Here is a 138,651-nt window from a genome sequence, read left to right as displayed (position 1 = left end):
TAAATAACCAGAGCTTGTGTTATTACACATGTCAGGGACATAGTCTGGCTTGGATTTCACTGTCACTCCTTCAGGGAAGCATTGGCTTTAAACTGAAATTGTCCCAAAAAGACAGCAGAAGAAATACAGTGGATATTCAACATACCAGAGGACAATGTGTGTGTCCTGTTAATGTCCCCTGTCTAATGATTTGGCCTTTTGGATCTTTTAAGGCAGCTTTATTCAATGCTGTTAGCATCATACACATCTGGTTTCTTCCTGGTAGCCTCCTTCTTGCTGAGTTATAAACTCCTTGGCAGAATGGAGCAGCAAAGGAATTTCCTGGAGGGATTTTAAATGGACAAGCTCATTCCTCTGCTGGTCCCACTTTAACTTCCACAGGACAGTGGGGGTACCTGTCTACTGAAAAACTTTAAAAATTCCTTTAAAAAATATAAAGGTAGAGAAACCATGCAGGGTGTTGAAGCTTCTGCTGTGTTCGAAACGCCAATTTCTCCAGTGAGGAATTTCCCAGACCTGGTTTCTGTGCATGTATTCCCAGTTTCAGAGTGAATAAGCTAACTGGAGAGCCCTTTCCTGAGTTTACAGGAGTGACATTAGGATCAGAACATGGAACAGCTCATGCCTGAGAATGGCAGCATTTGCTTGTAGTCACTTCAAATTTCCAGCAGATAAAAGGACAGCACAGCAATTTTCCAGCATTCATGGCTCTTGTTATCTGAGAGCAGGATGATTCCTGAAAGGATTTAAAAGCAGTATGGATGTAGCACTTGGATACATGGTTTAGTGGAGGTCTTGGCAGTGCTGGGGGGAGAACTGGACTCAGTGGGGGTTTTTCCAACTTTAACAATTCCATAATTCTGTGATTTCTCCCTGACAGAGAAATGGGAGCACACTAACCATGATACAGGAAAACAGTGGTCAGAGTGATTTCAGGGGAGAAGGTCAGTGTGGAGCGGCAGTCCAGAGACCTGAGTAGGGGCAGAATAGGGGGTGAGTGCAAACTGTGCTTTCTGTCATTTGTGACATGACACTGTGCTTTTTGCAGCAGCAAATGCATCCTGCTCACACCATCCATGAGCCTTGGAGCTGTAGCACATTCCCTTCCCTTCCTGGCTCCCCCCCGACCTGTGCCATGGCAGCCTGAGCTGCAGCGATGGCACAGGACAACTCCTCCCGGGTGACTGAATTCATCCTCCTGGGGCTCTCCGACACCCAGGAACTGCAACTCCTCTTCTTCACATTCTTCCTCCTGGCCTACACCATGATCCTGCTGGGCAACCTGCTCATCATCGTGACAGTCAGGACTGACCCCAAGCTCTCCTTGCCCATGTACTTCCTGCTCTGCAATCTGTCTTTCATTGATATCTGCTGCACCTCTGTCACTGCCCCCAGGGTGCTGGTGGCCCTGCTCTCAGGGCACAAGGCCATTGCCTTTGAGGGCTGCATGGCCCAGCTGTTTTTCCTGCACTTTGTGGGCTCCTCAGAGATGTTCCTCCTGACGGTGATGGCGTTCGACCGCTACACGGCCATCTGCAGGCCCCTGCACTACACGGCCATCATGGCCCGCAGGGCCTGCTGGGCGCTGGTCGCTGCCTGCTGGGCCGGGGGCTTTATCCACTCCATTGTCCAGACTGTGCTCATGCTCCAGCTGCCCTTCTGCGGCCCCAACACCATCCACAGCTACTTCTGTGACGTGCCGCCCGTCATCCGCCTGGCCTGCGCCGACACCGCCCTCACCGAGTGGCTCATGGCCTCCAACAGCGGCCTCATATCCCTGGGCTGCTTCCTGGTGCTGGTGGCCTCCTACGCCCTCATCCTGGCCAAGGTCCGGGCCCGCGTCTCCCAGGGGAACTGGAAGGCGCTGTCCACCTGTGCCTCACACGTGATGGCCATCACCCTGTTCTTCATGCCCTGCATCTTCACCTACCTGCGGCCCGCTGGGACCTTGCCCCCCAGCAAGTATGTCTGTGTCATCTACACCATCTTGTCACCCATGATGAACCCTCTCATCTACACCCTGAGGAGCAGCGAGGTGAAGGAATCCATGTGGAGACTCTGGAAGAGCTGCAGAACCTTCTGAGCCAGGCTGGGTTGGCAGAACCCTGGAGTTACACCCAGAGTTACACCTGGGGTCACGCTCCTGCTCTACTCCTGCACAATAATGACTCAGTGGATAAAGCCCACAGACTTCAAATTATGTACAAATACATTTCTATGCACATATTACTGTTAATATTAAAAATCCATGCTGAAAACCCCAACCTTCCTAATCACTTCCACTCGTGTGGGATCAAAATTTTCAAATAAATGAATGAATCCAGAGTGAGGCTTGTCTCCCTGTCTGACATGCTCTTCCTGTGCTGTGACAGCAGATGGCAGAGGCACATGCACTAAGTGTCCCCAGATTCACCCACCAACACTGGAAGACAGAGACGGCACAGATTTTGCTTGTAGGGTTTCCTTTAGACACATAAGAATATTTTAGTCATAATTGTCTCACAGAAGTGAATTATTTTAATCATACAAAGCCCAATGTATAGAGGAAGGAGGAGGAGTGGAGATGGACTCCACAGACAAAGAGTGTCCTGCATGGAGGCAGGACAAGAGGGAATGGCTTGACATTAGCAGAGGGTGGGTTTAGATGGGATATTGGGAAGAAATTCTTCCCTGTGGTGGTCTGGCATGGGTTTCCAATGGCTGTCCTTTCCATATAAGTTTTCCAGGCCAGCTTGGATGGGGCTTGGAGCAATGTGGGATATCAGGGATAGTGGAAGGTGTCCCTGCCCATGGCAGGGGGGTGGAATGGTATTGTCTATAAGGTCCCTTCTAACCCAAACTGCCTCTTTGAGGGCAGCAGTTACAGCACCAAGTCCATCAGGGATAGAAATTTAGTGGTTGTCATGGGAGGAACACCATCAATTTATTTGTGTTAAAATTATTTAGGATTGGATTCATCCCAGCTAAATAAAATCATGGAATCACTGAGGTGGGAAAAGCCCTCTAAGATCATAAAGTCCAACCATTCCACAGGGCTACTCAGGCCACCACTAACCTGGGTACCCAAGTGCCACATCCACACAGCTTTTAAATCCCTTCAGCATTAGCCATTCTACCACTGCCCTGAGCAGCCTGTTCCAGGGCTGGAACACTCTTTCCATGAAGGAAATTTTCCTAATATCCAATCTAAATTGCTGCACAGGAAGTGAAAGGATTTCCACTTTTCCTGTCTCTCCTCACTGTCTTAAATTAGCCCTCACTCCCACACCTGTAGGAAGAGGAGGATCAGAAGCATCAGTGAGTCATTGATCTTCCTGGTTAAAAGAGATTTCCAAACATCTCCCATCCTTGTGCAAATGAGATTTCTTTTTAATAGTGAATTTCTATTCAGGATCATCACAGAATGGTTTGGGCTGGAAGGGAGCTTTTCTTTTTTAGTATTAGAGAAAAATGTTGAAAAATTAAAATGTATCACTGTGATTTTTTTAAACATTCCAGTAAAGCTTCTATAAATATTTTATGTATAAATCGATGCAAGAAAAATTGGAGCTCTGGTCCAATTATTTTGCTGGTGTCAATTTGTTCACCAGGTATAAACTGGGGTCATCAACAGTGAAGTGATTTGAAAGAACTGCTCAAATTTTGACAAAATAAATAAAAATTCCATATTTTTGGGAGCTGAGATTTCAATACAAGGGGCTTGGAGCAACCTCATCCAGTGGAATATGTCCCTGCTCATTGCAGGGGGTAGGAATGGGATGAGCTTGAAAGTCCCTTTCAACCCAAACTATTCTATGAAGACAAACAATTTAATATAATTGATTTTTCTCCCCTTGAAACATCTTGGGACTACTTTAACAAGGCCTCAGAAGATGTTGTTAAAAAGTTGGTGCCTGACAAATTGCAAAGTTGCAGCTTTGGCAGCTGAGTTTTTCCCTGTATGTAAATTGGCTCCACTGCGCACCATTAAAATCCTGAGTTCTTTCTCTCCTGGAAATTATCAGCTCTGTGAGCTCATCCTCAGATTTATTGCCTTCACCTAGAGGAAAGTGAAAAATGGCCTCAAAGGTAAAAAAAAAATCCTTTGAGAACTGGCAGGACCTCTACAATGCTTTTGTTAAATCCCAAGAAGCCTGAAGAGATCCCAGGCTAATCAATTTTATTTAAAGACTATGAGACTGAAACACAAATGGAGATCAGAGAAAAGGGAGCATTTTCAACAGACTGTAATCAGTCTGGGCTCATCATAAGCATTCCTAGATGGAAATCTCAAACAATGACAAAGCTGGGTCGTCTCAGAATGGACAAAAATCAAATCACTTTGGTTGTGTAACAGTGGGGATGGCAGGGAGCAGTGGGCAAGAGGGGTCTAATCCAGCATATCATCAATTAGTCCACATCTGGATTCTGCAAATAGAGATATTTTTGTTGTTGTTTGTTTCGAGGGTGTTTTTAATGAATTTTTATAATAAAATATACTGCAATATAATTTTTATGTATTTACCCTGAGGCAGAACACTTATCTCCAAAACTATCCTGTGCTTCTACTTCTAAATAACCCAGCTAAGATTATCCCTGCAAATAAGCAACTTAGATCTGGAGTTGAGGGCCTGGGTGACTGGCACATTCATGAGGCCAATGCATCTCACCCCAAAAGAAACATTTAAGATTATGAGGGGAACAGAATCACAGAATTGTTTGGCTTGGAAGGGAGAGGCGAGGGATGGATCTCTTTGCTGTATCTCTTTCTGGCATCTGTGTTTATTATGAAATCCTTTATTGCAAAATTCCATGGGAAGTGTGATGCCTGATGATCCTTGAGTAACTGCAGCCCACAGGGGAAGAGCTGGGCCATGGGGATTTATTCCAGCCACAGCTCTGCACTCCCATGGCAGGATAGGCCTGTACTGTGTGACCCCTGGGGAATTCCAGTTTATACAGTCCTGGAATGGCCTGGGTTGAAATGGACCTTAAAGTTCATGTTGTTCATAAATGGACCTTAAAGTTCATGTTGTTCCACCCCCTGCCATGGGCACAGACACCTTCCACTATCCCAGGCTGCTCCAAGCCCCAACCAAGCTGGCCTTGGACACTTCCAGGGATCCACAGCTTCCCTGGGCCAGGGCCTGTGCCAGGGCCTCACCACCCTCACAGGGAAGAATTTCTTCCTAATATCCAATCTAAGTCCCTCATCTTTTAGTTTAAAACCATTCCCTCTTGTCTTATCACTGTTTGCCCATGTAAGATGCAGAATCTTTAAGTTCCAGGAGTTTTCAAACACAGCAAACAGGCTGGAAGAATGCTTGACAGCAAGAGTCCTTCATGTGAACAGTGCAGAATTTACAGTCAGGTATTGCTGGAATAGGAACAGGCCTGCTCTCAGTCCTGGATATCACATGGGGAGTGGCACTCCAATAAATCACACATGGATGCTTAATGGGACCAGAGGGGAATTTTTGTCAGCTCTTCAAAGTAGTGATGGTAATTTTGGACCCTTCGATTTCCAGCCCCTTTTGGCAATATTCTGAAAAACCCCTCATACATGCAATTAAGGGAACAGCCAAAAAAACTGTCAGACACACTTGTCCCCAGACGCTCCCTCATATTTATAAAACCTCATTAAAGAAGAGAGGTGCTTACTCCTGCAGCCAAGCCAGCCCTTGTGCCAGTGCTGACAGGTGTCTGTGTGAATATTCCAATGCTGCTTTGTCAGGATTCATCTCTCCCTTATGAATGAAATCATTTTTATGTCACATGTAGAAAGAAGAAAAAGGATTGTTTTGTTTCCTGGAGCTACAGACAACTATAAATCACCTGTAATTAATTCTGTGCAGCAGTGAGTATTTCTGTGTTGTTTCTGTGCTATTTCACCTGAATGAGCTCCCCATTTCATGAACAAGTGATGTCTCTTTTATTTCTGCTGAGTTTACGATTTCTTATGTAGTTTAAGCCCTGACTTTGCTTCTGGGAGAATATGAGACCACAGTGGAGCCTGGCCAGATGAAATATTTCATCAATCTATTTATGTCTGCATATCTTACAAATGGGAATGTGGTACAATATTCCCACCATCTCAGAATCAATCTCAAAGTCTCCCAAAAAGGAGTCATTTGGACTGAACTTTGCTTTCCCTCCCTCTAGGGCTGGTATGTAAGTCCTTACTGTAAATACTGAGCTACATTCCATGGAGCAGTGTGGGGTAAATGGCAAGATCCTTTAATGCCACATTTAGACTTCTTTGAACTGGGGAAATGGGATGGGGGGAAAGTCCAGATAGATGCCAGAAGTACTAATGGTATTATGGAAGTCTGTAGGGTAAAACTACAGAAAACTGGGGGTCTTTAATGGGATGCCAAATTATAACTTACTTTTATGATAGAATCATAGAATGGTTTGGGTTGGAAATCTCCTTAAAGCTGATTCCAACCTCCTGCCATGGGCAGGGACACCTTCCACTAGACCAGGTTGCTCCAAGCCCCATCCAAAAGCTGAACAAAAACCCCAACATGCATCTATCTGTTGAGTATGAGAGATTTATTTCTTTTCTGACAGCATTACTCCCTTAAAAAGTTTTAGCTTCTGTTACTAATCTAGATCCTTTTAGTGGTATTATTAATACTAAGTATTTTATATTGAAAGGAATTTTAGGATCTATACCACACTCCCTTTGCTCAGAGAACCTTGAAAGCCCCGTTGCGTTGCCTGGAGCTGTGTCCAAGCTGGATGCCATAGGGAAGGTAACTTCAATTTCCAGCTCTTCAGTCTGAGGTGGCAACTTGCAAAAACTAACATTTTGCTTTAATCACTGTGAAGTTTAATACCTACATTTTGCCTTTTGCATTAGGAATATGTAAGTAAAATTTAGATTTTGAGTGCGGCAATGCTTGGAAACAATTTTGAACTTCAAAATGGACACATAAAAACCCCCTCACAATCTTTAAAATGGGGATGATATTGTGATTAAGTTATACCTTCTTTATTCCAGGGAAACCTCTGCTCGTTCCCACAATGAGAGATAAGATGCAGAGGGGCAACCTCTCAGCAGTATCTGAGTTTGTTTTCGTGGGCCTCTCTGATGCTCCAGAAATCCGTTTGCTTCTCTTTGTGCTGTTTCTGCTCATTTATTTGGCCACCATGGCAGGCAACATCACTCTGCTCATTGCCATCAGCACTGACTCCCACCTGCACAGCCCCATGTACTTCTTCCTCGGCAACTTATCCCTGCTGGATCTCTTATGTCCCACCATCACCGTGCCCAAGATGCTGGGGGCCTTGCTGCTGGAGCACAAAGAGATTTCTTTCTCTGGCTGCCTGTTCCAGCACTTTTCCCTCATTGCTGTGGTGGGCACAGAGATTTTCCTCCTGGCTGTGATGGCCTACGACCGCTACGTGGCTGTGTGCCACCCCCTGAGGTACCCCAGCATTGTGAGCACAAAGCTGTGTGCTCAGCTGGCCCTGGGCACCTGGGCAACTGGGCTTCTGAACTCCCTGCTGCACACCTCTCTGGTTTTCACACTCTCTTTCTGTGGTCCTAACAGAATCCAGCAGTATTACTGTGACCTTCCTCCCATGCTGGCCCTCTCCTGCTCGTCCACCCACAGCACGGAGTTGGTGATCCTGGTGGTGGCCGGGGTGCTGGGGAGCGGCGCCTGCGTGGTCACTGTGGCCTCTTACATCTGTATCCTCCAGGAAATCCTGGCCAGGAAGTCCCCTGGGATCTGGCACAAGGCTTTCTCCACCTGTGGTTCTCACCTGGCTGTAGTTTGCCTTTTTTATGGGACCACCATCTGCACCTACGTCCGCCCTTCCTCCACCTATTCCCCACACTGGGATAGGGTTGTGTCCATGCTCTATGGAATGCTCACCCCACTCCTAAATCCCATCATCTACAGCCTCAGGAACAAAGAGGTAAAATGTGCCCTAAAAAGAGTGATCAGCCAGGTGAGAAGGGCCTTAACAAGACAAGAAAACCTTGTTCAGTCTCCACCATCAGCTGGGTAGAAACTACAGTTTGTGACTGATCCTCTCTAACTCTGACATCTAAAAATTAAATGCTGGAATCCAAATTCATTTTCTGGGCTGAAAACACTTTCTTTTGGCTCCCTCTGCAGTTAGAAGGGAGAGCTGTGTACTTCCAGAATTGCATGGCACAGCTTCAGGTCATTTTCACACTAAGAGAAGAGTCCAGCTGGGAATGTCGTTCTCCACTGAGCACTGAGGAAGCTGAGGTGAGAGCAGGCAGGGGTTGGATGCATATTTTAGGGCACAAATTCTGGGAACTGGTACTCAGGAACACTTAGATACACCGTATGAAAGCAGTCTATACCCCTTTCAAAATTAAACTCCAAATATATTAAATTATGTTTTATGGATCAGCCCTGAAATTGCTCTCCTCTCTCTCTCTCTCTCTCTCTCTCTCCTTGTTCGGTGTCTGTTGTTTGCTGGAATTGCCAGAGTTCCATCTCTGAAGCCATGTTTGCCACTAGATTTTTCCTTTTTCCCATTTTTTTCTCCTTGCTGCATCAAATCCTAATAGAGAGGTGATGCTGCTTCCTGCAGCTCATCCCTCTCTTCACCACCTCTCTTCTTTGTAGCAAAGTAATAAATAATCCTTAAAAATGCTGAGATTATTCTCACTTGATTGACCCCCAAAGTTTATGATGAAATAGGTTTAATAAAATCTCTTTTACTTAGCTTAGCTACAAGTGCCTCTGAATTTTTAAATACTTTCACTCTGTGATGAGACTTTGTATTAATTGTAGCCTTAAGGTGTCTGAAATGCAAGAAAATTCATCAGTGTGAACGAAATTACAATTGTGAGCAGGGTATTTATGAAGGAAAAAAAAAATCCTTGTTCCAGCTCTTCCAGGAGCTGGAACAAGAAATGGCTGAATGGTAGCACAACCAGGGCACAGGAGTTGGATTTGTCTTTATGCACAACTTTACTACTGACTAGAACCCCTGGAACCTGGAATCTGTTCCAGGCTGTTGATAGTCCCCTTGGGATGTCCCAGGCACTTCCACAAGGTTCTGAGTGACTTCTGCCAACCACAAGTTGTTGGCCAGGGGAAGCTGCTGGTGCAGATAATGATGAAGGATCAATTATCCTTCAAATTCCTGCCATAACTTCTGCACCAACCAAGTGGAGGACTGGAGAGGTATTGGCCAAGCCATGAATTCTCCAACCAAGGTGTGGAGAAGTTGGGACAAACTGAACTGCTTTGGAAGTTTTCATTTTCTTTAAAAAGAAGGAAAATTTACTTCTCCTCAGTGCCTGTGAAATTGTCCCTGGGGACTTGTTAGAATGGATGATGGAGGTCTACCAGGAGCTTCCTAAGAAGGTTTTAAGAACATTAAAGGCTCCTTCAGGATGCCCAAAAGGGCTTGTTAAGATGAAGGGCCTTGGGTGGCTGCTGCCTGCAGGATTGGAGAATGCTCCTCTTTCTAGAGGTGATGGAATCTAACTGTAGCTGTGTGGAGAGATACCTAAGGATGGGCATCAGCCTGTGTGCAATTCCAAACCCTGGCTGCCTTTTAAAAGAGGCATCTGAATTCCAAGGTACCAAACTAGAGCCTGATTTCCAATGTGTGTCCAGATGGGAGATTTTGATGCCTCTCCTGCCTTGTGAAGGTGGAAAGGTTGGATTATCAAGTCTAATTCTGCTACAGTTCCCTCCCTCTCCACCCACCCCAGCCATGTGTTCCCAAAAAGATCCACTGTAAGGAGCTGCTTGCTGCCAGTGGACCAAACAAGGCTCACAGCAAAAGCTGGCATTAGGTCTTTGGGTAACTTGGCAAGGAATATGTTCCTTCTTTTCTCCTTCTTCCCCAGAGGAGCTGTGGCTGCCTCATCCCTGGAAGTGCTCCAGGCCAGGCTGGCTGGGCCTTGGAGCAGCCTGGTCTGGTGGGAAGTGTCCATTAGAGGTTCACTCTTCATCACAGCTGTATCATCCCTTCACAAATCGAGGTGCTAATCCCTAAATATTCCTCAAAATCAAAACATCCTCTTTCATTTTCCTCATGCCCAGTAACCTCTGACACCGGAAGGAGACAGCTGTGATTTTCTTTGGCACCATTAGAAAAATTTAGCAGGGCAGATTCATAATACACTCACCCAGTTTCTGCTCCTCTTTTCCCTGAGTGTGTGTTTTTGGCTGCTCTTGGAAATCAATACTCCTGGACTGACTCATGAGCACAGAGATCCTCTTACATTCCTAGAAGTGGAGCTGCCCTGTTGGAATGCGGGTGGGAGTACAGACAGCACCAAGTAAATCGAGGAAAAATACTCTGTCAATGAAATTCCCATATGAGTGATCCTCTGTGCATTTACACTTTGCTTTTGCCACTGAAAATCAGATTTCACCGATTATTTGCTAATCTCACTTAACTAGTGAGAGACCATTTTTATTTATCTATTCCTAATCATAGAGGATTCCTGAAATTCTTGATGCGCCTTCAAAAAAAGAAAAAAAAAAACCCCAAAAAAACAAACCCAAAAAAGCAAACAAAAAAACCCCCAACCAACCAACCAACCAACCAACCAACCAAAAAAAAAAATCCAAACCCAAATCTTTCTTTTTCCTTAAGCAAAGTCCAACTATATTATTTATGTGTGGATTTTATTACTTGCAATGAAACCAGAGCAGATTTTCCCCTCTAATTTTTTTTTTTGTATGGTGCTGCCAGATATGAAAATATGCAACATAAAAGAGGATGTGAATGATTTATTTTTCTCCTCTAAAAATAGCACCCACTTGTGAAATTCAGGTTGGGCTACAGTTCTGGCTTTACAATTCCCAGGACTTTGGGAATCAAAAAAAAGTTGCATTTGGTGTGTCAGTGCTATTTTCACCTATTTTTTAAATTCTTATACAAAAAATGGATTCATAGAATCAAGGTTTCTTGTGAAGAGACTTTGTCCTCTCTGTGGCCACCCTTTAAACACTTGGCTTTGAATGGCCTTAAAATGAAGGAGGGAAGGATTAGATTAGATATTGGGGAGAAATTTATTCCTTTGGGGCTGGTAAAAATCTGCTGCTTATTAATCCCATTTTAGACAGCTTTGTGTTATCTCACTCAAGGGTAACCACCTAAAATTTTGGAATTTATACTGCTCATCCAGGCTTTCTTTCTTTGTCCTGCCTAGAATTTATCCTGGCATCAGCAGAAATGTGTATTAACTTTTGCAAAGCTAGGGTTAAATTATGTGCTTTTTCTTGTAAGGTTAAAATAAAACCCAGAATTCCTTTCTTAGCAGACTGAATCCAATTCAAATTCAAGTTTCAGGTAAAAAAGAAGTGTGAGGGGAATTGCTTGGAAAATCTAAAGATATTTGGGTTTGAATATTTAAAAACAATGCTCATGGCTTGCTTCCATTAAATAATACAAAATTAATCAGCCTCAAGAAAGTAAACACACCAAATATTTGTGAGAAATCCCAGAATCAGATGTGACATTTAATTTTAAACTTGGAAAACTAAAAGTTTTTGTACAGGGAAAATACTTCCTTTGTTTGCCACCTCTGCCATACCCTCTATAAAGAAAGGAATACATTTTTTATATATTTTATCATATTTTTTTGGCATGTTCTGCTGTCACCAAACATCTTTCATGGCTGTTCTCATCCTGCTTTCTTGACAATTTCACCACTTTCACATATTTTTCCATTTTCTCTTTTTGCATGTAGACCACAAGCCCTGGTTTCCCCTCCCACAGCATAATTAGATTTTTATTTCTGCTTAATTGTGTTACAAAATGCTTGTTGGTGGTTATGGGAATGTCCAGCCTGAAGAAGGGAAGGTTCCAGAGAGACCTTGGAGCCTTCCAGTGACAAAAAGGGCTCAGAGAGCTGGACAGAGACTTTGGACAAGGAGTGGCAGGACAAGTGGGAATGGCTTCAAACCGACAGGAGGTGGGTTTAGATGGAATATTGGGGGAAAAAACTCTTCCCTGTGCAGGTGGTGAGGCACTGGAATGGATTTCCATGGGAAGCTGTGGCTGCCTCATCCCTGGCAGTGTCCAAGGCCAGGCTGGATGGGGCTTGGAGCAACCTGGGATAGTGGAAAGTGTCTCTGCCCATGAATGTGATGGTTTTTAAAGTTGTGAAAAATGTGTATTTTATGACTGGCTTTTCACAAATATTAAAATGAGTATTATATGTGTTATGTTAGAAAGTTATGCTGTATTGATTTTCTTAAGTAGTGTGTTAAATATAGTTTGAGGTTATAACATAATGTTAAAATAGAAACTATGTATGTGGAATATTTTTTTTAAAGAGAGGAATGAGGTACTTGTACCAGATAGCAGCCACAGGACACCTAAATCTTCCAGAGACTTTATTGCTCCATTATCAGAAGAAATGAACTTCTTCCCACCTTGCTCAGCTCTGAAGACACCGTCAGAATTAAGAGGAAGAAGCTGACACTGCCCAGACAGAATCCTTTGTTTAAAAGGAATTTATGCATCATGGATGAGGTGTATGAATGTGCAACAGGCTGTTGCTTTTAAGGGTTAACCCTCTGTTAACGTGTCCTTTTTCAGGCTTATTTTGCGCAGAAAAAGGTATCTGGGCTGTCCAGAACTCTTTGTTTTTATTGTCTCGTATTGTCCTAATCCCAATTGTCCAAATTTTTATTAATCTATTACTATATTTATAACCATTTTATTACTATTAAACTTTTTTAAAAACAAGTGATTGGCGTTTTTCACAAGGTCCCTCCCAACCCAAAGCAGTCTGTGACTCTGTGATAACCAGGACTTTTATAAACACTGGAAAATGGTGATTCCTCAGAGGAACCAAATATTATGGGTATGTTCCTTATGAAACTTAGGATGCAATTTGACTCTTCTGTTGCAACATTTTATGTTTGGCACAGTTCCACTGGGATTATCTCAATGTGCGCTCTTGTTTATACAGCCCCGGACACTGCCCTCCCTCACTCCCCCGCCTGAGGGGGTTTGTAAGGGAGCGGCACCCCCACGGCCATGACACCCGCCCGGGCCTCCCGCTGACGTCATCCCCGCGCGACACCGACGCTGCACCCCGGCAGGGCTGCGGGATGGCGGAAGCCATCCTGCAGGTCCCCGAGTGTCCGTGAGGAGACAACAGAAGTGGAGCCGCCCCACCGAACCGCGGAGAAGCCGCTGGTAGGCACTGCTTCACAGCCGCGCCGCTGGGACTACAACTCCCGGCGTGCCCCGGGGCAGCGGCGCACGGAGAGCGCTGATTGGCCTGCGGGGGAGGGGGGGCAGCGCAGCGCGGGCGCCCCCACATGGCGGCTCGGCCGGGCCGGGACCGCCGGGATAGGCCGGGATAATACGGGACAAACCGAAATAACCCGGCTGCGCCCCGCTCCCGTGCCTCGCCCGGGGTTCCTGAAGGGACCCCGTGCTGAGTCTGGTGGCTGGGGACGGGGCCAGGTGCTGCGATCCTTCCCTTCCCTTCCCTTCCCTTCCCTTCCCTTCCCTTCCCTTCCCGTTCCCGTTCCCGTTCCCGTTCCCGTTCCCTTCCCAGAAAAGGCAGATGGCTCCAGATTCCTTTCTCCGTCCACCCCTTTTCCAGCTCTCTGTCTCCTGGCACCCTGGGCCCAGGATTCTCCCTCGTATCCCTACTCTTGGTCGCTTCCCTCCCCTCTCCCGTTCCTTTCCCTTCCCCTCCCGGATCAGGTGAGCGAGGAGCTCTGGGACACAGCAGGGCGATTCCTCCCTTCCCAGGCAGCCTCTGGCAGGCAGGTGAGGTGGAAGTGTCACTTGGAAGGGTGCTGGGAGCTTCTTCAGTGACCAACTTCCAACAGTGCCCTGTTTGTTGACTGTAATCCTAGTGCTGGAACACAATGGGAATGTTAACAAAATTATTTTCTCGAAAGGACAGCATCCCTCCCAGAGCAACTGAACTGAAATTACAGCTGATTAACCTTTCATTCATTTCCTGATTTGTGATATAACACAAGTTTTTTTCAAGTAAAATAAAGATGCTTTTTAAATTAATCATGACGTTCTTAGTTTGGTTCTTGTAGATACCAGGCAAAGCTTGTCTGAAAGTGGAATGTTACCTCATTCCCAAGGAGGAGGATGAGTAAAAGTAATGTGATGGTTGGGAAGAGATCCCACCCCCTTCCCAATTCCTCACCCTTGAGGTTTGGTTGTTTTTGGAGGTGCTGTTGCTCAATCCTCATCCTCCCACCTGACAGAAAAGCAGGAACTGCCTGAAACAGAGATATCTGCCTGGTTTTGGGTGGTGGGTGATATGGGGAAAGGGGTAGAACTGTCTTCTCCCAATTACTTCTGGAAAAAGCCACTTCTGAAGGACCTGGAAGAAGAAGAGAGAGTTTCCAGCTGATGTAAAGTAATGGTGGTGTCACTTTCTCTTCCTATTCCTCAGCCTCTCTGCACTGGTGCTTCTCACGCTGGATGCGGCTGTAAAAACACAGATTGTGGTAAAAACACAGATTCTTGTAAAAACACAGATTCTCAGTCCCCTTCCAATGTCTGCAATTCCCAGCTCTGTTCCCGTCCTTGTCACTGTAGGCCTGTGAAGTGGCTGTGTGACAGATGAGGTTGAAATAACTGAATAACATTATTAATTAATAATATATAATATTATATATATTATATAATTATATATAATATTTGCTGAAATAAGTTAAGGAAGTGCTCCTTTCTCTGAATTGAGCTGCTTTCCTGGCCTCTGGAATCCAGCAAGAAGGGATTGAACCCTTCCCATCTGTGGAATTTTGTGGTGACAACATTTTTCACCACAGCAAGGCTGGTGATTCAAAGGAAAAGTGTTTCCAGCAGAAAACTCTGGAAGTGGATGTTTTCTCCTGTCCAAGGCTGAAAACCTTCCTGCTCCTCTTGAAATGTTTCTATTTATGTGGAGGCAAGTAGGGCCTGGTGACTCCAGAGTAGATCAGAGTAAACACAGGCAGGGCATAAAGTGGGAATTGCCTTTTCCAGGCAGAGTCCACTGCTCCTTAAACCTGCCTGAGGCAGGGATACAGGCAGGAATTCCAATAAAAGCCTGGTAACTTTTTTTTGTGTGGTCATGCTGAGCCTGCTGGTCTTGATTGAACAAAGTTCTCTGGATGAAGTAACAATGCTGCAATTCTGGCTTCGTTCTTCTTCTTAGTCAGAGACTGTTTTCCATGGTGACCTCAGAGATATCCTCGTGGTTTTGCATCCCTCTGTTCCCTCCCAGGCTGTTGTTTCAGCTGGTGTCAGCCCATTGCTCAACTTGCACCTCCTGACTGAAGAAATGCTTTGTCAGAGAACTTTTCCTTCTGGGTTTGAGTGAACATCCTCCCTGTCCCTCAGGGTCCTGGCGTTTTGGGGAAATTCTCTGTGATCACCCTTTGCCCTCGAATCACTGAGCTCTTCCATGTGTCTCTAACTCTGGAGCTTTCAGACCCATCCAGTGGCCAAAAGAAACTGGTCCAAAATGCTGTGTTCTGCTAAGTTCAGGGCCTGCAGAGACACTCTAAGGGGTCAGCAGGGTGGCTGGAGACAGGGAAAAGAGACACATGGGGTGTGGGGGTGTTTGTGTGAGGAATGCAGCCTTTTTGGCTGAGGGAGTGTTTCATCTTCTTTCCTCCGAGCCTGCTGTGGGTTGTGTCCCTTCTCAGAGACCTTTAGAAGGAGCTAAGAGCACCAAACAGCAGGCAAGGAAGGGCCTGGCCTGTGCTAATAACGTGTGGAGCGGAAATCTTTTTTGTTTGTTTTTACTTGTCAGACTGGAAAGTTCCTGATTTGAGTTTCAGTCTTGGTCATCGCTGCCTATTTAGACAGGTTTGTGGCCTTGCATGACTGAGCAAGCAAGTGGGTGGAAGATTCCTCAGGCCAGGCAGAGCATTCCTCTGGCTCAGGGGACTCTGAGGCCTTTGCCTCCACAGCCTTTATGGCAGCATCTTCCCAGGACTCTGACCACAAGGGCCAGGGTGCTCTGCCCAGGTTCAGGGTTCTGCCCAGCCCAGCAGTGTCTGAAACAGCCCTGTGGGATTGCTGAGGGCCTCCTGGGGCTGTCCTGACCCCTTATCTCCCTGTCCCACCGAGTGGGTGGCCTCTCTGTCCCAGCTTTATGGCCTGCTGGGACGCTGATATCTGTGGGCACGGCCCAACATCTGCTGAGCTGAGCACGACAGCTTCAACACGGTCCTGCAGGCCAACCCCATTTCAAGTGTCACAGCCATTTCTCACCCCAGCAGAGATGATTTCCTCTGGTTTATTTCTCTCTTTGTGCAATTCCCTTGCTTTTTTCCCCCCAGTTTGTTCAGTGTGCAGGGACAGCCCTTCCTTGAGGAAGGACAGCACCTTGAGGAAGGACAGCACTCCACACTTCCCCACCTTGAGGAAGGACAGCACTCCACACTTCAGCACTGCCTCGCTGCTCCACAAGCAGCACAGCTTTTTTAGGCCCAACTTGAACCCCTTGAGCTGCTTTTCAGTATTTTTACTTTGATGCCAAGGGCCTGAATGTGGCTTAGGAGGAAGCTGCACCCAGCAGGAAAGGTGGATGTGGGTGTGGAACCTGTGGAGTTGTGGCTGCACCTCTGCATGAGCCATGGGAGTGTTTTCAGGGTCCTCTCCCAGCACAGCACAGCAGGAACCAGTTTTTCCCAGAGAAAACCCTCCCTGTGCCTCCCCTCTGCTGAGAACATCCCTCTACATGGATTGAATCCCTTCACTTCTTCTGAATGAGCCATGAAATGAGTTCCTGGAGAGACCTGCTCAGCAGTTTTGGGGGTGCCCCCCACCCATCCTGCCCAACAGAGATCAGCCATGGGCCACTGCTTGTTTTTGTGGTGTTTTATCAGGCTGCTGCATGTCCTTTAACTGCCAGCTCCTTGTAAAAGCTTGTTTCTTCTCCTCATGCTTGAAAGCATTTGCTGCTCATCCCTTTTTTGGGTGGCTGAGTATAAAAGCAGCCTCCTCTGAGAGATTCAGTGTCTGCTCAAACTCAGTGCTGCACTAAATCCAAGGAACACCTTTGTGCATCCTCACTAAATTACCTGATGGCCTCAGGGGGGACAAGCCTGTTTGTCTCTTTGATTCCCAAGTAAAACTTCTTTTAAAAAAAGAACATTTCATCCATTTATCTAGAAGCAAACCTGCCTGGTGATCCATGAGGGCTTCAGCACTCACCAGCATTTTCCAGGAAAATTCATGCTCAGAAGGAGGGGGTTTTTGTGGTGTGTTGAGAAATTTCCCCATTTTTGTTGACTTTGGATGGGTGTACAATTTGCAGTTTTTGTACAGTATCTGAAGAAAAAGTTCAATAAAACAGAAACAGGGGACAGGAATGATCCCCACCCCCTTGTTTTTAACGCTGTAAATCTGAGAGAGGGGGGAAAAAAGGTGGATGACACCATGGAAGGATGATGACAGTAGAGCAAATATTGTGGATGGTGGCCTGTGGTGGAATGTCAACATCAAACTTATTGTGCCTTTTGCAGCTGGGCAAATCCATGTTGTGAAAGCTCCTGTACGTGCACCTGGGGCACAGGTTGCCTTTGGAATCGGGATGGAGCTTCTCCCTCACAGATAGTGGAGTCAGTCTGAAAGTTTAAATAGTCAGGCTGAAATAGTTTAAAAAGGGCTGAGACATCCAAGTAAATTCACCAGATCCTGCTTCTGGCTGTGCTGACAGAATTACTGTATTATTAACATTGTTCTTGCTCACTCTCTTGGTTGAAAGTGTATTTTTTACAAGGCTTGTAAAAGAAATAAAAATAAATGAAAGGGTGTTCTGGGCAAATCAGAGAATTGCAATCTCCTACAGCATTTTGTTTAGACTGTGTGTAAAAATACTCCAGAGAGAAAAAAAATCCTGTGTCACAACTTAGAAGAAGTTTGTCTGTCTAAAGAGGGTTTTATAATCCTTGTCTATAAAATCTTGTAGTACAAAGCTACAGATTATTCTGTGTTTGGACTTTTTTCCTGCATAAAAACAGCTTCGTTTTCGGTCTCCAAAGCAAATTTCCCGGCAGAACTTCAAACATCCTTTGTCTGTCTCCCTTTGGAAAGTGTTCCCTTGAGCCAGCAGCTCTGTGTACCCCAGCCATTTGCATTCTGTGCTGTGAGTACCCAGTGAAAACTTGTTGCCTAAATCCCGGGTTTCCCAATTGGAAAAATTCAGGCACCTAAAAGAAACAAACTGAAAAGTTTTCACCGAGTGTTTTGCACAAGGAGCAACAAGAAGGAATTTTCAGTTAAACTCCCAGAGCAAGTGGAGCCCAGATGTTTTTAGTAAACAGCTTTCAAAACTCACAGTTGAGACCAGTGTCAAATTTCCAGACGCATGATCAACCTTGGAGCCAAGTTTAGTTGCTTTTGTGTTTGCATAAAGCCTGGAAGCTGAATAACACTGAAGTTTGTGGATGGAGTGGAGGTTCTCCATAACAAATATTTGACTGGATGCAATTTCTCTTATTTACAGGACTTTGAGCTTTGGGGAATTTAAAAAAAAATGTTACTGTATTTTTGTTTATTTTAGATTTGAGGCATATTCAGCACTTTCTTGCTCACTGGAATTGGAACAGTTGTTGATTTTTAACGAGGATTTGCTATTATTCTGGCCATTAAACCAGCATGGCAAAATCAAGGGTTTTAAAGCTAGAGGTGAACCATTTCTACAGGTGGGAAATGAAATTTATGCATTCCTGGGCATTCTGGCTCTCTGCTCACACCAAGGCAGCCCTCTCCCTGAAGGTCTAACTGGATGCCTAAGCCACATGCCAAGGCTTTTGCTCAGGGACTGTATCAGCAAAAATCTGTCTCAGAATTTACTATGGGCAAATACTGTCCGGTATTTGTTTAGGAGTCCTGTTTTCTGCCCCTTTGGAAAGGTCATGCACGAGAAGGGCACGGGTAGAGTCAGGATAAATGATATTAAAGTGGGGGTAGGAGGTGTGGAAACTTTCCCTTTGGGTACATCTTGATCTCTGACCTAATAACTTCTGTATCATGTGCAGACACTCACCAAAGAAGTTCTGATTATTTTTTGCATGCTTAAAACCCAGCTTTACTACTCCCTAACTGGGTGGATTTTGGGGTCTGTGCCCTGTGTACAGTAGCTAAGCTGTAAACAACAAGACAGCTTGCTCCATTGTTCCTGATGGGATATCATCCAAGGGAAAACAGGGATTGTCTTCAACAATTTGAAGCTTGTGTAGGCAGACAATACATTGTTTTTGCCTGTGGGCAGCATGAACATGCCTCTACTTCAGCCCAAGAAAGCAGCTGAGAGGGACATGAATTCAAACCAAGAGGATGAGGCAGGCCCTGGGCAGCTGGGAATGCTGAGGGGTAAAAAAGTACTAAAATAAGGGAAGAATTTCTCCCTAAGTAGTAAAGAATTTTTTTCTAAAGAACTTTACAGACATTCTTGGTGAAGAAGCCTGCTAAAGGCATCACCTCACTCAGGCTGAGTTTTCCATCAAGTGACTGTGGGGGGTACCAGTCATAGGTTTTTTTGTGTCTGGATTGAAGGCACTTGAGATAGCAATTTGTGTTTGGACTCAAGTGTTTATTATTTCTTATTAGTAAAACAGTTGCATTCCTGTGAGTTCATCAGCTTTTCATTAGAAGGCACAAAATGGCTAACAATTTTTTGTTACAAGGTCTTGTAAGACTAAACTATCCAATTAAGAACTGACACCTGGATTATTTTCCCCTTTAACCCAAAAACTGATCCCAAAGAGCCCACAATGGGGGCTTTTCTGCCCAATTACAAAATGCCACCCAAATCCATGAAGAAGAAGGAAGAAGAAGCATGAAGAAGAAACCCAGGACGACACCCTGTGCCCTCCATCTTGCTTCCATCCACAGCATACTAAAAATCCCAAACACTAAATTTCTCACCAAGTGATACACCTACACTGCTCTCTATAATCTATTGCACACTTTTGTGGATTCCAGTCTATCTTGAAATCTAGGAAACTTTCTCCATGGATGGGGGTCAAATTCAGCGCTCCCCTGGGGGTCAGGGCACCCCACAGCAGACACAGAAATATTCCTGGTGCCCTGGGTTTCCACAAGTGACTTCCACATTTAGGAGGGAATTCTTCCCTGCAAAGGTGAAGAGGCCCTGGCACAGCTTTCCCAGAGAGGCTCTGGCTGCCCCTGGATCTCTGGAAATGTCCAAGGCCAGGCTGTGGCCAGGGCTTGGATCAACCTGGGACAGTGGAAGGTCCCTGCCCATGGCAGGGTGGAACAGGATGATGTTTAAGGTCCCTTCCAACCTAAATCATTCAGGGATTTCATTATAAATGCATTTTCACTAAGAGCAGCACAAGATAAAAGGAGGCCTGAACCAAGCCATGAGGAAACAATATGAAGTAGAGTCGAAATTAAAACAGTAATTTGGAACAGGAAAGATCTGGGAATGGCTGAACTGAATCCTATATGAGAGCAGAGTGGTGAATTCTTCACCTTGGTTACCAAGACATGACCCCCATGGCTGTGCAACCCCGTATTTCCTCTCCTGACCATGTAAATCTGCTGTCATCAAACACAATGTGCATTGTGCAACTCCAGAAAGCAGAATTTGGGACTTCCCTAATGCTACTGACGTGAGATCACGAGTGGCACAGACTGTCCGAGCTGCAGAGGAAATATTCCCGTTACAAACTTTGCAATTATGGAGTTTGTTTGATGTTCCTGTTGTGGAGACACTCCACTGTGAACAGAGAAATAAAGAAAAAAAATTAAAAAAAAAAGTCTGCCCAGCAGCTACTTCTTTTTTTTTTTTTTTTTTACATAAGCATTTATGTGGGAGGAGAGCAGGAGATTTGAAATGTACCTGGCAGCCTGCCGAAGCATAGGTATGACCCACGCTATCTTATAGATCTTAATTACTTGTGATGGTTAACCGACAGGAGCAGCAGAAAACCCTGAAACAAAGGGAGGCCGAGGCTCCCTGTTCCCTCCAGGGCATTTGGAGTGTCTGGAAAAATGCTCTGGTGTTGCCCTTTACCCACACACAGGCACTGGTGCAGTCACGCGTGGGACATCTCACAGTGCCGGGAAGGGTCAAAGACCAGATAAAAATGTGTAGAAAGAACTGGTGAGAGGAAAACAATTATTTAATCTGAGTTTATGGTCTGACTACATACAGGAAAAAATATTTAGTCTGAGTTTGAAGGCGCAGTATGTAGAGAAAAAATTATTTATTCTGAGTTTTACAGACTCAGTAAATTGTATTTCTGGTGGACTTCAGCAGGAACATTAGCTTGGGAAAAAATAGGGTTGAACGCTGGCTTGGGAAAAGCCAAGATTGGGGTGTTCAGTGCTATGGGATGATCTCAGTTTAAGCATTTTCTACTCCCTTGTAATCTGGGTAAAATTTAAGAAAGCAGATACCAAAAGACTCAGTGCTTATTGTAAATTAATGATTTAATTGAATGACTGAAGAATTTATTGCAAATAAATGATGGCACACACATCGAGTGACTGGGATAGCACTAAAAGCAGCTGAAATACTCCTCTCATTACCAACAGGTTCAGCTTTGGACATTTGGCCTTCAGCTTCTGGGTTTAACTTGGATTTTAGGAACTTTTTCTTCTCACAGAGAGGGGGCTCAGGCATTGGCACCAAGCACCCGGGGCAGCAGCGGAGCCCCGGTGCCCGGAGGGATGTGGGGCACAGCTTGGCAGCAGGCTGGGCAGCGTGCTCCAGGGGAAATGGCCGGGCCCGGTGATTTTTGGGGGGGTTTCCCAACGCGGGCCATTCCGGGATGGACGGCGCGCGCGCGGCGGGAAACGGCGGCGTGCGGGGGACAGGCCCCGCCCCGCTGTGGGCGTGGCCAGGGCGGGTGCTGAGTCACGCCGGGCCAGCAGAAGGGCGCTGGGACGCCCCGCGCCTTCGTGGGGGCGTGGCCTGGAGCGCGGCGGTATAAAATGCGCGCCGGCGAGCGCGCTTCCCTCACAGCGCGTCGGCGGCGGAGCGAAGGGGGTTCCTGCGTCAACAGTGCTTGGACGGAACCGGCCGCGCTCGGGCCCGCCGCCACCCCCCTTACACCGCCGTCTACACAGTCACCGCAGCGCCCACCGGAGCAGCCATGGCAGCGCCCCCCTCTCAGGTGCGCCAGAACTACCATCAGGACTGCGAGGCCGCCGTCAACCGCCAGATCAACTTGGAGCTCTACGCGTCCTACGTGTACCTCAGCATGGTGAGGGCGCGGGCGCGGCGGGCTGAGGGAAGGGTCCTACGACGGATAAAGGGGCGACACGAGGGCTCTGCTCGGCGGGGGGTTCCTGGGTGCCGGGCGGTGCCTGCGCGCCAGCTCCTCCTCCTCTCCTCTTTCTCCACCTCCTCCTCCCCCCCCGCTGCGTTCGGGCCCGTCTGGGCCGTCCCCTGGGTGTAGGTGAGGCGCTTTTATCTCGCCTGCTCCGCGGCCCCGCCGCCGTTGCCCTTGGCGGCTCTGTTATCAGCCGCGCTCAGCGCCTCTGCCCTTGGGGCCGGGCTGGGTAGCGGGAGGTGCTTAAGGAAGCTCCTGGCACCCTTCCCGCAGGCGTGCTCGCCTCCCAGGCTCGGGTTTTCCTCCAGGAATCGGTAGGAATCCATGGTTTCCTCGGGCCTTGTGTTTCCATGTCTCCTTCGGCCTGAGGCGCCCGTTATAGCTGTTCCTTGACCTCTGTGCAGCAATCCTGGTGCTTTGGTCGTGCTGGGACATTGAGACTTCTTAGGGACACTGTGCCGTGTTGTGCCATGTATTTTGTAGCCTTTTTTTTCTGTGTTAATTTGGTTCTGAGCCCTGTTTAGAGCTTCTCTTGGTGGGTGATAGTGATACACAAGCACCGGTGCATTGACTTGAACCTCCAGGCCGCTGGTGTAAGAGCTACAGAGAGTTCTGTAGTAGGTTGGTAAATAATTGGCAGTTCATACAGAAATTTCCATTGAAAGCTACAAATGACCAAGAATAAACAAACTGTGTCACGGCTTCTAATTGCTGTTATTGGTTTTTTTTTTTTTGCTTTCAGAGAAGTAGCTTAATTCATATTTTAGTTGCTGTTAAACTCGTATTGTAGTTTAATTTATCTCTTGTATTTTAAATGTCACTTTTTTCCCCTCAAAAAAAGTAGAAAGTGTATTCTTAGTCTAATCCCTGGAAAGCCCAGTGAGGCAAGAGAGCTTTATTGCAGGAGTACCTAAAAGTTCTTGGCTCACCCTTACCTGATGTTGCAAGTCATGACCCTGACCTGCAATGTGGTCATTGTAAACAAGATCAGGCAAACAAAGGGAAGATTTCTCCGTGAAAAAGACCTTTCAAGGCTGCAGTTTAATGGTGCTCAGAACATATATCTGTGGGGTTTGTGATTTTTTTGTTTTGTTTTTGTGTTTTTGGAACTGAGCCAAGGACACAAACACCATTTATTTATGTCCTTGGTAGGAGTACAGGTTAAAATTTAATCCTAGCTGGAAAAATCAAATGATACTGAGGGGAGAATTGTTCCACACTGCCTTTCTGGCCTGGGCTTGGACTGCAGCCATCCTGAAGCAGAGATTTAGAGTCTGTGAATTCCTTTATTTTTCAGTCCTACTATTTTGACCGGGATGATGTGGCCCTGAAAAACTTTGCCAAGTACTTCCTGCATCAGTCCCACGAGGAGCGGGAGCACGCTGAGAAGCTGATGAAGCTGCAGAACCAGAGGGGCGGGCGCATCTTCCTGCAGGACGTCAAGGTGAGCTGGGGGCTGTGCCCCCAACTGCAAGGGGATGAATTTTCCTCTGGGTCCTCCCCAGAAGGAGCAGCAGCTGACACTGGAGAGGCACAGGAATTTGAGATGTGGAGCAATTCAATTATTTGTGCTGATTGAATAATAAAGAAGTACTTCTTGTGTAAGGAGAGGGTGCTAAGCCCCAGGTTGTTTGTTGTGGGGTGAGGGCAGACCCAGAAGGCAACTGGTTCATCACTGTCATTAAACTTAACACAGAGCAGATGTGCTCTGTGCACTGTTTTGAGAAGTGGGACTTTAATGGTTTGCTCAGTTCTGTTCTGAGGGTGCACTTCAAACTTTTGACTTTGCTTAAACTTGGTTTAAACAGAGAGTGACCTAAAGGCTCTCCACCCTGCTGGTCTGTGGGTTCTTACAGCAAACATGTCCTGTGCTTTCCCCTTTCAGAAGCCAGACCGTGATGACTGGGAGAATGGCCTGACTGCCATGGAGTGTGCCCTGCACCTGGAGAAAAATGTGAACCAATCACTGCTGGAGCTGCACAAATTGGCCACTGAGAAGAATGACCCCCATGTAAGTACATGCTGAGGATCAGCGTGGTTGTCCAAGGATGTGCCTGTTAATTGTGTGGCTTTGGGGCTAAGCTCTGTGTGTCCCTGGTGGTGTTAAAGGTGAAAAAAGGTGTGAACCAGGGGTAGAGCCCTTTGGTGGGGTTATTGCTGTCCTTCCAGCAGCATCTTTAAAGTGACAGGGACCTGCTTTATTCCTTCTGGAGTGTCTGTGAACAGTCTCTATGGAGACCATTTCTGAGGGGGTTGAGTTCCATCTTTTTAAGGCTTTTTGTCACGAGGGTTTTCTTGCCACAAAATTCCAGAGTTGCTTTGGAATATTAAAAGCCCTGGTGTTTCAGAACAATGTCTGAAAACACGGAATTCTTCTCAGATGAAGTTTTTTGCAAGGCTGGATTGAGGTTGCTTAATAGCAGGAAGAGATTAATACATGTGAGAATCCAGGCACTCTTGGGGAGTGTCCTGCCTAAGTTAGAGGGGCTGAGGATTAGTAAATCCTCACTGCTGTGGGTTTGCTGTGCAGCGGGGGTGTCTCAGATCTCTTCAGGAGCTTGGCTAATGCTTCCTGCCATGAGGAAGAGGAGAGGCTTCCTGAGCTGCCTGGCTCTGCAGGGTTCTGGAGCAAGTGAGCCTACCTAAGCCTGGCTCACTTTCATCTTGTTCTGCAACAAAACCTAGAGGCTGCTTCCTCTCAGCTTGAAAATTCTGCATCCTCTCCTTAGAGAGCCTCAGTAGGGTTTCAGGCCTGAATGTAAACCTCTGGTCTCCCTTTCAGTTGTGTGACTTCATTGAGACCCATTACCTGGATGAGCAGGTGAAAGCCATCAAGGAGCTGGGTGACCACGTGACCAACCTGCGGAAGATGGGGGCCCCCAAATACGGCATGGCAGAGTATCTCTTCGACAAGCACACCCTCGGGGAGTGCCACAGCTGAAGCCTTGCCAAGAGCCATGCTCTGGGTTTCAGTGGGACTCCTACTTACTGTCCAGCCATGCATGCAGCTTCAGTTACTTAGCTAAACAGTTCCATACTCTGTACCAAATATCCCCTGTTCTGTTTGTGTTTTATGTACTGCCCTCCAGCCAATAAAGTGACTTGGTTCCAGCTGGCTTTTCCTGTTTAGTTTGGAGGGAGAGTAGGCAGCTGTAGTGAAGGCAGTGGGAGGTAAATTTGTGGTGTGACATGGGGGATTTGCAGCTGCTGCTGAAGGCAGAAGTAGGAAAATCTCTGTGGTTTCTTTAGAAGCCCTTGCAGAGAACTAAAATGAGGAAACGAAACCAAGGTCCTGGGCTTGAGCCTCGCTTTTTATTTTCTGAGAGTGGGCAGTAAAAGTCAGCTGAGTGATGTCTGCTGCCATCCAGCTTTCTCTGAGCACTGTCAAATTCCTGGTGGGAGATGTGGAACTTCAGAAGGAAGCAATGTGCTGGGCAGATGCTGCAGCTGCCTGTGCTGCCAAGCCCTTACCTCACCTTATCCCAGTACTGGAAAGTACCAGCCAGACAGGACTGGAAGAAGCACTGTGGGTCTGCATCACAAGTGATGAACTTTATTCAGTCCCTTACTTTTCCCTGGACTATCTTGTTAGGAGTGCAAGTCCTGCCTGAGAAAGGACTCGAGCTCTCATTCTTGCTGTGAGGAGAGAAGTAGCCACATTAACTGTGCTCCTGTTCTGGGGTACACCTGGCTGGTACCTGCATTATTTAACACTCAAAGTCTTGTTCTTTTGCTACAGGTTGGGTTTTTTGGTGCTTTTGTTCTTGTTGCAACATGAGTTGTGCCTCTGCTGTAGCTGAGGCCAGGCGCAGCATGTCCTTAGTGCTGGTTTCAGCCCAGGCTGAGCTCCAGCTGCATGTCAAGCACCTCTGTTGGGGTGAGTGCCAGGATAAGGCAGGTATCCCATGGATCCATGGATTCCCCTTTAGCTGTACTGGTCCATCTGCTCCTCCCCTGGGCTTTCACTGGTCTCCAGGATCACCTCCATCAGCCCCACGTAGTCACCCTCGGCTAGGGAGATTCCAGAGTCGTTGGGGGATGGACTCTCTGCTCTCTGGGCTCTTTGGGAGCTGGGGGGTTGGTGTTTCCATTCCCAGTGTCTCTCATGTTCCTGGAAACCTCTGGGTGCTGCTCTGGAGCACTGGCTGCATCTTCCAAACTCAGGCTGCGAGCCTCAGGGCCCAGGTTGCCCTTATGGGACCTTTCCAGCACTGGAGAGGTGACGGGAGTGAAGGAGAAGCAGAGGGAGGCGCTGCCTCCGGGGGTTTTGTTGCTGGGGGTGTGAAAGGCACTGGAATGCTCTGAATTGGGAGTGGCCGAGGCTGTGCTCTCCAGGTTTAGCCAGGGGGGGCGTGAAGCTTTGGAGCTCTTCAGGCTTTTGAAGCTGCCGTGCTTCTCATGCTCGAGGGGCTCTGGCAGGAAGGGGAATTTGGGGCTGTTGGATGCTGTGGACTGCGCTCCTGGACTTCCCGTGGTGGCAGCTTCCCTGGAGCTGCTCTTTCCTTCTCCTACTGTCACAGCCACAGAGTCAGGGCCTTTACTCCGCTCAGTTGGCCAAACAAAGGTTTCCTTTGCAGCAGAGCCCAGGGAGCTCTGACTCTTGTCCACGTCACTGGTCCTGGAAGGGGAGGCGTTGACAATGACATCCCGAAGGGAAGAGGAGCACGCGGCGATGCTGGAGAGCGCCGGTGGCTTCTTGCGCCCTTGGCGCCGGGAAGGGAAAATCATGGGGATGGAGCTGATGGGCGTCTGTGGAGCACTGTAGAACCCAGGCCTCTCATAAAAGGGGGTGGACATGAAAGCATCAAACTCCCTTAGTTTTCCCTCTTCACTGTCCCACTGCTCCTGGGAGTCTCCCCTTGGCTGATTGATGCCACAGGGGCTTCCAGCCTTCCCCATGTCCTGGTAGGTATAGTGGGAGAAGGGCGACGTGGGATCTCCTCGCCGGCGCAGCAAGTTCATCCGGGAAGAGGACCTGGAGAAGTTCGGGGACTGGACACCCAGGAGGCGGCCCAGGTGTCCCAGCAAGGGAGTGGAGTGGTTGGCCTCCTCATTCTCTTTAATCTGCTCCAGGGGCTGGAACTCCATCTCTTCCTTCTGCATGCTGGGAAAGCAAAGTGGACTGTTACAGAGCCACAGAGGAAGGGGGGGGATCTCGTGGAGAGACTGGCAGCACTGGGAATGCTGCTGCCAGTGGCAAGCCTCTCTCTGTATTGCCATTAGCTCCCCAAAATGGGTGCTTATCATACAGGTGAGTGAAGAAAAGAGGTTAGATTTATCCTTTTCCATGGAGAATGTTGGCTGTTGTGGATGAGCCTAAAAGCTCCTCAAGTGTAATGTCCTACATGAGACCTGATCCAGGTGTTGTGACACTTTGTACCTGTACTCACCTGATGTCAAAAGTGGAGCCCAGGAAGGACGGGCGCTTGTACTCAGCAGTGGCTGCGGTGTAGGGTGGCTGGGGGTCAGGCTCGTTCCAGTACAGGTCCTTCTCCAGAATGGGTAAATCCTGGTGCATCTCATCCACTGCCATGAGGGAGACCTGCAGGGGACAGCAGGAATGTCACACAGGGTGAGCGAGGAGCATTTTGTGTGCCTGTTATCGAGGGACAAAGGAACACAGAGCTGGAGGAAGCGGTACAGCACGGAAACCAGGCAAGTGGCTGGGGTTGCTGTGGTTTCCTTTCATTTGGGTTGTTTATCACACTGAGATTTGATTAATTGGAAGGAAGATGGCGCTGAAGGAGACAGGAAAGCAACAGACTCACTAGGACAGAAGGGTGGGAGATGTGGAGTTAGTGCATGGCAGAAACCAGAGGAGGCAGTTTTAGATGGACACAGGGTATGAAAACGAGGGGCAGGAATGATGTGTCATTCAAAGGCAGCTGAGGCCTGAAACAAGCACCCTTGATCTATCCCATGTGCCAGAGCATGGAATGAAGCTGCAGGCAGCCTCTGTGTACAAAGACATGCCAGAAGCCCCAAATTGCCTGCTGTGGATTGGGAGGATCTCTCCCATTGCAGGCAGGGAGCTGGAGGCAGCGGTGTTGCAGGAGAACTTGGTCACTGTCCTGCCTTGGTGTTCCTCTTCAGGTGAGGCTCAACTAGCAAATCTTCATGCCCTTTACCTGCAGGTTCCTGTCAATGAGCCAGTTGGCTTCAAAGTCATCGTCGTCTTCCCCAAAAGGGTTGATGAGCTGCTCAGCCACCTGCAGGTGGAGAGCACACAGCAAAGGTCACCATTGTCATCCCTGCCCCTTTCCCTGCAGGGAGAAGTCAGGTGTGATGTCCCTTGAATTCCAAGCCATGTTTTTCTTCCCAAAAGGGGGTGGGTTAAAAGTGGAAGCACCCCAGGGGCTGGGAGACATTAGAATTTGTAATAATTCCCCCCTGCTCACACAACCCTCCTGCAACTTTAGGAGCTCCTTTTTTCCCTCTAGTAAGGACCAAAGCCTAGGAAAAGTGCAGCTGGTGTCCACAGTGAGACAGTTGGAAAATTAGAAAGTCCTGGCACTTCCTCAGCCCCTCTTGGCTTCCTGTTATTGCCCATGGATCAAAGAACACAGCAGGGTTCCTGGTGAGCTCACACTGGGAAAAACCCTTGGCTGGGTCAGATTCCAGCTCCAGCCGTGGTTTCTGGGCCTTACCTTTAACCAGCCAGCATAGAAGAAGAATTGCAAAAATGTAAAGACGGGCACAAAGAGATCCAGCTCATGGCCAGGATATGCTTTCTCTGGATCCAGGAATTGCCTCCCAATCAGACAGGCCAGGAAGAAGCTGTAAACAGCCACGGTCACCACCTGGGAAGGACGCCAAGGGACACACCAGGGCAGCGTGAGTTCCCAGCATCTCCCTTCAGTTCCACCCCACACAGCTCCAAGGCCAAGCTCTGTAGCCTCTGGGAAGCCTTGGATTCAGTTCCAACAGGCTTTTTGCAGGAGGATGCATTTCCCTACAGAAAGCTACAGACACTCCCTTTTCCCTGCAGCTTTTACCTATACTGCGTGCTGTCCCTGGAATGATCTGTGAAGGTGTCACAGGCCAGTGGCAGCAGCAAGCACGTGACATCCTGAGTGGGCTGGAAGCTGTCTCATGGCTCAGTCCATGCTGGCAGGCTGCTTCCAAGAAGGGAACCCTGGCATTGCTATTTGCTCCTTCCTTCCTTCTCCTCATGCTGAGCTTTTATTAATATTTGCCTGCCTAGATTTCAGGCAATGCTGAGCTTTGTGCTTTTCCCTGTCACCACAGGACTGGAAACTTCCCCTTTTCAAGTTAAAAGTAAGCAAGACTCTCACGTGGTCCCTTGATAAAAACAGGGGGTTCAAAACAGGAATACACTTTACGTGTTCCCCATTAACCTCTAGCACTGCCAGAGCAGCAGCAACAGCTCCTGTTTCATGGTGAAGGGCATCCCTGTTATCTGTCCTGGATTGTAGGAGACAAAGGAGCAAGGTGGTGCCAAAGTGTCTGCCTGGGCTGATAAACAGCTGAGTACACACCTGGCACAACCTCCTGGGATCTTGCCCAGGATGTGATCCCTGCAAGGTGGTGCAGGGACTGTGTCTGTTTTTTCCTGTGTTTTCCATGGATCTGTGGGGATTTGTTACCCCTGGATAGAGGTTATTTCTGGACAGGAGGATGTGTCTGAGTTAGGCAAAGGAAGCTGGGCTGGGTGTGTGCTGAGGTACCAATGGAAGAGAGCAGGTGGGGGTGAGGGATTCAAGAGTAACCTGCATTTTTCTTGGTGGGTCAGTTATGAAGCACTTCTACAAAGATAGGCTGAGAGAGGTGGGGCTGTTCAGCCTGGAGATGAGGTTTTGGGGAGGCTGTGGCCTTCCAGTACTTTAAAGGAGCTTATGGAAAGGAAAGAGAGGGACTTTTTACATGGGCAGACAGTGACAGCACAAGGAACAATGGTTTTAAACTGATAAGAGGGCAGGTTTAGATTAGATAAGAGGAAGGAATTCTTTACTAAGAAGGTGTGAGTCCCTGGCATCGGTTTTCCAGAGAAGCTGTGGCTGCACCAGCCCTGGAAGTGCCCAAGGCCAGGTTGGACAGGGCTCGGAGCAACCTGGGGTAGTGGAAGGTGTCCCTGGATGAGCTTTATGGTCCCTTCCAACCAAACCATTCCAGGTCTGGGTGTAAGTGGGGATGTGCACAGGCAGTGGTGGAGCAATGGCTGTGGGGATTCCCTTCTCACCTGGGTGTAGACCAGGGGGATGCTGATCCAGTCGTATCCATAGAGTTTCCCACACTGGCTGCGCAAGGTGTTGAGCTCCTACAGCAGGGAAAAGGGAATGGCATGTCAGGATAACTTCCCAACTCCTTGCAGAGCCTCTCCAGCACCCCTGTCCTCCATTGTTCCAGCCCTTTCCTTTCTGTTTATACCTTTTCTGGAAGAGGGGCTCAGTCTCAGCCTTGGAGGAATTCCCTGTTGCCTGGGTGTCTCCCCCTAAGCCCAAGATCCCTCCTAGCTCACTTCACAGCAGAGTTTCTCCTCCCAAAATGAGCAGTCCACAGGTGAGGCCAAGAATGCCCTCAGGAGCATCCATTTGTCTCTCCTGTCTATAGATGAATATCCCAGAGGGAGGTTTCTCTCTCTCTGGGGAGATGAATCCTGCTCTAGGCAACAGAAACCATGTGACTTTCTCTGCACATGAATACCAAGAAGGATGAGCTGCTCCAGAGCCTTTTTCTGTGCAGCTGGGCAGGGATTGTTGCCAGGTCTTGCCTGTGGAGTATGGCCTGTTGCCCAAAACTATCTAAGAGTTTTTAATAGTAATGTTTTCTACAGGACCTCAGTTGTTGAGGATGTTTTTGACCTCCCTTAGACTTCCAGATATATTTTTCCTTGTGGCTTTCCATCTGGATCCCAGAAACCTGCATTGGCTGTTCTGGAATGTGTCAAGGACCTGTTTCACAGGTGCCTCCTGTTCCCCAGGATCTCAAAGCCCTGCCTGTCCCCTCTGTCACTCACATTCAGGATGCCTTGGAGCAGCACGCTGTCCCGGATCCTCCCGTCATTCCTTGCCTTCACAGCCAGGTTGGAGAACCACACGCACGGGATCCAAAACTTGTTGTGGGGGGAATTCAAGCTCTCAAACTTCTTGTGCTCTTCTGGTGTCATGAGGCCTGGATGGGAAAGAGCAGCTGGGAGAGGGATGGACATAGAGGGCAGAAGGAACTGATCTGGTCTGGAATGAAAACATCTGAATCTCAGGTGGATGCCTCTGCTCTCCCTAAAAATCTGAGTGACGACTCAGAATTTGGGGAGACATGCAGAAGGACAAGTCTCCTTCTTAAAACATTGAGTCGTGGAGGTGGGATAATGGGATTTCACTTTGGATGTCTGCAGCACATCAGATAAGAGCCATCAGGGCGATAAAGCACTGCTGAGGGTGCAGCTGCCTGGTGTCCATAGATACTTGTTGAGAATGGGATAATTTGTGTCCCTGAAGTGCCTTTTCTTTTTAGGAGGCCAACAATATCACATCTCTGTGGATTGCCAAGGGAACCCAGACAATGTTGGCAGACTGGGAACTCTGCTGACCTTGAGGAGCATTTCCCAAGAAGATGCAGTGTGCCCTGCAGTTAAGCTTGGAGACTTGGGGCTTGAATTCCCACCTGCCCTGAGGGATCAGCACCACCCCATTTCCAAAGAAGCTTTCACAGGGCCCCCTGCCCCTGGAGGAGCAGCAAGGAGCAGTGCTGACCTGCCCTCACGACGTGCTCCATGCTGGGGAAGCGCTTGTAGACAGCGGTGCTGACGGAGCGCAGGATCAGCACGCTGACCAGGTTGCTGTAGCGCATCAGGGTGCGGCGCAGGAGCCTCCCGTACTCGTCCTCCCCATCCACGTTGCAGGACACCAGGTTCATGATCCGGTCTGGCCATGGGATGCTCTCGTACTGGGCCCACCAGCGGGACACCACCAGGGCCACATAGAAACCTAGAGGGGAGCTAAGAGAGTCAGGCATCTGAAAAGAGCTTCTTCCTCCCACTGTCTGATCTCCTCTTCTGCTCACACAGAGATGGGTGCAGGAATGTCTGGAGGGCAATTCAGTCCTCATGCTAAAAGGAGGCTAGATTTCATATTTCCCTTCCAACCTAAACTGTTCTGATTCTATGAAGCAGCCTTAAAGATGATCTCGTTCCAAACCCCTGCTCTGGACAGGGACATCTTCCACTAGACCAAGTTGCTCAGAGCTCCACCCAGTGTGGCCTTGAAAACTTCGAGGGGTGAGGCAGCCACTGATTCCCTGGGCATATCTGGTGCCACTTGGAGCTTGTCCTCCTGTGCTGGGGGACACTCACAGATATGGGGCACTCCTCCCACTTGAGGAGTTTTGCAAAGGTGGAGGGAGGGACCTGCTCTGCCAGCAGAGCTCTGCCAACCCAAGGAGAAGAAATGCTGTCCCATTCCCCTCCCTGCTGGATTCCAGACAGCTCCTTACCCAGCACGAAGGACACGGGGATTAGCTCGGCGTAGCTGTTGCAGTACAGCGCCAGCTTCTCGAACATCAGCCTTTGGCTCTCGCTCAGAATCAGCCTAAAAGGGACAAACAGAAGCAGTTCTCCCTCTCCTTCCTTCCCTCCCCTTCCCTCCTGTGGACAGAGTCTGGCAAGTGCCTGCCCATCAGGATCCCTGTCCCATTCCTGTGTTTATCCCATGTCCTGCCCCAGGCCAGGCTGTGGGTGTGAAGTTGCTCACCTGTAGACAAGGCTGATGGTGAAGTAGAGTGAGATGAAGATCAGGAACTCGGAGTAGAGCAGTTTGTAGATGCTACCCTTCCATTGGAGCAGGAGCTGGGAGAAGGTGCCCAGGCGGGCATCAGCCACGCGGTTGGTGTAGGTCACTGTCATCACAGCTCCTGTGGAGGCACATGACAAGCAGGGCTTGGAGCTTGAGCAGGAGGAGACACAGGGACATCCCACGTGTCCCACCAGGCAAGATGGAAAGGAAGGAGAAAACAGAATGACCTGAGATCAAAAGCTGGGTAAGATGTAGGCAGCAGCACAGAAAGCCAGGAGGAAATTGACAGCAGGCAATTAATTTGATGAGTTTCCCGTCTTTTCTCTGTCCTTGAGCTGGTTATAGTGACCAAGGATGTATTTCTGGTGGATCCCTTTGTTTTTAGTGTTTGATTTTTGTCAGCATTCAAATGGGGCTGGTTGACTGAAGAGGACAAAGCCCATGTGCCACCCCCTTCCACAAAACACTTGTGGTAAGATTAATCTCAGGGTCACAAACTGCGCAGTTTATGCTTAGCCCAGTAATTTTCTAAATATAGTTTTTGTTTCAAATATGTTTCTGTAAACCTACTTGCTGGGAAACATCTTCCTGAAATACTGCTGGGAAAAAAAAACCCAACCCAAAGGAAAAACCCCAGAAAAAATTTATTGGGACCGATCCAGATGAAGGCATCCTAGCAAGGAGAGCTATCGGTACTCTGCTGGTCCTAGTCATGTAGGCAGGGCAGCCTTCCCTGTTGGAGATCTGTGGGATGGAGTTCAGCCAGGCTCATAGGGCCCAAATTCCAGCAGCTCCACCTCCCCTCTCCTTCAACCATATGTTGCATAATAAATCACAGTGGCTGAAAAATAGGCATTCAGGCTCCTGAAGTGCTCCCCAGACATGCAGCATCCCCATTTCACTTCTAGTCTAACTTCCATAAATAATTCTTTATAATCAAGTGATAGTCAGGCTCATAGTTGCATAAACCTGAATTTATTTTAAAAACACCCCAACAAACAACAAGACACCAGTGTTATCCATGCCAGGCAGATTAGTGAATGATTTCTTGGGTTAGAAATAATTATCCAGTGTGAACTATTGGTATTTCTGAATCCTAACGTGTCACCAGGCATTGCTATTTAACAGAGGTAATAATGTTAATGATTATGGGGCCTTGGGCTCTTCCCTGAATGATGGGGATGAAGAAGCACTTCAAGGGACAGGTCACACCCTGAAGCAGCTGCAGGCAGGTAAGTTTGGGCCCATGTTCCTCATTTGTTTCTCATTTAAGCATCCCAGTGAAAGATTTACATTTAGGTGGGGACAGCTCAGGTCCCAGTGAGCTGCTGCTGTGAAGAAAACCATCAAAGTCTAGATTTTTGGCTATTTCAACCAAGCAGCATCTTTGTTCTGGGTTTGGCTTTTTGGTGCTGCTCCTCCTTTGGGTGTCCCTGTCAAAACTTAAGTCCCTGAGTCCCTTCTTAAGGGTGATATAGAGGAGCAGAGCTGTCCCTGTCCCCTGCTGCTCAAATGCCCCTTTCAGTAAATCCTCATGTCCATTCCATATGGATTTCTGGATACAGGACTTGGAAGAGTAGGCTTTAACTGCCCCAGAGGTTGAACCCACAGGCTGCCCAGAAGAGAAAAGCATGCCCAAAACCCCCTACGTTTTTGGGGCCCCTTACACAAAGCTGCATCTTTTCTCTGGGCTTTAGGGCTCGAAAGCACTCAGGGAGATTCTTTGTTGCGTAATTCAAATTCAGATTCCCTTTTTTACCAAAGAAGGAAAACTCCAGCTCTTGGCCGTGTAACTAATGGATGTTGCCCACCTCTACTCTGTTCTGCTCCTGTGTGGTTTATGGGGCTTTTCCCAGTGCTTTTCCCTCCAGCCCTGAACGGATAAGGTACCTCCCTGCCCACCTGCCAGCCTGTGCTGGGCTGCCCTGGGATGTCCCTGGGCAGCTGGCATGTTCCATTAGTGGCTGAGGTCTGTGGTGGGAGGTGGCTCACTGGCACACCGGAGTCAGGATGGGCTGGAAGAGCCCACCCAGGGAGCTGCTGCCTGCCACTGCCTGCATCCCCTGCTCATCCCTCTGGACTAACCAACACACCTGGAAGTTGACTGACCTGGAATTCAGTTGTGGGAGCAAGCAAGATTCTGGGACATCAGGTGCATCACCCACCACAAACAGATCCTAGCAGGTATCGCAAAGACGGACAACGAGCAGACAGAGCAGAGGGATGGAGCCAGAGGAGGTCACGGACAGGCAGGAAGATGGATCTCTGCAGGAAAGAGTGATCCTCCTGCTGCTGTTAGGATACTCACAGTCATGGGCTCCTGAGCTGTGCTGGAGGCTGGGGAGGTTTGGTCCTGCACGTGTCCCCGCTGGGTCCTTTGTGGCCTGGGCCACTGCCCACATCCTCGTGCCCCCTTGGCTCATAGGGGGATTGGACCTGCCCCACACGGTGTGCTAAGGAGCCTGAGACCCACTTGGGAGCTGCAGCCGGTCACTTGATGCCGTAATCCCTCCTCATTACAAAAGAGACTCTGTTGTCTTTTGCCCTGTTCCCTCCTAATCTTCTGAGTAAGCCCTGCGTGTTTATAGAGGCGGCCGGAGGAGGGGGAGGCAGGGCTGGCTGCTCTGCTGCTGCTAACTCCTGGCACAGCCATGGTGGCTGCCAGAAGAGAGGCATTTTTCCTCTAATTCTTTCCTGTTTGGTCCCTCTCTCCATGTCACAATCTTACAGGAACCCCAGGAGATTATGCAGGGCTGGAATTTTCCACCAAGGCTGTAAAGCATGGTGACTTGGGGGCTGCCCTCTCTTGCCTAGGTCAGTGAAACACCTGGTCCATGCTCTGCCTGGCTCTCACAGGATGTTTCCCCATCATCCCTCACTGTCCCTGGATGAGTTTGCCACCTCTTCTGGCTGTGGTTTGGATGCTGGGGATTTCCACTCTGCCACTGGTTCTCTGAGACTCTTCCCATGTGTTTGCTTACTTTTGCTCTTGCTTTTCCAGCAGTGCTCAAGAGCTGTCACTGTGCTTCCTTGCATGACATCCTGGGAAACATTGGTCCTTGCCTTGCCCTCAAACTTCCACCAAGCCAGGGAACTCCTCCTCTCTGTCTTCCCAGGGTTCTTAGTCCCTTTTCTGCTCCTTCCCAATTGTGCCTGTCCTTCCCTTCTACCACCTCCTCAATGCTTCTGCTCAGGTCGTAAGGACATTACCCTTCCATGAGGCTCTGAATCAAAATCTTTTAATGAACTGGTCTTCCATTGTTTAGGCAGCTGTGGGACACTGAAGAGGGAGCACAGCTCTGATCCTTGCAGGTAAGAGCAGCTGGAGACCCAGGCTTCTATAATAACCAACTTTCTCCTGTGCTTTGACACTTATTTAACATCAGTAGTTGTGATCAGTTTGTCCCAGCTGTAGTTTTCTCCTTCCTGTGACTGATCCTTGACAAGGGGAGTGGGTTGTTTCACTGGTCCTCTGGAGCAGGTGCTGCCTGGCATCTGCCTGATGTGGGATTTCTGGTGCAGTCTGGGAATTGCTGCCAGTGGCAGGGAGAGCATAGTTTTAAAATGTGGGATTAGTGCTCTGTGAAGGGACATGAGGGCAGGAGGACCCTCTCTGAAGGGATTGTGGTCCATCCACTTCCAGGGCTGGAATTGCTGAACAGGCAGGCTGAGATAGATCTTGAGGGTCTTAGTGCCTAAACCCTCATCCCCATACACAGCAGGGAGAACCAAAATGCTTCAGGTGAGACATTTGCTGCAGCTGTTGGGAGCAGTTTGGCTGCTCCTGGGGATGTGGAACAATAACCCCCTGAGTGTCCTGCTGCTTGTGGAGGGATGTGCTGGCATCTGGGGGCCTCTGCTGCCCTCCTCTGAGAGCAGCTCTGCTGGCAGCTCGTGTGCTCCAGAGCTGCCCTTGGGACAGTAGGAAATATGTGTGGAATTTAATATTAATGTAAATAACTGAGGGGCTACCAGCGTGGCAGATCTGCTTGGATCTCTTTCCACATCTCCTGTGGCCTCAGACCCTGAGGAGGAGAATGGTCTGAAAGCATGCCTTGTTTCCCAGAGCAGGAAGCAAAGAGGTGCTGACATCCATCCTCAGCCTCAGGGCCCTGGAATCATCCTCATTTTCTCCTTGCTAAAGATGTAGAGACTGAATTGCTACATTTGGGAATGTTAAAGGGCCACTCTCAATGCTGAGTTAGCAGCAGCTGGCTGGGAAAGGCACAGTGCCCTCCTTGCTCTCTCCCAGAGAACAGTAAGTGCTTTTAGGGACAATGGGTCCCAAAGCTTGGTGAAATCCCTTTCCCTTCTCCAGTTGCAGGGCTGGGGTAGACACAGAGGCAGCTGGCATCAGAGGTGTCTCTGCAAACTACATTCTTCCTTGAAATCTGATGTAATTTGAAAAAAAATCGAACTGGGAAATGTCTGGGGAGTTGCTGTTTTTCATGGACAGGATTTACTCAGAGGTTTGAGCTGGCCAGAAATGTTTGAGGAGGATGCAGTGACCCTGCAGTGCTTTTGTGAGGACCCCCAGGCTTGTTCCCCTCATGCTGCAGAATTCCTCACTAATTCTTGCTGCCCTAGGAGCTGGGGGTGCCTGTCCCTGTGCCAAGCTCCGTCTGACCCTTTGCATTTTGCTTTTAGGGGCTTGGATGGTGACAAATCTCTCACTTTGCCTCTGATGTTGCACAGTTCAGTGCATATAGCATGAAAATGAGGGAAGGGTCCTTAGTGAGGTCCCTCTTCTCTTGCCTTAGGAATTGTGGTGGGGATTAGGTGCCAAAGGGAGGATCAAACATGCTGGTGCTGGAAATCAGAGACCCCAGAGGAGCCTTGCTGCAGCCCTTGCAGCCAGCTGAGCAAACATGTGGCACAGCCAAGGAGCCAGCCAGGAGAGGGGTTGGATGGAGCCTGGAGTTTCAGGCCATTTGTTCTCCTTTCTATGGCAATACCATCTGGTTTGAGTTTGCTGGATAAGGGGTGTCAGCAAAGTCAGATTCTGCTTTCCAAACTCAAAGATAATGCCTGTTCTTCCTTCCCTTCCCAGCCTCTGTCTGGCTTTCTTCTTCTTTTTCTTCTCCCCTTTCCTTCCCTGTCATTTCCCTTCCTTTTATTTCCACTTTCTGCTTTTTGCTTTCCTGCTTCTCTTCTGGGAGGAAGGGAGCATATGCTACTCTCCCCCTTATGACAAGTTACTTTTTCAAGTGGCTGGGATTCAGCACATCCCTCTCAAAGCTTCCTGTCAGCACTATCAGTTCTCATCCTTCCTGCCTTTGTTGGCTCCTGGAAGCACTTCTACCTTTCTAATCCAAGGACCCTCTGTTGCTGCTGGCCAAGCCTTGGGAGTTAATAATTACAAAGACTAATTACATCTGGTGTACTTTGCAGAGCTGAAGATCTTTTCCCTCCTCCCAAAAGTTCTCTGAAGATAGCAAAGGTTGCAGCCAGAGACACAAACATCCCGGACACCATTCCCAGACTTCAGAGCGTGGGCTTGGCCTGTGCTGTCCCCATGGATCCTGGCCATGCGGCAGGGCAGGGCTAGAGATGACACAGAGACCCAAGAGATGCTGGGACAGAGAATTGCTCCCTGTGTAGTATCCACAGCAAAATCCTGCAGTGGACACCAGGATCACCATGTCTGACTCTCCTGCCTCCGGCGTTGGGTCTGTCCCAGAGGCAGAGGATGGACAAGCTGAGAGCAGGGAGGGAGCTGTTGCTGTGTGTGAAGGCTCCAAAGGATTATGGCTGCCTGGAGGGAAGCCCAGGGAAATGGCAAGGTAGGATGTGATGGGAAATGCCCTCTGAGGGCAGCAGCAGTTTTTGGTTCAAAATTCCAGTGCTGTCAATCCACAGGTGGCAATGGGATCTGCTGTGGGACAGGGGTGACAGCAGAAGTGGTTTGCCTGTTGGGTTCTGTGCCCAGTGCTCCCCTTGAAGTATAAAAACCCCCCTGGACAACCAGCAGCCGATTTCCCCCCAGCCAGATTTCCCCCCATCCTTCTACCTTCCTGCGTTTACATCCCAGGTTTCCCCTCTGTATTGGCTTTGTGTGGCACCGTTTTGGTAGCGGGGGGCTACAGGGAGGCAGAGATCCACCTGCAGCCCATGGAGGAGCCCACCCTGGAGCAGAGGCATGCCCGAAGGAGGCTGTGGCCCCTCAGGGAGCAGGGTCCTGGCAGGACATGTGGGGAGAGAGGAGCCCGCGCTGGAGCTGCCTATTCCTGACCCTGTGGAAGGGACCCAGCCTGGGGCAGTGCATGAAGAGTTCCTTAGAGAAGGAGGACTTGTGCCGTGGGAGGAACCCCACGCTGGATCAGGGGCGGAGTGTGAGGCATCCTCCTCTTGAGGAAGAAGGAGCAGCACAGACAGCAGCCCCCATTCCCCATCCCGCTGTCGGGAAGGAGGCGGAGGAAGCCAGCAGCGATTCCGAGCCGGGCACGAAGAGCGGAGCGGAGGGACGGTTGTCGGACATTTCCTTGCACCTCCTCCCTGCCCCGCGGTGAGTCCATGGGTGACAAACGCCGCCGGCTGCCAGCTCGGCCCGTCCCGCCCGTGCCCGCAGGGACCCCCCGGGCCGGCGGCGCTCAGGGCGCAGCCGCGCCGGCATCACGTGGGCGGCGGGGCCGCGGCTGCTCGGGATCGGCTCCGGAGCCTCGGGGAACCGGTCCCGTTCCGGCTCCTCCGGGCACGGATCCGCCGGAGCCTCCGGTTCTGATCCCTCCTGGCTCGGCTCCTCCGGGCACGGACCCGGCGGCAGCTCCGGTTCGGGTGCCTTCGGGCACGACTCCTGCTCCGGCTTCTCCGGGCACGGCTCCCGCTCCGGCTGCGGCTTCTCCGGGCGCGTCTCCGCTTCTCGCTCCGGCTTCTCCCCCGGGCTCCCGGTGCGGCTGCCCCGGCCATGGGGGCTCTGGCGGGGGCGCCTCCGCCGTGAGCAGCATCGGCAGCAGCGGGACCCAGCGATGTTGCGGGGGTAGGTGCGGGTCTGCACGGGGAAGGAGTGGCGTCCGTGTGCCGGGGCTCTGTCTCCGTAGAGTCCTGGAATGGTTTGTGTTGAAGGGGATCTTGAGGTTCATCTTCTGCCACGGGCAGGGACGCCTTCCACTAGACCGGATTGCCCCAAGCCTTGTCCAGCCTGGCGTGGACACTTCCCGGGATGGGGCAGCCACGGCTTCTCTGGGAAATCCATTCCATCACCCTCACAGGGAAGAAGTTGTGTGGAAGCCAAGTAAGGAGATGGAATACGGAGGCAGCAGCATCCCCAGATACAGGACTTGACGTTTCATTGCTGAGGCAAAGACAAGAAACACCAGTGTGTTCTGCTATAATAACATAAAAATAGAATCAACCACTGCCAGATGCTCTGCCAAACATTTGAGGGATGATGCTGAGCCCACATGGGATGATGAGCCACTCTGGACTGATGCTGGTCCATGGTGGTGCAGGTCAGGCGTCCATCCCAGTGGGGATGGAAGAGTCAGGCCTTGCTCCCAAACCTGGGCTAAGAGTTTAACCTGGAGAGAGCTGGAGGCTGCTTGCACAGGAAACAACCCTGTCGGACCAGCGCTGCAGGAAACATGTGGGGCCGCTGGAAAAAGTGCAGATCCTGCACATTTTTTTGCTTTTTCTACAGAAACCAACTTTAGAAGGCTATGGGATGTTGGGGAATTTATTTTTTTTTTTGTGTAGGTTTGCATTTCTTGTGTCAGTGCATGACTCTTAGGATATGATACATTTTTCCTGGAAAGGCAGCTACCAGTCAGCAAGAGAGGGAGTGTTTCTGGTGGTCCTTTGGTCTCTGGGATAGGATTTTAGAGCCCCACCTGGACACTGGGCAGAATCCAGCATAGCCAAGGCCTCCGTAGGGATTCTGTTTGCATGGTGTGGAGAATTAGCTATTCTGTCGTAGATGATTTTCCAGGATATGTTTTTGGCATTACAGAGTGTGGGTGGGACTGTTTAATTCCTTCATATCCTCCAGTTTTCTTCCATAGCGTGTGGAAATACGCTGAAATATCTGTCTCCTGAGGCAACTTTCAGCTGAGAATTAGAGAGTCATAAAGGAACAGCATTATTTTTCCTTCCTGTGGGTTAGATTAAGTGTATTTGTATCAGTAGACTGGTGAAATGTCCCTTTTCCTTACTGCTTCTTTTATTTATTATTTTTATTCTCCATGCTCTGGTTTCCTTGCTCCTTTCTGGTATGAATTCTTCCCAGTGTTCAGGGAGTTCTCCATGTGTGCTTTTCCACATGCTTTCCTATGATACCTGAGCTGATTTAGCTGGGAGCTGCAGCTTTGTTCCCTCTTTGGAAGGTGGCTGTGGACAGCTGTTGGTGTTGGACAGCTTGGGGGGCACAGAAAGGGAGAAATTAGAGTGGAAAAGGTGATAGAACACTCTGGGACTGAGGAGATAAACCCAGCCTGTATGGAGTCAGAGCAAGGGGAAAGAGCATGGCCTGGCTGGAATGCAGGAGAGGAGAACACAGAGATGGGGCAAAGAGAAGAGGAAAAAGTGAGCCTGAGCAAAAAGAGGTGATGGCTGCTCTACAGGAGGAGGTGGTGGGTGAGGAGCAGTGTCCAGGAGTGTGGGAGGAGGTGCACGAAGAGAAGGGCACCAGAGCTTAGCCGGAGCTTGTGAGCCAGAGATAAGCAGCAGCAGGTTAATCTGCAGGGCAGTGTCTGTGTCTGGGCAGGGCAGAAAACTTCCATGTGGGGAGGGCTTGGACACACTGCCCCTGCCTTCAAATGGAGGGAGATTCCATGGGGAGAGTTCAGTGAGTAAGAGGAGAAATACAAACACTACAGTGACAGCAGTGCCCTGCATGCAGGCACTCAAATGATGATTTCCATTCCTAAAACTTCTCTAGCCTCTGTGTTAATTTGGGAGTTGACAGAGCCCTGCTGAGCACTGAGGTGCAGTGTCCTGGGTCACTCTTCTGCTTTCTTCTTTCTAGGATGTCTCTGCTTGCTGGCCACTGAAACTAAAAAATAGGGCTTTGACTCAGCTTGGGGAAAATACACTGGTGTAGACAGCTCTGTGGGGGATTTTGGTGGGAAATAGGTGGGAAAATAGGTTAAAAATTTGTTAAAAATAGATCTTTTCCTTCTGAAGCAGATGTGGGGGGTAGGGGGGCTAGAGGAAGGCTGGGTTGGCAGCAGAGGGGATTTTGCCTTTTGTTTTTTTTTTTTTTTTTTTTTTGCTTCCCTACATTAGTAGGGAAGTCTGACCTTAGGTCTGCTGGGTGTATCCTGGAATCCTAAAAATCTATCTGCAGGGTGTTTCTCTTGGACAGCAGGTGAGAATGGGATCTCTGGAGCAGCTGTCCTTAGTTCTCCTGGTTATTATCCTGAGTTAATAAGGACACCCTGCCAGAAGGGTAAAGCACTTCCATAGGGTTGCAGGGCAGAGGAACAGGTGCAGCTTTTGCTGCCCAAATTCTTCCCCATCACCTTCCCTGCCTCATTCCCACTGCCTATGCCTGGATGTGTTGTGAGTGTTGGAGGAAGGCTCTGAATCACCCCCACGCTCATTTTCCCTGTGCTTTTACCCCCAGCCAGGTCAGTTTGGAGGAAGAGAGCCAGAATCCACCTGCTCTGGGACACTGGAAGCCCCTGATGCCATCCAAAGGTGACAAGGAGGAGCCAGAGGGTGGATGCCAGGATGCTGGAGGTGTGCATGAAGGCCAGTCCACGGAGCAGCTCAACGTGTCCCGGCTGCGCAGCTCCTCGGTGGAGATCCGGGAAAAGGGCTCGGAGTTCCTGAGGGATGAGCTGCACAAAGCACAGAAGGTGAGCTCCAGGGTTTTGGGGAACTCCTGGGGAGGGGGGCACAGGTTGGAGCAGAGGGGACTTTCCTGGAGGTGGTGACAGGAATCTTGGGTCATGGATCAGGTGCTGGGGTGGGGAGGAAGGGCTGTGATTGACAGGCTGGGGCAGGGCATCAGCATTCCTGTCCCTATCCATTTCCTCAACAGGAGCTGAAGCTCAAGGACAAAGAATGTGAGAGATTGTCAAAAGTCAGGGAACAGCTGGAGCAGGAACTGGAGGAGTTAACAGCCAGCCTGTTTGAGGTATCACCCTCTTCCTTTCCCATCATTTCTTAAGCTAAGCTTACATCCAGCTCCTTTAAGACAGGCTTTCCCTGGACTTCCAGCTCTCCTCTCTCAATTTCCTCCTCTCCCTTGTTGTTCTTTCCTACTTGGTGAAGCAGAGCTGGCCAGTGGTGCAGGTGGAGCTTTTACCTGGATTTCCTCCCCCTTCTAGCTGTGGGGGTGGCATAAAGAGCACAGTAGTTATGGTTCCAAAATCTGGAAATACCTGGAGCTGGAGTCAAGCACAGCTCCCTGTCCCTCTCCATGCCTGCTCTGCAGTCTGGGCAGCTGCTGTGTAATAGAGATGATTCCCTGGCTCATGACAGCCCTTGCTGGGGGTGGAAACATGCTGGATGTCCTCATCCACTCTGCTCCAGTGAGTGTCCAGAAGGCTTGTTGATTTTGTTTTGGTGGTTTTTTGTTGTCATGTGGTTCTTACCAAGCTGTATCCTGGCAAAATCCTATTCACCAGCAGCTCTAATGTCTGGATCTGTCTGGATAATGAGGAAAACCAGAGCCCATCTGTACCCTTGAAATGCAGGGCTGTGAGAGCCAAGTAAGCACTCCCTCCCAAAATTTTGGCTGCCTGAGCACAGGATGATCTTGGATATCATGTAGCAAGGGCTGTCCCCTTCCTTTGGTGGCTTTGGCCAGATGCTGTTTCCAGACTGCAGGGAGGCCCCAGCAGGGCTGCATCCTGCTCCCCTCTTCCTGTGGGAGAAGCTTCTAAGCCAGTTTCCACCATTTGGCCCCCACAGCTCCTGCTGTGTCACAGCCATGCCTGGGGCAGTGGGACCAGCTGCTCTGAAAGGGGAGCAGGAGCAAAGTGCAGTAACAAGGCAGGCAGGAGCAGTGCCTTCACCATGACTGAGCAAGGAGTGTGGATCAGGATCAGAGCCACAGGCAGCAGTCTGGGTCAGGAGCCAGTGCAGGGATCACCCAGCAAGGCTGCAGTGACTGCAGGAACCAGGCTGAGGAGAGGCTGGAGTCACAGCTGTTGGAATAGGGGCAGGCACAGCTGTGGTGGAAAACAGGTGAGTTCTAATGTCAAAGCAATTCCCAAGGGCAAGGAAAGGCAGGTCCTTGCTTCTGGCATTCTTCTCAGCAGCCCCTATCAGTGAGAGATGACCTTGGCCAGCTAAACTCCTTAACTTAGCCAGCTACACTCCTGGAAAGGGGATGCACTCCAGGCTCTGGCACTGGGAGCCTTCTCTGGGAAGTTCTGAGGGAAGGCTCCGCACAGCTGAAGGAACAAACCCCCTGGATGTGGCAGGGATGTCTGTCCCCTTGCCTGGAACATGTGATGTGGCAGACCTGGGACCTGCCTTGTTGGCTGTGTGAGCTGGGGTGCAGCAAGTGGATTAAAACTCTCTCTGGTGCAGGAAGCCCACAAGATGGTGAGAGAAGCCAACACCAAACAGGCTGCAGCAGAGAAACAGCTCAGGGAAGCCCGAGGCAAGGTGAGTGACTCTCTGTGACTTCATTTTTGGGGTTGGTGTGGTGGCATCTCTGCCCAGCCTGGCCACAGAGCTGTTTGTTGGCTGAGCAGAGTGAAGTGCAGCTTCATCTCTGAGATGCTGTGGTCCCTTTCTGGCAGACACTAGAGTGAGAGGGAAAAGGCCTCACAGACATCCTTGCATTGCAGTCTCCTGCTGATTGCTGATCCAGCTCTCTTTAGGGAAATGGATCCACAGAGAAATAATGAGTTCAGTTGTTACAGCTCTGAGATGGAAGGATAGAGCAGGAGCCCGGGGAGTTGGAATTTCCTGACATGGCAGCACCACAGGGCTGCTCAAATGGCTCCATCTTGAGGAGAGAGAAATTTCTTTGGAGTGATTAGTTCTGAAAAGAGCCTTGGACAGAAGGGGTAGATTCCCAAACAGCTGCTGTTTAAAATTCTGGATGATGGTGGCACTGGGAGGATGGGGAGAGGCTTTGTGGCTGGGCTTTTAGCTGCTTCCCTGTGGTTTCAATGTTTGATGGGATGCAGCAAACTGGAGCCCAGCAGGTGCCGAAGGTGACTCTTGCTTGTGTCCCCAGATTGACATGCTGCAGGCAGAGGTGACAGCCCTGAAGACGCTGGTGATCACATCCACGCCATCCTCCCCGAACCGGGAGCTGCACCCTCAGCTGCAGAGCCCTTCCAAAGGTGGCTTCAGGAAGGGCCACGGGCGGAACAAGAGCACCAGCAGTGCCATGGTGTCAGCTGCCAGCCAGAACGTGGCTCCAGAGCCCATCAGCCGCGAGTGCAGAGAGGTGGGTGGGGCACATCCAGCCGGGAGTGCAGAGAGGTGGGTCGGGGACATCCTGAGCATCCAAAGCTGGCTTCAGGAAGGGCCACGGGTAGAACAAGAGCACCAGCAGTGCCATGGTGACATCTGCCAGGCAGAATGTAGCTCCAGAGCCTGTCAGCTGGGAATGCAGAAAGGTGGGTCAGGGACATTGCCTGCGTTGGCCAGGGAGCTGCTGCTCTGAGAACTTTGGGCTTCCCACAGAGCTGTGTGGTCTCACTGAGCAGCTGTTTGTGCCCTGTTCCCTAAATTTGTGCTGAGGCAGGCACTGGAGGGCTTCCTTTTGTGGGGGTTTCCTCTTTGTTGGGACAGGAAGCAGTCGAGGGATCACTGAGGGGCAGATCCAGGGGGTGCCAGTGCTGTGAGTGGATGCAGAGAGCTGCTGAGCAGAAGCCAGTTCGCTAGCCAGATGTGGACACAGCTGTCCTGGGAAGCAAATAGGAGGCACTTGGTCAGGAAAAATGAAACTGAAAAAAAATATGCTGCAGGAATGTCTCACTGGTGATTTTTTGGGAACTGCAGCCTGTGTCGTGAAGAATTGTTGAGGGAACACAAAGGCTTGGTAAAGATTTGGATCTGTCATTTCTTCATGGAAGCCACTTCCACAGGGTGCAGATCTCCTGTGGTTTCAAATCTTAGGGCTCAGCTTCCAGAGTGCCCAGTGTTATATATCAAGGACGGGATGGTTTTTTGTCCCTCGGAATTCTTGTGTGAGAGGTGATAAAAGGGAACCTGGCATTCAGAGAGTTGGTGCTCTATGGGAAAGATCTTAAATTGGGTCTAAAAATGGTAATTTCTGTTCCCTTTCTGCACCTCAAGCTGAAGTCTAAATACGTGGCTTGTAGCGCTGTGTTGCCTTGAGGACCATGCTCAGTTCCTGCAGGGGAGGACTTGAGCCTTTCTCTGTATCTCATGTTTTTTACCTCCCTCTTTGCCTGTCTCTCTAAACCTCTTCCTTCACTGTCTGTCTCTCCCTCTGCCCTCCAAGTCTGGTTTCCCTGCTCTCCTCTCCCTGCTCCTTTGCATCCTCCCTGGGAAGGCTATCCACATCACCTATGAGCCAGGCTGGCAGGCCTTGGGAGCAGATGCTTCCTCCTTCTCCTCTTCCTCACGGCAGGTAACCAGCCTTTGGGAATGGGTGGGACCCACCTGCCTCTCATGCTTCCAGCCTTTCAGTTCCAGCTTCCTTTTATGCTAATCTCCATTTTTTTTTCCCTTTCATTTTGTTTTCCTCCATTTTTTTTCCATCTTGTGGCTCTGAAGCTGTTGCTGGTCCCAGGTGAGCAGTCTCCATGGCACAGAGGGGATGTACTGGAATCTGGACTTTTCCAGCTGCGTTCACTCATGTTCTTTGTGTTGCTCAGCTTAGTTTTATTTTTTCCTTTCAGAAGCTTTTGTTGGGCTTGTAGGAGCTGCTCTGTCAGTCAGGTTGGTGCTTTGCCCAGTGATCCATCTGGGATTTAAATGCCAGATCCCACAGAGTCTCCTTTTGCCCCTCATCATTCCTGCCACGGGTTGAGTGTGCACTTTGTCTGTTTGGTGGTTGTGTGGTGGCTTTCCTGCAGCCACAGGAAGGAGGAAAAGCCACCTGGAGGAAAATGGGATAGAGAGGTGCCTGCAGGCTTCTGGCACACACAGCCCAGGGTAGCTGTGTCACTGTGGCACAGAACTGCTGCTGGGTGGGACACGAGAGATCCTTGGAGCCAGGCAGCTTCCCTTAGACACTTCCATGATGTCTGAGCCTCTCCAGCTGCAGAGCAGATGTTTAATGGGTTTCCTGCATAGTATCAGGTACTTTCTGACAAGGTATTCCTCCCTCTTCCTGCTCCTCTTGGACACTCACTGCAGGTCGACTCCATCTTATTTGCCGAGTTCCAGGCCTGGAAGGAATCTCCAACTTTGGACAAATCCTGCTCCTTCCTGGACAGAATTTACCGAGAAGATGTAGGACCTTGTCTGGACTTCACCAAGCAGGAGGTGAGTGCTGCAGAAGCAGGAATAGCTGGCAGCTCTGGAGTGTTACCTTCCTGGAATTCATTCTTGCTCTCCCTTGTTGTGCTGCAGCTGTCGGAGCTGGTGCGAGTGGCAGTGGAGCAGAACACCCTCACCATCGAGCCAGTGGCTTTCCAGACTGTCCCTGTGGGGAAGGTGGCAGCAGAAGAGTGTGGTGGCCCCAAGTAAGGACCGTGTCTCCCTGCTTTGTCCCCTCCTTGCTGCTGGTTTGTCCCCTGTCATGGAGTGGCGTGACAGGCAGCTTGGGGCCACCTCCCACTAGCAGGAGTGATGTGATATTCCAAACAAAGAGGAGGGATTTTATTCAGATATTAAATTGAAGTCCTTTCTTACCTTCTGAGGTGCTCCTGTGACAAAAGGGACGTGCAGGTTTCCTACCACTTTACTGCAAATTATTCCCCAAACAACCCATCCTGTGTTTATCAGTTTCCTTTTGATTTTTTAAATTTATTTTTTGTCTTCACAGTGGCTTTCGGTCACAAATTGTAACGTAAGTGAAATATTTATTGTTCAGCCAGTGATCAAAGGTCTCTGGAGCATTAACAAGTCACTAACTCAGCACCATGTGGCAGCTTGGAGGTTTTTGCTGAGCTCACCTAACTCTTTAACTCTGTCTAAATTCCACCCAGGCAGGAAGGGAAGGAGCCCATCGGCAATAAAAGACCCAAAAGGAATTTGTTCCCTTTTTCCCCAGATGCAAACCACTGACTTTTATGACTATTTTGGCTTGTTTGATTGCGATAGCTGTGGTTTTACACTAAGTGGTACCAATCAAGCAAGAGTCACTCTTTTCCAGGATGTTGCAATGCTCAAATATGTGGCTCCTTACAGGTATCTTGTTTACAAAGCTTCTGGTCATCCTGCACCTCTTGGGAATTCAGTCTCCTTAGGTTGTGGTAATATTTGGTAAATGATTACTTCTCCTTGCATCTGAACACTTGGAACCTGTGCTTCCACTCTTGGCTAATGTTTGCCTTGAGAACAGTGGAAAACAAGCCCAGGGACAAGCTCAGGAGCTCTCTGAAACATCTGCTCCCCTCTGCTGTCACCTCCTGTGGCTCCCCCAGAGAAGGTTTTTTGCAGTTTTGGAGTGATGTTCCTCTTCCTTCTGAGTCCCTGAGGAACATGGTGATAACTGTGCACTAGTAAATTCTGCTTTATTGCTTTAAGTGGTGATGGGAGTCATCTGCCTTGCAAATAGCAGGAGAAAAGGGAAGAAAATAAAGGAATGCTGTACCCCTTGCTGGTGATTGTATGGAAAAGGCTCTTTTCACCCTCTGAAATCTCAAAATTGGGAAGCCAAGCTCCTTTCCTGTCTGCCCAAGGAGGGGTTGGCTTGTTTTGAGTTCTTGGTATGTGCAAATCCTGCTCAAATGCTGGATTTACCTGTTTTGAGGCCAGCTTTGGTGCCCAGCCAGCGTGTTTACATCTCACCAGGAAAGCTGATACACCTGAGCCTGCCCTGGAATGTGGGGGACGTGTGCAGAGACCAGGGGACATTGAGGCTCTGCTCCAGACTCACTTCTTTAATATTTCCTGTGGTTTCCTCTGGGGCTGTGTGTCAGGGAAAAGGTGCTTTCATCTAAAGTCTCCTAAACTTGCTATTTATGGAATATTTCCAGGAGCAAAAGAATATCAGCCAAGGAATTTTTTTTCCTTCTTCACGCTGCCTGACCCAGGGGTGGCTTCTGATCTCTCACTTCCATCTCTCCAGGGGGCTTAATTGCTGGATCTATGCTGTGCCACTGGATTGCTGAAGTGCTTTTCCCTTTTCCTGCAGGAAATGTGCTCTGAGCGGCCTCCCCAGGACCTGCAAGCACCGGATCATGCTGGGGGATTCTGGGAATTACTACTACATTTCCCCTTCCTGCAGGGCCAGGGTGAGTCCTTCTTAGGGTGCCTTGACCTTCCAACATCATTCCATGCCCTGAGGTGGGCAAGTTCCAGAGGGTCAGCCCTGGAATTGAGGAAAAACTGTGGGATTTGAGGTCATTCCTCAGGCTGAGGTAGCTCTTAGTTGGTGATTAGGGGGCAGAACCAGCTCTTCCTTCTGCTTTGAGATAACCTTCAGTGTGTTCACTTGCCATGATTTCATTCAGTACAGAGCTTTGATTGTTTGGCTCTATTGTTATTATTTAATTCCCCTTTGTAAAACACAATGATTTTCTGCTCTTTGGAGGCTGTTGCTGTTCCAGTCAGATCCGTGCCTGGCTGCGGGAACAAACTGTCCTTTCTGTGGAGGGGAGGGAGAAGGTGGATCATTTGTTAATGTTGCTGTTGGGGCTCTTGTTCAGAGGAGGATTTTAGAAGTTAATTCTTTCCTGAGCTGCCTTTTTGAAGAGCTGATCTCACAAAAAGTTGGTTTTTGTGCACGGGTTTGACTCATTTTCATCACTTACACCACAGTAATGTCTCAAATCTTTGTTCCTTTATTTTTCCCCCTCTTTCTCTCTGTCACCCAGATCACAGCAGTGTGCAACTTCTTCACCTACATCCGCTATATCCAGCAAGGCCTGGTGAGGCAGGATGGTAAGAGCTGGCTCCAGGGGGATGCTTTCTGTAGGTGCAACTGGGAGGAGTTGGGAGGAGCTGTTTGGAGTGACAGGAGTGGGGTTGGCTGCGGGTGTCTTGGAGAAGCAGATAAATTACAAAAGAGAGGCATGAGGAGAGCATCTCTTCCTTCCTTATCAGCTTCCTGCGAGCTTTCCTCAGGGGTGGAGCTGGTAAGGGGTGACCTGATGGGCATGTCCTGCTTCCCTCCCCTCTGGGAATGCTGGGAGCACAACAGAGCAGGAGCTGGTGGCAGCTGTGCCCTCCTTACTGATTATTTTGGTGTTTTTCCCCCTTCTCTGCCCCGTTGTGCTTTGCAGTGGAGCTGATGTACTGGGAGGTCATGCGGCTCCGCAGGGAGATGTCTCTGGCCAAACTTGGATTTTATCCCAGTGAGATGTGAGCAGAGCCCTGAGTGTGGAGGAAACTGCTCCTGGAGGAAGGGCTTGGAGTGCAGTGCCTGTCCTGCTCCCTCCCACCTTCCCTCTGCCTGGAGCAAGGAGCAAGAGGCACGAGTTCCACCTTCAGCTGTCCCACTCCTCCAAGTGTGACTGGAATGCAGCTGCCACGCTGCCCCTGGAGCTGGGCTGGCCCTGAGTGCTCCAGGATGGCCATCCATGGACTCTGGAGTCTCCTATATGCAGTGTATATCCATTTTTTTAAACCCTTTGTTTTTATATGCAGCCTGCTTTGGCATAACCCGAGGCCAGGCCTGTGCAGGGTGGGAATTCTGGACCTTCCTTGTGAGCCCCTCTGGCAGGACAGATGCTGGCTGTCTCTTCCACTCGTTTTTTTGGGATGGAGGGGGTGCTGTCCCTGAGGTCCTGCTGACCACAGCAGCCCTGAAAATGCCAGCAGAGCACAATAATCTTGAACAGTTTGTTTCCAAGTACTTCCTTGTTCCTTTTCGAAGAGCCTGCAAGAGAAGCTTGTTGCCAGCAGAGTCACAAAGAGGGATTTGTTCCTGTTTTTAGCTGGATGTTTGGCACTGGGTTATGCAGGCTGGGGAATGGCTGGAGCTGTGCACCTGGGGCCTCCAGCAGAAGAAAGGGAGCAGGGAGATTCCCTAACTTCCAGCAGGCTGCAGGATTTTTTTCCCCTGGACTAGGGCATCTGCTGGAGTTGTCAGAGGCAGATGCAGGATCCTGTGACAGTCCCTGGTGTGAAGTCCCCCATGATGCTCCTAAACACAAACCTCACCCACAAACAAGTCTTGGAGCTGTTCCTGCTCTTGAGGGAGCTTTGGGCAGTCCTGTTCCCACTCTTCAGGCAGAACCCCTGCCCCTGGTTGGGTTCTTTGTGTCTCCAGAAGGGGCATGCCCAGGCTGGGCAGTCCCAAAGCCCAGAGATTCCTTCCCAGTGTTACATCAGAGCTGGAGATGCCTGTCCACTGGGAATCATGACTTTTCCTGGGCTGCCATTCCCTGGTGAGGGAATCTGAGACCTCTTTGAGTGCCCATGAGGAATGTGGCTGAGGTTCCTGCCTGCCCCAAAATGTGCTGGGAGGGAAGGATGTCACTGGAGCTGTAGGAATGCACAGGCCTGACACATCCTGAGCCCAGACGCAGGTTTATTAAAGCCATGACAGTATTTTGTAGCTAATTTAGCCTTTTTTTCAGTGACTCTGGAATCAGCTCAGCCATCACTCACTCTGGGGTTTCTGCTTCTGACAGGGTTGTCACCCTGTCCCTCTGCCACCCTCAGCAAGCTGGTGCCCATCCTCAGCTCCATAATTCCATCCTCTCCTGAAGGACATTACAGTAGGAACTCGATTTTCTTCCACTGAGCTGCTGGATTTTGTCTAGGGGAGAGAGAAATAACACAGCTTTGGTTTCCCCAGCTGTGGATTTCAGCTCAGGTGAATTCCACCCCTGGAATTTCTCCCTGCATCTCTTCACCCATCCTTTCTATCTCTTCAAGTCTTCCTGTGCCGTGAGCTGCTACACTGCACAAACATTGCAGCACTGGGAATGAGATGATCTCTCTGGCTAGGAGATGTTTTGGTTTGTGGGATATTTTTTCCCCCTTGGTGTCACATTGAAAAGCACTTTGAGACAGAAGGAACTGGAGCAATGCCTTGCCTGAGGTTGTCTTGCATTTCAAACAAAGCAGAGAACAATTTGTGAAGGAAAATGAAGTCACTCCGTTAGCAGCGGGTTGGTTGCACCCTGCTCTTTGATAAAGGAAAATAAACATTTGCTATTAACCTCTACAAGCCTGGTTGGAGTTGGAGGGTTGGGGTGCTTGGGGTTCAAGAGAAAATCCTACAGGATGGAGTTTGGGGTGCTTTTATTCATCAGAGCAGGTACCTGTTCTTCCTGAGGGAAGCTGAGGCTTCTCCTGCTTGGTTGTGTCTCCTTTAATTTGCTGGCTTGAAGCTCTGTGTACGGGTGCTGGGTAATTGGAGGATCTTCTTCCTTCCTCTTTCCTGATCAGTCTCCCCCTTCTCCTCTCAGCAGGCAGAGGTTTTGGGTCGCTCTGGTTTCACCAAAACCTTTTGCTCTCCTCCCTGCTCGGCTCTGCACATTAACATGGAAGATCTCATCCCCTCTGGGAGGTGACAGTGGGAGAGCTGTGTGCAGGAAGGCATTTAATTTCATTTTCAATTAAAAAGCCATGCAAGGATCTGGTTGTGCAGCACAGTCAGGCAGCCACGAGAGGGCACAGGCAGCCCAGGCAGGGACTGCCTCTCCCTCCCGGGGAGAATGGAGCACCTCCAGGTCCCACCCCGTCCTGACCCTCCCTGCAGCCTCTCGACGGGAAAACATTCCTGCAGCTTCCCTGCGCTGCTGGGAAAGGGAATTGGGCAGCTGGACAGTGGAAAGGAAAGGAAGGGTTTGGATTTCTGTAAGGGATGATCAGATGAGACACTGGGAATGTTTTCCTCTGTCTGGGTCTTTCGATGGAATGTCAGCAGGGATTGCTGTCAGAAACTTCCCTGTAATATCAGCTCCTAAGTTTCTAAGGTATGAGAAGACATCGTGTCCCCTATTCCCAGCCTTTTCCACCAAAATTTTCCTGCTCTTTTTTCCCCTCATAAATAAACCAGAGTTTGAGCAGAGTCTCTAGGTCCTCTGGTAACTCCTGCAATCTTCCTTGCACCTGTTTGCCCCCACAAAGGGTCTCCCAGCCTGTCCTGGGCTGAAATAAAGAGCTTCAAAGGGATGGGAGTTCAAAAATCTGCTTTTATAGATGTGTTTGACTTGCTTGATTTTGTTTTCATCCCTGTTTCCCTCAAGTTTGGGAGAGAAAAGGGATGTTTGGATGATGGTGGAGGTTAGTGTTGTGCACAATGAGGTGCTTTTAAGCATTTGGATATTACTATTTGAGAAACTGGGATTTAGACCAGAGAGATTTGGTTGCTCCTGGCAGTTCCCTGTGTCTGCTGGCTGTTTCCTTTCCCTGTCTGTGGAATTACTCCAGCTTTGCTCAGGGCTGTAAATCAGGCTGTCTTTGTGCAGCTGGTCAGGCTGTCCCCACACGCCCACACACAGAGATGGATGATTCCTGTTCCCAGGAACCAACAATTGAAGGATTTCGATTTTTTTATTATTATTTGCTCCAGGTGCAATCAAAGACAAGAGAGAGGATAAGCAGCTGGCCTCGGAAAAGTCAGGACTTTGCATGTTTTCCTGAGCTTCCTGTAGAATGAATCCGTCAAAGCAGAGAGGATTCCCTGCAGAACAGGCAGCACTGGGCCAGCCACGGGGAAATTCCAGTCATTTTGGACATTCAGGGAGTGTGGCCCTGCCAGGAAAAAGTCAGATGTCCTGGCACAACTCTCGGTGTGCACGTGGCACCAGTGGCTGGGGCTGGCCAGCTCTGCCAAGGCAACCTGTTCCTAATAGGAGTAAATCCCTCTGGTGCCACCAGTGCTGGGAGCCAAGGGGTCAGATTTGCTGTTTGTCATGTCAATATTCCCATGTTTGTGCAAGGCTCACTGGGCTGAGCAGGAAAGTTGACTTTAGCCAGGCTGAGAAGGCAGCTGGACTTTGTGCTGGTTTATATAACTTCCAGAGAATGTTTCACCTCCTTTGGGAGTGGATTAGGATGGGAAGGGAACATAGAGAAAATGAGACTCATCCTAGTTGTGGGCTGGATGTGAGGGGAAGAAGGGAACATTACTTTGGAATGGCCTTAAGATGAAGAGGGTAGATTTGGATGGGATATAGAAAGAAATCTCTCTCTGCAAGGGTGAGGAGGCCCTGGCACAGGTTGCCCAGAGAAGCTGTGGCTGCCCCTGGATCCCTGGAAGTGTCCAAGGCCAGGCTGGATGGGGCTTAGAGCAGCCTGGGACAGTGTCTCTGCTCATGGCAGGAGTTTGGAATGAGATGGGCTTTGAGATCCCTTCCAGCCCAAACCATTCTGGGATTCTGTGATAAATCTGAGCTGCCAGTGGTGTCCTGGCTCAGGAGATGAGATTGCACTGGCTGGAGTGCTGGAGCAGAGGGACAGCAAGGAAGGTTTAGGAAAGAAGAGGCACTCCTTAGCTTTTGTTTGGCTTAATCTTGAAATGGTTCCCCTTGTAGGAGAAAACATAGCTGCACAGGAAAAGCTGAGTCATTGATACAAATCTGGTTATTTACAAGTGACTCCAGTGATGGAAAAGCCATTTGTGCAGGAGTAGAATCCCAAAACAGCTCCTCTTGGGACTGAGAGGGGAGCTGGGAGAAGGAAGCTGAAGGGTGGAGGTGTTCTCCAGGAAGTTCTGCAGTGGAAATCCCAGCTCTCAATCCTGTGCTGCTCACAGAGCTTCCAGGGACATCTGTGTGGGCACACAGAACATCCTGAGCTTTTAACTCTGCTAATGCTTCTGGTTTCTGCTTCCTCTCTGGTTCTGGGGCTGCAGGCTTCCCTCTGGCAGATGTAGCCTGGGATTGGCTCAAGGACAGCTCCCTGCCCTTAATTCCCCTGGCTCACTGTGCTAATTCTGCTCTGTTAATCATCTTAGAGTCAATTTAAGGTGCTTCATGCCAAAGGACACTTATGTGGGTCACAGCTCAGTGACACCTTTGCTCTTTGTGTATCAGCACCTGGACAGAGGTGACTTGTCCCTTGCCTTTGGTGACCTTCCCTTTTGCCAGGCCACCTGAGCCATGTGGAAGAACCAGGAGGAAGGAGGGAAGCACCAATCCAACTTTCCATCAAACTGAGGGCAGTGATAAATAATGTCTCAGGAGAGCTGGAGCAGTGTTTGATGGTCCCACGGGGCTTTCAGACAAGGGAAGTTTTGCAACCACCCCAAAATCTTGGCAGCTCTGGCAGACATTAGTCCTTAATAGGAGAGGAAAATTGGGTCCCAAATCTGATTAATTTCACACTGGAATGATGTGTATGTGGAGAAGACCTCATGGACCGTGTTTGAGTAGTGCCTGAACCAACTGAGTTGGGAAAACCTAAAAAAACATTTTTCTGTTGTCAGCAGTTGGGCATCGCTACTTTCTCCTCACTGTACTGGTTTTAAAAGCCTGGCTTTACACATTCAAAATACACAAATGAGTTAAACCCTCTCTCCTACTGCAGCATGTGGGACTCATCCCTGTGCCAACACTACCACATCCAGGAGAGCTTCTCTGAAACCATTTAGTAAATATTTCAATAGAGACCTTTAAAACTGTTCCTTTCTCTTTAGAGAGACATTGGAGAAAGGAAATTGCTTCTTAATCTCTGTCTGCTGTTTTGTTTGATTCATTTGTGCATCACAGGGCAGAGCAGGCTCAATGTCTTTTTGCTCTTAATTCTTTATTTTATGCAGACAAAACCATTCCCAGGGAATGGTTTGGGCATGAAGGGATCTCTAAAGATCATCCAGCTCCTGACTTGCCCAGAAGCTCCTGCTGCACCATTCAAGCCCAGACATCCTGTTACTGTGGAGCTGTTGATTTTCTGCAGGGATGTGGAGGAGTCATGGTGCTGGTATGCTGCTGGAACACTGTGCCTTCACCATTCCTTGCCCTCTAGTGCTGTTGGATTCCGTTTCACTTGCATACTTTCACCAAATCAGGTGTTCAGTTTTAGACTCAGTGAGCTCCAGCATGATGGGGAGACAAGAATGAGCAAGGCATGGAATTGGAATTGGCATTGGCAGCAGTGCTTTGATTTCTGGTCACACTTTATTTCCCCCTCCCCAAGGTGATGGTGAAGCACAGGCTGTGCTGCTTTGCTCCATTCGGGGTTGTGAGCATGCCCTAAAGGTTTGTGGACTTGCAAAGGGAGATAATTTCAGCTCTGAGTGATTTACCTGGAGATGCTCGACCAGGAACTGGCCCCAGTGGAGAAGACAGCAGCATCTTCAGCTCAGAACCCAAACTTCCAAGTTTTATTAGGCATCTATCAGCAATAAGGGAACGAAACACACAGAGAAAGTACAATATGGCTCCTATATTTTATAGAAAAACCAACTGCTGCTTAATGAAGGCCAGGCTAATTGAGGCCAATTAAATTAATCAGCCAAGTGAACCAGCCACACCCATTCTGAGGAGGAGGGGTGCCATCACAGGCAATTACTGTGATTAATCCTCTCATTGTCATCCCCACAGCCAGCACCTGGCCAAGAAGTTGGGGAGTTACCTAATTTTGCTCAGGAGGATGCTGCAGGCGAAGGTGGTGCATCCAGGTGAGGATCCTTCTGCTTGGCCTTTTCCCACTCCTTTCTCGAATTTCTGCTGAGCCTCCTTTGACCTGAGCAGCCTGGGCTTGACCTTCAAACCTCAGAGGTTGGCAGAAGGTGGAAAAGCTCTGACACAGGGTATTTTAGAACACATCATCATTAACCTCAGTGAAACTTACATTGTACTCTCCAACCTCTATGCAGGGTAGATAACATCTTTATTTTATTTAATTATGTATTTATTTAATTTATACTTATTTTATTATATTTTATGTTCTGCTGTGGGGGAAATGATTCACCTCCTGGCTCACTCTGGAATTCTGGATTATTCCCTTCATACTCTTTGCCTTGTGGTTTCCAAATGGATAAGTGTGTGGCTGGAAATGTGAACAGAATTTTCACTGTACAGCAGCTCCAGCAATGCCCTGTTCTGTAGAAGCCCTAGGACAGAGGGATGGTGTAGGGAGGACTTAGTACGGAAGTGTTTCTATGTGATATTTGAGGAATTTGGGCTAATTTTTCAAAATATATGTGATAACATGATATAACACAGCACAAACACTGAAAAAAAATTTGAGGGTTTTTCAGAGGCTGAGCTTGCTGTTGGTTTTTTTTTTTGGTTTTCTGTTGGTTTTTTTTGTTTGTTTTTTGTTTTTTTTAACAGAGTTTTAAAAACCTGTTGCAAGAAGGAAGCTCACAAATGTGGCTGCCCCATCCCTGGAAGTGTTCAAGGCCAGCTTGGAGGGGATAAAAAGTGTACATCTGAACACCATGAAGCAGTTTCTCCCCATGCTGATGCCACACAAATTATGTTGTGAAGAAGTTTCCTGAAACCTCTAGAACTGGGCCCCTGCAGAGTAAGTAAAACATGATTTTTTAAAAAGCAATATTGCTCATGGATGCAGCTGTTGATTTGTAACAGTTAATTTTTTGTGTAAGAGCCACCTGTGTTTGCATTAGGGGAACCTGTTTGTTCTGGGATGAAATGAAAGCCCTAAAAATGGGGTCATTTTCTCCTTGGAGTTCTGTGACACCTTGTGGCACCTGCTTTTGGGCAGGATGAGTTTGCCTATGGAGCAATTCCTTTGGACTCTGGCAAGCTCCAGTGTTGGTTTTAGGGGACAGATAAGGATAATCTGGCCATCACTTTGTCTCCTGACCCTGGAGAGCCTGTGAGTTCCCTTTGTCTGCCCCTTCACCTGATGGGACAGGTTTCAATGGGTTCATCTGGCAGAACCAACTCTGTCAAAGCCTCTTGGCTGACCTCAAGACAGTTTTGACCTAAAATCCTCTGCTGATGTCAATCCAAAACCCACCAGACATCGGATGGAGCTGTGGGTTGGAAAAGCTGCTGCAAGGCACTCACCACACCCCAGGATGAGCCATGAATGGGCAGAAAATGGACTTTAAAAAATTGTAATATGCTTCTATGAAGTTTTCACAACAATTTTATTCTCAGCTGTTTCCTCAGACAGTCTGGAGGCTGAGTTTGAGTGGCCAGGAAAATCTTTGACAGTAAAATCTCCTTTCCTTTGGTGTTTGTTCCCAGGATGAGGGGAAGGAGCAGTATTGATCCTGGGATTGTGGAGGCTAATAAAGAAATCCATCTGTGCTATTAAAGTCAATGGTATCAAAGTAGTTACACTAATTTCACCGTATGAAGTGGAAAAAGGACTTTCCACACTCGCTGGCTAACAGCTCCTCCATAAAAAGCCCCAGGAAAACCAAGGGAAGCCATAATAAGCAAGTCTGATCCCAGGTCCTTTTTTAGTTTGCTTCCACAGTGTTCTTGGCTTGGGATCTGATTTTGAACTGCTAAAAAAAACCAGTTACAAGGCTAAATCTGAAACTGGAGCTTGAATCACCCTTTATGTCATCACCCTTTATGTCAAATCCTACCTGACTCTTTACAATTCTGAATTTGAATATGTTTTTGATCTCAGAACCTGGATGGTGACATTCCCACCCTAGAAGTGTCCTGACTTGCTCAGTTGGCATCTCCATGCCACCTGTTTGTGGGTTTGTATGGCAAAAGGCACTCCAAGAGGGAACAAATACCCTGAGCACCAGTGGCTCTGGAAAAAAGACACATAAAGCATCTGTATGGTCAACAAATAGTTATTATTTTATTGAGTGGTAGAATACACAAGGAAAAAAATGTTCTTTTTGAGTTACTGGATTTTTTTTTCAAAGAATTAAAAATAACCAGGAGCTGTTCTATAGGAATGTGGGTTTGTTGTTTTAACATTGGAAATGTTAGGGCTTTGTTAGGAAGGCTTTCTTGGGAAAGCATCTCCTGAGGAAAAGGATGTCTTTGCCCTAATGAAGACCTCAAATCCAGCCAGAAAGCTCAGCCTCTGCAGCAGGGAACAATGGTGCCTGGACATGGGTCCTGACAAGCCTCCCAAGCCCTATTTTAGTGAGCAGTTGGGAGCTAGACTCCTCAAATCCATGCTTGGAGGGAAAACTCCAAGGAAAGTCCCCTAATTCCCCCTGTGCCTCTGCCTGGGAGCTGGGGGCAGTGAGTCCCTGCTCCCAGAGCTGTGGGAGGGGAGGCTCAGTGTGAGATCCAGCTCACTCCGAGGTGCCTGTGGATGTCACCAGTCCCTGCCCCGCCCTCTGAGCCCCAGCTCTGCCCTGTCCTGCTCTGTGTCTCCAGCACAGCCCTCCAGGCAGATTCCAGCCATGCTGGGAGATCATGGGACACGTGATCCCAAATTTCTCCTCCTTCATCTCTCAGTAATTTTCCTCCAACTCTCATGCATCCCTCCCCAACCCCTGACCTTCCCCAACTTCTCCCATCTCTCATTCTCTTCCCAAAACACACCCAGAGGCTTCTCTTTGCTGCAGTTTGTGCTTTTCTCTGGCATCCTCAATCATCCTGGTCCTCCAGCTCCTACTCTAGTCCCCCACAGCGAGTGGAGAGAACAAATCCAGTCCTTCCCTGGCTGTTGTTTGGTTCTCTGCCCTGTGTTTCCAGCTCCCCACTGCCATGTGTGTAGCTGGGTTCAATAAACCCTGGCAGGCTCCCAGCACCTCTTACTGGCTTAGGGGTTGGGTTTTTTTAATGTTTGTGTCTCATTACAGTGCAAATGAATGATCTTTATCAAGAGAGACAGTGAACAAGATTTCACCTCATTATTTTCAGAGAAACTGATTAGTTAACTGGTTAGTCCTCAGAAAGCTGGGCAAAGCTGTGCTGAAAATTCTGTTTCAGTAATTTTGATGGCAGATTTTAACCTGTTTATGTCTCACTCATTGCTGCCTTGCTGGAGACAAAGCTCATGGGAAGTTTATATCCATCTACATTTCCAGTCTTACTGAAACTTCTGGAATATCTCCAGATAAACCTAATTTTACTTGGAGAACAATGATAACAAAGCAGATTGATCCAGACTTCCAGGGCTCTTTGACCTGCTCCAGTTAAAGAGGGGAGAGCTTGTAGAATCCTGGAATGGTTTGGGTTGGAAGGGGCAATAAAAGATCATCCAATTCCACCCTCCTGCCATGGACACCTTTCTTAGACCAGGTTGCTCCAAACTTCATCCAACCTGGCCTGTAACACTTGCAGGGATGGGGTATCAACAAAGAATCAAGGCACGTAGAAAACAGCTCAAATTCCAAGAGAGAAAGCTGGGATTTTTTGGAAGGAGAGGAAAAAGTTATATGAGCCAGAGAGGCTTTGCCTGAAAAAATAATAAGTTTTTTTGGGGAAAGAAATGCCCATTTGCCTAACAGCTGCTATTTCCCCAAGATCAACCCAAACAGCTTCCCAAGATGAAAAGTGAGAAGAGAAGAAGGGGCAGGGCTAAGGAGGAAAATATTTGCTCTGGAAATAATACAAAAAACCCCAAGGGCTGTCAGAAGAAGCAGCTGGATAATTAAAAGTTTGCACTGCTGATGCCACTGTGCTCGTGGTCATCCTTGCTGGAGCACAGTGAGGTACATTCAAGGAAGGGATGTACAAATTAAGGCAGTCCTGATGAGGTTAGCCAAATTCCAGGAGAGCTCCTTACTACCTGCCTGGGAGATCACAGCATCCAGAAGGATGTTACTTGTGTAGCTTTTCACCCTAAACATTCCTGGTGGCACTTGGGTGAGCAAGAGCCCCAGAACAAGCCCTTTCCAAACCGTAAACATTGCTTGCTGAAGTTGCAAGATGCTGAATTCCCCACTGTAAGCAAAGATAAAATCTCATTTTATTCTCCAAAGAGGGTGGGGAAGGAACACATTATTTATTTATTTTTTTGCAATGCTGGCTGCAGTCCCAGAGTCGTCTCTATTCACGATGAAGCACCTTGCTGATTCTGTGGGATGCTGCTAGGATTCAAGGATTTGACAGAGAGGATCCAGTTTCAGAGCTGAGGGAAGTAATGAGGCGTGCAAAGTAACCAGAGTCTCCCTCCTGGTGTTTCCAGGGAGCACTGAGGCAGATGCTGGAGCTGGAGGCTGCTTTTGGAACCATGGCCCTTTGTCCTAAACCAAATATCTCTTCTGTTGTGTTGCAGCTGAACCTGAACCCTTGGATTTATTTGAGGTCAGGTCACCTGTTCCAGAAGCACCTGGAAGCTGTCCAACCATATCTCCTGATAAGCCATTAATGAATTTTGGTAATTAGGTGGTGGGCAGGAAATGGAGTTTTAGACAGCTTGTAAGAGGTTCTCCAAAGGTCTCTGATCAGCAGCACAGCCTGGGCAGGGCTGATTCCAGCTGGGATTTGAGCAGCTTCTCCTTTTGCAGGGAGAACTCCTTTTCTCCAAGGGAAGGGTGAACAGTGCCATGGCTCCTGGCCTCGGGCAGGCAGGAGGAGGCTCGGTGCCATGCCAGGCATGTGCAGACAGGCAGAACTCTGGGTTTCTGCAGGGCAGGATGGTGAAAAGGCCGTTTGTGGTTCCCCTGGAGCACTGAGGAGCAATTAGCACGTTTTGCTTGTTTGATTGTTTTGGTCTTTTGTGTGATTTACTGACGATTCGCTGTGCCAGACCTGCTGCTCATTAAAGAGAAAACAGACCCTCTCCTAAAGGAGACGTTTTGCTGTTTAAACCCAGAAATCTTCTATAGACCCCTGAGAAGAGGGGCTGATCCTAAAAACACGGCTATGTTAACCCTGCTGTGGTTAGGGGTTAGCTGTGCAGGGCCAGGGTCGCAGCTTGCACTAAAGGGATGCTACGGTTAGAGAAGGGGAGGAGGCAGGGAAAGGAGGGAGCTGGGCTCTGGACAGGGCTGGAAGCAGCTGCCAGGCCCGTGGCATGTGATTCCTCTTCCACACAAACATGGGAAAGAGACATGAGCTAACTGGGGTGTCCTTGGATCACAAACACTCACTGAGGCCTAAAACCTCTTAGGTGTGAATCAGGGTTTGTGTGGTTTAGGCAGAATGAGAACAAATCTTGTGAAAAAAAGGTCAAGGTCAGATATTAATGCCCCTTTTTTAAACATTTGCACAGCTGGCCTTGCTTTCCACCCTCTGGAGCACATTTTAAATCTGTCTGGATTGAACAGGGCCTGCACCAGAAGCAGCTGGCAAGGCAGGAATCTCCCCTCCAACCCTGGATTTAGACTGAGATCTGAGAGTAAAAGACACAAGTGTGAATTCCCCCCCACTTCCCCCCCATCCCTCCCGGTCACTCACACCTCCCCAGAAAGATTCACGATCACTTATGGAGATAAGCATCCAGCCAGAGATCTCCAGATTTCTTGAGGGACCTACGGGAAGAAAAGGAGGAGTTTGGGAATCTTGCTTCTGTCATGCTTTTCCTGCAATGAAGGCTGTTACTGAATTTAACATCAATCACAGGATCACACTCACAGAACCCACCCTCTGTCAGTGTGAAGCCATTCCCCCTGCTCCTGTCACTCCAGACCGATGTCCAAAGTCCCTCTCCAGCTCCTTTGGAGCCCTTTTAGGCACTGGAAGGGGCTGTAAGTTCTCCTGGGAGCCTCCAGGCTTCACTCTGCTGTGCCTTGGTGCTGTGTGGCCCTGTCCTAACTGGATTTGGGGACAAAAGCAGGTTTGGAACCAGCTCTCCTGCCCACTGTGGCCACCCCACTTCAATCTGCCCATGCTCAGAGTGCTTTGTGCAGGAGGTGCCTGGACTGCAGAGCTTTCTCATGTTCCCTGCCATGAATTATTCCCCTCAGAGGAACTGAGACAGCAACATCAACACCGAGGCTGCTGACAAGGACTATTAGATCCTCTCCAGCTCTCCCTGTAGGGAATTGCCTGTTGCTGCTGGCAGAGCTCTCAGGGGACACAGCAGAGGCTGTAACCTGACCAGTTTCCCTTTGATTCATCTCACTTTGCAGCAGGGGATCTGCTGGCAACTCCCAGAAGCAGGAGCCATCAGCTCAGGGTGGTGTCAGAACAGGGTGGTATAAAAATCAGAATCATTAGAGATGGAAAAGCCCTCTAAGACCGACCCCAGCACTGCTGAGCCCCCGTGTCCCCAAATGCCACAATCAGGTTTGTACCTGTCTAAAGGTCAAGTGTTTGGTACTTTGACAGCAACAACACAAATTTCTGAAGGGTCTGCCATGTCCTGGATCCTCTGTGCTAGAAAATATCAGGTGTCCCAGGAAAAATGAGCTGCAGGTGGGCTCAGGAGGGCCTTACCCAACGATGTCTACGAACGCTTTCCCGAGAGGCTTCTCCTCATAGTGGACTCCATACTTGGCACATAAAGACTTCACCAAAGGCTTCACCTTCCAGAAATTGTGCCGTGGCATTGTTGGAAACAGGCTGGAGAGGAGAGAGAGAAAACAAAGCTGAGAAAACTCTGGAGACAAGTGACAAGGGCTGGGCATTAGGATCTGCGTCCTCAGGGGCTCATCATTGGTGCCTCCTCCTCAAACTGCACAAAGGAAGGGAGGCACAGAGACACCTCTGCTTTACGCTCCTCTGTCTCAAGGAGGTGGTGAAAACTGATTTTCCTGTCCTGTCTTAAAGCAAAGCCATGCTCAGGACACACTGAAAGCCAGTTTGTGCAAGAAACTGCAATGGGAGGGCAGTGGGAGTGAGGGAAACAGCCTCAGAGATGGCCTGACCATTCCTCTGGGAATTGTTTCTTGCTGAACTGAATTCCCAGTGACCTGCTTTTTCACCTGTGGAAGCAGGTAAAGAAGGATTTTGAAGGTACCTTGCCCTATACTCTTCCATGGAGATTTCTAAGCTGGCTCCCAAACCAGCCGGCCTCACCCTAAAAGCCATTTCTTTTACATTTGCTGTTGCCATTGGCAACAGACTGTCCATATGGCCCTGTTTTCCATATTTTTTCTGGAATCTACTACCCAGCGTCCTACACAGTCCCACACTCTATAAAACACTGAAATGCTTTAGGGAAGGGGAGTTTTCTGAGGTGGATGCTTGGGATTTGAGCCCACAGCCTTTGCAACTGGTAGGTGCATAACAACAACTCCTAATTAAACCCTAAATTAAGGCTGTGAGAGTGAAAGCTTTGAAGCAAGAGAGAAAAATGTCATGGCTGTAAGAGAAGCACACTATCATGGAATGGTCTGGATGGGAAGGGATCTTTAAGTTCATTCAGTTCCTGCCCATGGTCACCTTCCACTAATGCAGTTTGCTCCAAGCCTCATCCAGCCTGAGCTTGAGCGCTTCCAGGGGTGGAGCAGCCACATCTTCCATGCCTGTGTAGTCTGGGACTCTGTTTCCTGCGCATACAATCCTTCCCCAGCCCATAATACCCTCCCCTGGGCTGGGACAAGCTGGCAGTGCCATCCTGATCCTGGCTCTGTACTCACTGGTGCTCAATCTGGAAGTTCAGGTGCCCGGTGAACCAGTCGTTGAAAAAGGACTGCTCAATGTTGCAGGTTGCTGCCATCTGCCAGAGAGAGAGAGAGCTGTGAGGGTTAGGGATGGCTCATCCCAAAATCAGGGTGAAATTCTTCTTCCCTGAGCTCTGGGAGAGCAGAGCCTGCCGTGGCCGGGTGCAGCAAGGGGAGTTTTAATCCTTCCTCAGGGCCTCAGGTAATTAAACTCTCACTGGTGGTGAAGTGATGTAGCAGCCCAAGCCCAGATTCCTAAATCTCAGCCTCTCCCATTGGAGATCAGAAGGTTGACAGCAGTACCAAGGTGGAAAACAGGAGGAACATGGACACAAAGCTTCCCCATCCCTATGTAGTTATTGTTACTCAGTTTGCCTTAAGTGTAATATTCTGAGAGTATTTCTTAGGTATTCTTGCCATTAGTGATCATAAAATTTGATATTTTTTCTTAATATTCTTAAAATTCAACCAAATTTTTGATAGGGTTCCTCTCTCACACATTTTACTTGGATTTGCAGGGAGATAGAACTGCCAAAATATCAAGAATATGGTTCTAGGTTAAAGAAGAGGAAAAGGAGAACTCAATCACTCATCTTCCAGAGCAAAGGGACAAAGGCGGGCTCCAAAATGAAGAGTCAGCATATTTTCCTCAGCTGTTTTATTGCTGGGATCTACAGGCCTGGCCAAAAGATGCAGGAATGTTTTTTGGATTTGCAGTCACATCCAGCTTCACTCACCATAGGAGCAGGTAACCTTTTGATTGTCAAAGTAATTGCAGAACTTTGGAATTCCATGTCTTTCCCCAGCACTGCTGGCTCTGGGAAGAACATCTTTATGGGAAAAGTAATGGACAGGACAACTCTATCCTAGTAAGAGGTGGTGGTAACACTGGGGGTGGTGGTAACTCTCATACTCTTTGAGTAAATCCCATTTTGGAGTGAGTTAGGGGTGGTTTTCCCCCCTCCCAGTTACCTGGGAGCTCAGCCAGTCTCTGTGCTTCTCAGAATCAATTTCCATTGGAATGTGATTCATCTGGGTGACCCACACAAACCAGTGACTCTCCAGAAACCTGCAAAACCAGGAAAAATCACAAGAATTTCTACCAGACATGGGGACATCAGGTAATTAAAGTAGGGTTTGCAGGGGGCAGCAGAGACTTGGATGGATGTTGACAAGGAATTTCCTGGAATCATCTTTGTTCCAGGCTTGTTTTCTGCAAAAGCAGATGACCCAATTTTGCACTTTCACTTTTTTTTCCTTGCACTTTGAGTTTCTTCAAATATTTTGGGAATAATGGGCTGGTTGTGATAAGTTTTCCAGCTTGATTTCAGATTTGGAGCGTGCACAGAATTATCTCCACAGTCTGCTAGGAAGAGGGTGGAATGAGGCACTCTGGGAGGGTCCAGCCATGGCCAAAGTGGGGTGAGCAGTGTGTGGGAACAGGGAATGAGGAATGGCAGGGGAATCCTGGCAGGACCATCACGGGGCAGGGGAAGGTGCAGGGAGAGTGCCAGAGGAGCTGGAACTCGGAGATGCTGACAGGGAAGTGAAGCAGTGGGACACAGCAGAGCTGAGGCCAGGCTCAAACAGCACTGGAGGGATGGGAGAGCAGCAGGGATGCCCTGGATGGCCCTACCTGACAAACGTGAGGAGACACAGGGATCCCAGGACGCCGTAGAACGGGATGTAGGTGATGAAGTAGCGCAGGTAGTAGCTGATGGCCCAGGCCAGGTCCTGGGGGACAGAGAAAACACCAGGCATCACTTTCCCCACCTTGGATAATGTGTCCTTGCTGGTGATGTTTGGAGCATTGGGTAATTCCTGCCTGCCCCCTGGCCTCCCTCTCTGCTCCAGTTTCCAGCCAGACCCCGTAAGGATGGAGGGAATGTTTCACTCACCGCCCAGAACCTGCGCTTGATCATGGTCGAGATGATTTGGATTTGGAAGTACACAGGGATGAGCAGAGGTGGGAAGACTGCAAGGCAAAGGGAAATGGTTTGGCCATCAGAGGGGTGGGGAGGTGTGTGACATGAGGGACTGCTTCCATGGAACTGGGAACATGCAGCTCTTCCATGGAGCCTCTCACATGGAGGTTATTCCCAGCCTCAGCTGTTTTACATTCCCTTGCTCTATGGGGCAATGTTCCAGGTGTTCGGATATCCCTGAGCTGATTTTGGGACCTGCACAGGGTCCTGAGGAAGGGTGGGATGAGTTGGGATTTGAGGAGTTGCTCTGCTCACACAGTGAGGGCTGGAAGTGACAAATGGCATTCCAAGAAAAGGGAAGAGAGGAGGGTGGATACTCACTGAGGAAGAAGTATTCGTGCTGGTGGTTGTAAGGCAGGTACTTCAGCTTCTTCTTGCCATACTGCAGGACACAAAGAGACAGCTCAGCCTGGGATTGGGACATTCCCAGGTAAAAGCAGATTCTCTGCAATAATTCTTAATTTATTGACCAGAGAATTTTGACTGAATTCCCACGAGCGGGTAAGAAGAGATTCGAAGTGATTAAATGTCTTAACTTTGTCTTTTGTGTTAGGTGTAAGCTCAATTTTTAAAGATAGTTCCTATTTACTTGATGGAATTTTGATGCACTTCACCTTCTGCCATCCCTGTGTCTCTGAGAAGAGCTGCCAGCACCTCCATCTTTACTAATATGAATGTGATAGGCATAAAGTCTGATTTTTTGGAAGGGAAGGCTTGTAACACCAAAAAATCAGGCACATTATTCCCTCTGGGCTGAGCTCTGCAAGGCTGTGTGCTTGGCATCATTTGGAAAAGGATTTTTATACCAATGTGAGAATATTGGGATAGACTGATAATATAATAATATCTGATAATATCAGATATTTTGAGGCAGAAATCAATTTTTTCCTTGTTATCACAAATGTTTAGGTTTTCCTTTAAGTAATAGAACCATGGTCTGCTTTCTCAATAATACAAAATCTGACTGAGAAACCATTTTTAATGTTGTATTTCCCTGTGTTGTCTTTGCTGCTTGTCCCTTTTCTTGGGGCTTTGTTTTTAAAACTAGAAATCCTTGTTCCACTGTGAAAAACACCATGATTTAAGTGCTTTGGGTAGTTTTTTATAAACAGGCAGTAAATATTTTGGCTCTGGACGGGTAGATAGAACTAAAATTAAAATCACTTGATGTTGGAAGATATTTGCTATGGAAATGGAAGGTCAGTTTTGAAATGCTCCTGCTGGAATACTGAGGAACACTGTATTCCCCCCTCACGTTGGTACTTCAAGCCAGCAGCATGAAGGGGCCTTTAGTGGCTTTTTGCTTTCTCTCCAGCCCCATCTGCATTATTTTTCCTGAGGTAACCCAAGACACTTTCTCCTGTGGTCAGTACAGGAAATGGATTGGGAATTAGTAGTCAATGCTGCTCCTCAGCCCAAGGGTTGGCTCCAAACTGCTGTCAGATCACGTAGCCAGACAAAATCCCTGGATTAAGCATTTCCTTTCTAGCATTCCTGGAAGTCCTGCCGACCTAAGTCATGTCTAACAGTGGGAGCCAACTCCTGGATTTGCGCAACCACTCTCCAGGCCCTCTCGGACAGTAGTTTTCCATGTTTTCCCCACTTTTCCTTACCTCAACGGGCTGTGTGTCTCCCAGGACAAAAATGTGCAGCATGTTCACATCTGGGTCCTTCTGGAAGATGTTGGGCTTGGCGTGGTGCTGGAAGTGGCGGTGGTTCCACCAGTTTGCAGAGGCACCCTGGGCAAGGAGAATGAGGGGTTTTCATCCATGGAGAGCTGCTCCCAAGGTGGGGTTACCCAATCTTTTTTAGGAACTAAAGTGGTGCGAGTCAAATTATGGCCAAAGTGGGATTTGCTTTGGAAAGAACAGTGAGCAGGGAGTGGTGGAGTTGTTGGTTGCTATGAGACTGCTGCTTGCAGAGGGATCCCTAAGGATCATCCATATTGAAAGAACACAGAATAAACACACTCTGAGCGAGTTACAAGTCACTGTGTCTTCCCAGAAAATCCTGAAATGGCTTGAGTTGGAAGGGACTTTAAAGCTCATCCAGTCCCAACCCCCTGCCATGAGCAGGGACACCTTCCTCTAACCCAGGCTGCCCCATGGGCAAGTTGTGTCACCAACTTTTTTTGTGCCTCTGCTCACTCTGGGAAGGTTGAAAGCCTCCCTTTCCTACTCTGCCACAGGCAAAGTGATGCATTCCCAGAATTCCCTGGCTCCATAATTCCCTTTACCTTCAGGTGCCCAATGACAAACTTGTGGACGATGTGGTTCCAGGAAGACTTCTTGAAGACAGAGAGGTGTCCAAAATCATGTTGCAGCCACCCTGCCTGGGCCTGGAATAGGGAGAAATCAAATAGTAAGAAGCTATTGAGAATCAGAGCTAAACAGGAAAGAAATGGAGATGGAGGGCACATTGGCAGTGTGAGGAAGATCTCTCTTTGTCACCTGGGAAGTTGTAAGGATGCAGGAAAGGATGAGGGTTGTGATCCAGCCGGTCCCAAAGTAGGAAATCATGAGCCAAGCCAAAACTTCCATGACAATGATGTGGCCCAGGTAACAGGAGAAGAACAAGGGGCTGGCTCGGAACAGGTTCATGTCCTCCGCTGTTTTCCGCAGGGTCCGGAAATCTTCCACCAGCTGGGACTGTAACAGGACAGGCAAGAGCAGGGTGAGGCTTGGGAGTGAGCCTGACTGAGTTGGGGGATGGATGGAGGAAGGATGAGCTCCATGCCAAGGACCCTGGCTCTATATTCCAGCTTTTTGCCCTGTATTCCTATGAATAAACATCCTGGCTGGTCTGAGCCCACATCCTGACCTTTTGGACCTGGAGCCAGGAGAGGGAGTAATCCAAGCTCTGTTGAGTGTCACATCACCTGATGGCTCTTGTCTGAATGAGCTTCCTAAGCACTAAGGAGAAGCTGGAGCAGGAGGGAATTCAGTGCTATTGTGCCTAATTCCAGAGCTCTGATAATGAGCACCCACTATCACCCGTCATCCATTCAATCTGTGGGCCAGCTCCTGTGCAGCCATCCATGAAGGGCATTCCTGGGTCACTGGGGGCTAGCATTGTCCCCTCTATTGTGAGTGACACAGATATAGCACAATCATGGCCAGCTACAAACAACGGGGCAGGATTGAGTTTCCTGGGCAGAGCCAGTTGTGCCACACTCTGGGCCTGAATAATGGATGAGCAGGATACAGAGCTGCCCTGAGGATGGGCAGTGGCTGCTGCTCCTTAGCAGGGCCACCAAAATGGGACATCTGGGGGCTTGTGTTTTGGAGCTTGGCCACCAGCAAAGGGGCAGCAAGAAGGGAAATGTGCACCAGTCACCAGGGCTGGTGCACATTTCCCATTCCACATGTCTTAGTTCCCATTTCCCTTTGGGATGGGCTCAGTCCAGCCTGGGTGCCTGGAATGGGCTGCCAAAAATTGGCTGTTGGTGGCTCTGTGGGAAAGAAAATATTTGTACAGCCAAAAGTGTCACCCCCTTTCCACACATATTTGAATCCATGATAGGATGAAAATACTCTACATGGAGACATTCAGTCACTGAGAACTCCTCTCCCTCTCTGGAGAGCATCCCAAGAGGGAAAGAATGGTGGGAATAGGCAGCCTGAACCCCAGCTGAGGAATAAATACTCACATTTTTGTCTCGGTCTTGGCTGGGCTCCCCTGGAGCGAGTTCTCCAATAAGCAACGGCTTGAGAAACTTCTGCACCAAGGTGGGATTGATGTGGAAGGCCTGGAATGCATCCTGGAGTGGAAACAGGAGGAACTGTGTGAGATCCAGGAGTAAGATGTGCTTCCTATTCACTGTGTCATTCCCACCCACCTCCAGCAGTTGTGGAACCGGTGGAAAAGGGGGCCAGGTGACTTCCAGCTCTGGGATCACTTTTTGGGACATTAATTCCACTGATTTAATTTGCTGTGCTGGGAATGGTGAGACCTGGGGTGGCATCCAGCCATATGGTGAAAGGCACCTCGAGAAATTCTTTCTAAGCAACTAAATACTTAAATCCTGTTAATTCCCTTAGAAGGTAGGCAGAGGGGAATTTGTGCAAATCCCTTCTAGGATATAAATACCCTTGGAAAGTCTGCTCCTGGAGGCAAGTCAGGAGAGGGGCTGACTGGTGACTGAAGCTGGATGTGACTGCAAACACAAAAGATATTCCTTGGTGTTTTGGCCAGGCCTGGAGATCCCAGCTGTAAAACAGCTGAGGAAAAACTGGTGACTTTTCAGAAGAATAATGCCTTGTTTATGGAGTCCTTTTGATCCTGGCATTCACAAGTTTATCTGGCTCTTCTTTTTCTCTGTTCCTTCCCCTTTCCACATATTTCTGTCCACCTGTATCCCACAGGTGCCTGATGCTTATAGTGAGATCTTGGCCAGATCCTTTCACATGGCACAGCTGGAATTTTAACCCCAAGGACAGCAGCAGGGACAGAAAGCTGACCCAGATCAGAAACCCTCACTCTGTCCTTGCCCTTTCCTCACTGCACAGAACTGGAGTCAGCTCTTGGAATTCACCTGGGAGAACAGGAAAGATTGGTTCCATGAAGTGCTAAGAGAGTATGGAAAAAAAAAATCGTTAAAAACAGGAGTGAGTGGAACTGTGCTTCAGCCTTTCCACCTTTGTCCCATTGCCTAACAATTGTAGTGACCAACTAATATTTCCCTCCTGGCTCTAAAGACAAAGAGCAGACTGGAAAGTGCTCCCCGTGTCCAGCTGACCCTTCTGGGAGCTGCCCTCCATCTGCAGTTCAAAAATGCTAGGCAACAACCTCAGGCCCAAAGTCCTCCAAAATCAATTGAAACTTGTCACCTGGGAAGTTGACCCAGAAATGGGTCACTGAAATGTTGACTCTGATTCCCTGTTTCTCTCTCTGGAACAATTTGTAGAAGATGTAAAAGAGGAAGGAAAAGCAGAATGAGGGGAGAAGTAGACTGTGTCTACTGCAAGGCTCTGCAGTTTTGGGTGAAAACAAAAAAAAGGGGAAGAAAGGGAAAGAGAGAGGGTGACACATAAAATAATACTGAATCAACATTTTTTAATGCTTCTTAACTGCTGGGAATAAAAAAGTCTTTGGAGGTCTGATTGGGTGCTTACTGTCTGGAGATCCTGCAAATGATGGAAGGATTGGATTTTTGTTATGTTTATCTGATTAAGCTCCTGTACTAATAAGTCCCAAATTTAAGAGAGTTCCTGAATTTTAGAATTGTTCTCAGTTCTGTACTGCAGGAGATAAAAAGCTTAAGGGAAAAGAGAATCCCTGGGAAATGCTGTGTGATATTGGCACTTGACCTCCCAACTTTGTGATCTACTGACCAAATAAACCGAAGTGTTTTATGGGATATGGGAGTTATTCCAGCTGCTTTTGGTGAGAAAAAAAGCTTTGTGTAATTGAGATATGAGCTGTACTTGAGCATTGGGAGTGCTTACAGCAGTCAGCACAAGGATTTCCTTTTACATCCCTGAACACTTCTGGGACAGAGACACTGCAGAGTGTCCCTGCATTTGTGTTCTGTGCATGAGGTGACACCAGAACAGGATGGCCCAGACTCAGATGCTGTGTTTAAAAAAATCAGAGACCCATGGAATGGTTTGAGTTGAAAGGGACTTCAAAAATCATCCCACTTCACTCCACTGCCATGGGCAAGGACACCTTCCATAGACCAGGTTGCTCCAAACCCCATCCAGCTTGGCCTTGGACACTTGAAGGGATGGGGCAGCCACAGCTTCTTTAGACAACCTGTGCCAGGGCCTCAGCATCCTCACAGGGAAGGATTTCCTCCTAAAATCCAGTCTAAACCCACAGAGGGTTCTCCCCCTGAATGAGAGAGGGTTTTCTGGCTGTAAATGGTTGTTCACCACAGGGAAGCTGCAAAACTGATGCCAATCCTGGTTTAGTGCTCGGAGCGGTGATTTAACAATTTCAGAGCATTTTTAAGGCCATGCCTTCATGGAGTGTGGGATGCAGTGTAGTCTGGGGAGGTGGGAGGAGAACCAGTAATCCTGGAACCACCAACCTGTGTTTCAGCCTCCCTTTCAAGGATTCTGCAGTAACAGATGCTTTTTGGTTGCTAATGGAGATACTGGAGTTAAATTCTTGGGGATAGGAGTCAAACTCCTCCTGTTTCAGCAGCTCGTGTTTAAGCAGTTGAAAGCAAAACCTGGCCCATCTTTCTGAGGGAGAAAGGTATTCATTCAGAGGATTTACTGCAAAGGGATAGAAGGGCCAAAATGCAGCTCAGTGCTTCAAGGAAAAGAATGGAAAATACCCACTGGACACAGGGAAATGGGGGCTGATGGAAAGGGAAGGTTCTGCCAAAAAATTTTGTCGCACATGGAGCCTCCTCCTTGCCAAGGTGTCAGGAGCTGTGGGAGACCAGCAGTTCCTGTCCCTGCTTGGTCTCTGCATGTTTTGGGAAGAGCTCTGAGGCTGCTTGGATTTCATTAACACGCCCTGAAGGGAGAACATGCTCTCTGGATGCACTTCTGAGGAAGGTGGTTTTGAGGGGAACCCCAGACAACAAACAATTTATTTCTAATTTGTTCCTGTTTCAAGGTTGGGGTTTTTTTTTGTTGTTGTTTGGTTTCTTATCTTTGACTGAAACCTGAGAGGTGGCTGAACCCAGCGAAGGAGCAGCTGGAGCAGCAGCAAATGGTTTGCTGGTTTGGTTTTTTTTTTTCCCTCTTTTCTGTAGCAACCTGTAACCAAATTCTCCAGAGAATTTTCTCCTGGGGAAAAATGCTAAAAAGCTCCTTGTTTTAAAGCCTCCTCACAGAAGCAACTTTGAGACACAGCCTGGCCTCTTTTTAACCCTCCCTGTGCTTGGCTGTGTGACTCTGCATGTCACAAGCTGCCCCCTGGGAAAGGGGACATTTGGGACACTTTACTCCTGAATTCAGGGCTCGAGGCACGGCACAAGCAGGAGACAAAGGCAAACCAGCAGGATTTAAGCAGAGCAATCCCTACCAGCCCATCGCGGGGGGACCTGCATCCACTTGAACCGAGCTGGGAGCAGCGAAAGGGCTGAGCCGGGTGTCCAGCAGGTGTTGGGGAGATGGGGACAGGGGACAGCAGGCAGCTGGCTCCCCTCGGGGAGGGAAGGAGCTGTCAGAGGATGCTGCTGGAGCCGGGAGAGCCGCGGGGGTCGGTCCTTACCGTGGCATCTTCGCCGGCGCAGTGGCTGATGACTCGCTGGCCCCCCGGGTGCCTGTTTGCCCACTTGGTGACATTATAGACCTTTCGCTCTATCACCAGCCACTTGTCCGTCCTCAGGTTGTGCTTCTGGATCTCCTCCCAGGTGTAGAAGCGGATCTGCGCCGCCGGCTCCCCCGAGTCCCCCCCTTGCTCACCCCCTTTCCCCATGGGGCCGCTCGATTCTTTGTCTTCTTGACCAGAGGGGGAGAGGTGGGGGGAGAGCCCGTCCCTGCGCCTCTCGGGGATGTGCCGGAGGGGGAGAGCTTTCCTGGCGGGATTGAACTCAGCTGATCCCCTGCTCCCTCCCTTCGCCTTCGCTCATGTCCTCCCTTCCCTTTGTTTCTCGCTTCTCTCCGCCTGCTCGGAAGTGCCCCCTAGGCTGGCTGTCCCCGCACTGATGCACTTTATCCTCGCACATAGCCCTGTGTTTTGAGGGAAGCTCGGCCCCTTCCACCCACACGCCCCCTCGCACCCCCCTCTCGGGCATCCCTCCCCGGGCATTCTCCTCCCTCGGCATCCCCTCCCTCTCCCGGCATCATCCTTTCTCCCAGACATTCTCCTCCCTCCCGGCATCGCCCCCCTCCCCAAAGTCAGCATCCTCCTCCTCCTCCTCCTCCTCCCCTGCCCGGCTCGCCGCCCCCCCTCTCCCCGGCATCCCCCCCGCTCCGCTCCGCCCGGTGCCGGGGCTCTCCCGGCGGGATCAGCCGAGCCCCAGCGCCAATCCCGGCTGTCCCGCCGCCCTCCCGCTCCCGCCCATTGGCCCGGCCCGATCTTTCGAAGCGGCTGCCGGCCGGGACCGCCGGGGGACGGGAGCCCCTCGCCTCCTCCTCCTCCTCCTCCTCCTCCGCTCCTCCCGCTCCCAGCTTCGTGTCCTCGAGATTTTTTGGCTCGTGATGTAAAGAGCTGCACCCGCCGGTTTTTTTCCTTTTCCCGCGTTATTTTTCTTGCCCTTCCCCTTCTTTTTCCCCCTTCCTTTTCCCTGTTTTCTTTTTTTTCCCCTTCATTTTCTTTTCTGCCCTCTCCTCCTTCCTCCCTTTTCTCCCTCTCCCCTTCCCCACCTTTCCCACTTCCCTCCTTTCCCCTCTTTTTCCTCCCTTTATCCCCCTTTTCCTCCTTCTCCTCTTTCCCCCTTTTCCTACCTTTCCCCCTTTCTCCCGTTTCTCTTTCTTCCCTTTTTCCCCCTTTCGTCATCTCTTTCCCCTTTTCTTCCCTCTTGCCCCCTTTTCCTTCCCTTCTCCTCTTCTCTCCTTCTCTCCTTCCTGCCTTTTCCCTTTCCACTCCTTTTCCCTCTTTTTTCCCTTCACCCCTCTTCCTGCTTCCCCTCTTTCCACCCTTTTCTCCTCCTTCCCCCTCCTTTTACTATTTTTTACCATTTTTACTCTTTTAAAAACCTTTTTTAACTATTTTTACTCTTTTTTTACTTTTTTTCCTTTCCCCCTTCTTTTTCATACTTTTTTCCTGCTTTTTCCTCCTTTTCCTGCCTTTTTCCCCCCAGACTTCTCACCCCACTATTCACTGCTGAGCTCAGAAAGGAACTATTGCTGTTCTGCCCAAAATCTGCATTGTTTTGCTCTGTTTTTGCCGGGCTGCCGCTGGTGGCTGCCGGATTTCACAGCTTTGCTGTGGCACAGGCAGAGCTGGTTGAGCTCTGCTGCCCCAGGCCATGCTTTTATTAACAGGTGGGATAATGGCATCTTTGCCATCTTTTCCTTGCCGTGGGGCACTCTATTGTACACAATTCCTGGTTAGGTTATGCAAGATGTGGTGTGGCAAGGAAAAAAACAACACAGACCTCTTTCCCTGAGGCTTTGCCTACCTCTTACAGGACGTGTGGCCACTTTCCAGGGCCAGGCAGGTGTGATCCCCAGCTTTCCTGGCAATAGGAATCTTTTCCTGTGATTATTTTGCATGAATAAGTGGGAGGATCATTAATCCTTTCTGTAGAGGCAGAGCAGGGCCTAAGCAGGGGAAGGAACCCACAGGGTTAATCATAGAATCACAGAAGGATTTGGGTGGGAAAGGACCTTAAAGCACATCCAGTTCCAATCCCTTGCTATGGACAGGGAAATCTTCCACTATCCCAGGTTGCTCCAAGCTCCATCCAACCTGGCCTGGAACATTTCCAGGGATGGGGCAGCCACAGCTTCTCTGGGAAATCTGTGCCAGGGCCTCAGCACTCTCCCAGGGAAGGATTTCTTCCAATTCAAATCTCTCCTCTTTAGCTTTGTGCCAAGGCATGCCAGAGCTTTCCTCTGTTTCTGCTTGGTGTTAATGCTGCAGGATGGCTTCAGCCTGTTAGACAATCTTTGCCTGTGGTGTGGGGTGAGGAAAGTCAGACATGACAGGAATGTTTTCCTAAGACATGCAAGTTTTATTTAGTTTGGTTCAAAATAGCCCTGTGACAAGGATCAGACTAAATTACAGCCAGACACCACATTAAGGTGGACCTGAAACTTGTTGCTTGTGGTGAGGGAAAAGTTCGCTGAGTTCTTTGAATTTGGGGATTTTAGTCCTGTAGATGGGCCTGCATATGTACAACTCAGGAAGAAATCCTTCCCTTTGAGGATGCTGAGGCCCTGGCACAGATTTCCCAGGGAAGCTGTGTCTGCCCTATCCCTGAAAGTGTCCAAGGCCATGTTGGAGGGGTTTGGAGCAACCTGGGACAGTGGAAGGTGCTTCAAGCCCCATCCAACCTGGCAGGGGGTTGGAATGGGGTGAGCTTTAAGGTCCCTCCCAACCCAAACCATTCCTGGATTCTGTGTTGATTCTATGAAATAAGATGAAAAGGAGGTTGCTCCATTTTGGAATTTACCTGTAGATGGACAAAGAATCAAAATCAGCTCCCAGAACTCCCCACCTGGATATATCCCATGGAAAACTGCACTGTAACTTAATGACAAGCCATTGAAAGATGCTTCTGAAATAATCCCTGCTGCTCTCAGCCTCCTGCAGCACAGCCAGCCAGGCTGTCAGGCTTCAGGCAGGGCTTGTTCCGAGTTTTCTTTGGCTCCTGGGACTCAAACCAGCCCCAGCAGAGAGAGGAGAACAGGCTCTGCTCTATGGCCAAGTGGGTGAAAGGCTGCGGTCGCTGCCCGGTGTAGCTTTAGCAGCACAAAGAGCTTGTGTGAGGGACATAAAAGCCCTGAGTTTAACCAAAGAGTCACGAGATGTGGGCAGAAAAGGTGAGGATTGTGAAAGGGAGCAAAGTATGGGAAGGGGGGATGTAAAAGTGGGAGAGTTTTTGCAGAAGTGGCATGTCTGCTCTTCTGCTAATGAGTCAGTGAGGGATTTCTTACTGGAATAGACTGGAATGGTGAAAAAGCAGGGAAAATTGGTAGCTCAGGTATCTTTACACTGTCTCATGCATTGGTTTAATGTTAAAAAAGTTCATTTTCCCTGAGGAAAGCGCTTTAAATATGTAGCAAAACCACAACATTTTCTGTGTTTGTTGTCTCATCCCAGTGTGGAGTTTTATGTAGGAGGCAAGGTCTGATAAGTTTTTTTTTTTGCCAAGGTCTGATAAGTTTCTTTTAATTTGGTTTTCAGAAAGGACTAGACTTTGACAGCAGCACGCAGACTGGCACCAGCACATGGAAATGCCCTGTAGCTGTGCTGCAATCCTCATGGATGCAGGGAAAATCCTCCTTTTCACCCAGTTTATAGTATGAGATCCACCACTTGGTAAGGCCAGATGGCTCCAAGGCATCTTGGCATGGTGGGAAAAGGAGGCAGCAGGCAAGAGCAGTGAACAAGGGAAAGACACAGAGCAGCTTTCTGAAGGGGAAGAGTGCAGGAACTGAGGATTTGGGGAGGGAAACAGAGTGAAAATCAGATTTAGCTGCACCTTTAAACTTTTTGACACTTTTCATAGTCTTTTTGATACCTTTTTCCTTTCTTCCAAAAAAATACATGTGAGGAGAGAAAGGACCCCAGGTTTTCTCTGTCTTTCACAAGAGGGAAAGGCTGAGGAGCTCTGAACATAAAAATAAATAATAAATTGAATAATAAATTCAAACACAGTGGGAAATAGCTAGGCAGGGAATGGGGGCCTGGAGCCTGAGGCATGGGAACCCAGTGATTAGGTTGGAATGCTGTTGCAGTCCATGCATTTAAAACAAACTGCTACCAAAGATTTACTTGGTATTTTTTACTCTGACATATTCCACTTTTTCTCTAGTCCTGGGAGAGTGGCTGAGAGCTGAGGAACTTTGAGAGGGGAACAACCAACAAAGGAACAGAAATCCCCATTGTGTGGCCATGGCTGGCAGGGATTCCACATTCTGCAGTGGATCTCTGGCTGCCCGTGGGTTTATCAGGGTCAGGGCACAAACTGCCAGGGGAGCAGGGGAGGGAATCACATTCAGACAGCAGCAGACACTGGAATTCCAGCAGACCAGGAATAAGGGGAGAAGTGCTCTGTTCTGATGCTGCTTTGTAATGGTTTCTAGTGAAAGTCCTGCTGGTATTCCCATGTTATCATCAGATCCTTTCCTTTTTTTTAATCCTTACTCAGGTTTTGCTTTCAAAAGTGTAGAACTCTAAACAATCACCACCTCACTCCCCCAGTTGCTAATCTGAATTTATGATTTCTGAAGGACAAAAAATAAGCTTATTTTTATCTTCTCCCTTTCACAGAGTAATTCCTGGGTGATTTTCCTGCCAAGATGCAAACTCCTCACAATCTCAGTCTTTTTTGCATCTAAACAGTCACTTTTGCATTTATCAGTCAGATGAGTTATTAGAGCAGAGCACTGAGCAAATATTCCATGAAGTTACACTGTATGGAAAATCAAGACTTTATTGTGGGTATGAAGTGTTAGCAACCCTAACAAAGAGTTCTGGATAGACCACTAACTCGTTTAGACCAACTTATTCCAGTATTCCAGCTCATTCCTGATAATACAACAAGAATAAAGACAATATTTCCAGTTTCTCCCTCTTCTGCTGGTGTTACACAGATGCTTGCAGTGGATCCTAAGCCTGGTGTAGGAATGGTGTTACAGGGAGCTGTCAAGCTCTTCCCTGGTAGTAACACAATGACTAAATTAGTAGTTTCCTGCTTCATTTGCTTCATCAACGTGGCTGTTTTAATTGCACTGATGACAGAAGCTTGTAAATCATGCCACCACAATTCCCTTGTGCCTGGAATCTTCAGCTTTACTTAGCCTGAATCAAAGCCAAGAACTGAGTCTTCTTTTAGGCTCTGCCCTTTTAAACTGTTTTTTGGCATTTGTTGTTTTCCTTTTATTTTTTTTCCCCTGTGGTTTCAGACCTCACTATCCATCATTGTAACTCATTTTCTCTAAAAGGAGAAAAGAGAGACTGCAATCCTTTCAACCCATCTCCCTCTTTCCCTGATTACTGGTTTGGTCACCAGATGCTCAAATATTTAGTGAATATTTAGTGATGCCTCACCACCCAGGTCACTTGGGTATTTTAAAGCAAGTTCCAGCCAAATCATGGTAGTGAAATAAGGAATTTTTTAATATATTTTTTCCAAATTCTGGTCACCAGATTTGCAGGCTGAGCAGAGGAGTGAACCAAAGAGCATCTCTTCCCTCCCCTTGGATTTCTGGTGGTTCATGGTAGTGGGTTTGGTTCATGGTGGTGGTTTTGGCAGTCTGGGGAGCTGGGTCACAGCGTGATGGTGACAGCAGATACAGAGGTGGAAGCAGTGAAAGTAAAACAAGGAGTCAGGGCACTGAAGGACTCATTTTACCTGGTTAATTGTGTTCCAGCAGGGATTGATGCCAGGAATCCCAGCTGGATGCAGGATGCTGGTGAGTCTATAACAGCAGCTGGTTTTTCCCTGGCAGTTTTCATGACAAAGGTCCCGTTCTTGTCCCTGAGACACCCATTGAGATCCTGAGTGGGGCAAGGGCAGGGCAAACAAACACTGCTGGCAACTGGCAGGACACAGAAACCTTCCCTGCTTAGGGCTGGTGATTCCAGGAGCTTCCATGGCTTGTCTTGAATCATCTGCTGAGGGGAAAACAATCACAGCCAGGGATTTCATGTCAGAAGGAACTTGGAAGAAAATTCCAAATGCTGTTGTATAATTTGTGTTAATAAGACATTAACAGCCCTTATAGCTGCTGAAACCAGAGGAAGCACATGAAGGGAACAAGAGTGGATTTTATAGAGTTTAGTGGTGCTTTTTGCCTGTTAAGATCCCTCAAAGCAAGTATCCAAAGGTTTAACTCATGTAGGAAGATGGAATTTATTTGCTTTTAACAAATAGAGGAAAAAGAAAACTGATCTTTTCATGTTGCCTGTATTCATGATAAAAGATCATAAATATCAACTAAATTTAGGATAAATATTCTGTTGTGCAATTGATGACGGGAAAAAAGATAATTTGAAATAATTACTGCACTGTTCTGAGGACAATTATATTTTAAAAGATACTAATCATCTATTAATGTTTATTAATATGAATTGCTGAAGGGATGGAAATAAAAACATTCCATCCAGTGTTTTGCAGGCACACAATTCCAAGATGTGATGTAGCCATCAGGTGATGCAGCCTGGTGGCTCTTTGTTTCTATGGTTACCTTCAACTGGAATTGCTGTAACTAGGTCAGATTGGAAGGTGTGAATGGAAACAAAGAAATCTGGGATCAATAACAAGAGTTCAGGGAGAAGGCTGGTGCTGCTATGGAAAGGGAAATGAGTGTAGGAAGAGGAATTTAAATTTGTAACTCATATGGATGAGGTCCCACAGAGGGATTGGTCTGTTTTAGCATCATTCACTCTTCCAGCATTATTCGGCTGTCGGAAGAATCATCTGCAGGGTTTTGATGTGATTTACCTGTGGCAACACCTTCCCTCCCTCTGGCTGCATATCCAGGCATGAGCAGCCAAAAGGAGCCTCAGGAACGGGAAAGGCTGAGGCAGCTGGAAGGGAGAACAGATGGAAGAGAGGGAAGGATCTTCTGGAAAGGGGAAGCAAAATCAAGGGTAGGGAAGATATGTCACAGTCAGCATAGAAATAAGGAGAAACAGGTTGTAAAAGTGGTTCAAAAGAAGGAACTTGGGTGTGAGGAAGGGAAACTCCCTGTGGTGCCTTAGGTTTTAGCTTTCATATTTTTCAGATTCTGCATTTGTGTATAACTCTGAACTTCACATAAAGTGTTAGAAAGTTGTCTTCACAGTTTAGTTAGACAAAACAATCCTTTTCCAGCCCCAGAACCAAGGACACAGTTGCAGCTTCCAGCCCAGTGTAAACAGTGAATGAGGAGAGCAAACTGGGAGGATGGGACTTCATAACCTGAAGCTGTAATTGGACAATTAACCCCAATAGGTAAATGCAAAAACTTATAAAAGTGTGAAAACTCATGACCAGTCCTTCATCTTAGGTCCATCTTGGGTAGAGACATGGCCAGGCTCTTGTTGTGCCCAAGGTGTATCCTTTGAAGACCTTTTAATAAATACCTACTTTATTCCTTTAACTCCTCTAGCCTCTGTTCCAGGTAGCCTCTCTAGGCATCACCTGGAAGGGCAGTGGAGACAGGTGGGGGTCGCTCTCTCCCCCAGGTAACAAGTGACAGGACAAGAGGAAACAGCCTCAAGGTGTGCTGGGGAGGTTTAAGTTGGATATGAGGGAGAATTGTTGTCAAGGGTTGACAAGCCCTGGAGCAGACTGTTGGGACAGTGGTGGAATCAGCTTGGGGGGATTTAAAAACCGTGTGTATGTGGCATTTGGAAATGTGTTTCCGTGGTGCCCAGCAACAGGACGAGGGGCAAAGGCTATAAACTAAAACTCCAGAAGTTTCACCTCAACGTGAGGAAGAACTTCTTTACATTGAGGATGGCAGGGTCCTCTGGAGCAGGTGGCACAGGATCCAGGTGGATTTGGAGACTCCAGAGAGGGAGTCACATCCTTCCTGAGGTCCCTGAGCAGCCTGTCCCAGTGTCCTGCCATCCTTGGCAGGGTCAGGTTGAACTGAATGATCTCCAGAGCTCCCTTCCAACCCGAACGCTCCCGTGGTTCTGTGACTGATGGGCTGGGCAGTGCTGGGGGACTCGCTGCTCTCAGCGAAGTGACTCCGGGAGCCATCCCAGCCCGGACAGCCCCGGTTCCCTTCCCTCCGTGTGCCACCCCCGAGCGCCCCAGCATCCCGGCCGCCCCTCTCGGCCCCGGGGGCGGGCGCACGGCGGGCGCAGCCCAGTGGGCGGGGGAGACCGGGCTGGGCGTGGGGGCTCCGGGGAGGCGGAGCCGGGCCGGCCGAGCCGAGCCCGGGCGAGCCGATCCCAGCCATGGAGGGTTCGGAGCCCAGGCGGGGGGAGATGCGGCGCTTCACCTGGGAGGAGATCGGGCAGCGGAACGGGCGGGGGCCGGCGCCGCAGGAGCGCTGGCTGGTGATCGACAGGAAGGTGTACGACATCAGCCACTTCTGCCGGAGACACCCGGGGGGCTCCCGGGTCATCAGCCACTACGCCGGGCAGGACGCCACGGTGAGCGGCCGGCTGCGGCCCCGGCAGCCCGGCAGGGAGGGCTGCAGGAGGGATGAGCGCGGAGCGGGATCCCGGGGGCTGGGAGCTGTGAGCAGGATCCCTGGGAGCTGGGAGCAGGATCCCTGGGGCTGGGAGCAGGCACGGAGCCCGTGTCGCACGCCCGGACCCTGGGCTGTGTCACACACGGTGCGCTGGGAGCGGTGTGCAAGGGGACACACAGCGCGCACGCTCCGCCGGGAATTGTTTGGGATTGTTGTTACGAGGAAGCGCTGCTGGAGGAATGACTGAGAAACCGCAGGCGGGAATGAAAAGCAACCCAAATACCGTCCGTAATTTTTGCGCGCAGAGGAGTATCGGGTGCTGCCACCCGTGTGGCACACGCGGTGACAGAGTTGTTGTTTGCCTTCGCCCTCCTCCAACTTCCCCAACCCGAGAGATGGCACTAGAGCAGAATTTCACTGAAAGTCGTATTTCAGTCACGAAAAAGGAATGAATCACTCGTGTCTGAGTGCCAGCGGCTGTTGCAGAGTGGAGTAAATGCTGCTGGAGTAGGGTGGCTTTGCCAGTGGTGTTTCCTTCCTTTGTCTGCTTGTGCCTTTTCCATGAATCTCTCCAAATGCGCGTGTTTGGACCCAAGGGTAGATATGGGGTGGGAATCCACCTCTAGGATGGTGTTGATGGACTGTGTTTCAGCCAGGCTGGAACTTGAAATCTCCACGTGAATATCCCATGGTAGGAATATCATTTAGAGCCAAAAATTACTAGTGAATTTTCAACATTTTGTGAGAGCAGGGTGCACATGTGCGTTTTCAAAGCCCTGCCACTGGCACAGGTTGCCCAGACAAGTGGTGGAGCTCCATCCCTGGAAGTGTTCCGGGCCGGCTGGGTGGAGCTTGGAGGCAACCTGCAAGGTGTCCGAGGCAGGGGGGAATGAGATGAGCTCTGAAGGGCCTTTCTCACCCGAACATTCTGAGTTTCTGTGATCACGAAAGGGTCAGCCCATGGAGTGAGCAGGGCTGCATGGTGGGATTGCAGCCAGCTGCATTCTTTAGGTGATGGTGATGATATCAGTGCCACTGCTGGCTGCAGTTGAACTGCTGACCGCTCAGAAACCCCTGCCAAGTTTTATTTCCCGGTGGTTTTGTCCCTGGGGGTCAAAAGAACAAGGCTCCACAAAACCAGGAAAAACTGGGAAGTAAAGGAAGAACTCCTCTGGTTCGCTGTTCTGATTTCTAGAAGGTGCAGTCAGCCATCCCCTAACCCCCAGCTGGGATTGCACTCCAGGTTTTACAGCCTTCATGGAAAGGATTGGTCTAAATATGTGGTACCATCCTCTCCTGCTCTGCCCACATACTCCTCCCCATTTTCCCCCCTTTTCTAATGAGAAAATGCAAATGTTGGTTCCCCTCTCTTTTTCCCTCCTTTATTCAGTGACCCTGAGCAGGGAGGATGCTACAGCTGACCTAGAGCTGGCAATACCAGCCAGATTTTTAACCCCTTTCCTGACCAGAGATCTTTTAAAAGCACATTTTATTTTAAAAGCACACAATGATGGCCTAGTAATTACAGTGATAAACAATGCACAGTGCAGGAATCTTACAAAATAATGCCCAGCAAGCAAATATTGTCCCAGAAAATTAAAAAAATCCACATCCTCAGGTTGAGGGAGATTGTAAAAATATGCTAATTTGGGCATCAGGAGGGAAATGTCAAAAAGGAGGTAAATGGGAGATCAGGAATTAGATGCCAAAGTGCCATGTGTGCCTACAGGATTTGTAATTTAAATATAGGGACAGAATCTGTAGTGATAACAGCCACTAGTGGGTTTTTTCACCTGGTTGCCATGGTGATTGACACCTCATTTCAATAATAAAAGTAACTGCTTTCCCCAACAGGAATCTTTTGAATGGTCCAGCATATCATGGAATAGATTTCTTTTGCTGCCACCTGAATGATGGTTTTTCTTCATCCTGTTCCTCTGTCTGCATTTCAGGATCCTTTCATTGCTTTTCATCTTGACAAGGCACTGGTAAGGAAGTACATGAACCCTCTCCTGATTGGGGAACTGGCACCAGATCAGCCCAGCTTTGAGCCCAGCAAGAACGTGAGTGTCATAAAAACTTGGTTTTGGGGTTGAAATTGGGCTGTTTAACTTTTCTGACTGGCAGGCAGAACTCCCTGTACATAAGCTCACAGGATCTCCTGGAATCACTGTTGGCTGAAGCTTCATTTCACAGCATTATTTGTAGTTTTAGCAAAGATTTGTCTCCAGGTGACCCTCAGCTTTCCCCTTTTTCATCCCTGAGAAGGAAAACTATGCTCCTATTGATGTTCCTGAGGTGTTTTCTGACCAGTGGATGCTTTTGGGTCTCCCTACAGAAAAAGCTGGTGGAGGATTTCCGTGAGCTCCGTGCCACCGTGGAGAGGATGGGGCTTCTCCAGCCCAACCACGCCTTTTTCATCCTCTATCTCTGCCACATCTTGATGCTGGATGTTGCAGCCTGGCTCATCATCTGGTATTTTGGAGCATCCTTGGTGCCTTTCCTCTTCTCTGCTGTGCTTCTAGGCACTGTCCAGGTGAGCAACTACACAAAATAAGCCCCAAAAAGCCAAATTTGGGACTTGGGGGCTTGTTGCCGTAAGCAGGGGACAGATCATATCATGATGGACTTCCCCAAATCCTGCTTCTCTCTGGATTCCACCAAAAGGCAAAACTACACATGCTGCTGTGGCAGAGCAGGCTTTGCCTTGCTTTTTCCTCCCCATATTCCATCAAAGCTTTCCTTATTCCAGCCTTCCCCACACGATGAAAGCTGTGCCCCGCTCCTGAGCTCCACGGTGCCAGAACTCCGAGGCAGTGTGCAGGGGCCAAGCCACTGTGTTCCCATGGGAACTTGCAGGGAGTTAGAGGAGAGGGCAGAGCAGCTCTCAAAGCCCCAGCTATTCCTCCTGTGGCCAGTGATCCCCTTGGAATTACAAGTACTTGGAGGAGGCAGCAGCAAGCTGCTCCTTAAAGGAGACTTTGTTGCTGATTTCAGAGCAGTTTTGTGAGGGAATAAATGCTGGTTCTCAGCTCTGTGGCTGTTTTTTTCCCATGACTTTTTTTCCCTTCCTCATGGAAACAACTGTCCAGGACTAAAAGTCATTAGGCAGAGTCTGGAGTGCACTGGTGTGTAGTGAAAAAGGAGAGTTGGGATTGGGCCCTGGCAGTGGAAGCGCTTTTGCTATCCAGGGATACGCTGTGAGGAGCGTGGGAGTGGGAGAAGAAAGCCCTTTTCAGACACAGACCTTCCTGGCAGTTCTTTTTCCCCAGCAGCACTGTTGTATTCTTCATTCCAGGCCCAGGCTGGCTGGCTCCAGCATGATTTTGGACACCTGTCAGTCTTCAGCAAGTCCAGGTGGAACCACTGGGTGCACAAGTTCGTCATCGGCCACCTCAAGGTGAGCACGGGGTGTGGGGAGGGGCTGCCAGAGCCCTGCTCTGCAGCCAGAACCAATCCCAGGGTAAGGAGAGAACTGAGGGCAGAAGATCCACCTTGTTTAGGACACTTTCTCCTCATCCATTCCCACAGGGAGCCCCGGCCAGCTGGTGGAATCACCTCCACTTCCAGCACCACGCCAAACCCAACTGCTTCCGGAAGGATCCCGATGTCAACATGCACCCCTTGTTTTTTGCTCTTGGGAAAACCCTCTCTGTGGAGGTGAGACCTGAGAGAAGCTGGGAAGTGACGGCAGTAGGATTCAAAATTTGGGAAGCTGCAGACAGCTTGGACACTAATTAGTATGATTTTATATGGTGCTGCTTTGCCTTCCACTAGTCCCTAATATTCCTCAGTAATATTCCAGCAATTCCGAGACCTTTCTATTCTTAAAGCTTCACTCAAAGTTATTTTTGCAGTGTTGGATAATAAGAATGAAATATTTGTCACAATTACAAGTTCCTATTTCCCTTGATGACAGAATTTCAGTTTTATGAAGATCAGAACTGCAAGTTTTTCTCTTTTGCCAAGATCAGTGTGACTAATTGTAGTGATCTGGGGATCAGATGGGAAGCAGCAGATGACAAGCCAGGGCTGTCTGGAACTTTTACAATTCCTGATCAAAGAAGCTATTTCAGTGGTCTCAGCCTGGCCGTGGGTGTCACAGTGGTTCCCATCTGGACTCCAGCTCTATTTCTGGTACAGCTCTGCAGTTAAATGAGTGGCTTTAGCATTTGCTGTCCTTTAAAAAAAAGGCTATGTAAATTCATAGTGTCACTTTAAATGCTCTGATTTGTATTGAAATTAAGGGATGGGCTATTGGGAATTAATTTGAGCATGTACAGGGATATAAAGGCAGTCCTTAAGGAAGCCAGTGGCTTGATCTATTATGTTTGTAGAGCAAACATTGAAAAATGAGCAGCCTCAGAGGGATCTGTTCACCCTCATTCTTGTGGACACAGTTTCATGCTTAGATGCTCACTTCTCTGTTTTCCAGACTATTTGCAAGGAGATGGGAGTTCCACACACTGCCATCTTCATTAACAGTATCATAACAGTACCACAGCTTGAGGTTTTTAATTCTGAAGCTCTGCTTTGTCAGCAAATTGTTTGTGTGGGTTTTTATTTCAGCATTTTTAGGCAGCTTCTGCCCTCTGTAGGGGCAGAGCTTCCTGTGCAGGTCGCTGTGTGTGTGCAAGGCACTGCCCAGCCCCTTCTGCAGGGTGAAAACTCCTCCAGGCCGAGGTCCCCAGGGATGGTAGATGCTGGCTTGGTTGGATACAAGATCTCCTGGAAGTTAAGGAGTGTGTGCACAGGTGTCTTCATGGCCTGAGTAATTTGTGTATTTTAACAGCTTGGTGTGCAAAAGAAGAAATTCATGCCTTACAACCACCAGCACAAGTACTTCTTCATCAGTGAGTAACCTCCCCCTGTGCAGTTCCATGGCCAGCAGTCACTCTGCCCCTTGTTTTCCCATTCCATCCCATCCTGCTGGGATAATTCATGGCTCTGTTTGTCCCTGCAGTCGGTCCCCCAGCGCTGGTGCCACTTTATTTCCAGTGGTACATCTTCTACTTCGCCGTGCAGCGGAAGCAGTGGGTGGTGAGTCAGCTCCACAGGGGCCAGCGGGGGGCTTCTCCTGGGTTTAGGGATGAATTCCAGTGCCAGATTTACTGGGAGTTGTGTGTGTCTGCAGCAAAGGATGTGGGTATAGATTTGGGAATGGTGTTTGCCAAAGGGGGATCTTCCACACCTTTTCTTTGTGAAAGATCCTCTGGGAAACAAAAAATGTTCTCTGGTGTTCTGGGTTTTGGTTTTCTCACTGCTTGGTTCCTCTTTAGATCCAGGGGAAAATGTGGTGCTTTAGAGCATGTCCTGTCTGGGGTTGGCCCTCTGCTGGGCTCATGGAACCAGGATAATTCCTGAGCACAGGGAATGGTGTCAAGTTCCTTTGTGATGAGGCTGGGGAGGAAAAATTGATCAGTAGAAGATGTTACAGGAGATTTTAAAGGGAGTGATGGTAAATTCAGAAGTCAGAAATTCTTCCTTCTAATGAAGTTCTGCCTGTCCCCTGTACTACAGGACCTGGCCTGGATGCTGTCCTTCTACATCCGATTCTACCTCACCTACTTGCCCTTCCTGGGTGTGAAGGGTACCCTGGGGCTCCACCTGCTAGTCAGGTATCATTCAACTGACAGCTCCAACGTTTTCTCTGCCTAGTTTGTATCAGTCCTTCGTGTCTGCTTTTCTCCAGCCCTCTGGTTATTTTTCTCATCACTCCCTGTTCTTCCCTCTCCTGATCCTTTCAGTGGGACAGGGTTTCTTGTCAGGCTGCAGGACTTGGAAGGTGTGTGTAGGTCTGATCTGTTTGTGTTTCTGGTGTTTATTTTGTCAGGCAGCAACCAGCTGGTGTGTGCACAAGTGTTTTGTACTGACTTGTCACATCATGGGTGTGTGATTTGTGATGGTTTTTTGTTTTTGCACAGGTTTATAGAAAGCAACTGGTTTGTCTGGGTCACACAAATGAATCACATCCCTATGCACATTGATTATGATAAGAATGTGGACTGGTTCTCTACCCAGGTGAGACCTTATTTATGGAGATATGTGACAGTTCTGGGTGTGTAAAATCCATCTGTCTCAGCCTGGCCACCTCATGTTGGCTGGAAATAAGTCCTGGAGCTGTTGTGTCCAGCCAGAATTCCTGTGGGATGAGAAACCTGTATTTGAGATGGGGCATTGCTAAAATAATACTTAAACCAGGACTTCTTTTTTTCCTTTCAGCTCCAGGCAACCTGCAATGTTCATCAGTCCTTGTTCAACGACTGGTTCAGTGGCCACCTGAACTTCCAGATTGAGCACCAGTAAGTGGAAACAGGGGTTGGGAATAGTTCCAAGGACCAGGGCTGAAAAGCCTCTGAGGTCCCTCTATCAGCTGAGACAGGAACAAAAGATAATGTGGGTTCCATTTTGTGCTCTTTGTGTGGGGATGGAACAGGAACTCCAAAATGAAAATTTCTGGAGCACCAGTGAGCACCAGCACCACTTCAGATCTAAGCTGTACAGCACATGGGGGAGAATTCCCAGCACAGGCACTGAAGGGACATGAGAGGGACATTGCAGAGCACCCATGGCTTTGGCACAAGGGGAACTGGGGGCACTTCCAGAATTAGGCCCAGCAGTGGGACCAGGATTCCATGTGGTGGTGAGGGATGCCATTGAATCAGCACCTCCTTTTCCCACAGCCTTTTCCCTACAATGCCACGGCACAACTACTGGAAGTGGCCCCTCTGGTGAAGTCCCTGTGTGCCAAGTATGGCATTGAGTACCAGTGCAAGCCTCTGCTCACAGCCTTTGCAGACATCGTGCAGTGAGTATTGACCCGCTGTGTTCCCAAGGCAAGGGCTGTCAGTGCTGTGGAGTGAAAAGGGGAGGGAACAGACAGGAAGGGACAGCCTCTAAAGGTCCCTCCTCACCCAAATCACTTCATGATCTCCTTTGCTTCGTCTGTAGAATCCTCCCCATGAGGCTCTGGTTGGAACGTGGGGTTCATTCCCTTGTTTCTCTCTTGGCAGCTCTTTGAAAGATTCAGGGGAGCTCTGGCTCGATGCTTATCTACATAAGTAAGCAGCAGTGGATCCCTGCAGAGGAATTCCCCAGCCTTGCTGCCTCCTGTGGTGGTCACCCTCAAGATCCTGCACTGAGGAGAGCTGGCTAAGCCAGATTTGGGGAGGTGGTGCTGCTTAATTCCATGGATGAATGTAATTAATATGATTTTTCCTTTTTTGGTTGGTTTTCTTATTTTGTTGGTTTGTTTTTTTTTTGTTTTTTTTTTTTTTAATATGTGCTCCTAATTTTTTCTTGTGCTTCTTTCATTCCTCTTCTCTGGTGCTGAGTTCTGGGGAGAAGCTGGATGGAGGAGGTTGTGTCCCACCAAGCTGGGTACAGCTTTGGGACTGGGAACAGATTCCTTTCCATCTGCTGATCCTTCATTTGCTGAGTATATAGGAGGGAAGCTTCTTATCTAACATAGGCTTTTTTGGGGTGGCTCTCATTGTGAGTGTAGTAAGAAAGTTGGGACAGTGTGAAATCAAGGAATGTGGGAATTACGGAAATGCAGAAGCTCTAGGGAATGGGGTAAGTTCAGTATTTTCAAATCCCTGTTTGTAATAGGGAGTTCCCAGACCAATTTGTACATATGTGGGTGGGGTAGGGAGGTGCAGGCAGCAATTCTCTAGGAATAGGATCTAGTTAGAGCCCTCATTGAGATAGGGAAACAGGAAAGTGGAAGTTTTTCCATGGGCCATATTCTGTGGGAATGCTGCCCTCCACATCTTTGGAATCCTCTGGGTTATTTGGCCACTGGTGCTGATCCGGGGGGATCTGCAAGGGGTTTCCTTCATGCCAGACTTTGGAGTGTTGTGAAGCCACTACTGAGTCAGAAGAGAGAGAAACCTGTCCCATCCATACCCAGGATCCCTACAGGAGTGACAGAGGAAGTGAAAGCATTCCAGACCAGGCTGGACAAGGCTTGGAGCAGCCTGGTTTAGTGGAATACAATAAGCCATGGCAAGGGGTGGAATGAGCTGAGCTTTAAGGTCTCTTCCAACCCAAACCGTTCTACAATGATTCTGTGTGAAGGGTGATCATAATCACTCCTGATTAGTGCCTGAAGCTTTGGGCTTTTTTGGACCTCTGGGTGATTTGTTAAAAGGAGAGAATTCCTGCCTCCTGGCCCATGGAGAGTGAGGCATTCCTGCTTGAGCAGCAGACAAATCTAAGGAAGTTAGAAAGGTGGTGGGGGTCAGACTGCTGTTTAAAAGTGTTTAACTTTTCATTCAGCTGCATATCCACAGGCACACCTCAGCCAAAACATTGCTGGTCTCCCTCTCTTGGATGATGTGCCTTCCAAACACACCCCAGTCCTGTGGGATTTACTGGACAGTCTTACTGCCTTTTCTGGGGCCTTTTAATTTACTGCTCCAACAGTATGCCAAGCCAGTATGCCAAGCCAGGATGTAGCACCTGCCACATCACTGAGGAAGATGCTCCATCACCCTGGTCCCCCAGGGACTGGTGGATTAGAATCCAGGAGGGATGGGTTGATTTTGAGGATTTTTTTCCCAATCAACGTCCAAAATGAGGATGAGGTGTAGACAGAATGGAAGAAATAGATCTTCTCAGGCCAAGAGTGTTGTTAAGCACAGGATAGAATTGTAATGGGAATAATAATACAGTCATACCTGTATAATATATATAATACTGTTATTGTTATAATATAATAATATATTGTTATATAATAACAATACATCATACAATCAAATACCTGTTGATTAGGACCATAAAGAAAGTGGGCCTTAGTTATTGTTTTACCTTGGTTTTTTCCTGCTCCATTTCTTTCCCTTGTATTACAACTGTGGATGGAGGAAAGTCTATTAATAAAATTCCTTGTCTTACCAATTTGTGCTGTCATCAGAGTAAAATACATCTGTGCAAGAGTCTTCACTCTGTAAAAGGTGGAACAAATGGCTGTCCACAGCTACAGAGAGAGAACTGCCATAAACCTCTTTCTCCAGAATGCGCTTCTCCTGTGTTTTCCCTGCTACAATAAAGAGGAACCATCCACCATGCAATAAAACAAATGCCTGGATAACCAGGAAAAATAACACAGATAAGCAGATTGACAGTCCTGAAGAGTAAGAGTGAAAGGGGACCTGACTCAGCATAACCAGGTATGAATGTGCTGAGTTTCCTGGAAGTTTTCCAGGCTAGAGAAGAGTTTTCTAGAGAGTTTTCCAGGATCAAGAAATACGCTGAATGACACGACCTTGGAAGAACATCAGCCCAACTTTGCCATCTAGTGGAAACCTTTTGGCCTTAAAAATGGAGCCTGAACATTGTGGAATAGCCACAGGGTGGCAGTCAGACATTAGAAGGGGAGGAGGACATCTCAGAGGATCAGAAGGGAAGGATCAGATCATGAAAGAGACTTGCCAAGCGCATAGAGTGACAGGACAAGGGGGAATGGCTTCAAACTGAAAGAAGAGAAGTTTAGATGGGGTAGTGGGAAGGAATTCTTCCCTGTGAGGGTGGTGAGGCCCCAGCACAGGCTGCCAAGGGAAGTTGTGGCTGTCCCTGGATCCCTGGAAGTGTCCAGGGCTGGGTTGGACTGTGCTTGGAGCAACCTGAGATAGTGGAAGGTGTCCCTGCTCATGGCAGGGAGAAGAGGATATTGTTCCTGAAGATGTCAGAGGTTCATAAGGCTTTGAAGATTATCCAGTTAAGTGGAATATCATTGGACAAAGAGGTGGCTCCAACCTGGAATAAATGGCTTTTTCCAAATCAGGGAGGAACATCTTCAGCAATGGAGCAACTGGAATTACAAAAATGTCAGGGTGATGTTCATACAGTTAAGGGTGATGGGGCAACTGAAAGTTGCTGTAGTTTTCCCCTTGCCAACACCCACCCATTTGGACTTGTTAATGGTGTGGATTTGCAGTCCTTGCCCAACTTGTGGATATGTTTGCATCCATTATCCCAAGCTCCTGAAGAGGGGAATGGTTTTCTTTATGGAGTTTTCCCCACCTTTAGAAAAGTAGGGGAAATCAAGCTGATTGTAGATCCCACAGGATGGATGATGAACACAGCTGAGTCTCTCATAAACAAGAGGATTTGCTGCTTCCCAAGGTTGTTTTACAAGGAATATAAAAAGATTTCCTAACAGGTCAGGTGTAGAGGGCAAGTGCAGTAATGCAACACTGCTCATGGGTGGGAAAGGAAGAAGATGACACTGGAAGAGATTTCTCTGGGATTTGCATCTCCTGCAGGGACTGGTATTAAATGTTCAGAAAATGGGGAGGAATTTCCACCAAGAATAGTTTTGAAACAGCAACTGGTAATGATACACCCGTGACAGATTATATGAAATTCTGGTTATGATGGTGCCCCTTGGGCAAAATTTCCAAAGGTCTGATTGATCCATAGTAATCTCCCTTGGCTTTGCTCCTAAGAATCAGCCTGGCTTTTTGATTTTTGCAGCTCATCATTTAGGCTCTTGCCAGTCTGGTGATTTTTTTTTTGAGAGAATAAAACTTGGCATTCCCTGAGCCAAATAAAAGAAGCGGCAGTGACCTGATCATAAAATGAGAAGTTTTAGAGCAGAGAATACTTCAATCTGTCAGTAAGAAAGAAATATTCAGTAGCATGATCTGAAGTGTGGATCAATACCAGTTCCAGTGTAAGTACAAATTCTAAGTACCAAGGTTAATTAGTCCAATTAGCAGGAGCAGTGCTAGATTGTCCTCTAAGGCTAATATAAAAATTCAAGAATAACTCAATTTTATGAGTGATAATTCCTTGTATAATGTTTGCTTTGACTCAGGAAGAGATCAGGGCAGGCCTGTGGGCAGTATTATCCTAATTAGGTCACCTCCTGCATAATACTTTTTCAGATGAGCACTAACCCATCATTTAGCTGCAGACCAAGATAGAATGATAACTTCTTCTGGCAAGAAGAGGTGCCAATGTTCTAACAAGTGAGCCTGAATTCCTTTCCAGGATCATCTCCCAGTTGGTTAGGAAAAAGAAACAAGATGAGGTAAGAAATGCTGGGTGTTGCCCAAGTAAAATAAAAGGTGAGTGGAGATCTGCAATGAGCTCAGGTTTTGACATTTTCTTTGTTTTGTTCCCTCTTCTCCCCTCATCCATAGAGGAAGATCAAAAACATGTCAGACTAGAAAGCCACAGGTATTTCTGTCTTCAGCAAATATTCCAAAGTTGCCAAAATAAAGAAGTATAAAATTATGAGGCTTAGATCCCTAGCAAAGAGGGGAGAAACAAACTCAGGGGAGCATTTTTGAGGGATGAGGGACAACCTGTGAGGCTGATTGGGAATAGAAAGAACAGTGAAAAGGTCATGGAACTACAAGTAGGAGTTGCTACTTCTAGTAACTTCAGCAATTTAGTAATTGCTAAAGTGTCAAAGGAAAATTAAATTTTGCAAAAGAAGTAGCAAAATATGGAAACTGTGAGTGGTTCCCTTGCGGGCAGGGTAGGATGTAGAAGTTTAAGGATGAGGGACATCTCTGGGGCAAAATATTTACATTGCCCTAAGAATATACCCCAAAATATGTGGCTGAGGAAGGACAGAGGCAGATGGTGAAGGCCAGGGAAGGAATTATGGCCAAGTATTGGCTGTGCCACGTTTATTGCAGAGGCTGGAAGGCAGCCCAAGGCCCACAGGAAGGTCAGACAGAAAAAGGTGCTCTGAGTGTAGGCCATGGAGCCACTGTGGGTGTTTCAATCCTGGCTTAGGCCACCTTGTTCCTAATTAAGGTTGCACAAACCAAGTATTAAAACAAACTTTCGAGCATGGGCACCTTTTGTGGAGTTCCTCTTCTGTGGATGCCCAGTTTCAGGCAGCCAGAGCATTCAGAAGTTTGTAAGCAGTGGGTGCTCTGCACTGGGCACAGAAAATGCAACAAAAATGCTGCCTGGTCTGAAAAAAACAGCCAAACACAAATATGCAAGAGTGAGAAAACAAAATGGGTTTGTTACAGGCATTTAACAATTTTGACTTGGATCATGTTACGTCTTATTCTTCGTAACAATATAGAGCACTTGGGAGAGGAGAATTAACAGAATTTATAACTTTAGATCAGCTTAATTTAGATCTTAAAGCCACAAAAGAGCCCCTGGGATTCTGATTCTTCATTCTTCTGATTCTTTCATGAAGCTGAAGGGTGCAAAGCTTTTATTTCATAGGAATTGCAAAAAAATTTATATAATATGTGTTTTAATACAATTTAATGTTCTGTGGGGAGATTTAGATGAGGAGGTTCACAGGGCTTATTACAGAGACTAATTTTAGCCCTCATTTTAATTAGCATCTCAGGGTTTTATTGTTTACTCATAAAATGCAACCAAAAGCTGGGAGGGAAGGTGTGGCTTTCCCAGGTGTTTTTTTTCCTCTTTTGCAAAGGGTGTGAAGATGGTTTTCACAGAGGAAAAAAGCCCTGTGTTAATTTATTATTGATATCTGGACTAAGGAATGAAACAAAATCAATAAAAATTTTAAATATCTGAGCAAATTAAATCCCTCAGGGCAGGGTGTCCATTACAAACTTGACTCTGTCTATAAAAAACCCCTTTGGTTTTGCTTTAGGTTTCTCTTTCCATTTCATGGGACATGCTATTCCTGGTAAGTAGCTCTATCTGAGGTGCAGGGTGGTATTTCATCAATGCAGAATATACCAAAAAAGGGAAAAACCTGGTCCTTTTCTCCTCCTGACTGACATGGTGCCTTATAATGTTTTTATCCAAAAGCAGTAAATTACTAGATTCTTTTTCCTTTCCAAAACAAAACTTTGCCAACTGCAAAAGTTTATCACTTGGAAAGATTGCAAAAATCTTTCTGAATGCGGCCTTTTCCTGAATTATGGATTCCCCATTAAGGTTTGTAAAACAAACCTTAATGGGGAATCCATAATTTTGTTTTACCTGGAGGTAAAACAATTTTAATTGTTTCTATTTCCTGGCTGTGTTTGGGATGAGGCACATCATAGTCACAGAAGAGGGAGTGTTGAAGGAGAGTCCATGAAATCCAGGAAGAAAAACAGACTCTGTGCACAGGAATGTGTGTGCTGACTGTGGATGGATGCAGGTAATTTCCTTGGAGCCACTGTAGGGCAGAGCATTCCTGAACCCTCCACAAAGTATCCTGTGAGCTCCATTCCAGAGTCCCTTGAGGACAAACTCTTCAAAGTATAGTTATGTTATATAAATTAGGTGGTATTATTTTATATAAATTATGTTATATAAATTAGGTTATATAAATTACCTGCCTTCTGATGCAGAGACATTTCAGATCATCTCTGCTTTGATCAAAGATGCTGTTCCATGGCTCCAGAGCAGCCAGGACAGGGCAGAGAGGCTCAGCTCTGCTTCCAGAAGGAAGTGCAGGTGTACTTGTAGATGCTCATCCAAGGTCACACTTTTCTAGCTTTTTCCCCTGTTGACACCTAATTCTGGAGACCTGTTCAACCCAAAACTGTCTAACCTCTATCTAACAACTCTGGTGAGGCTCTACACTTCATAAAGTAGAGATTCTGCACCCAGTTTTGCCTGGGAGCCCCGCTTGGGAGGTGTTCCCAATTGCAAGGTTCCATGAAAACCCTGTAAAAAAGTAAGACAGTATTACTCAGAACCTAAAGATCCTCTCTGGAAAAGAGGATTTTCTTAGAAACAAGAATCATTAATTCTTGCTGGAAAAACCTCTAAGATTGTCAACCACTTCCAAATGTTCTGGGGTATCTCAGTACCAGATTTATTTATTTATTTATTTATTTATTTATCTATCTCCAGTGGATTAAGTGTAAGCTGCAAACATTTACGTGCCAGACAATAAAAGGGCTGAGGCAGCAACTGCCAGCTGAGCAGTCACGTAGTGTCCTTCTGGAAATCTGGGAAACTGTCAAGAGCCGGTGCAAGGAGGCTCTGAGTCATGGGAGCAGGGCTGTGGAGCAGCCCCGTGCACGTGTACCAGCTCCCGGGAACGTAGGACACGCTTTTTGGCAGGTGCGTGGGCAGCGGTTGCAGAACACCGAGTGTGGTGTAAATTCACTTTAACAGGTTTCTTAATCGTTGTTCTGGGTGAGCAGGACCATGCCTTTCACTGTCTGAGCTTTTGGAATCAGTTTGGTAACCCGGATTATATAGACAGAGGCAGCTTCTGCTTTCACATTGGGAAGGGATTTTAAGTTAACAGAATATCAGTGGGTGTTACAGACCCCTCTTGGTTGGGATCTGATGCTAAATAAATTCGGACTATAAATATTTATACACACTGTATAATACAGAGGACAATCATCTTAGAGTTCCCAAACTTAATTCCACCAGTTTGGTGCATGCTGGCACCCACAGTGTTAACAGTGAAAGTCACAGCTGCTGACTGTGGGTATAAACAGAGACATCCCTTATTTGTTCACTCCAATACATTCCTGGCTCTTTATCCTGCATCTCCTCGAGGACCGAAACCAAACCCCACATTTTTATCTCCTCCTTTTCAAGTAGCTGCTACATGTACAAGTCTGAATATAGGGCCATGGGAAGGGTTTTTTGTACTTTCAGCCAGCTATGGAGTAACTTGATATTTTCACATGTGCACAAAACCCCACATCTGCAGGAAATTGCGCAAAGTGTTGCATATTTTATTGCCACCACCTCAAGTACTGAACATTGATTTAGGTAAGACTCTGCACATGTACATAGATCATGAGCACATCATTAGCGTGGACACTCTCTGCTTTTATTTAGAGCAAGATAAAGAGTTACAAAATACAATGTGACAGCAGGATAGAAATTATTCCTCCCATTCTTTTATCACTGTCCAATGAATAGCAGTAGTCACATTTCTCTTTTACTTTGGGTGGTTCACCAATTGCCACACGTCAGACAGTTTTAAATGGCAGTTTGGGGCTTGACTGATTAATTTGCAAGATGCTACATGATTTGAAGAATTAGACTTGCATAATTTGGAGTTCTGTGTCAGCCAGAAAACTGCCCACTCTGTGCTTGGGAGACAGGGAAAACGCCTCACTGCTGAGGTGCCTTGGTCAAGAAAGTAGTTTGGCTTTTTTATCTGCCTTTATCTTTCTTTATCGCTCTGTCCTGCCTGAAGTCTGCAGCTTCACCTGAGTGTTTTCAGTCCTTCTCAGAACTGGGAGCTCACGCAACAAGCAGTTTCCTGGAATCCCAGAGTGTGAATTGTCTGGGAAGCTCATTGTCATGAGAGATCATTGAGACCTGCAGCTGCCCAGCTTCAGGCAGGGACTGGGTGTCACTGCAGGAGTTTGGGGTTTTAGGCCTAAGAAATTCAGAAACATCTGGGGTTTTAGGCCTAAGAAATTCAGAAACATAAATAGAATGTTTGGGGCAAGGGGGAAAAGTCAGGATTTAACTCAGTATTGCATTACAGAGGAGTATGATGGAAATACCCCATCTGTACCACGTCTGCCTGCTGCTTGTACCTTCCTCAAAAGCACCCAAGGCTTGGAATTTTGGATTAAAAATAAAACAACCAGGATTAAGATACTGCTAGATCTCAAGTAGGGCAATATTTGATTTAAATTGCTTAAATATTTCTGCAAAATTGATGTGAGTTCATAGGAAACTTGGCATTGCCTTGTCACTGCATTTTATTACAGCTGAGAACTCTTTACCTCTTTATTGCACAGCAGACCTTCACAATATCAGAGATGCTTAGGCTGGTTTCTGCAGGAGTAGTGTTTAAATAAAGTTAGTTATGTCAACATTGCCTTTAAGCATAGGCTTCTGAATTTATAGCCAAAGTTGGTGTTAACAGTTATTGCTATTATTATTACTATTATTTTTATTTTTATCACTATTATTACTACTGCTATTACTACAAAATATTTTAATGTTATAGACTCATGAATGAATGAATTACTTGAACAATTAGGTGGTTGCATGGCCTCAGGAACATACAGGAAACTCTGAAACCAACTCTTTTCAATATAGAAGCCAAATTAACTGGCAATAAAGAATGCTTTCTTAATGCATTCTTTCTTTACTCTGATCTGGTGGTATTTTAATCAATTTTTTAGTTAAGAAAGGCACATTAATTTGGTATGCCAGAGTCAAGAAAATTTCAAAGACCAAGAACAACCTGAAGGATTTGGGTGGTGATGAGGCCATTTAGAGGTAACAGGTGGTCTTCCCAGATTTCTATCTTTATTCCTGTTTGTGTTCAGTGGAGCAGTCAGACCTTGCAAAGGCAGCTCAGAAAGGACAAGAAGGAGCAGAGCTTTTCCTCACGGGCGTGTCCAAGCATCTGAAAGAGGAGGGAACTTGGGATGGGTGTGTTTGGGCGAGGAGAGCCAACCAGCCCTTGGAAGCGCAGGGAGTGGCTTGCAGTGGGGCTGTATAACGGGCAGGCCAGGATGGGCCACCCTCAGCCTGGACAGGGAGCTGGCACTGGAGAATCCCAGCACGGATGGCTCCACAGACTGGCCCCAGCGAGAAGGGGACGGGACCTGTTCCAGCCTTTCCACAGCTTTTCACTTGGGAAGAGATCAGGATCCGCAACGGCCGCGGGCAGGGCCGGGAGCAGTGGCTGGTGGTCGACAGGAAGGTTTATGATGTCAGCCAGTTTTCCAAGAGACATCCCGGGGGCAGCCGGGTTATCAGCCACTACGCCGGGCAGGATGCCACGGTAAGAGCTGGGAAAGCAGCGGAGGAAGGTGGACGTGGTGGGGAATCCTGTCTGGTGGTGGTCATCACTGTGCTTGGTCAGAGAGAGGACTGAGAAAGCAGCATGATGACCTTGGGCTGCAAGACATAAGGAAAAGTCCTACAAATATATTTGAACGCAGATCTTCCAAGGATTCCTGCAAAAATCTTTGATCTAGATTTATCTAAGATAATTTGGTGCTTTTTGGCAGGAATAATAAATTCTAAGCAGATCTCCCAGACTATGCTGAAAGGAGATGCTGAATTTCTGAATAGGCAGAAATCTGAGCATTGGAAACATGGGCATAAACTTGTGGGAGATTTAATTCTTGTCACGACAAGACTTTCTGACTTGAAGAAAGTTGCTTAGCCTGTCTTAATTCCTCATGTTTCAGCGTGTGGAATGGGATAGCACTTCTAACTCCCAGCCCAAAATGGACCAGATCAGTTACTTTTCACATTTCATCCCTTGCACTCTGCTTGAAACTGGGGCAGAAAAATACCTGGTGATCTCAGAGGAAGCAAAAGGAGAGGTTTGAGTCTTGTTTGGTTTCTCCCAAGTTCACTGACCTTCAGAGCATTGGCCATCCCTGGGATCCTGGTGCTGTCTCCTGGACTTTCTGCCGCTGGACTTTTACAGAAGGAGTCAAGGAATGCAGAATTCATGGAATGATTTGTCCCCAAGCTATGTCCTCCTAGCTCCTGCCAGGACCTGCACTTTACATCATTGTACTTATAGACACCCAGGGGCTTTAACCGCAGTGAATGGATTTAAAAAATGACCTTTGATCTTACTTGCTTTTATTGTAGCAATAATTACAATCTGATTTTACTTGATCTTAAAGGTATTTTTAAACCGCTAGGTGTTCTATATCCCTTTGAAGACAGGACCACAACAAGTAGCCAAAATTGTGGGTTCGATGTGGATTTGTTTTGCATCCTACCAACACTTTCTATCTTGCCCTTGCTAATCCTAATAATCCTTTTTCTTTTAAAATGCTGCTTCTCCATATATTCTAAGAAATCCACCTAGAAAAGCAGGACTAGAAGGTGTCTCAAAAAACTACTGGTGCAGGACTTTACCTAAAACCAGGATCCAGGATTTTTTTTTTTCCAGCAACTCTTGACTGCTCTAGAGATCATAATAGTCTATACATAGTGAGAATTTTCTTCCTCTGTGGGGGTTATTTTGAAAATACAAGGCAAGACCATTGCAGAGCATTTAACTGATGTCAAATGTTGTGAGTTATGTGTGTAGTAGGTGATAGTTCTTAAAGTTAATCTCTAGACTTAAGATTAAAGCTAGTAAGATGCTAATCAGGGCCTAAGACCAGGGAGGAGAAAAAACAGGCTTTCAGTGATAAGAATCTGTGATACTGATCTCATGGATAGGAGTTTCTGCTTGAAAGGATTCTGGTTCCTGTTTCCAAACTGCAGTATAGATACTTATGGATTAAATCAGAATTCCTGGCAAGATAGAGGGATATAAAAATGTATAAGGACCTGGAGGATGAGGGGCAAAAATTATGATGGAAAGATTTCCCCAGTCCTCTTGGTCTGGACAGAGTTGTTCATTTGTCACTGTGACAAAGGGTCACTAGGTGTCTGTAGAAAAGCTCAAATGTCCAAAAAGTCACCCTGTTATGACTTTTTCTAGACTACAGTACTCAGAGAGAGACTGTCTCCAGCCAAGAGGCTCCAAGGAAGTCCTCTGTCCTCTTCCAGGGATTTGATCCTGACCAGACCTGTGCAGAATATTTGGGTTGTGCTCATCCCTGCTGATTTTCAGAGCCAAAATTAGCAAAACCAGACTGTTCAAAATGAGGATTTTGTTCTATCTGCTCTTTCTGGAAGAAAAAAGGGTATGGCCAGCCTCTTTACCTTTCTCCTGGAAAATCTACTGTGGACACGAGCTAAAGAAGAGTTTTGATTTATCTGGAATCTCATCCTTTTTCCATTGTTTATATTTTATTTGAAACTGTGTTTTGAAATGGTTCTTGGACAGGCACTTTTGTGTCATTAGTGTTCCCACATCTCCAAAACATCAACCTGTTCTAGAAATTAGGAGGGAATTGTAAGAGACACCCAGTTTGTGCTGCTGAATATGAGGCTGCAGCATCTATTTTTGTATGGCCTTAGTGTTGCACAGACAGGATTTCAAAGCCTCATCCCAAGCATGGCAGAGACACACCTCATTCCCTGCTCCTGGGTCTCGTCCATAGGGCAGGGCTGCTGGCTGGAGCCTTCTAGGGACAGACTGTGCTGAAACAAGCAGATGAAGGAACAGGTTTCCCTCTGCAAAGGGTTTTTCATCAAACCCTTTCATGTTTATTACCAGCCTCGCCCAGGGGCTTTTATGAAATCTGGGTGCTTGAAACTCCTCCAGCTTCCTTGGGCCAAGCTCCAGTCAATAGGAAACAGTGACAGGAGAGACAAAAATGGACAAGGGGAGCAGGATTTTGTGTTATAATCCAGACTCGGGGAATGAGAGGCTCAGCTCTGGTGTTCGGTCATGCGCCCTCTCTCACTCCCTCCCTTTGTGTTCCTCAGGATGCCTTTGTGGCATTCCACAACGACAAGACCCTGGTGAAAAAGTACCTGAAATCTCTGCTGATTGGGGAGCTGGCACCTGATCAACCCAGCTTTGAGTCTAATAAAAAGGTGAGTGCCCTAGATTCCAGTGGTGGGAATGGCTGGGGGTTCAGCATGGAAGGAGAAGGAAAACAGGAGAGGTAGCAGGAATGGCCTCTGAGGGAGCACGCCTGATGCTGTGGGTGGTGACAGGCAGGCATGGAAATATGACTGTCCCAGCATCACTAAATCCACCCCTGGGAGCAAGGAATGAGCTCCAGAGCTCCAAATCCTGCTCTCTTCTCCTCAACGGGATGTCTCAGAATCAAAGCAAAGTCTGTTGACTTCACGCTTGTTTTGGCACAGAGCCCCTACTGACAGACATCTCCAACTTCTGTGGCTGTTTTGGGGTTCCTGGCTCTGCTCTGTGACATTTTCAAAGTAAATAGTGCATTAACATTCACTTTACCCACAGAAATCCCTCTTGGAGGATTTTCGTGAGCTGCGCTGCACCATTGAGAAGATGGGACTTCTGAGGCCCAATTACTTCTTCTTCTTCCTGATTTTCCTTCACCTCCTGGTGCTGGATGCTGCATCCTGGCTCGTGCTCTGGTACTTTGGCGTATCCCTGGTGCCTTTCCTGGTTGGCATGGTGTTCTTCACCACTGCCCAGGTAAACTGCTGACGGGTGCTCAATGCTGCAGACGCCCTCGGCCCCTCCAGGTGGAGAGGATTAATGGAATGCTCCCATCCCAGGCATTGCCTCTCCTTAGATCCCATTATCTGGCTGAAGATGACAAGCACATTCTACGTCACAATTTTTGTTGCCTGCAGCAGATCTCATTTTGCTGACAGGCTGCTCCCTCGGGATGGTGGGGTTCTTGTGGAACTGGCTCTTTCACAAGATGGGATGAGCTGATTTAATCACTTACCCAACAAAAAGAAGGAATATTTCATTCTCACCTGCACTTTTGGCTCTCTGTTTCTTCTGTCAGATGGCTCTGGTATTTTTTGGTCCTTTATGAGTCCCCTCTAGCCCTGAATAGTTTTCTGCTGGATTAGTAAATTCAGCCATATAAGTAAAGGATCCATTTCAGTGTGGGTGTAGGGAAGGAGGGAATAGGGATTTGTGGCACTTAGATGGGAGAAATTGAAGGGTGTGGCGTAGGAAGGAACATGAGATTTTCTTATTAGCACTGAATGCTTAAGTTTGCTCAGGTCCCCCTGGAGCAGGTGCAAATGAGCTAATTTATTTAATTAATCTGTTTTAATTGCCTAATATCTGCTAAGACAGATATCCCTCAAAGAACAGTCTTGTATTTCCATGGAAATATGGAGTGCAGTGAAGCCACAGACTTGCTATGGCTGGTTACTTGGAAATTAATTATTCATGATGGTAGCAGCAGAATTCCATGCTGTGACAGTGAAGTTAATTGCAGTGATGCTTCACTGCTTTCCCTGTAATATTCCTGATTAATATCTGGAATTGAGCAGCTCTAGTGGACAGTGGCCTGGGTAGAAATTCCCAGCCCTATGAGTGTCTCCTGACACATCAGAAGGAGGATGAAACTCACACTATGAAGACAGAGACTCACAAGGGAAATTATTGCAATGAAGCAGTTCTCTTTCCTCAGTGATCCTTTTGTCTCCCAGATCCAGATGGGCTGGTTCCAGCACGATCTGGGGCACTGCTCTGTCTTCAGGAAGCCCAGGTGGAATCGTCTCCTGCAGATTGTGGTGATAAACATGCTGAAGGTAGTGGTGGGAATGTTCTCTGGGGCTGATCGGGACTAAGCAATGGATGGGAGTGTCCCTAAATCCAGGCAAGGTCTCCTGTGAGGGAATTGCAGTAAATAGAGATGGGATCCTTGATATTTCTCCAGTTTGAATCCCTGGTGTTGCCCTTTTCCCCACGCAGGGGCTGCCTGCCAGCTGGTGGAACCACCTGCACAACCAGCACCACGCCAAGCCCAACTGCTTCCGCAAGGACCCTGACCTCAACATGCACCCTCTGCTCTTCAGCCTGGGAAAGACCCTCTCCCTGGAGGTCTGCAAAAGCAGATTTAGTCACAGAAAGCTAGAGTGTGATAAGTGTCTAATACAGAATAATAACAACCCAGATTGTGCCTTGAAACAAAGTGGTTTTTAAGGTCCCTTCCAACCTGGACTATTCTAGGATTTTATGATAATTCCTGAAGTTTTCCAAAATCTGAGAGTCTTGTGTTATTGCAATGCTGGGGCACCCACTCCTGAGAAGCAAAGGCTTAAAATCAGTGCTTAAGTAAGGGCAGGCACCTTGAAGGCAGCTCCAGGGGTGAGTCAGCCACTTGCATTAGAGAGTGGTAGTGAGTCAGATGTTCCCTCTGGATCCTCCTGGCTGCCAGAGCTGTTGGGCACCCAAATCCTTCAGGGCCGGTGGAGCTGCCGCGCACCGAACACAAACACAGTGAAGGGTTTCCTAGTCCTGAATTTTATGGCTTTCATAAAAAAGAGAAGCTATGAATAGATCCTCCCTGCTTCCATGATGGTTTCTGACAGCATCAGGATAGGCAAGGGCTCGTTTGCCTTTTCCTTGTAATTCCTTTTACTCATCATTTAGTGATGAAACAGCCTCGTTGCAAGATACACCAGCCTCTTAAAATAATGCCTCTCTCTCTTTTACCTGCTGATGAAACTCTCCAAGCCAAATGGAAAATTCCAGCTCTGCTGTCCCAGACAGATTCCTGCAATGGGAGATACAAAATGCTTATTGATAGAAAACCATTGGATTTTGTCAGGGATTTTGGGAAAGAGCTCTCATGTAGGAGCATGAACATCCAGAGCAGGCTGGCTGTGCTTCAGTGGGTTTGGTGGAGTGAAAATGTAGAAAATCAGTTATCATGTCTTCCTGCTTTTTGGCAGGATCCGTGTTAGGCACACTATGGATAGGCAAAGTGGATTTCAGGGCTTTTGTTTATCCAGTTTATTTGTTGCTCCAGTGTTGATCCAGTGCAGAACTGGAGCTCTGGAAGTAGTTTGCTTTAGCTCCTTATTATTTTGTCTTTTGAAGAATTATATTCACATAAGTTTGGGGTGATGGTAAGAAACTTTTTGTGCAATTGGTGAAAAATTACAAGGTGAAGAAATAAACTTAATTGTGCTTTTTGTGAATATTTAAATATCTTTTCATTTTTCAGCTTGGAAAGCAGAAGAAGAAGTTCATGCCTTACAATTACCAGCACAAGTATTTCATCTGTGAGTATCCCCTAAAACCATAAGTGCATCTCCTTTCCCACAAAATAAGGGTTTTAAAAGATATTCCCATTGAAGTGAGAGCTCCAGGAAGCTTCCTTCACGTTAAAGAAGGTCCCATGAGGAGGAATTACCACTTAAGTGTCTGTTTGGGTTATGAGATGTAGATGGGGGTGCATCAAACAGATACAGGGATGAGGAAGAAATGGAGAAGTGATGAGAAGAAAAGAGGAAGAGATTATGTGGGTGCGTGGAGGTTAATATGAGTGAAGGACAGCAATTTTTCTTCTACTGGAAAGAAGAATCATTTTTATGATGCAGTGAAATTACAAATATCTCTCTTTTTCTGTTCTTCAGTGTTGGCCCCACTCGCCCTCATACCCTTCTTCCAGCTGTCAACAATCTACTTTGCAATCAAGAGGAAAAAGTGGCTGGTAAGCACTGCTTCCCTGTCTGGAAAACTCCAAAAATGTCACTGTATCCACCTTCACCTCCTATTGGTCAGGTGGCTGGGGGGTAAGAGAGAAAAAAGGATAGAGAAGGCTGCTTCTAGCCTTGCTGCAGCAAGAGAAAATAGTTTAGAAGAGGCTTTTTAGCCTTTTAGCAGACAAATAAAAGTTACCAGGAAATTCTCAGACTCAGAGTGTGATGGCAGGGCTGTTTTCTGAAGTTATTGATGGTTAAGTAGGAATATTTCAGGCACACACCCACCTCATGCAGAATGGAGGATACTCCTGATAAATCAGAAATTTGCATATCAGAACATTTTTTAAGTTGCAGTTCAAGAAAAAGGGAGAGGATGGAATGGAGACATTTAATCAACAAAGGCTGATTTTCATCCTGTTTTGTTTGGGGGTTTTTGTTTGTTTTTTTTTTTACAGGACCTGATATTGGTTGTGACTTTCAACATCCGAGTTTGCCTCATGTATGTTCCTTTAATGGGATTTAAAACCTTCATGATATACTACTGGCTATCCAGGTAACTCAGAGCACACCCAGAGCCCCATAATTAATATTTGTAATTAATATTGAGCTTCAAAAGGAAGAAATGGAAACTAAAACTATGATTTTCTCAGAATTAAATAGTCCAGAAGAAACAGTTTAACTTTGGGAGGGGGGGGTGGCTGCTCAGGAACACCTGCATCTAAAACTTGAGTGGTTCTTAAACTCCAAAAGTGCTTTTTCACTTAAGAAGAGACATATCCAAGTGTTTTAGTGTTAAATTTGGATGGGATTAGAGATGTGACAAGAGTTTCTGGGTTTATCTGCCCAGGTACCTTGAGAGTAGCTGGTTTATTTGGGTGTCCCAGATGAACCACATCCCAATGGACATTGATTATGACAAGAACAAGGACTGGGTGTCCACTCAGGTGAGAAACTCCTTTCTTTTGGAATACTGGGTCTGCTGGTCTAAATTGTAGAACAAAGACAACGTTGTTATTCTCTTAGATTTACTGTTAATGAGGTTTGCCCTTCCATTCATTAAATAAACCTTTCTGTTATATTCAAGCCATTTAAAATTTTAGTTGGAAAACAAGAAATCCAGATTTAAAAAATCCTGTTTTTTCACTGAAAGGCCTTAACGTATTTTTCACAACCTTTTCCCCTCTCTATTGTAGAAAAGTACTGGTGGTATAACAGCCAATTTCCTTTTTAAGCCAAGTAAAGGGAAGCAAAGTGGGATATCATGATTTTTACCCTACAGGCTTCAAGTTTAGTACAGATAAATCTGACAAAATTGCCTGATAAAAAAGAATATGTAAAGAGAGCTTTGGTCACATCTATCCTGCCTCCAGCAGTGTAATCCCACATAGTGGGTTTGCAGCAGTTTCCTGTTTTATCAAGGATGAAAAACTCAGCCTGGCTAGTCTAGACTGTGTTGAATTCCTCAGGGCAATGATGGCTGTAATTCCTGACTTTGCCTTGATTTTTATGCCAGATAAGGGTGGGCAGTGATTGCTGGGGGTTCAATTGTTGGACTTGCAGGAAAATAAAATCTAAATCATCTGGGGGTTTTGGGTTTTTTCCCTCCCAGCTCCACGCAACCTGCAACGTGAACCAGTCTGTGTTCAATGACTGGTTCACCGGGCACCTGAACTTCCAAATTGAGCATCAGTGAGTATCATCCTGGGAGAAAAAATGGGAATCATCTGGGGCAGGGGGTGTTTTGAAGAGGGAGAAAGCCAAGCCTTGCAATAACTCTCCCTCATCCCATTGTGCAGCCTGTTCCCCACCATGCCTCGGCACAACTACTGGAAAGTGGCTCCCCTGGTGAAAAGCCTCTGTGACAAGCATGGCATTGAGTACAAAAGCAAGACTTTGCTGACAGCCTTTGTAGATATTTTGCAGTAAGTATCAATGAACAAGATGATTTTGCTCTGTGGTGGCAGGTAAGAGACACCCAGGCAGCCATTTCAAATCAACGTCCATGGCGAGATCAAACCTAGAGTTTATTTAGACTTCTCTAAAGTTTTAGAGCTTCAAAGCTTGTTTTTCTCTTCCTTAAACCCTTTCAGCTCATTGCCAGCAGTCAGACTTTGCTGTGAGGTGTCCATGCAATTTAAAATCCATTTCTTTCCCTTTTATTTCTATAACTACAGTTGGCCTTCCACAAATTTGAACTCTGTCTCCTCCTAAGTGATTTTTCCCTTCTGCTCCTGCAGTTCCCTGAAGGATTCTGGGGAGCACTGGCTGGAAGCATATCTGCATGGATAGAAACTGGCAACTCTCCAAGGGAATCCCTTCACCACACAACTGCTGCCAAAAGCCAGGACACATCCCTGTGCATGTCCTCAGGCATGGGAACTCAGGAGCTGGGCAAAGTTAATTTCAGTAAGAATTAAATGGGAAAGTGGCTTCAAGATACATTTTTACCTTGTTCCCCACCATGAACCTCTGTTTTTTCCTGCTCTCAATCTCTGAATTCAGAGATGGGCTTTTAAACTTGGGGAGAAGTAGCTCTGAATCAGCTTGACCAGTTTAACTTTATTGGAAGTGCCAGCTCCTTGCTTATGGAAGAGGTTTGAAAGGAAATTCTTCTCCGAGTCATAGAATCCTGGAATGGTTTGGGTTGGAAGGGACCTTAAAGATCATCTTGCTGCACCCTCTGCCATGGGCAGGGACACTTTCCACCAGACCAGGTTGCTCCAAGCCCTGTCCTTGGCCTTGAACAGTTCCAGGAATGGGACACCCACAGCTTCCCTGGGAAACCTGCTCCAGTGCCTCACAATAAAGAATTTCTTCCTAATATCCAATCTACACCCATCCTCTGTCAATTCAAAACTGTTGTCCTTACAAGTCCTGATAAAAACTCTCCATCTTTCTCACAAGTCTCTTTCAGTATTAAGGTCTCCTTTGTGTTCTTGGCTCAGTGGATCAGTGAAAAATGCAGGAAAAGTGCAGGAAGTCAGGAAACATTAGGCCAGAGGGATTTTTTTAAATTTTAATTTTCTTGAACAGATCAAATAAACGTACAAAGAACAAGGTAGCCTCTGGGGCATGTCCCCATCACTTCTGGTGAGCTTGCTGTGACTGTTAAGGGTTGTAACAGGTTCTGTTCCTGGATTGCAGGGGCAGGCAGATCAGCTGGGGGCTGCTGACACCTGCAGTAGCCAGTGTGAACACAGTTGGCATGGCATGTGGTATCTGTAGGCATAAATACAGGTCTGGGTTCTAACTGAGTGCTGACTGTGCTGTCAGATTGGATTTCTGGTGCTGACCAGCTTTGAATCAGGCTGAGAAGACAAAGCACTGAGGAGTAGGTCCAGATTTCAAGGGTATTTAGGGTACTCCTGCTTTTATATATATATATATTACATTTTATCTAAAAGTTTACCTCTTGGTGGTTTAGTACAATTAGTTTTATGAGAGAATTATGAATAGGTCATGAATTTTAGATTGAAGTCAAAGCCTGTTTTAGAAGAAGCTCTGCTTTATCTTGCTGATTTTGAAAAGCAATTATGATTCAATGACATTTCATAATGCCACTTAGAGCAAATATATTCCATTATGGGACTGGCAGAACCCATGTGGTACTGAACCCACGTCATTGACCCAAAACCAGAAAGGTTTTCATGGCAAGAACCTGTAGTGGCAAATAAAGAGATAATTTGCCCGTAAAAGCAAAGGCCACATGGTTCCTCTCCTCTGCCTTCACACCCAGAACTTTCAGTGGAGAAATCACCCACAGGAGGAAGATGTGGAAGATTTAAAAGCAGCTCACTTGTGTTGCAATTTGCAGACACCAACATCCCTCTTCTGGGTAACAAGATCAAGCCCAACAAACAAAGCAGGAGATTGCAGTTTTTCTTTTTGTCTTTTTTTTTTTTTCCCATCCAGAACATCTCATTCTTTTTATTTATATTTTTATGTGTAGGTGCAGGTACCAATAACACTGTTCTGGATGTATCATAAGAATGGTTGACAGATGTCTTTGAAAGGGGTCCTGTTTAAAAAAGTAATTGTTAAAAAGTGTTTAAAATGTAGTTTGGAAATCCCTGCTAACTAATAACTAGAGCAATTAAGTGTTCCCAGATCCAGGGCTTGTTACTATGGTGATATCCATAATGGATAATAATGTCCTAAGATGAATGCAGGGATTTCATGGTACTACATAAAGACATTTTAAAATTACTGTCCTGCTGAAGGTAATATAAATATTAAGAACTCCTCCTTTTTTTACCAGTGAGACTTGAAAGCTGTGCTGATCCTGTGAAATCAATACAAAGCTGAATCAAAAGGGTTCTTTGTAGTGTCAGTCTCATAAATTAAACTGATCATTTGTACTGTTTAATTAGAATTCTGCTTATTTGAATGTCATTATTATTGATTCTTTTTCAAATCTGGTTTTAATTAAAACATTTCTGTCTCTATTTGTCTCAACAGGTTGCTCTGTGTTGATAATAATTTCTTTATCTTTTTAATAAAGGTTATTCACAGTGGAGCTGGTTTACCTTGGTTAAATTCTAACATGCATTACAAAGTCCAAGGGGTCAGGTGAGAATTTTAATATTCCCTGAAAGACAATATTTGCCATCTAAAGTACCTTGAAGAGAGAAGGAAATTAGGGAGATGCTTTGCAGAATCCTCCTGGCTGCTGGAGTTTGGTGCTGAGATGCTGCTGGAAGTGGTTTCCCTTTTCCAGGTAGATCAAAAGTTCTTTTGTATCTTTTTGTTCTTCCCTCAGGCCCCAGATTTAGGGATGCAATGGGATAAGATGCTTTGGGTGGAATCCGATGAAGAGGATTTAAAAATTGAGAGAACAACTCCTGCTCTGTGTGGCAGCATCTCAGTCCAGCATCTCTTTCCCTGAGTGTAAAATTATTCACTTAGGCACTGATTCCTCTTACCAGCCACCCCTGCAAAAAAACTCCTTCAGTTTTATTGCCTAAAAACTCTTGAATGATTGTTTGGAGGGCAACTTGTTGCCTGGCTTGAAGGAAATCGCAGTTTGTGTGTCCATAAAGAAAGAGACAGCCAGAAACAGAGGTTGTATTTACATTGAACTCCAAAAAAACAGATGACTATTCCAGCTTGCCACCTAAAATGCCTTTTTACTCAGGTGCTGCCCACAGAAGGTGTGTTCTGCTATTACTCCTCAGCCCAAAGTGCTGAGCTGTGCTCCCCTGCAAGTACAGAGCTGCCTCTGTCTGAGAAATTTTCCTCTTATCTCCCACCCGAGGGTGGGGCGTGCTTGGTTTTCCTGGCTGCCATCCCCCTCAGGGACCTCATCCCATGGGCATGCTTGGATCACACTCTTAAAGTCAGGACTGTGCTTTCCAGAGGATATTTATGGCTGCTTTCTCTCAAAAATGGAGCTGGGAGAAGCAATGCTGCATCCTTTGTAAATAAACTTACAAGAGCAATGTGGTACCTAAGGCTTCATCTCAGGCTGTGGCCATTCAGTTCAACTTGTCCCTTAGGAAATTCCTCAACTCCTCCATGGATTGTGGCAGGTTTGCATCAAAATATTAATTCTTTCACTCTGCTTCAAGTCTTCTTAACTGGGGAATGGTGAGAATGGTGAGGATGTTCCACACTTAAGCTCTTGGCCTCCCAAGGGTATTTTTCTATTTTCTTAGAAAAATATAAATGCATCTTCCTTATATCCTCTTATCCTTGGTGATAGATAAGGAAAAATCAAGTGAAATAATCTTTAATGATTTGTCTGGTCACTAAAGTAAATCTAGTTTGAAAAAAATAATTTTTCCCTAACAGCTCTATATTCTCTCTTGGAAGTAACACCTGAAAACACATAAAAATAGATGTGAAAATACACCTTTTAGGGATGGTTTAGGTTCTGGAAATGGTCTAGAACTCTCCCTACTGACTGTTCTGTCCCTACAAATATTTACCACTCAAGTCTTATTTACCCTATCTGTGTGTTTTATCTGCAGGGTGGTTGGGCTTAGAAGGGTAAATATGTTTATATTTGAAATTTTGATTTTGTGGGAGTATTTTTTCCATTAAAAAAAAACAACCCAATGTTCAGCCACCATGCTATCTTTTTGTGCCAATTAATCCAGTTTATTGATTGAAGGTGTTGACACAAAGGTGCCCACTGGAGCTGTTATTCCAATCTGTGATGAGTTAGAAGAGATTCAGTTTAAATGTATTCATGAAATAAAAACAAAGGCATTTTTTAAGTACTATCCCTTGTTTTTGGGGGGTTTTAATAGTACATAACACCTGAAAAAATCCAGCAAAACATCCAGAACCCAGTCCTGTGAAGAGATTATTGAGCAAGAACAAGCTAATTATGCAAATAAAGCCCATATTGCCTGCAAGAATTGCTGCACTCAGCGATCTGCATGACCTTCATTTTCACTCTGACTCATAATTCCACTTTTGGGAGCAGAACTGTGCACACCAGTTGGATCCCAGTCAGTGAAGGGCTGGGGTTTGCTTACGTGGGCTTTTCTACCCTTTCACAACCTGTTGGATCAGTGTCATGTTCGGTTCATGGTCTGTGGGGTATCCAGCACAACAAACAGGCAGGAGAGGGCAAAAGAGAGACCACATCAGATCAGAGCATTATCCCAGTGCCCAAAAGTAGAGGCCTGAAGAAAGAAACAAACCCAGCTTCAATAGGGATTAATTAGTGTTTATTTTATTATCCTACATGAGCTGAATCCACAGGGACTTCCCCGCTTTGGGAAGAGGCAGCTCTGATTTAAAGGGTGGTTCTTCTCAGGAATTACTCATTCCACTTCCACTGATTTATGAGGACCTTTGGAATTGCATCCTCATGCCAGAGGTCCCAAATATTCATTTAACCTTCTTCTGTTCCTCCGGAATGATGAAATAGCCTAAACCCCTTTGAGCTGTTGCAACGGTGGATTTACCAGGCTTTGGCTCCTCATGAAGCTGAAAGAGGATTTGTGGTTTTTATTTTTGTCTTTATTTTCTTGTTGATGTGGGTGTTAAATCTACACACACCATGAGCAAAAAAAAAAAAAAAAAAAATCAAATAAAAAATTCCACACCAAACCCAAAGCTCACATAAAAATTACATATTAAAATATCTATGCCATAAAAACCAAAACAAAACAAAATGAAATTTCAAACTAAGACTTCCTGCATTCTGTGTGTTATGTCAGGGAGAGAGGAGCCAAACAATTTTGGAATGTTCTACCTGGGCTTTTTCAGGGAAATAGATGGGACACAAACTCCAGCTGGGAATTTCTGGTGCTGTGTTTCAACACCCCATTGTGAAGCTCCAGTTTGCTGAATCAGAAATCCATCAGCTGTGCACAGTAAAGTAAAGCAGGCAGGGACTGCCCAGCAAAATGCTCATTAAAATTATTTAAATATCAGATGTGGGACATAAGCTAAAAGTGTGATATTGCAGCACACAAAATTTGCTCAATATAAGTGGTGGTGATGTAAGATTTTTAACCCTAGGATTGAAGTTGCAGGCTTTGGGTGTGTGAGAATGAAAGAGATGCTCTCAGGGTAGTTTTAAACCCTCTTTTATTAGCCCACCTCTCCTTTTTATTGCTCCTACTAACTCTTAAATGAAAAAATCCCTTGAGTAAGAAGGTGAGACATGCTGACAGCCTGTGAGGTGAGAGAAAACTCTGCCAATGTGACCATCCACCCAACAGTCCTGAATTCTGTGGTCTCTGGAATGAGGTGAAATCCAGTAGTGCCTAAGAATGTAGTAGAAAAAGTACTGAGGAAACTTTTCCCTGACTCAAATAAGGTATTCTTGGAGTTGTAATGTACACTTTGAGCACCTCTCTGAAATGTGTCCCTTCCAATGAAAACTCTCAACTCCTCTTTGTCTTTTTAATCCTTTTACTTCCTTGCAGCATGGCCCTGAGTATTTTGACTGTTTATATTTAAAAATAGTTGATGATGAAAGGCCCTGTGTTATATCTTTAACCAGCATCCCCTTTTTTTCAGTGTAAACTCTTAATTTGCATCCTTGCTACACTCCCCAGTCCAAAATCTGAATATCCCTGGATAGTTTCACTGCCTGTGTGAGTTATCTTGCCACCTCCATCTCTCCCTAATAACACCTTGGGAAGGGATTTACCTCTGGGCTACTCTCTCCAGTTTTGTTACTACTGGGATTCTGCCATTTTTTCTTCCCCCACAAAGCTGGTTTGAAATAAATATGGGGGGGGGGGGTTAATATATCCAGAGTAATATGTGGATTTAGGCAGCTGGGCTCAATAAAATCTGCTGGTATTTCTTACCATGAGTACACCCAATGACTTATAGAGCAGAGGAGGAGAGATCCCAGCTATTGTCCTGCAAATTTGTTGTCAGTGTGCCAAGATAACAGATACCATGCCAACAAATCCAAGCAGTTGGCTTTTCCAGGGAGCTGCACAAGATCCCAGTTCCCCATCCTTGTATTCCTGGTATTATGGTGCCTTTCAGGCCTTGATCAGCACCAACTGCAATCCTTTCATGTAGCCAGGGCCTCACTGCCCTCACAGGGAAGAATTTCTTCCTAATATCCAATCCAAACCCATCCTCTGGCAATTTGAAGCCATTCCCCAGTGTCCCAGGAAATAAAAACCTTCCATTTTTCTCTTAATGAAAACATGGCTTTGGGGAAAAAATTCTATGGACTATGATTTGCTTTGGTGCTGCTTCTTCAGGGCTGCAATCCCTGTGGAACAGAAGATTCCTGGAAAAGGAATCTCTCTTGACTAACAAGCCCTTAAATATGACCTCAGATATTAAAAGCAAGTTTGAGGCATAGCTGCCTCCTTCATGCAGTATTTTATTGTCTGCTGTCACTCTTCAGTTGCATGAACCAGGGTGTGCCTGGTGTTCTTGTCTGAATCTGTAGACAGCAAGATAATCCCTCTTGTCTCTGCAAAGAAAATCTTTTAACAAGTTTCCCACTGGGAGACCTGGAACCTGACAAGCCCAGAACTCATCTCTGAGCTCAACTTGGCTTCTGGGTCGCTGCTTGACACTTTTAGCATCATTCCCACCTGGAGCTGGGAGTAAACCTTGCCTGCTCCAGGTGCACTGGTGCTTACTAAAGCTGAATACTGGCTGCAGCTGTGTGCTCCCCCCTGCTGGTAAATGCATCTAGCTGACCATGGAATACATGTCAGGATTATTCTTTGCGTTTTCTAAACCCAAAATGTGAACTCATTCATTTTGGAGTGTAATCCTCAGCTACTGGGGGTATTTTATTTGACTCCTTCAATTCTGGGGTCAGCAGTTCCCCTTATGACTTGAAATAAAATAAAAACTTAAAAATTTATTTTCCAGACGATTTCAAAGGAGTGTTTGCTTGAATGTGGATCTGGAGAAAACCACTGTGATTTTCTTCACTCCTGAGGGAGAGGTAGCTGAGTTTCTAATTGATTGATATTTGGACAGCTAAGGAGAGGAAGGTTAGAGAGCCTCGAGAATTGACTCTGGAAGCGTTCTCAAGGAAAAAAAGCAGGAAAAGGATGAGGAAAAATTATCCAAGTTTGCCCCCCTGTGACAGAATCCTGCTGTTGCACCTGGAAATGGGCCAGTTTTTCCTTTTCTTTGGATGAATTCCTCCCTGTAACAGGTGCTGTGAATAACACAGAAATGTTCTCCAAATCACAATAACAAATGACAACATTAAAAAAAAAATCTTTCTCCTGGGTTACATTTGCATTAGGTGTATTTGATAATGAAAAGGTGCAGCAATTGTAACACTTTATAGCAGCTTTGCAGCTGGAGCTTTTCAATCAAAGCTCTGCTCTGGGAGTAAAAGAACCCAAATTATCTCCAGACAGGAATTCCAACTTTTAAGTAGCTCATGAAAGAGAGGGAAAAATGAGATGAAAACTCTAATATTTTTGGTGGGTTATTTTGAAATAATATTTTGGATTTAGAAGCTAGGACTACACAGGACTTAAAATTCACAAATTTCATCCCCCCCAAACGTGTATATTTTAGAGAAGGCATTCCATCTGCTGAACAAGAGGATCATTGTCCACAGGAAATTTCAGAGTGTGAGAATTTGGCTCACTTGTTTTGCCACCACCAAATCGTGAGGGTTTATGCATAAAGGAGAGGCCTTGTCTGCCTGCAGCCGTGACAAGGAGGTTCAGCCCATGGCCTCACGTTTATCGCTGCTGTTCCCTGTGATGTGCAGGCCTGCTCCTCAGCTCCTGTTTGGTGGGGATACCTTTGGATGCTGTGAGGCTGTGCCAGTGTCCAAGAAGACAAATGGCACCTCTGAGGTGATTTTTTACCACAGGAAGTGTTTGCTACCCGTTTTTTGGTGCCTCGTTTTCTGAGGGGGAGAGCCTCGGAGTTCGGATAACAGGTCAGAGTCCTTGAGTTCCCTTCTCCTCCTAAACCTCTTCCCCAAGGAAAGGAGCTCAGGAATAGCTGAATGGCCTCTCAAAAAAGCCTTTTCTTTCAATCCATCTTATAAAAAATAGAAGGGGATGTGGTGTTTCCATTGCTTGCTCCATGTGAGAGACCGGCAGTGGCTGGGCCTGACCCAGCCTTGCATGGTTAAACTCATTCCTTTGCTTCCCTCTGCAGCTCCCAAAACCTTGCCATGCCTCTTCCAACAGGAAATTTAATTTCATTGTGTCCCTGATATAATCCCTAAAGGTGCAAATTAATTACTGAGCCTTTTGTCCTTTAATTAATTACCCTATTGTTGTCCCAGAACAGGGGAGATCCCATTATGGTAAAAGTTGTATTTCCAGATCCATGTGTATTTCCATCCATTATCCTGGGATAATCCCAAGATTTCTGTTCCATGCCCAAAGCACAGGACCTGGAGTGCTTTAGGTGCCTCCTCAGGCAATCTGTATTTGGTGCCTCCTGTTTGCAATCTGTAATCAATCAGGACATGAACAAAGGTTATGGTTTTAGCTGCTCAGGGCTAAGATTATCCAATTAGTACTTGAGAAGTATCCCACAGGCACAGCCCAAGGCCTCTGTTTGTCTCATCAAGGATTAGGAGCAATTAAGGGAAGTCAATTGCAATACTGGCATAATATCCACTAATATCCATCTTGCTGGGCTGGAGCAAAAGGATTTATAATGCAATTTCCTTCCAAGGATAACACTCCAGGTGGCTCGTGGAGCACCTAAAGAAGATCCCATACTAGAACAACAAAGTATTCCAACCACTTAACGTATGGAACAGTAATCCATGAATCCAAATAAACATCTAGTCCCTTAATGGACTTGTCTCAGTAAGAATCCCTCAGTTCAAGGATGTAGAACTGAGAGGAAAAGGACTGCACATGAAAATTCACCTTGAATCTACACTGCTTGCATGGTTTTTATTCTCCATATAATATATTTTATATAGATAGATAGATATAGATAGATGAATTTTATTCTCCATTATTATTATAATTTTCCCAGTTACTTTCTGAGTTTGCTTCCCTCAGAAGCTGCTTTATCTGGCTCATTTCATTATATTTTAAAGATGCCTTTTTCCCCCTAAAGCTTTTGCTCTTGTGTTTTGCTTAGGTAGTTTTAAATGGTGCATACTCTGATAATTTCTATGTACATTTACTCTTTATTTACTGACTCATTGTCAGAATCAGAAAAAGCTTAAGTGAAAAACAGCTGGGAATCGTTAAATTGTATTTTTACTGATATTTCTTTCAATAATACAGGTTAGTTTTGATTGAAGAGCATAAAATAATACTCTAAAAAAAAACCCAAGGGAGCATTAAATAATCTGGTCAGCATTAATAATCATTAGTGATGGCAGGGTTTTAGACTTTGAGCAATTGGTTATCTACAGCAAATAATTAGATTCTTGAGATAACTTATCTGATGACATTGGGAAAGGATAATGATAAACCATTGCTGACCCATGTAAGCTCTGCAGGGATTGTGCAAGGAAATATTTAAATATTTGTTATACTTAATGAATGTTTCTATTCTACTGAATGTTTGAGACCCATCAATCTTTTTCTTAACGTGCATTCCTTAACAATTTTAACCTTATAGATTCTTTAAATGTTTTTTGGAGAAGATAATTAAAGGTTCTGCCTGAAAAATGAGACATTTTGATTATAGGTAAGAAGAATAAAGGAAACTTTGAACTGAATTGCTGGTTTTGTCCCTGAGCAGGAGCAATGACACATTTGCCCTATATGAAGATATTTATGATTTAAAACCCTCCTAAAGGAGGCACTACAATGCAACACTCACTTTTCTGTGCTTAACACCCCTTCTATTGATTGATTGAATTTATTATCTGCTTTTTATATGTTGGACACTACTATGAAAGGAATATATAATTATTTTTAGGGTTCCTAATAGATGGGCAAGAAGTTTCCAACAGATATATTGTTATTGCAGATATGCAAAGGCACAGGTTTTGATTGTCTGAGTTGTAGCCCTTATTTTACAACACTGAAGTTGCAGTTACTAAATCCCTGTGGTTTCCAGAGCGAGCTGCACTTGTGCACCCGGGGATGTGAAGTTAGTGTGTCCTGTGCCTATGTCACCTATGCAAATTTATGTTTCCAAATGCAGCTGCAAGCCAGAATATAGATAAACTAGACACTTTATAGGTTGTTTTAGATAAATTCTGTTTGACAAACAAGGATGGTGTGGTTTAGATGGCTTTAACTTTCCATTCCTTGCCCTTCACATGGATGCAGGAGGAGGAAGACCCCAAAAGAAAGGATGGGTTGTGATGAAATGTGGATCCAGCCACTCCAGGTGAATCAAGGCAGTTAGGTAAGCCAGGTGGTGCTGGGCACAGGTTGAGCAAGGAACTGGTCCAGCTACAAAATACAGTTCCTCCCTTTTGATCTTGATAATGGCTCCTGAGTGACAGGATGAATTATATCCCTCAGCTCTGCTCCCCCTCGTTTCCCTCCAATAAAAGTGACAAGATTGTCCTCATGGAGTGAGTGGGTGTCTGGGATTTTGTAAGACGATTCTACGTGTGGAAAGCACCAGCTCTTGCTTGAGACTGGCTGAATAACTTGACTGGGGTTTTAATGTTCTCTCTCCCATGGGGAGAATAAAGGAGAATCATTTAGGCTCCTTCTGAAAGGTGAGGAAGTTTTAAAAGCTAATTGTAAGAGTGTAATTCTGCAAAGGGGTATTTTAATTATTTGATTTTCTATTTCAACTGCTTCTGCAGACTTTTTCTGAAAGCACAGTTCCTTAAAGAACTCCATTATTTCACTTATGAAAGAGAAGATGAGCTTAACTGATCACTGTCCACAACAAAGGGAAGGAATACAAAGAAATGCTGATTAGAGCTCAAATACTCCAGTTGTCTTTAAATCTAAAACTTGTCCTGCCTGCAGCAATGACTTTTTAGAAAAAGAACCTTGTCAACAACAGCACTGAAGGACTCCCCAAACAAGATTCACCTTGTCCATCTTTATGGAGTCAAGCATCTTGTCCAAGCTGCTGCCTGGGTTTTCTTGTCAATGGAGAGAGATATTTATCTCTGGATCTAATTTATGCTGTCCATTTCCTTACATGATTATAGAGCAAGAACACATAAATCATTTACATTGTGCATTTTAAGACAGCTAAAGCTAAGTGATTAAATTAATTTACTGTATTTGAAATATTCTGGTGCTCACATCATCCTGTTTGGAGACAGAGAGGTTCCATGAAGCACTTTCTGAACCTGTGCCACCACACAGCATAATCCTTAAACATGTAGTTGATAAAAGGGGGTGAGACTGCTAAAGGACATAATATTCTTCATGGAGTCATAGAATGGTTTGGGTTGGAAGAGACCTTAAAGCCCATCCAATTCTATGGACAGAAACACCTTCCCCTTGCACAGATTGCTCCAGCCTGGCCTGGAAGACTTCCTGCAAACAACAAAGGGGGGGAAAAAGAACGAAACAAGTATGAAAGGACCAATCACATTTTCAGGTGATATTTGCAGTATTCTTCTCCAAATGAAAAGTCATCTATTTATATTTATATAAATATAATTTATATAAATTTATATTATAAAATTTATATTTTATTTACAAAATAAATTATATATATATATAAAATTTATATTTTATTTATTTGCAATTTATATTTTTGTGTTTAAATTTTGCAGAATAATGTGATTTCCAGCTGGGTTTAGTATGTGTCAGTATGAGCCTGTTAGTGCAAAGAACTGCAAAGGAAGTGCATCTCAGGAGGTACAGTGAAAGACACACCAGCTGAGTCCAAATGTTACAGAAGAAGCTTCTCAGGAAGGTAATTTGGAGGGTTGTGCAATATGTTTTCACCCTGATGGCTGATGGGGCCTGCCTGTACCTGCTGACACACCTCAGGTGGGAAGGCTGGGTGGATCTTTACTCAGGAGATGGAATGAGTTTGGAATTTTCCCCAAACACTAAAACAGACAAAGCTTCCTACCAACAGGATCTGTGAGTCTGTGTAGGATGTGGACACAGCTTGTAATGTGCAGCAAATCCTTGCTGGCTCCTTGCTCTTCTTCATCTCCTTGTGCTTCCTCAGCTCTTGAAATGCAGAATTCCTCACTTTTATAAGTAAAGGAGGGAATGCAGTGGCACAAACATAAGGAGTGCTCCTCTCTGTCTTCCTTTCCAGGAGAAAATGTGCATTTATGGTGGACACTGTCACAAGTTTCTCTCAGATTTGCTTTAAGAACATGACTGTAAAAGGTCTTTTCCAACCAAAATGGTTCCAGCTTTTTTCTGCATTTCCCCATCCTTGCCAGCAGTGTGACAGTAACATAATCACCACCCTTATAAAATCTCTCTGCTGACTTTCCACCACAAGTGAGAACCATGTTTCACCTTCTATACCAACTAATTGTGGATGGGTTTTGTTCCTTTCCTTTCCTAATTCTTGACTTTATAATTTGAGATTGATTTTGTTCCCTTTCCTTCATAATTCCAACACATTTGGAGTTGCTAGGCTGTTCCTTTGGCCTTTTCCAAACACTCTCTTCATCAGGACATCACCCTCTGGAGATTAGGAAAGGAAGTAATTATGGTTCTGATATACAGGACAAAGAAATTAGGAATTATGCAACATTAATCCCTCTCTCCTCCACAGATTGGCAATGTGAAGTGGAAATCAGCTCAGGATACTCCAGGTACACTGGAGATTGAAAGATCAGTTTAGCAATACTGTGATATAACATTATTTGGAAGAGCCAAGGATTTCTGAGGGATTTCTGGCTCCCTCTGACCCTTATTCTAAAATAAAGTGTCTGTGTTTGCAGGAGAAGAGGGATGAAGAGAGGGACTGGTAGATTTGGACATAATGTATAGAACTGAGCCTAACCTTAACTGTTTTAATTTCTCAGGACCAAGTTTGAAATTCTCTGTTTGAAATAGTGCAGTTGTGAAATACTTTCACTGATTTTCTGCTGTTGGTAGGACTGGTAGGACCAATAATCTCTGAATTAATCAGGATAACATGAGGGAAAGTCATGTGGACTGATAAAGCTTTCAGTTGCTTTATTTATTACTTCTTGCTCTAACAAGACAGTAGTGCCTTCTGTGGGAATGAGTGATCATACAACTGGTTTTATGTGTTTATGTGGAGCTGCTCTGTCCTTCTTTATTCTGGCCTCTCTTGTAGGTAATTGCTGTCATGGTGAAGTCTGAGGTGTGAGAAACAAGGCTGATGAGAGAAATCACTTCCCCAGAGATTACAAAATCCCTTGTATTATGCAGCAACTTCAGCATGTGCCAACTCCATTACTCCTGTACCCAGCATTTCCTTCAGCTTATTTCCCATTTATCCCACTAAAAGCATTAGAAGTTATACCATGTTAACATTCTGCAGCCACATTCTTTGTAGTTTTTGTTCAGGTTCTTCTTTTCCCTATTTTTGTGCCATAGCTTGGCTCAACCAACCCTCAAGTATGTTTTGAGTTCCCATGGAAGCGTCTCTGTGTTGACACCCTTGCCTGCCTTGTTCAGACATGCAGAGCCACATATTTAGTACCTCATCAGCCCTGAATTTGGGACTAGAAAGTTCTGATTTGTTTTGGGTAGAAGTATGGTAATCTGGTGCTTGGAAAAGCCAGTTGGTATGAAGAAAATAGGAATAATGCAGGGTTTTCCTTAGAGCAAAAGTGGTTAAAAGTGAGGGAAAGTTGGTAGGAGGTGGCTTCCATGTTTCCAGAATTTCTTCAAGAGTTTAAGGGACCTGTGGGTGCAGTTCACAGAATCACACAGGATCACAGAATGACTGGGTTGGAAGAGACCTTCAAGATCATCGAGTCCAACCCACATCCTGACACCTCAACTGAACCATGGCACCAAGTGCCACATCCAGCCTTCTCCTAAACGCATCCAGGGACGGTGCCTCCACCACCTCCTGGGGCAGGCCATTCCAGCACTTTATCACTCTTTCCATAAAAAACTTTTTCCTAATATCCAACCCTTGGTGCAGCTTGAGACTGTGTCCTCTGGTTCTGTCAGTGCTACTTGGAGAAAGAGACCAACCCCACCTGACCACAGCCACCTTTCAGGGAGTTGTAGGGAGTGATAAGGTCAGCCCTGAGTCTCCTTTTCTCCAGGCTGAGCACCCCCAGCTCCCTCAGTGGTTCCTCACAGGGTTTGTGTTCCCAGCCCCTCTCCAGCCTCGTTGCCTCCTCTGGACACGCTCCAGCGTCTCAATGTCCTTCCCAAACTGAGGGGCCAGAGCTGGACACAGCACTCGAGGTGTGGCCTCACCAGTGCTGAGCACAGGGGAAAGTGCTGAGCACAACCTCCCTGCTCTTGCTGGCCACACTGTTCCTGAGACAGGCCAGGATGGCCTTCTTAGCCACCAGGGCACACTGCTGGCTCGTGTTCAGCTGGCTGTCACCAGTACCCCAGGTCCCTTTCCACCTGGGCACTGTCCAGCCACACTGTCCCCAGCCTATAACATTGCAGGAGGTCATGCCAAAATGCAGGACCTGGAACTTGGACTTATTAAACTTCATCCTATTGGACTCTGCCCACCCGTCCAACCATTCCAGGTCTGTCTGCAGAACCCTCCTACCCTGCAACAGATTGACACACAATGCCAGCTTAGTGTCATCTGCAAATTTACTAATGAAGGACTCAATCCCCTCATCCATGGCATCAATAAAGATATTAAACAGAACTGGCCCCAGCACAGACCCCTGAGGACACCCCTGGTGACTGGCCCCAGCTGGATGCAGCACCGCTCACCACCACTCCCTGCGCCCGGCCATGCAGCCAGTTCTTAACCCAGCACAGAGTGCTCCTGTCCAAGCCACGGGCTGCCATCTTTCCCAGGAATGTGCTGTGGGAGACAGTGCCAAAGGCCTTGCTGGAGTCCAGGCACACAACATCCACAGCCTTTCCTGCATCCACCAGGCGGGTGACTTGGCCATAAAAGGAGTTCAGGTTGGTCAAACACAACCTCCCCCTCCTAAACCCGTGCTGGCTGTGTCTGATACCCTGGCCATCCTGTAAATGTTATGTGATGACTCAATTTAAATTGTTCCATCACCTTACCAGGTACTGAGGTCAGGCTGACTGGTCTATAAATTACTAGGATCCTCCTTCCCACCCTTTTTGTGAATGGGCGTCACACTGGCCAGCTTCCAGACATTTGGAACCTCACCAGTGAGCCAGGGCTGCTGGTAAATGATGGAGAGCGGTTTTGCAAGCTCATCTGCCAGCTCCCTCATCACCCTGGGGTGGATCCTATCTGTTCCCATAGATTTATGAACACCCAAGTGGTTCAGCAGCTCTCTGACTGCCTCCTCCTGGATAACAAGGGGACCATTCTGCTCCCTGACACCATCTACCAACCCAGGAGGACAGCTGTCCTGAGATCAAGCTGTCTTCTCACTAAAAACTGAGGCAAAGAAGGCGTTAAGCACTTCTACCTTCTCCTCATCTGCAGTTACTGAGTTCCCTCCCACATCCAGTATAGAACAAAGGTTGATCTTACCCCTCCTTTCGCCATTAATATATTTGTGAAAACCTTTATATATCCTTGACAAAAGTTGCCAAATTAAGTTTGAACTGAGCTTTGGCCTCCCTAATTTTTTTTCTACATGCTCTAGCAGCCCCCTTAAAAACTTCCTGAGAGACCTGCCCCTCCTTCCAAAGATGATGCATCCTCTTTTTGTTCCTAAGCTCCTCTGAAGCCTCTTTGCCCATCCAGGCAGGACGTTTGCTTCGTTGACTCTGTTGGCACACAGGGACAGTCTGTTCCTGTGCCCTCAAGATCTCTGTTTTGAAGCACACCCACCTTTCCTGAACTCCTTTTGTTTTTAAGGGCTGCTTCCCAAGAAACTCTCTGAATAAGTCTCCTAAAGAGACCAAAGTCCGCCCTCCAGAAGTGCAATGTAAAATCTTATTGATGATCCTCCTCATTTCACCAAATATTGAGAACTCTCTAATTTTATGGTCACTATGCCCCAAGCAGCCTCCAACGACTACATCTCCCATCAGAACATCTCTGTTTGCAAACAACAGCTCTAACATAGTCCCTCCCCTGGGGGGCTCACCCACCAGCTGCAACAACAAGTTGTCCTCCACACACTCTAAGAACTTCCTGGACTGCCTCTTTTCTGCTGTATTAAGTTCCCAGCAGATATCTGGTAGGTTAAGGTCACCTACAAGAACAAGGCCTGATGAACCTGAAACATTCTCTAGCTGTTTATAGAATAAGTTGTCCACCTCTTCTTCCTGGTTAGGTGGTCGATAACAGACTCCCAGTAGGGATATCAGCCTTGTTGGCCTTCCCCTTAATTCTTACCCACAGGCATTCAACTTCATCATCATTAGTTTCAATACCATGGGGCATCAAGAGCCTCCCTAGTATAAAGCGCCATCCCTCCACCTTTTCTCCCTTTCCTGTCTCTTCTGAAGAGCTTGTAGCCATCCAGTGCAGTGCTCCAGCTATGCAAGCTGTCCCACCACGTTTCCCTGATGGCAATTACATCATAGCTCTGCTGTTGCACTATGGCCTCCAGCTCTTCTTGTTTGCTACCCATGCTGTGTGCATTAGTATACGTGCACCTCAGCTGGGCTACTGATTTCACTCCTATCTCAGGCTTACCACCCTTGGGCCTGCTTCCAGACAGCCCAGCTGCATCCCCTACCCACTTCAAACCTAGTTAAAAGCCCTCTGAATGAGTTCTGCCAGTTCATGAGCCAAAATCTTTCTGCCCTTAACAGAGAGGTGGAGCCCATCTGGTTCCAGCAGGCCAGGCGCCATAAAAGTTGCCCCATGATCAAAAAACTCAAAATTCTGCTGATGTCACCAACCCTTGAGCTGCTTGTTGATAATGTGAGTTCTCCTACTCCTTTCATTTTTCTCTGCCACCAAAGGGACTACCTGAGCACTACCTGTGCTCCTGCCCTATCAACCACTCAACCCAGTGCCCTGAAGTCCCTTTTACCCTGATGCTCCTCTTTTCAATCCCATCACCGCCAGCCTGGAGTATCAGCATTGGGTAATAATCAGAGGGGTGAATCAGCCCAGGCAGTCTCTTGGAAATATCCCATACCTGGGCCCCAGGAGGCAGCAGTCCTCTCTGTGGGGTGGGTCCAGTCAATGGGTCATGGGGCCTCTGTTCCCCTCAGAAGGGGGTCACCCACAAGGACTACCCTTCTTTTCTTTTTAATGCTAGAGGCAGTGATCTGTCTGACAGATGAGGTGTAATTGGGAGGCTCACTGGGCAGATAATTTTCTTCTAAATCATCTGTCTGACTCTCCAGATGCAGGGGCTCATACCTATTCTGAAGTGGCACCTGGCTAGGGGAGGAGGGTCAGGAGGAACTTTTATTATTACCTCCCTAAGCAGGGACCCATTTCCACTCCCCTTCATCCACCAGGTGTCCTTCTATTGCCTGACAGTGGAAGGCATGGGAGTCCTCTGACTCCTGGTGGGCCTCCCTCAAGGACAGAAGGGTGGAACTTCACCAATCTATTTCCCTTTCACTTCCCCTGATATTCCTTAGTCTTTCAACTTCCTCCCTGAGCTCGGCCACCAGCAAAAGGAGACCATTCACCTGTTCACACAGCAGGCAGGTTTCCTCTGCAATGCCCCCTGGAGCCACTGATAGCTCAAACACTCTGCACAGGAAGGGGTCTGGACAGACACATCCTTTTTGGAGGGTTCTATTTGGCTACATGCACTTGTACTAACTGTGGCTTTTGATCATGTAAAAACCATTACTAACAAAAAACCCAAAACCAACCAACCAACAGAAACACCACAAACACCAAACTAAAAGCCCCACTAGCAGGAGGGAACCTGCAACCCTGCCTGTGTGAACTGCCTCACCTCGCTCCTGTTGGCGCAGGAGGTAAGCCCTGCCCTACCACTTTGTGGCTAAATTATCACCAAAACAGCATAATCAGCTCTACCAGTCCTCAGCAGCAGAACATCAGGACCCTCAAAAGTCCCTGCCATGGTGTCCCTTCCAGTTTGCTGTAAACTCCAAGGACTTGCTCAGATCCTGCTAGGAATAATGAGGAATGAATAGAGAATGTTCCTCTAAGGAGTTGCACCACATGAAAGAATAAGGAAAGAATAAGAAAAGAAAAAGAAGGAATGGGGGTTACAGGCTGCAAAAATAATTTATGGATACAATTTGCATTCTTCTATAAATTACATTTTTATGACTAAGTGGTTTATTTATTTATATTTAATAATGTATTTTATTTATTTATACTTTTATTTACATTTTGCTCGGAGTTACTCAGCTTAATTACTGCTCCTTTTAATTTTTCTCCCTTTTTCCTCAAGAGGTGGGTGATGCTCCAAGCCTGGCAGTGTTTAAGAAGCATTTGAGCAATGGTAGAGGCTTTAACTTTTGGTCAGCCATGAAGTGGTCAGGCATGATATTTGTAGTGATCTAAATGATCTAAGTGATCAAATGATAGTCCCTTGCAACCAACTCAACTGAAATATTCTGTTGTATTCCATTCTGTTCTATTTTCTCCTGTCTCTAAGAGAGAGGAGATTCCTGCTTGTTAATTTATGAAGATGCTTGACCTCCTCATGCCTTTGGTGTCAATCATCTTATCAATGTTTCTCTCTAGAATCTGCCACGTTCATGACATGCAGAAAGGGCTCTAATGGAGTTCCTTTGACAGTCAGCAAATATATTAATCACTTAGGAAGTGCAGCAGTTCAGTTTGGAAAAAATCAGATTTTAATCTGCACAAAAAGTCCATCTAGCTTTGCCCCAATTTTTTCTTTTTTGGGCTTGATGACATATGTATTAAGACAACAGTTCCAGACAGAACTATGATGCAGCTTTGGTACAGTGCAAGGAAAGGAAGACTGGATTACAGGAGCATAAAGATGTGGGATGTGTGAAGGAACAATGCTTATCAGATAGGTATCGAGTCATAATTTGATGCTTATCTTTTTAGCAGTTGACATCTTTGTTGTGAAAAGACAGATTGCAAAACCAATCAGTGATGCTTAATGTGGGTAGAAAACTGAGGAGCTGGAACCTTGGAACCTTGGTGATGTAAGGGCTGTGGTGCAGATTAATGAAGGGTCTGTTCCCCAATGGATTGTCCCCCTTGGAAGGACCTGCTGTATGCTATAATGTTATCAGCATTCCTATCAGAGCAGTGTCTGACACGGTGATAATGTCATGAGTGTCTTGCATGTGACAGGCAGCTCCTTCTCTCAGCAGGTTACCTGGCTCATCCTGAGGCAATGAAAGCTTCAGTTATCCAAGGGCTTGACATAAATCCATGTAAGGTCTTAAAACCTCGCTACCATTTTGGGTGCTTGAGGGCAGTTTTAAAAAAATCTAAAACTCCAGCTAAGCTTGTGGTTGTCTCCTGACATGCCCAGGTTCAAGCCTTGTCCAACTTGGCCTGGAACACTTCCAGGGATCCAGGGACAGCCACAGCTTCTCTGAGCAACCTGTGCCAGGGCCTCCCCACCCTCACAGGGAAGGATTTCTTCCCAATATCCAGCCCATCTAACCCTGCCCTCTGTCAATGGGAAGCCATTCCCCCTTGTCCTGTCACTTCAGGCCCTTGTCCAAAGTCTATCTCCAGCTTTCTTGGAGCTCCTTTAGGTACTGGAATTGTGCACAGAAGTTGTGGTGTCTGGGGTTATTTTGTGTGCTCCATACACTAAAAACCCTTTTGGGAGGAAATTTTGCTTGTCTTATTAACTCATTAATTAACCCATTAATTAACCTATTTAGCCTCGTGCAGGATTTTAGGATCAGAGAAAGTTTGGGCTGATGATCTTGATGGTTGGATTCAATGATCTTGGAGGTCTTTTCCCACCTTAATAATTCCATAAAGTAGCTAAGGAGGTATGAACATGGGACAAGAAGGGAGTGGATTCTTCCCCCTTTTCTGCTGAATATTCAACATTGAGTATTCAGTGTAAGAGGAGAAGCTAAAAGGAAGGAGTTGTGCTGCATTCCTGAAGGTATGTGCTGGTGTGCTTGAAGCAGATTATCTCAAATGTCATAAAAACACATTCTGCAAAAAAGCACCAAATGTGAGCCTAAAGGGATGGCAAAGCCAGGAATCAGGAGGAAATGGTGCCTGCTGTGACAGGAGACAAGAAAAGAAACAGGTTGATGATAACCACTATTAAACTTCTTTTAAGGCACCTTCTGTGCTGGCTGTATCTGGGAGCTGGGCTGAGAAATCTACTTTAGAATTTCACACCTTCCTGTAAAGGAGAAGAGCAGGAAATATTGTGTAAACAGTTTGATTGAGATAACTAGATGAGATTTCTTCTTTTGCATCAACATCTCTCTTGGAAATCTAGACTGCAGAATCATAACCAAGTGTGAGCTTTATCAGCACTAGTAGACTCAAGAGCAAACAAGCACTGAAAAAAAAAAGGGCAAGTAGATGCATGAGAAATGTTATAAATGTAAAGAAATATTTTCAAATTAATTAATCATCAAAAGATGGTATCTCGGATAAATTAATTCATGCACTTTGAAAAGCCTGTCCTAATTGTGGGCTCCTCCATCTGGGTTGTTGCTGTTGTGGGTTTTAACATGTGGTTTTCTACAGGATAAAGAAATCATTCAGTCAACTGCAGTTTTAAATTTTCAGGATTGGGTCTGTTTTGACTAGAGAAAATTATGTGGATGCTGTGACTGTTTAGAGGGAAAGGAAAAGTGGCACCAAGTGTTGTTCTGCAATTAATGCTCATTTCCTGGAGTCCCCAAGTCTAATTAATAATTTTACAAACAGTAAGGGGGCAGTGGGAGGGGAAGAAAGAGCAGTTTCACAACATGCTATCAGAACCTGGTACAACATTCCATGTGTGCCATCCCAGGTACATCCCAGGTAACAGAAGCATGCAGGGCAGAGCTTCGAGGATTATTCCTGCCATGGGCTCTGTGGGAGCTCCCTGCTCACTGGGAGTGTTGGAAAACTGGACTGAAATACAGAGTTTCATCAGGTGCTAACTGTTATACTGAGTCTTCTGGAGATTGGTGTGGTTTGGTTGTTGGGGTTTTTTAGTAAGACATGAGAATATGCTTAATTCTTGTTTCATCCAAGGGGTTTGTGGATTGTAACATCAAAGACGAAGCTACAGAGTGATATTTTTTCTGGTTAATCGGAGGAGTATTTTAAGGGAAGATTTCCCTGAGCCCGTCCTGGGAATGGAATGAACTTGCTGAGGACCCCCCTAAGCAGTCAGGTGCCCCCCCCCGAGGGTACCACGGGGCTTTTGGCACTGGGGATGCAGAGCCAGGGTGGGAAGGGGCAATTTTGGGGGGCAGACCCCACCCCGAGGAGCTGGAGCGGGTGGAGGAGGCGGGGAGCGGCTCCGGGGCGGCTCCCGCCCTTAAATGCCGCGGCGGAGCGGGATGCGGGGCTGCAGCTGCGGGAGGGAGGATGGCACCGCCGGGGGGCGGCGGGCAGCTGCGGGATGAGGACAGGGACAGGGACAGGGACAGGGATGGGGACTGGGACAGAGCTCCCGCAGCGGGGATGCGGCGCTTCACCTGGGAGGAGATCGGGCAGCGGAACGGGCGGGGGCCGGCGCCGCAGGAGCGCTGGCTGGTGATCGGCAGGAAGGTGTACGACATCAGCCACTTCTGCCGGAGACACCCGGGGGGGGCCCGGCTCCTCGTCAGCCACGCCGGGCAGGACGCCACGGTGAGCGGAGCGGGGATGCGGGAGCCGGGGTGCGCCGGAGGAGGGCGCCCGGGAAAAGCCGAGCGGAGAGGGCTTGGGAACGACCTCAGTGGGAATCGGGGTGTGGGACAGAGCCGGGGGAACGAAGTGTGACCGCTCCGTGCGAGCCTCGCCATCCCCGTGCCATGGGAAAGGGCAAATGAGGAGATGCAGCCCACGGGAACGGGATCGGAGCTCTTGCTCCAGCTAAATCAGAGCAACAGCTGGAGCCAAAGCAGAGGAGCACATGGAGATAATCAGAGGACTGGAGCACCTTTGCTAGCTGGAAGTGTTCAGCCTGGGGAAGAGAAGGCTCTGAGAAGAGCTCAGAGCCCCTTCCAGTCTCTAAAGGGCTCCAAGAGAACCAGAGAGGGACTTTGGACAAGGGCCTGGAGGGACAGGACCAACCTCCAGGGAAAGGAGATTGTCTTTAAACTAAAAAAGCGTCTATTTAGAGTGCATATAAGGAAGAAGGTTTTGCTGATGAGGGTGGTGAAATATTGGCGTAGGTCACCGAGAGATGCTCCACCCCTGGACACACTCAAGGTCAGACTGGATGGAGCAATCTAATGTAGGTGAAGATGTCCCTGCTCATTGCAGGGGGGTTGGACTAGAGGAGCTTTAAAAGTCCCTTCCAACCCAAACCATTTTGTGATTCTTAAGTTTTTGGGATTCCTTTTATCTCCTGGTCTTGCTTGTGTAGTTGCTGTGAGCTGCAGCAATTTTTTCCATATATAAGGGATATTTAAGGCTCATGGAAATTAAAATAATTTTCAGTTCACCAAGTTTAAATTTCAAATTGTGTATTAGTTGAATTTTGCATTCTGTAATTTCAGCACTCATTTCTTGAGTTACTACTGCCAGATTCCTTTTAGCATGCTGGAAAATCCCAGACAATGGATGAACCAGATATTTTGTTTCTGGGATCTGAGCCAGGTTGGTAGGTAGTTGGTTCCATGTGCAAATCATAAAGCCCTGCAGGATCTGAGCCACTTTCGTGTCTGTCCATCTTGCATTAGGTCCATTGCTTAGTCTTTTGGATATATATTATGAAAAATTAAGAAATTATCTTAATTGAGCTGGAAGATTTTAACCAAAAGCAGAAACCCACGAAAGGTGGCAGCTCAGGAGAGGATGAGAAGCACAAAAGGCTCTCAGTAAGCAAAGACACCTGATGAATTAAAAAATGAGTATAATTAATGCCAACATTTCAGAAATGGTGACACTGCACACTGAAACTGTGGAGTCCTCTTGCTACTGCTTTTTGTTGTTGTGTTCTCTCACTAAGGATAAAAAAGGAAGGATACCTTCCACCAGACCAGGTTGCTTCAATCTTGGACACTTCCAGGAATGGAGTGATTCAAAAGGCTTTATTTTTTTTTAACCAAAATATGGATTTCTTTTCCTTTGTTGCTGTGCCTTTGCAGGATGCCTTTGCGGCATTCCATGTTGACAAGGTGCTGGTGAGCAAGTACTTGAAGCCACTGCAGATTGGGGAGCTGGCACCTGACCAACCCAGCATTGAGCCCACTAAAAATGTAAGTCTGTCCTTACAAAACAGATCAAAGGAGACTAAAGGGAAATATTCTGAGATTACACCTTGTTCTTCTCTATCAGCATAGCTCCTGGAACAATGGAAACCAGGTTCCTCACATTTTTTGGGCTACTACTTAAAAACAATGTGTAAACATGAAATTCCTGAAGATTAATTTTTCTTATCACAGCCATTCTACCTAAATAGCAGAGTTATGACCTCTTCTTTCCCTTGCTTTGAGGAAGAGCTAAGCAAAAGGAAAAGGAATAGTCTTGGAGAATAAATATTCTCCTTCAGCTGTAGGTGCATTTAACTCTCCCTTGTTAATCCTGGGAAGGGAAAAGTGAAGACAAATATAAGGAACAATTCCATGCAAAGACCTACCACAAGGTGGCATGCGAAGTTCATGCACACAAAGTACAGCTTCCACTAAACACAACTTCCAGCTGGGCCCTCTGCTGCCTGCCAAGGATTTGACGGAAGAAGCACTGAGGAGGATTTATTTTAGGGGTTGGGATGCAGACATTGTGATGGCTGCTCCTGGCTCCTCAACAAAAAGCTGTAGCAGAGCAATGATAATGTTTATTAAACCCAGCTCTTGCCCTTTTAGCCAGATCCTTTGTTCATTCTCCCCCCCATTAGAGTGGTTTTTGGGTTATGAGGCTGAAGTGGTGCTCTCTAAAACCAGAGAATTGCAACCCTGATGCTTCCCCCAGGAAATGCTGGTGAAAGACTTCCGGGAATTGCGCGCTACAGTCGAGAGAACGGGACTCCTGGAGCCAAACCAACTCTTCTTCTTCCTGCTCCTGGCTCACATCCTGCTCCTGGATGCAGCTGCCTGGCTCATCCTCTTCTACTTTGGGACGTCCTTACTGCCCTTTGTTTTCTCCCTGCTGCTGCTGACCATTTCCCAGGTGAGCAATGAATTCCACAGCATGGACTTGCATCAATCTACACACACACACGTGTGAGGAGTTTCTTGTCCTTTGCGTCCTCATTTGGCATAAAAACACAGCTACTATCTGGATCCCAAGAGGAAATTCTGCATGTGGGGTTCTCACACTAAACCTAGTTTGGGATTCTTTCAGCAAGGTATATTCTGGAGGAAGCCTTGGGACTGTCAGGATTCCACAGTCCCTTTCTGCTGGTGACTTGGGAGTGGTGTCCGGAAAATTAATCTTGATATTTCAATGCAAAGGATGAGTGTGGCACCATTCCCATCTCAATTCCTTTTTTTCTCCCCTCCTAAAGTTTTCTTTCTCCTCCTCCAGGTCCAGGCTTCCTGGTTACAGCATGATTTAGGACACCTCTCAGTATTCAGGAAAACCAAGTGGAACCACTTGCTACACAAGTTTGTGATGTGCCATTTGATTGTGAGTCCCTGGAAAACTTCTGAGGGTTTTCCTGTAAAAACATGTGTTCTGAAGACTCTGTGGAGCATGTGCAGCACTGGGGGAAGGATTAGGATCAGGAAGTAAAAGGAATTCTGGCTCTGAAAATGCTTTTCATGCTTTGTTCTTCCCTTGAACAGGGGGCCTCTGCCAAGTGGTGGACTCTCCTGCACTCCCAGCACCATGCCAAACCCAACTGCTTCCACAAGGACCCTGACATTGATATGCACCCTTTCCTCTTCACTTTGGGGAAGAAATTCTCTGTGGAGGTCAGTGAGTGGGTGTGGGAAGTCTACACCTAAGGTGTGATGGCAATTTCTGTAATGAGGTTTATTTCTCCACAGTTCACACTAAGTCCCTTTAAGAATCACTTGAACAGCTGATATATTGATGTAAATAAATTAGACATGATGTGAGGGCATTGTATATAGGGTGGAAAATCTACCAGCACATTCATGGTTGGAGAAATCTAATGACCTAGAACAACAACTCAGTAATTAATGATCATTAGATAACCTGTAAACATCAATCAATGTAAGGCATGGCTGCAGTCAGCCTGGAATTATTATTTTGATATTAATGTATGATGCTCAGTCAGAGGGTGACTTTGATGTGTTCATGTCCTCTAGGAGAGTTTGCTGTGACAGGAGCAGCAGGACTGAAAAACCCAGGGCTTTCCTGGAACCCCAGTTGGGCAGAATTTGTTGGACTGTGTAGGATATTCCCAGTTTATCCTGCTTGGACATTGCCAGGAGTGACAACCTAAGAGTGCTGAACCCCTTTTGCTGTAGATCCCATCAGTTCTTGACACCATCACAGCAGCTACAGCACTGAAATATTTTTCTCCATGCCATCATGGAGCTGTGCTTTAAGTTTAGAGAATCAGAGAAGAAATAAGGGGGGAAAATGAGAGAAAATACGTATTTCTGACCACTAACATAACTTAGGCTTGATATATCTAATTCTTCACAAAATGAATCATGAAACAAGGAATGAGGGTTGTGGGAAGTGTGCAAGAATAGTCCCTCTGGAAAATAAATGGAAAAGAGCAAGTTACCTGTGCAAATTGCTTGGTCTCCACTAATTTTATTTTTTTCTGGTGTTTTTTTTTTTTTTTGTTTTTTGTTTTTTTTTTTTCTCACAGCTTGGGATCAAAAAGAAAAAATACATGCCCTACAACCACCAACATAAATACTTCTTCATCAGTGAGTATCTCTATCCTCCTGCAATTCCCCGTGAGGTATATTAAAGGGACTTGGAGATTCTACTTTTGACCTGGAGAACTTGAGAAAAACAAAGGTGCCTGAGTCAAAGAACACAATAAAAAACATAAAATAATAACAACCAGATTTTTGGAAGAGGTGGAGACCTGCCTCATCTTATCCCAGATCTCCCACATCCTCCACAGAGGCTCTGGGTTATGATATCATACCACATCTTTCAGTAGTATCAAAGTCTGTGGGTTTCAGGGTTTTTTTTTTGTTTGGTTTGCTTTGGTTTCTTGGGGTTTTAAGTGCAAGTGAGATGTCCTTTTGGAAGGCTGTGTTTGAGTTCTTCAACCCCAAACCCCTCACAGAAAAGGGATTTAATATTCATTCCTGTTGTTCCCCTGCTTTAGACCAAGGAATAAGGAGCCAGATAAGCTTTGGGCTGTGGAAGCCACTTCCCAAAATAATCATTTGTGGCTGTTCCTCAGTCAAGAGCCTAAGATGAAATCTGAGGTGTGTAAGAACTCTGAGATTAATGGACAGACCTAGAAATGTTTCAAGGCACTAAACCAGCATCCTAACCTGGACAGTTCTCCAGGCTGAGCAGGAATTCAGGACCCTTCCCTCCCAGGCTGATGTTGTCACTCAGTCCATTATGTCACCAGTGATGAATTTTTCTTTCCAGCTCTTCCTCCGCTCCTGTTCCCCACCTACTTCCACTGCCACACATTCTACATTGCCTACACAAAGAAGTACTGGGCGGTGAGTACTGCTACTTGTGTGACCAAAAGGGGTCAGATGGGGACCTTCAGCCTTCCTTCTGAGCATGGAGCCAGCCCCTTGCTGGGCAAGAATGCTCAGATTCACCTCTTACAGCAAGCTGTGAGAAAGTATCATAGGCTTGTGTTAGATTGCTCTAGATTATGCCATTCAGAAAAAAAAACTGTTAAAGCCAAAAGTAAATTGTTCTCTTTTACTATACTATGAAGCTTAAAAAATAAATAAGCAAATGTAATTTATAAAGACATACTTTTCTTGTTGTCTTTGGTAGGACTTGGCCTGGATGCTGACCTTCTACATCAGATTCTTTTATACTTATGGATCTTTATTAGAAACAAAGAGTCTCCTGGCATATTATTTTATATTCAGGTGATGTGTCTTTAGAAGGTTCTTCAGCCTTTTCTCTATGCATTCTTTACATCTGTACCTGCCTGCTTTCTCTATGCTTATATTTCCACATTCTCCTTTACCACCTCATTTTTGCCTACTTTTTAATTCATAAATTCTTTTGTTGAATTGCCAGTGCAAGTTTTGTGTTGCTCCATTAGCTGTGGCAACAAAGAGATTTCACTGAGTGCTGACCAAACTGAGAAATACTTACCTCATATAACATTCAGTGCTTTGGGTGTTGAGTCTGCTGCTGCTTAAAGAGCACATTTAACCAAAACAGCTTAGCCTGGGCTTGCAAATGCCCAGGTATTATCCAGCAGCACTGACTTGAATGGACAGCACACTCTCCCCTTGGATCATTTCACTGATTCTAATCAGTTTGGGCCTTGGCTACAGATAAAACAAGCTGAACACCAGTCAGTGTTAACAAAACACATTAAATAATCATGAGTTTCATAAGGAAATATTAAATTTCCAGAGTTTGGAAGTCCTTCCAGGTGCTGGCTTAGCAAGGCTAGTGTTCAGCCACGTCTTTTAAGTCTGGCTTTGCCATTATTTCAATGGCTCCTTGTTGATGGGCTCACTCAGCACTGAATTCTCTCATCTCATTGCACAGGATGCTGGAGAGCAGCTGGTTTGTCTGGGTCTCACAGATGAACCATATCCCAATGGATATCGACTATGACAAGAATTTGGACTGGGTGTCTACTCAGGTAAAAGATTTTTGCCTTCTTAAGAATTGTGGCCATACAGGTACAAATTTTAACCATAAGCAAGTCTCCTGTTGCACTAAGGGTGAAATCTGTCGGTGGCTGGGAGGTGAAGGTTAATAGGCTGATGGATTCAGTCATGGAAAAGGTAAAGGAGTACAGCAATGAGACACTCATGGGCAATCCAGAATGAAATCCAGGTTGAGCTCTGCTTCTTAAACATACTCTTGGACTTGTCTCTGACTTTGCTTTCCTCTCTCCTCCTCTAGCTCCTGGCAACCTGCAACGTGGAGCAGTCGCTGTTCAATGACTGGTTCACAGGACACCTCAACTTCCAGATTGAGCATCAGTGAGTACTCACCCCAAGAGGGAATTTTTTTTCTCCTCCTCTTTTTTAAAAATATTTCCCCTTCTCTCTTTTATTTTTTTCCTTTCTTATTTTTTGCTCTGAATTCTACAAATAGTTGTGGGGCAGTAGTGAGTTTATCTTTAAAACTTGAAACTCTTAAAGAGAATCATGCAATTCAAAACTTCCACTGGATCCACAGGATGATAAGAGAAAATGGAACAGGGGCAGGATCAGTGCAAGAACAGCAATAGCGTCAATCCCAAGTTTTAGGGATCAATGGAAATGTCCTGGTTAAAGCACCTGTTTTTAGTCTGGCATAGGAGTTTAAAACCACATCTGCTTATTTTTTATGCTGTTAACTCTATAGGGTGAGATATGCAAGGATGAAGGATGGGCTCATCTCCTCTGTGATATGGAGAGAGCTACTTCTGGAAAAAGGGATGGAGGGGAAAGTAGTTTCTTCCATAAACATAATTTCATCTGGAGACAAACTGTGGAAAAGAACAGAGGGGAAATCAGGAAATTTCTATGAGTTCCTTGTGCTAAAAGCACAGCAGGGGGAAAGAGGAGCTGGGAGCAGACCCTGCTCATAGTGAGCTGGGTGATTCCTGGGAAGCACTAATAACTAGGATTTCCTGTGAAGCTTGCCTGTCTCCTGTTCACAGCCTTTTCCCTACAATGCCACGGCACAACTACTGGAAGGTGGCCCCTCTGGTGAAGTCCCTGTGTGCCAAGCATGGCCTCGAGTACCAGTGCAAGCCTCTGCTCACAGCCTTTGCAGACATCGTGCAGTGAGTAAAAACAAACTCCCAAAACTGCAGGGGGATGCAGGAGAGACTGGAATCCTAAGAGCAAGAGTTGTTTTGCTCTACTTTTACCCCTTGGGCACATGGTGACTCTTGGGGATGGTGCTGTGCAGGGCTGAGTTGGATTCAGTCTTTGTGGGTCTCTCCCAGCTCAGCTTATTGTGGGATTCTGGGAAATAAGCAGAGACAAAACCTCAACCCCTTGTCCCAGCACGACTCTCCTGAGCAGCCCTGTGATGTGTCCTCTCTTTCTCTCTCTCCCAGCTCCCTGAAGACCTCAGGAGAGCTCTGGCACGATGCCTACCTGCACAGATAAAGGACAAGGCTTGGTGCTACCATTCACAGCCTGCCACAGCTGCATTCCCAGCAAGCTGAGGGGCAGGGACCACAAGGGACTCTCTGGCAGAACAAAGTGAGTAAGGACTGAGGGATAAAATTCCAGCAGAGATGAAGCTGCCTGAATTTTTCTACTGGTTTTTCCTGGGGTTATGGTTCAGATATGTTAAGAGTGGGCAGGGCAAGCAGAAGGTGAATTGTTAGGAGAGGGAGGAGCTCTTTGCTGAGTCTGAGCATTTCTGAGCCTGGGCATGGGCTCAAAGTCAGATCATGGACTGGTGGAGCTGCACACACTTAATGTCAGAGGCCTCTGATCACGGGTATTGGGTTTTTTTGTTTTCCTCATGTGGAGGGTTTAATGCTTGACACAGCATTTGCTTACTTGAGTTTGAAACTACAAAGGATTTTGGATTAACATGGTGTTCCAGCAATGTGCTTAAACTACAATAAATTAGGATAAACTACAAACAACACTTAGACTGTAGGAAGTGCACATGCAGTGAATAAAAACATGAATGGGTTTCATTACTGTTCTCTAGAGCATTCTCATTGTCACAAGAAACACCTGGGGTTAAAACCAGCTTAAGGCCTCTGCTCTCTTCAAAATTGATTTGGTTTGAGGGGGTTTTTCGTACTTTGTGTTGGGCTGAGATGTGTGCACACTCCACACACACTCCCCACCTTTACAGGACTAAGATTATACTACAGAAAGGTAAACAAAAAGTAAAATAAATCATCTACAGACATTTGGTCAAATCTGAAAGTTGCTGTTGCAGCTAAACCAAGATTAGATCAGATTTTGGCTGTGCCAGGCAGAAGGTGAGTCAGTGAAAGAGGCTGGTCCAGGCACTTGTTTTTGTCTCAGGTGAGTACCACAGTGAGTACATACTCAGACCCGGAGATAAAAGACCAGCTTTTGGAAAGGAGACTATGGGAACAACAAAATTCACTTAAATATTAGCAGTTACCATATTTTTTTCAATAATTCAAGGTCAACAAATAGAAAACTCAAGAGGTAAAAAGATATAAAAAAGTCTCTGATGATGTAACAAATGGACTATGTACTACTTGTGCAATGATGGGCTGATTACTTAAAAACCTTTAACCCTGCACAGTCAGCCAGAAAAAGGGAAAGATTTGCTATTAAACCATTTTCCTGCCTTGAAAAAAGTGCAATTATGTTTAGAGGTTAACAGCACAAAGTACAGTGCCTGACCCACGGGGGTAAAAGAAGCAATTCCCAAAAGCTCTGTAGGAGAATTAAGAAATAAAGCAGGAGTCACAGCAGTATCATTTACTCGCAAACACATTTCCACTACTTTTAAAAGCCTTTTAAAATTACCTTAAGAAGTCTTTGAAAATTATATATTGGGTAGATGAAAGGCCTGATTTTGAAGGTCATAATTTGATTTTTGGACCTTTGACATCACTGGGCTCCTAATTCAGGACCCCTGCAAGTCAAAATGCAATTAACAAAGAGAGCTGTGAATGTTTCCATTGTTTGAGGACCCAAAAGTGCTCCAATGAGGACAGGTGTGCAAGAGGATTGAGCAAGATTGATATGAAGGGCTGTGGATAAAAATGAAATAAAGCCTAAGCAATATATGGATGAATGCCAGAGCAAACAGGAGCAGCTGCCAAGTCTTCCCTGGGTTATCTTTGAGCAATCTTAGCAGTATCAGTCTCAGATAAAAGGCTGCCTGCACTCCCTCAAGAAAATACTGGCTAGCTGGATGAGATTTTACAAATAAGGTATCACTGAGAGGCCTGAAGAAGGAAACACATACAAATTAGTCATATAACCCAACGGAAAAGCATAAACAAACAAAAAAACCACCCCCAAAACAACAACAAAAAAAACCCACTTCTGTAAAAAAAGTTATGGTACATGAAAAGAGAGTGAAAAAAAATCAGCATCAGTAGAGTATCTTCAGTTGAGTAGCAGCAGTAGAGTATCTTCCTTAAATATGAACAATGATGAAAACAATACAAAATATTAACTGGATTACTCTAAAACATAGCCTTGATTCCTGCAACTCTGAAGGGCAAAATTTGATTCTTTTCTTACACTATTATTTTGGAAT

At 46.8% G+C, this 138,651-nt stretch overlaps 9 protein-coding genes across 12 annotated transcripts; 7 read left to right on the top strand and 2 right to left on the bottom strand.

The window, feature by feature from the left end:
* The first annotated feature begins 1,135 nt into the window (after positions 1-1,135).
* Positions 1,136-2,083, top strand: LOC118687283 (olfactory receptor 4D5-like). Its single transcript, XM_036384167.1, has one exon. It carries the CDS (start codon positions 1,157-1,159, stop codon positions 2,081-2,083), a length of 927 nt encoding a protein of 308 aa, XP_036240060.1. The 5' UTR covers positions 1,136-1,156.
* Positions 2,084-7,020: 4,937 nt separating this feature from the next.
* On the top strand, positions 7,021-8,001 carry LOC118687434 (olfactory receptor 5V1-like). The gene has a single exon (XM_036384400.1). The coding sequence runs from the start codon at positions 7,021-7,023 to the stop codon at positions 7,999-8,001; it is 981 nt and encodes a 326-aa protein (XP_036240293.1).
* A 13,914-nt stretch (positions 8,002-21,915) lies between these two features.
* FTH1 (ferritin heavy chain 1) lies at positions 21,916-25,343 on the top strand. The gene is made up of 4 exons (XM_036383565.2): positions 21,916-22,163; positions 23,530-23,676; positions 24,118-24,243; positions 25,015-25,343. Exons 1-4 carry the CDS (start codon positions 22,053-22,055, stop codon positions 25,171-25,173), a joined length of 543 nt encoding a protein of 180 aa, XP_036239458.1. The 5' UTR covers positions 21,916-22,052; the 3' UTR covers positions 25,174-25,343.
* An 814-nt stretch (positions 25,344-26,157) lies between these two features.
* BEST1 (bestrophin 1) lies at positions 26,158-35,372 on the bottom strand. Its single transcript, XM_036384442.2, is given in 11 exon segments — positions 26,158-26,291; positions 26,294-27,336; positions 27,623-27,774; positions 28,361-28,441; positions 28,880-29,032; positions 30,433-30,510; positions 31,210-31,364; positions 31,946-32,179; positions 32,685-32,779; positions 32,942-33,101; positions 35,292-35,372. Coding segments are annotated over 10 exon segments (2,277 nt in total). The 5' UTR covers positions 33,094-33,101; positions 35,292-35,372.
* Positions 35,373-39,246: 3,874 nt separating this feature from the next.
* On the top strand, positions 39,247-52,148 carry RAB3IL1 (RAB3A interacting protein like 1). 4 transcript variants are annotated; one of them, XM_054515067.1, is made up of 12 exons: positions 39,247-39,488; positions 42,543-42,777; positions 42,963-43,058; positions 44,462-44,539; positions 45,120-45,335; positions 46,359-46,487; positions 47,219-47,347; positions 47,435-47,547; positions 47,850-47,873; positions 49,164-49,263; positions 49,846-49,912; positions 50,254-52,148. In XM_054515067.1, exons 1-12 carry the CDS (start codon positions 39,247-39,249, stop codon positions 50,334-50,336), a joined length of 1,512 nt encoding a protein of 503 aa, XP_054371042.1. In that variant the 3' UTR covers positions 50,337-52,148. The 4 variants fall into 4 exon arrangements, with proteins under 4 accessions (XP_054371042.1, XP_036240457.1, XP_036240456.1 ...); XM_036384564.1 differs by lacking the exon at positions 39,247-39,488 and adding an exon at positions 39,637-39,959 and having other exon boundaries at positions 42,547-42,777; XM_036384563.1 differs by lacking the exons at positions 39,247-39,488; positions 47,850-47,873 and adding an exon at positions 39,637-39,959.
* Positions 52,149-58,645: 6,497 nt separating this feature from the next.
* On the bottom strand, positions 58,646-73,914 carry LOC118687142 (acyl-CoA 6-desaturase-like). The gene is made up of 12 exons (XM_036383892.2): positions 73,484-73,914; positions 69,960-70,070; positions 68,761-68,958; positions 68,547-68,648; positions 67,924-68,049; positions 66,632-66,692; positions 66,224-66,300; positions 65,962-66,059; positions 65,298-65,394; positions 64,302-64,381; positions 63,157-63,282; positions 58,646-62,249 (listed from the first exon to the last, which is right to left on the bottom strand). The coding sequence occupies exons 1-12, from the start codon at positions 73,688-73,690 to the stop codon at positions 62,198-62,200; spliced, it is 1,335 nt and encodes a 444-aa protein (XP_036239785.1). The 5' UTR covers positions 73,691-73,914; the 3' UTR covers positions 58,646-62,197.
* Positions 73,915-81,754: 7,840 nt separating this feature from the next.
* On the top strand, positions 81,755-90,918 carry LOC118687144 (acyl-CoA (8-3)-desaturase). Its single transcript, XM_036383893.2, is given in 13 exon segments — positions 81,755-81,979; positions 83,973-84,083; positions 84,359-84,556; positions 85,319-85,420; positions 85,552-85,680; positions 86,813-86,873; positions 86,984-87,060; positions 87,541-87,638; positions 87,945-88,041; positions 88,243-88,322; positions 88,704-88,732; positions 88,735-88,828; positions 89,034-90,918. Coding segments are annotated over 13 exon segments (1,326 nt in total). The 5' UTR covers positions 81,755-81,781; the 3' UTR covers positions 89,086-90,918.
* Positions 90,919-98,470: 7,552 nt separating this feature from the next.
* Positions 98,471-107,319, top strand: LOC118687145 (acyl-CoA (8-3)-desaturase-like). Its single transcript, XM_036383894.1, has 12 exons — positions 98,471-98,689; positions 101,257-101,367; positions 101,753-101,950; positions 102,931-103,032; positions 103,196-103,324; positions 104,454-104,511; positions 104,866-104,942; positions 105,390-105,487; positions 105,782-105,878; positions 106,544-106,623; positions 106,731-106,856; positions 107,172-107,319. The coding sequence occupies exons 1-12, from the start codon at positions 98,471-98,473 to the stop codon at positions 107,221-107,223; spliced, it is 1,347 nt and encodes a 448-aa protein (XP_036239787.1). The 3' UTR covers positions 107,224-107,319.
* A 21,462-nt stretch (positions 107,320-128,781) lies between these two features.
* Positions 128,782-137,092, top strand: LOC118686982 (acyl-CoA (8-3)-desaturase-like). Its single transcript, XM_036383621.2, has 12 exons — positions 128,782-129,045; positions 130,491-130,601; positions 131,314-131,511; positions 131,869-131,970; positions 132,129-132,257; positions 133,133-133,193; positions 133,882-133,958; positions 134,248-134,345; positions 134,983-135,079; positions 135,346-135,425; positions 136,091-136,216; positions 136,496-137,092. The coding sequence occupies exons 1-12, from the start codon at positions 128,782-128,784 to the stop codon at positions 136,545-136,547; spliced, it is 1,395 nt and encodes a 464-aa protein (XP_036239514.1). The 3' UTR covers positions 136,548-137,092.
* The last annotated feature ends 1,559 nt before the right edge of the window (positions 137,093-138,651 follow it).

Source organism: Molothrus ater, chromosome 6 (assembly GCF_012460135.2).
Source record: "Molothrus ater isolate BHLD 08-10-18 breed brown headed cowbird chromosome 6, BPBGC_Mater_1.1, whole genome shotgun sequence".
NCBI classification, from domain to species: domain Eukaryota; kingdom Metazoa; phylum Chordata; class Aves; order Passeriformes; family Icteridae; genus Molothrus; species Molothrus ater.
This window is presented reverse-complemented; position numbering and strand designations above follow the sequence as displayed.

What these genes read in the sequence shown, in the direction of transcription:
- LOC118687283 (XM_036384167.1), top strand. Translation starts at nt 1,157, where the DNA reads ATGGCACAGGACAACTCCTCCCGGGTGACTGAATTCATCCTCCTGGGG.
- LOC118687434 (XM_036384400.1), top strand. Translation starts at nt 7,021, where the DNA reads ATGCAGAGGGGCAACCTCTCAGCAGTATCTGAGTTTGTTTTCGTGGGC.
- FTH1 (XM_036383565.2), top strand. Translation starts at nt 22,053, where the DNA reads ATGGCAGCGCCCCCCTCTCAGGTGCGCCAGAACTACCATCAGGACTGC. An exon ending in CCTACGTGTACCTCAGCATG is followed by an intron (nt 22,164 to 23,529) that starts GTGAGGGCGCGG and finishes TTTATTTTTCAG; the next exon opens with TCCTACTATTTTGACCGGGA. An exon ending in TCTTCCTGCAGGACGTCAAG is followed by an intron (nt 23,677 to 24,117) that starts GTGAGCTGGGGG and finishes TTCCCCTTTCAG; the next exon opens with AAGCCAGACCGTGATGACTG.
- RAB3IL1 (XM_054515067.1), top strand. Translation starts at nt 39,247, where the DNA reads ATGAAGAGTTCCTTAGAGAAGGAGGACTTGTGCCGTGGGAGGAACCCC. An exon ending in AGCTGCACAAAGCACAGAAG is followed by an intron (nt 42,778 to 42,962) that starts GTGAGCTCCAGG and finishes TTTCCTCAACAG; the next exon opens with GAGCTGAAGCTCAAGGACAA. An exon ending in CCCCTTCCTGCAGGGCCAGG is followed by an intron (nt 49,264 to 49,845) that starts GTGAGTCCTTCT and finishes TCTGTCACCCAG; the next exon opens with ATCACAGCAGTGTGCAACTT.
- LOC118687142 (XM_036383892.2), bottom strand. Translation starts at nt 73,690, where the DNA reads ATGGGGAAAGGGGGTGAGCAAGGGGGGGACTCGGGGGAGCCGGCGGCG. An exon ending in GCCAAGACCGAGACAAAAAT is followed by an intron (nt 68,959 to 69,959) that starts GTGAGTATTTAT and finishes GTCCTGTTACAG; the next exon opens with TCCCAGCTGGTGGAAGATTT. An exon ending in TGTCTCCTCACGTTTGTCAG is followed by an intron (nt 65,395 to 65,961) that starts GTAGGGCCATCC and finishes CTGGTTTTGCAG; the next exon opens with GTTTCTGGAGAGTCACTGGT.
- LOC118687145 (XM_036383894.1), top strand. Translation starts at nt 98,471, where the DNA reads ATGGCTCCACAGACTGGCCCCAGCGAGAAGGGGACGGGACCTGTTCCA. An exon ending in ACGCCGGGCAGGATGCCACG is followed by an intron (nt 98,690 to 101,256) that starts GTAAGAGCTGGG and finishes TGTGTTCCTCAG; the next exon opens with GATGCCTTTGTGGCATTCCA. An exon ending in CCAGCACAAGTATTTCATCT is followed by an intron (nt 104,512 to 104,865) that starts GTGAGTATCCCC and finishes TCTGTTCTTCAG; the next exon opens with TGTTGGCCCCACTCGCCCTC.
- LOC118686982 (XM_036383621.2), top strand. Translation starts at nt 128,782, where the DNA reads ATGGCACCGCCGGGGGGCGGCGGGCAGCTGCGGGATGAGGACAGGGAC. An exon ending in ACACAAAGAAGTACTGGGCG is followed by an intron (nt 133,959 to 134,247) that starts GTGAGTACTGCT and finishes TGTCTTTGGTAG; the next exon opens with GACTTGGCCTGGATGCTGAC. An exon ending in GCCTTTGCAGACATCGTGCA is followed by an intron (nt 136,217 to 136,495) that starts GTGAGTAAAAAC and finishes TCTCTCTCCCAG; the next exon opens with CTCCCTGAAGACCTCAGGAG.